The sequence below is a fragment of the Pelecanus crispus genome, chromosome 1 (genome assembly GCF_030463565.1).
Source record: "Pelecanus crispus isolate bPelCri1 chromosome 1, bPelCri1.pri, whole genome shotgun sequence".
NCBI classification, from domain to species: Eukaryota; Metazoa; Chordata; class Aves; order Pelecaniformes; family Pelecanidae; genus Pelecanus; species Pelecanus crispus.
In genome coordinates, this window is record NC_134643.1 from 25,054,885 (window position 1) to 25,199,063 (window position 144,179).

A 144,179-nucleotide genomic window follows, 5' to 3' on the forward strand; every position below is an offset into this window, starting at 1 on the left:
AATGGATGAAATCACAAGCACTCTTGAGTTAAGCAAACTCTAGAAGTAAAGATGAGTGCAAAATCATCACTAAACTGTTATATCAGATACTACCAGAGAGGTCAGAAGTTCTTCCTGTGCTTCACCCTTATTCAGTTCCTGAGGGACACTTTTTCATTTCAGTCATGGTGAAAAAACAATGGCATATTTTGCTTCAGTTTGAGTATTTTGGCTGTTTCAAAGTGTAAAAAAATGTTTGTTTGCCATGTTTTGGAAAATGCGGTTTCTATTTTTCTGTAATACAGAAGCTTCAAAAAATAATCATCTAGCCTAAAAAGACAAACAGGTGAAAATGTTTGGCAGATTAAAGACAAACACCCTTAAAGTTATAAAAGTTTTAAAATACAGTTGTCTCTCATTCATGGTAGAACAACTTCTGTTTGGTTTTTCACAGAACACTGAAGTTAAAGAGGTTAAGACACTGAATTTGCAATGTTTAGCTTCAGAGTACCCAAAACCACTTATGGCCCTTTGAGTTAAAACCTGAATTAAGGACCTCTTAGAAAACATTCAGGGTATCTCAGGAGAGGAGGTGAACATGACTAGTGATAAAGTCACTCAATTTAAGCCACAGGCCTTTGTCCTCCTTTATTTACTTAGTTTTGATTTTTATTTAATTTTCCTTTTACTTTTATTTTACTGAAAGCCAAAAGAAATATATAATTAAAAAAAATACATTGATGTAAAGCCAAAGTGAGAATTAAATGTAAAAAAGCAGCAAAAAATAGCAGTATATATTTTGAATAATCCCACTACAGTCTGCGAAGATAGAATTATCACAACTGAGCCCTAAGAGCTAAAGATTTTTCAAGAAAAAGAACAAATGCTTTTTTGTGCTTTTGGAGTATTTGATATATACAAAAAGTCTGGGTTTGGGGTTTTTTTTTAATTATAAGTCATTTTATGTATTGATGTTTTCTCCAGGCTGGAGAATGCAGTGATGTCTAGAAAATGGGCACCATTATCACATTAGTGAAAGCTAAGTAACTTAATAGGAATAGGCTTCCCAGTAACATCTCTTCCCAAGTCTCCTCTTGCTTCCTGATGTATTTTTTGGTTTCAAAGTATCTCACTACATTATAAATTAACTGCAGTTCTAACTGTCTCAGTGTATTTTGACTGTAAACCTAGCAGGGTGGAGACTGGCTTTTTTGTTTGCCATCACATTGTTAAACACAAAAGGATTCCAGTTCACAATGGCATCTATAGATTTCCACAGGGACAACAATGATGCCTGTGATAATAACCATAGTTAGACTTTCATTCCTGAAACTGAAGAACTTGAATTTTTTTTAAAAAAAAAGGTTCATAAAGAATTCTATTTAAATAATCAGGAAAAAAAAAAATCAGACTTTAGCATATATCATTGAAAATAAATTGCTTCAGTTAATGAAAATAACAGAGCGAGAAACACTTCACTATTTTACAAGTAATAGTTAAATAGCTCTTACAGAAATAATTCTGTTTATCTGTGCTCACACAATTGCACCCTTTAATAAGCTCTTTTAATGACTTCCTTGAAAATACATGCCTAGGTTCCTGTCCTCTGTTATCTACAACTGAAGCACACTTACCAAAATTGACATGCAATGAATGGACATACAAACAAATGCTCCAACATTAAGGACAAGCACTTAAAAGATTAAACAGCTCAGTGACACCATTTTGGTTTTAATTACCTTGTACCCATGAGTGTTGTACTTTTCTTGCAGAAATATCTTAAGATATTCCTGGTTTTACTCCTGTGCTTGCAACAGAAGAAAAGACCCAGTGCTTCTGAAGTGTTGGGCTTGCTTTTCATTATCTACTCCCAGGATATGTGTCACACTAACACATCAACTCCTTGGGAAATTATATAAATTAGATTTATTTTTTCAGTAGCCTTCTTAGCCAGTATAAGCTTATAAGCATCAGGGAAGGAAGCACAAACTTCTATAGCTAGTCAGATAGCTGAGGTTTTAGAATAAAGAACAATATTTCAACATTTTTAGAGCTAGGGAGTGTTTCATTTAAGATATAGAAACATATATCTCTTTGCTATGTAAAGAAATAACAAATATCCATATTGTTCATTTCTACAGAAGGCTTTCAGGTAGTTGCCTCATTAGAAAATAAAATCCTATTGCTAAGCAAATTAGCTAAGAACACAACCACAGAGCAAGTATACTTAATAAATGTATTAAATTTAAAGCAGAAAAATGTCTCCTTTTAAACAAAGAAGCAGACTTAATACTGGCAAACAAAAATCTAATCTGCAATATCTGTGATGATTTGATGACTAGGAAACCCTTAAAACCAATGGAAAGACTAACATTGACCTCAAGCAGCTTTGGGTTAGGTTCCAAAATTTACACTGCCTGCAATAACTCTTTATATTCTATTAACACCTGTCTTATTAATGCTCAAAACCCCAGCAAGGTCGGAAAGAGCAAGTAGACACAAGAACTATTCTTTTGTGAGACACTCCACATATCATATATCACCTTCTTTTCCAAGAAAAGAGATTTTCAGACATATTTTAGAGTTGCTGAACCACAGAATTGCCACAAGCAGAGATGTCTCTAGAATCACAATGGTGGAGACCTTCTTCACAGCCCTGCCTACATTCAGCCTCTTGCTTTTCCCCGGATCCTCTCCCGTTTCTTTTCCTTATCCCCTAAATATAGGAGAAAATTGTCTCCTGCCCAGAATGAGTCCTTCTTTACCCACTACTCCATCAGTGAGTTATCTAAAGCTGGCTGCTTCTAGTCAGGGAGCCAGTCATGAATCTGCTCTGCGAGTGAGCTACTGAAATACCAGCAATAGTCTGTGAAAAGTATTCCACTACTATCATAGAACATGTACAATCTATATAACCTATACAATCTGGTCTAATAAAAGGTGTATCCTCCTCTACAAATATTGCTTCCTAAATTATCATAATGAACCCATTAAATACCTATTAAATGTATGTCCTATTTATTTTTACCTCCATATAAGCTATATCCATGTCAGTGAGCTTCAATTACATAGAACACTAACGTAATACAATTAATGAAGGATTACTTTTTTCAGTACTTCATATATACTTATTTCAGAAGACTAATTCTGGCTTCCGCATTTCAGGTTTGCCAGCAGTGATAACAAAAACTCACTGAGACCTGACTGTCCTTTACAGAAGGAAAATCATTTAAGCACAGCGCTTTGTAGTGAGAAGCATGCTATAATCAGATTTCTTATTGATTCACTGCACATGAACTATGTTTATAAAGATGCAATTAGTCAAAATGCATTCTTGGAAATCATCTAGAAATTATTAAACATTTATACTGTAATCATTTCAGTAATTTTAATAAATCTGGATTCTTAACTTCTATTAGCCTATCAATTCTAAGAAGCAACACATCATTGCAGATGTACTGCAAAGGATCCCTGCCCCATAACTCACTGAATTTGGGCTGTATCCATAAAAGTCTACTAAAAAATCAAGTGTTGTCATCAAAGCAAAGTTAAAGGAGTAGAAAAGGGCTGCCTTTAGCTGTGTAGGTATTTGGAAATAGTTTTACAACAGCTCTCAAATGAAAAGAAAGCTGATCCTTTTTGAGAGCTGCGTTATTTAGAATCTGAGTATATACTTCACAATTAACATTGCATCAGCAGCCTACGAAATGTCTCATGATGAATTTAGAAAACTTTATACCAAGTCAGCTGCTATTGGATATAGCCTGTATTCCTATAAGACAACTCTCCTGCTATTGTTTACTAAGGTATCGGAGGAAAATGAAGTCGAACAGATAGAATTTTCAATATTGCTTATGGACTTGACTGCCATTGCAATGCGTGTTTTTCAAAACACATTTGAAAATCGTGCCCAGTATTTTCAAATAGGTCCAAAAATTTGAAATAAACATGAGCTTGAGGCTAGTTTCCCAAACCCCTATTTAGTTTCCCGCCTCATTAAGAGAACAGTTTTCAGGAGCTCCTGTGACTGGGTATCAATTTGATGTATAAGGTTTCTATTTCTGAAAGCTTTGATTCAATGTCTTATGTTACATATATTTTCAATGCATCGAGGAAGTTTCAGTCTTGCTGAATGGAAGGTTTCCATTATTTTCAGTGGGATCAGAATTTCAGTTGTATTTGGGGCTTTCAGGAATTCCTAAACTAGTTAAGAAGCACGGGCATCAGTTACCTGTGGACCCTCTGCAAACCCCAATTTCAAATCACACATTCAAGAAATAAGGCTACCGCGTTATTTATTTATGAACGTTCATTTAGTAGTGAAAGCTTTAAACGTGATTTATTGAAAGTCACAAGGCACACCGATGTCAAGACCAGAATTATGAGTTTTGAGGGTTTTGCTTCCCTGCCCCCCCCCCCGCAGAGGTATTATTTTCTACTACGATACGTATAAATTGCTGCACAATTCAAGATTACTGCAAGTAGCATAAGAACATACAGTACATACTTACTGGAACATTAAAAATCCCCTTCTGATGTAATGTAATTCAATATATTGTTCATCTAAATTCTCATATTGACTGTAATATTCTACTGGCAGAAACTGGATAATTTCTTGAAGAAAAATTAGTAAGTGAAGAGGACTATCATTTAAAAAACAGTATTAGAAATTAAAGAAAACCAGATTTCACACTAAATTTATGATAGACCCTAAATCTATGTCGACTGTTTTGTCGACACATAAAGCTGGGATCTATCTTCTTTTATCAAAATTCTGCTTATATACAGTTTCTTCAGTTTTCTCTTTTGATTACATACAGGACAGCACATATAAAACTCAAATTCTTCTAGGTTTGAGATGACTTTATAAAAGAATTTAACAGTAAATTTAGAAAAGATAGCTGGGAACAGAAGCAGCAAAAGATGAGAGAAGTAAGATGAGATGATCAAGTAACCATTTAAATTACTCAGGAGTGCAACTTGCTGTTTCCAAATGATTTTAATTTAATTCATCTATAATGTATAAGCTTTCCATGATTTCACTTCACCATAATTATAATTGCTAAGCAAATCTTTTACAGACATGAAAAAAGTAACAGAACAGAAAAGAGAAGTGCATCAGTGTGTTAAAGCAGAATTCCCTCACTTTACACTCTTTCGAATTTTCCAGAGTTTTTTCTACTCAATGATAAGGGGCTCTAAAAATGTTTCATTCCTGATTGTATCCTTCATTGCTTTATCAACTTTTTTGCTGATAAATTGTTAACCGTAATCAAAACTGTTGTTTTCAAAATATAGAATTAAAAAGAGGTCATAAGGGAGGACAGACAATATTCCACCAGAAATGTTTGCTTGACAGAACTCCAGTCTAAAAATGATTTCTCCAAACCTTTTGACGGAAACAAAGGATGTTGGCAAGCGACACCAATCTTCTCAGCCTATCTACTTTGCTGTAGTTGGCTCTTCAGATGTGCAGATCATTAGTCCTCCAGGTAACCAGGTGTGCTTAAATTCCCAGCTCCATCTTAGCTCTGACTGTGGGCTATTTTTATCATGCCTGTATAACAAGGTCTTAATAATATTTTTGCTTATAACCAAGCATGCTACATTAATACCCGATGGAAGGTACAGGATTAAAGTTTATTGCGAACAGTGATGATCAAAGAAAAGAAACCTGTTCCAGAAAAGGATGAAACAAAGAAAATGAGTACAAAACATAAATGTCAGTGAATCCCCCTCCAGAGGCTTCCTGAACATGGATGAAGTTCCAATTTCTGAATTGAATTTGAATTCAAAGTGTAACTAAAACACTTCAGAGACTTAACTAAACCAGCTCCAAAATAGGGGGAGGGTTGTGAGGGAAAAGATTTAAAGACAGAGAAAGGAGAAAATTATTTCCAGTGGGACTTTTTTAAAGTCACTAAGAGATGAGAAACAAGAAAAGGAAAGCTGTCCCAGATATCCAGGACGGCAGATGAGAAAGGGGAGAGAGAGCACAGGCTGGCAGAAGATGTATCTCTGAGGTACTGGGGAGAGAAAGCTGCAATCTCTAAAGAAAGAAGCCTTGCTGTTGTGATGTGGAGCCATGTATGCTCTGATTTATGAATTGGCAAGCAATGCAAATAGGATCTTGGCATGTGTCAACTTGCAGCATCCAAACATCAGCAACCCTGAGGGACCCTGTATCTCTGACAAAGACGAGTACTGGTTTTCAAAGCCTGGCCTGATGCCTCCTGCCATTTAAAAAAAACAATAAACACACACCAGCAAGCAGCAGGGTTTTTTTTCCCCCATATCTTTTAACCTTCTGGGAGCGACGGCGCTGCCTCGGGCCTTCCCCCAGCCGCCGGCAGCCCGAGCGGAGGCGGGGGAATGCCGGGAGGAGGCCGCGCAGGGCCGCCGCAGCTCCTGCAAGCGGGCCTCCACCGACGTGCCCGCTGGTGGGCCTCGCCGCCTCACCGCGGGGCGCAGGGCCAGGCCAGCGGGCCTCGGCCGAGGGGACAGGGCCTCCGCCGCCTCTCCTCTGCTGCCACCGCCCCTCCGCCAGCCCTGCCCGCGGCGCCCGCCCCCGCCGCTCTCCGCCCCCCGCCCGGCCCCCGCTGCGCCCGCCCGCCTCCGCACCGCGCATGCCCGCACCGCCCTCTGGCGGGGCTCGCGGCCGCGAGGGCGGGCGGGGCGGCCGGCGCCGCCGGTGCGCATGCGCGGCGCGCCCGGGCATGCTCAGTGGGCGGCAGGCGCGCGGTGCGGGCGGAAGTGGGGTCGGCGGCTGCCGCGGCGGGCGCTCTCCGCCCCGCGCCTGGAGACAGGTACCGGCCAGTCTGCGGGCTGCCCTCCCCTCCCTGCCCCGGCCCTCCCCGGCCCGGCCCGGCGCGGCCCGGCGCGGCCCGGCGCGGCTCGGCTCGGCTCGGCTCGGCTCGGCTCGGCTCGGCTCGGCTCGGCTGCTGTGCAGGAGCCAGGCGTGGCGGGATGCCCTGCCCCCTCTGTGGGGCTGAGGGGAGCGGGCGGCTGGGCTGTGGAAGAGAGGTCTCTCGTAGCCCGGAGACCCCGCCGCCTCGACGTGGCCTCTGGGCCGCCGCCCCGGCGGGGCAGGGTCCCTGCCGTTGCCATGTGCCGCCCTGGCGCCTTGCTAGGCTTTGCTTTCCACTGTGAGACCTACAGTTACCTTGCACCATCGTCCCCTCCCTGCGCTACCCTGCATATGGTCTCTGCTGTGGGAATTGAGTCCATGCTTTGACAAACACAGTGCTTTGCGGATTAGATCTCCCCTCTTCTCCCCTCTTCTCCCCTCTTCTCCCCTCTTCTCCCCTCTTCTCCCCTCTTCTCCCCGCGTAGGCAGAGTGTACTGAAAAAAGTTTTTGTGGTTAATAAGCCTATGTTAATCCATATAAGGTCTTGGTTTTAAAGATCTAAGCTTCTTGCAGTTGCTGAATTGACTCTCTGAAGTGATTACTGTTCACATCCTGAAAGGATCTGCTTTACAGCCCTGTATTCCTGAGGTCTGTTTGTTTTGCAGTGGGTGGCTGCTTTCTAGAGCTGAAATATTGTTGAGATAAATGGCAGTGTAAGAATTTTGATTCTGGTCTCTTTTACACAATATCAGATTAGTAAATTTTAATCTGAAATTAATAAAGGACATTCTGGGTTAGGTTTAGGTTGTTTTTTTTTGGGGGGGGGGGAATTCTGTTTGTATTCTAGTGAAAGTAAGTACCAGCTGTGTTATTAAGAGTAAGAATAGCGTAGGACTTATTTCCAGAAGATAAGTGCCTGAAGATCTGCAGCAACAGCAAACGGAAGCCTTGCAGCTACGGGAATAAGATGTGTCACACTGCTGACTTGGTTTTTCCTTCTGTTTTAGTTAGTTGACATGGTGTTTTCTCCTCCTGAGAAACTGAGCTTGCTACCTACAGCTTTTTGTACTGAAATCTTTTAGAAACTTTGTACTGCTTTACTGTGTTACTTGCCATACGAAATTTGGCTATTTCATGTTGCTTAGAGAAGCATGAAAGAAGGAGAGAAACTGATGAATTATCTTGATGATAAGAACAAATTTGCCTTTCCTGTGTGGCTTATTTTTCTTTTGTTCCTGTCTTTCAGTCATGTTGCACTGGTGTTCAAGTCAACAATTCTGTATTGTTTGTGGCTGTGTGGTGTTAACTTCACTTGCAACTGCAGGTTGTGGTTTCTTAATGATTTTCAGTGTGCACTGAAGGGCGATATAACTAATCTGAGAGTTTAAATTCTGGTGGTTTTCCAAACATGATTTAAGATCTGGGTTTTTTTTTAATTATAATGAAAGTTTAAAAAGTCTAGAGAAAAAAGATGTAAGGCTTTCACAAAAAGACTTAAATGGTCAGGTTCTTCCTACGACCCTACTTTGCAGTGCAAAGCTCAAAAATTACAGTCTTTAAGCCTGTTGTAGAGCCACTGTCTGATTCTGTAAGTGCAAAAGCCTTTGGGTGTATACTTTGTCTTAAACACTGAAGTTACCAGGCTCTCAGAGCTTGTATCTGGCATGTGTTGCACCTAAAATGAAATGCTAATTATTTTGCTTTCTGTGTACACTGATTAAAAGATTGTGAGCCTGAAAGCTTTTCTTGTTTCTTGTGCATGCACCCTAGACCATACCTAGCTGGCTAATTGAGGTCTATGGATGTTTAAACTCTCAAGCTGCAAATGAGAAGGGTGAGGTAAAGTCCTTCAGATATATTATAGGAATTTTTCTCTTGCTTCTGGACTTAGAGATAGAGGCATTCTGCGACTGCAATATTTTCATGGAATAATGTCCTTGTTCCAGAAGAAATGACCGCTTATTTCTGTTGAAGGTTAACCCTTGCTCAAAGCCATTTCTACTAGGCAATTGTTTTCTGGTGTACTGTGGTTTAAGATGGTTTTTATGCTTTTGGAATACATGTTAATATTCCGTAGGTAATTAAGACGGAACTAGTGGGTTGCGGTAGATTGTTCCACTATCAGAAATTTAAGGTCTAGAAAATTAGTAGGTAGAAAAGCAAGGATAGGGCAGAGCAGCACGTAAAAGTTCAGCCCATAGCCATCCTCAGTGTTACATCTCTCTCTCTCTCTCTCACTCTGTCTTCCAGGGTATTACTTCTGGGTTCTCGTTAAGTGTACATCCTTTCATATAATTCTTAGCTTGTTAAAACTATTAAGCTTTTTGGTAGCTCTCTATATTTATGTCACTTTCAGCTACTGGAGGCAAAATATGTTTGTAGTTCACTGCATTCTTCCTTCTGTGTGTGTGTGGTGCGTGTCCCTCCTGTTCCAGGAGTGTCCCATGATGCTGCCTGCCTTTCTTGCAGCCTCGTGTTTTTGCTTTGGTTGTTTTTTTTTTTTTAAACCACCCATCTTTATGAATAGCTCTGTTTATGCCAGTTACAGACTTCTTGAGCAGTAGTCTCAAGTTGGAATGATTCCTGTCAGTGTTATGAAGTCAGCCTTTTGAGAACAACAAAGATACTTGGCAGATTATTTTCACTTAGTTGCTATTCAGGAGAGCTGTGAACACCAAGGACAGCACTAAAGATATCTTCATGTAGATTTGGGAAGGCAGTGCTGTATCAGTTTGTTTTTGAAAATTTACTTTCGTAGCTCTTAGAGATGGATACTCACGACTTTGTTTTTAATTGCAGAGAACAAGAATCTGGGAGCTTCAGTGGTTAGTAGTTAAAATACATGACCTTATTTTTATATGTCCAGAAGTTTAAGATCTGGGAAAAAAAAAGTGTTTTCTACTTGAATGTTAGTTACATAAATGTCTTAAACTGTAGGAGTATACAGTAAGTAAATAATATGGGCAGGTCCCACTGCATCCCCCTACATATGGCTCCTTTTTAGACATTTTCCTTTGTAACCTTGAGGGCACATGTGGAATATTTATCCCATTGAAATAAATGGCAAAGGCTCTTTTTTAATTAAAGCAAGGGAGCTGCAGAATTTGAGGGTAGTCATCAGAGAGAGATGAGTTTTTAAACCTCAGTTCCTTTCTTTGTTTTGTTTTAGCAATGATGAATTTTAACAAAATGCATCTTGCTGTTAGACATCTTTGTGGGGGACAAAAAACCCAGAAAAGTCTATTTAATTGCTCAAGTACTGTAACAGAGAGAAATATATTATAAAAAAAAAAAAACCAAACCTGTTAATCTGTTATGTTGTATGTCTCCCTAGCTCATTATAGTGTTGCTGGATGAAGATAATATTGCTGATTAACTTTGAAGTTGACTATTTCTAGGTGGAATAGATCAGCTTCTCAGCCTGCTGGAATCTAGTGTAAAGTAGATACTTTGAACTGAAAAGCTTTGTAAGACTTCTAGTTGCTATTTTCGCTAGAGGCTTAAAATCCTAGTAAGCTAATGACATTGCTGTCCTGGTTCATGTTTGAAAACATACAGGTAAAGGCATCATTTTTAGCATCAGTTAGTGATATTTTTATAGAAATTCTAACTCCTAATACTTCATTAATTAAAGCAGTCAACAGAGATGGAACAGCATCTGTGTATCTGCACCAGGCTTTTGTCTCTCCTTCAGCTCAAGAAGAAATTGAAACCTGTCTGGTGTTGTGCCTCCCAGCTCTGTGCTGTGGTGGGTTGACCTTGGCTGGCTCCCCAGTGCCCACCAAGCCACTCTATCACTCCTCCTCCTCAACAGGACAGGGGGAGAAAATACAACAAAAACCTCGTGGATCGAGATAAAGATAGGGAGATCACTCACAAATTACCATCATGGGCCAAAGAGACTTAGACTTGGGGAAATTAATTTACTTTGTTGCTGATCAAATCAGAGTAGGACAGTGAGAAATAAGAACAAATCTAAAACCACCTTTTCCCGCACCCCTCCCATCTTCCTGGGCTCAGCTTCATTCCCGTCTTTTCCACCTCCTCCCGCTGAGCGGTGCAGGGGGACGCGGCATGGGGGCTGTTGTCAGTTCATAACGCTTCATCTCTGCCACTCCTTCCTCCTTGTGCTCTTTTCCTGCTCCAGTGTGGGGTCCCACCCACGAGAGACAGTCCTTCACGAACTTCTCTGAAGTGGGTTCTTCCCATTGGCTGCAGTTCTTCATAAACTGCTCCAGTATGCATCCTTTTCATGGGGTCTCACTGTATCCTATTGGATACATTTTAGAGATGTATACTGGGTCTCTCTGGGATGGAGTTAACTGTCTTCATAGCAGCATGCATGCTGCTGTGTTTTGGATTTGTGATTGAACCAGTGTTGGTAACACACCAGTATTTCAGCTGTGGCTGAACAGTGCTTGTGCAGGCCCAAGGCTTTCTCTCTTTCTCCCTCCGCTTCCCCCAGTGAGTAGGTTGAGGTTGGACAAGAAGTCTGGAGGTCACACAGCTGGGACAGCTGACATGAATTGGCCAAAAGGGCATTTCATACTGTATAGAGTCATGCTGAACAATAAAAACTAGGTCTTCCAAGGGAGCTGTTGGTCAGAGACTGTCAGGGCACTGGTCTGCTTGTGGAAGGTGTTGAGTGATTGCCTTTTCATCGCTTGTTTTGTGTTTTTTGGGGGTGTTTTTTTTTCCCTTCCTCTTTCCTTCACTTACTAAACTGTCTTTATCTCGACCCGTGAATTTTTTTGCTTTTAGTATTCCTATTCTCTCCGCTGTCCTGCTATGGGGACATGAGTGAGTGGCCCTGTGGGTGCCTATGGGCTGGCCAGGGTCAACCCACAACAACAGCACAGACAGTCAGAATGTAGAACTCTTGCACAATGCTTCTTACAACTCACTGGTGAGGTTACCGCACGACTGAAAAATGTGTCATGCATGCTGCCACTTCACCCTTGATTAGTGTGTTGTGGGCCCCGCCCCACCAAAGGAAACAAAAAAAATAAAAAGCACCAGTGTTGAAAGCAGAATTGGTCAACACCGTTACTGGTGAGTTTTGGGGATGATACTATGTCTTTCTAGCTCCTTGGCTGTCGGATGTTATGAAGGAGAAGGGTGTTGAGATTCCAGTTGGAGAATTGTGAATCCTTGTAAGAGCTTAGTATCTACTGTTTCATATCAAGTAACTGACATCTGATAATACTTCAGTTTTACCTTGGTAAAAGAGTGAGATTTTGTTTCTGTTTTATGATGTGTTGAAGCTCCCTGACCTGCTGTCCCTTCCAGGTAGTTGTTGATCTTGTTTGTGTCTTCTGGGTTCCTTCCAGAAGAGTAAAATCCTCTGTGAGGCAAAACACTCTCAGAAGCTCAAGTAATTATGCTTAAAATTGTCATTTGAGGTGTAAGCTGTCTTCTACTTTGCAGCTGGGACAGGTTAACATTGTACACAGATAACTACTCAGATGTTGGTAATTTGTAACTGGAGCTAATTCTTGTCCAGTTATCTGTCCCTATATAAATCTTTCTGCAGGTGTCCCAGGTAATAAACTTTTTGAGTCGCCTCTTCTTAGTAGTCAAGCTCTTAAATTTATTCATCAGTATTTGGTAAGCTTTGTTGCTCAAAATCTATGGCATTTTGAGTAACAGTGCCTCCTGGAGCATCTGTGTCTTCTGAACGTTATTAAGGCCTCCTTATTTCATGCACACGGGGGAAGAAGTTACAGAGAAACAAGTTGCTTGTTGACTTACGATGTAAAGTAGAGGAATATATATTGTAAGCAGGGAAAATGCATGGCAGTGTGGCCTTGTCATTCTTCTGCTCCTGAGTCTCCTGAGTTCTTGGGGTTGCTTAGTATTTTGGAGTAAATGAGGAGGTTTTCAAAGTCTAAGCTACAATTCAAAATAAGACCCTCAAAACTAATGTTTCTCATATTTGAGATATGGTATTTATCAGACTTGCTAGAATGTATTTTGCTTTTAAATGCCTACTTTATTGACTAGATACAATAGCTTAAGAAACCAGAGGTTCTTTTGCTATTACTGCTTTTTAACTCTTAAAAGTTAAGAAAAAAAAAGCAGATACTGTTAGTGAAAGGTTAACTAGTCTTCCAAGAATTGCAGATTTAAAATTAATGTATATTATGGCCAACTTTTCACTTGCTACTGTATATGACGAAGTAAATGGTGCAGTCTGGGACAAGTGACAAGAGAGGTATGTAAATTGGAAGCTAGGAGAAAAACAAAAGCCAGTCATCCTACGTAGAGTCATTTTGGCTGAGAGGACCTTGAACCAAAGTATCTTATTTTACAGAATTCTCACTAGTGAATGTGAATTCCTGATAGTATCTGCTAGACAAGGATAACATTGCTGGGGAGTTTCCTGGAAAGTGGGGAAGGAAAAAGGATGGTCATTCACAGCTAGAGAAATAGTCATAAGTGAATTTTGGGTGTCTTTAGATGCTGGAGTGACAATAAGGTGGAATTTTGATTTTTCTAAAGAATATTTTTTTTAAATAATATCTATAGTACTGCTGAGTGTCTGCATCTATATGCATTGACTTATGTTTATAATTTATGATCCAGTGGTCTTTCCATTTCTCAATGGCTTGCCATTTCCATTTAAGTGTAAGTGAATGTTTTGTAAGAATTCAGTCTGCCTAGCACTGAAAGAGCACGTCTGAACTGAAATGAAAACATAGTTTAAGCTTTTATTTAGTAGAATACCAAGGTTTTGTGTCCATCTAAAAGTACAGGAAATACTTTTTTTGTTGTTGTTGTTCTTCACTGTCGTATAAAAATTGCTAAAACTCTGTCTGAAATTAGGACTGTGGCTATAATACTGCCAGCTGGGTTTTTAGAAAATAGAAAAGCATTTTTTGCTTATTTTATTAAAACTTACTGAAAACGGAAGATTGATAATGCTGTGCCTTTTCTGTAGATACCAGCTTTAAATAAAAATTGTACAGCAAAAACCCAAAGATACTCCAAGAATGAGATGACCATGTAATGAGAAAATATATAACTACTTATTGCTAGATCACTTTCTTATATTTCTCATATGTGTAACTTCACTATAGTAGACTACTCTTCCTCTCCCCATTCTCAATATTATAAGTGATGTCACCAAGAATTTATTTGACTTTTAGCACAGTGAGAACAAACAGTAGACAAGTTATACATTTCTTAGCCTTTTTCCAGTGCATTCAGTGTTTAGCATTTGTTGATGTCCATCTTATTTTCCTTATTATTTTTTCTTTACTTGATACATTGATCAAAATTTTTTAATCTGTACATAAGCATTTTTTGTTCATTGTAAGTTGAAATGGCAGATGTCTTTCTTTGATGCAGTCAAATTGTCTTATAGGGAAACAGCTGAATATAGAGAGGGTTTATCCATGACCTGTGCTGGGGAAGGAGTCATTCAAAGTCTCTGCTTGGTTTTTAACGTGCATTTTTGTACATAAAATATTCACATTGTTTACATTACCCTTTGCATTCATATGTAAAGTAGTATTTTGTTGCCATTTGCAGTGGTTTGGAATGTTTGCAAAATTAAGTAATTTGGGTGGCTGTCTATTGCCAAGGAAATGTTACTTTCTTCCTGCTATTCGTGGTACTAAAAAATGAGGCCAATCCCTCTGAACATTTTTAGTCTTATGTAATTAAACTTTCTTACTATGAAATAGATAGATACTTCCCTTCTGAGTAAATTCCAACTTCTAGTAACTCTTAATTTGATCAAGGTCAGTAGCTTCAGGAGTCTATTTATCATTTTTGTTTAGATAAAGCAGCTATGCCTGTTCAATTGCTGAAGATCATTAGAGGAAAATCTGAGACTCCACTACCAAGCCATTTGCAGAAGGAGGACTTGAAAAATTTGCAGGAAGGCTTTGATCATACCAACAAATACTTTCAGGTAACTTACTAATAAAAGAATTTTGGCTTACTTTGAAATAGCTCCTGATATATTTAGAAGGGACCTCCGTATTCCAGCTCAGTTGGTGACTTGCTGCAGCTGTGTGTCTGTGTGCATCTGTTGTGTATCTTTAAGCAATGCAAAATTATGACCCTGTTGAACTTTGTTGCATGTTGCTATTGACTTCATTGATTCACAGTTTTGCCCCTTCCTCTTACGTTGTCAGACTTAAATTTTGTAAGAGGTTTTCTTAGTTTCTAAACTTTGGACCCATTTAAAAACACGTTAATATGCAGAAGACTGTCCTGAAAGTGAAGGGATTGGGGGAGGTTAAGGGGTATTTTGTTTAAAAAAAAAAATAGTAATAAGCACCACCATCCTGTTAAAGATCAAATTTCAGAGTAATGACTTCTAAAGCAGTTTTCCTTTCTTATATGAAGCAATGCAATATTCAGCTTTAAGCTAAGACGACTCTGTAGCAACTACCTGCATCAAGATACAATTAGGGTTTTTTATCATTACCAAAAGGTACATTTATATTTTACAGAAGTCCCAAATATATTTCAGATTGGAAGTACAATCCTATTGTACCAGTGAAATGCAGAAATATTTTCTTCATCCCTAAAACAAGTATACGCTGTAAAATGCAGTGTCAGTTCTTGAGGGTTTTCTTTTTTAACCTGTTTAACTTTTTTTGTGAATGGTTCTTAAAATCCTTTTAATCATCCCTGATGCTTAAGTGGCAGGAAATCATCTTCATCCCAAGCTTGCCTTCAGTCTGTTACAAAAAAAAAAAAAAGGAAAGGGGGAAAAAAAAACCCGAAACACCAAGCTAATTCTGTAGCAAACCTTAGGTGGCTTGAATCCTTAAAAAAATGCGCAAATATTTTTAAAAATATGAGCTGAACTGGCCTAATGATTTTCTGTACCCAAAAAGCATTTTTGCTTCCCCAGCTGTATATTCCCAGTTCCAGCTCTAGTGCTTATCTGACCCTGTGATTGAGTCCATTCATGAGAAATAAACTGGCAGAAGACTGTCCATACTGATGGACAGAGCGTAGTTTTTTGCTGCTCTCAGTCTCTGGACTGGTTCATTATGGTGTCAAAGAGATGCCAGGAGTAGTGCAATTAGGTAAAGCAAAGGAGCAAAACTGCCCCTTTTGGAAGCAGGCAGCAGCAGAGTGTGATAGGAAGTGATTTGATTGAGAAGGATCCAGCCTCCCTTAGGTCTTGTAAAGGAACAAATGGCAACATCAATAACCGATGCTGCGAGTAAACGGGGTTTTTATTCCTCAGGGTGTAGTTTTCTGTCCCCATTCACCTGGAGGGCATATAGGCTTTCCTGCTTTTAAGAGCTATGTCTGCAAGCACCCCTGACATGGGAGAACGGGGATTCTTGTTCACAAAGGAACTGTTGAAGCAGACAAAAATGGATTATAAATTAGAAAATGTTTCTGCCAAAATAAATGTTTCCGTTAGGAAAGCAGAACAATTATTACCAGCCTGTGATTTAAAGCATACACAGCTGATTGCTGAAAGAGAAAGTGAATAGAATCTCTTTCTCAGACTTCTGCCTTATGTTAAGAGAACTTGATGCTGCTGCCGACATGGATTAGTAGGTGACTAAGACAACTTGGCGTAAAAACAGTGCAGCTGGAGAGCTGATAAAGCTGGTGCTAATGCACCATTAAATATGTAGGAAAATCCAGTTCTGCAGGCTGAACTTGAAGCAAACCTTAGAGTGCACTGATGTTAGGTTATCTTAGGGGTGGCACAGCACACTGTCACTCTAGACCTGCCAAAATAGGGATCGGGTCCTGCTTTGAGGAGGGAGGAAGGGGAAAGGATTTTTATGAAGTGTGTTCTGGGAAGAAACGACAGAAAACATCCAAGATGCTTGTGTCCCTCAGTCCTTTAACTCTTCTGAAACTTTTTTGCTTTCTGGCATCCCTCTGAACAATACAAATTTTAATTTAAATTTGTGGAAACACAGCACAAGCAATTATACATTCTCAGTCATGATGTCCATTAACTGAACCTGATGTCTTCTGTTAATTCATCATCCTCCGGATTTTGCTGTGGCAAAGCTGAACGAAACCGGAACATCAGCTGCCAAATCAGCTGCTGGACCAGACTGAGGAATGAGGCTGCAGCAAGGAAAGAGACAGATTCACTGGAGGAATTGGACATAGTTAGTTTGAGAGTGAGTCTAGTGGCATATGGAATGGGGAGGGTTTTGGAAGAAGTTTGTCTATGGGCTCAATAAGCAGTGCAGGATTTGTGGGGGAAGAGTGAATTTGAGCAGGTTTTGCTAAGGTAGGTTTTGTTGAAGTTTGGAGCCCAAGAGTTTCAGGCGTGTTGAGAAAGCAGTGGGTAGTGTTTCTGCTGAGGAAGAGAACTTGAATGTAGGTGTTTGGGATACAAAGGGAAGTGGTGCGGCCAGACTATTGTAGAGAAGAATGTGGTCCCAGAATTTGAAAACTCATTGGAAGATACTGGGATGTAAAAGGAAAAATTAGAAGTAAAAATGGTCAGAAAACCATCTCTATCTCATCAACGTATCCTGCTTTAAATTAGCATGCTTGTGCAGATTGAAATTTCTTATGTAAGAAAAAAATATATGTGTAAATACAGAGTGTTCCTGAGGTGAATTTGTTTCATTGCAAAGACTTTATTACAGGAAAAATTCTGCAGTATTTTATTTACTGGTGAGTACAGTTCAAGACAAACAATCTCAGCAAAAACATTTATATATAATACTTGAAATTTTAAACAAAGTTGTAATTTTGAAAACAAGTGGCAAACCTTTCTGTAAGTATTCATAGACAAATCTCAGAACATTATTTTGCAGATGGTGATTGTTAAAATAAGTATTTGATACTTAAGTCTCCTTATATAACTCATTAGTCTTCCCTGTGAAAAGTAGGAACTTATCTGTTAAAAACATATGGTCATAGATTTTTTTTGACCTTCATTTTGGTCTTAAATGAAGCATTACTACTGCCTAAAGAGCAAGAAAGCAATATGGTACATGTTAAATATAATTCAACATGGCTATTTTTTTAGTTTAATAAAATTAAAATATACTTTGGGCTGGAAAAGGATCATTTGCGGAGTCCTAGTATTTCTTTATAGAACAGATAGTAAAATAAATTGTTGAATTTGATTTGGATTCTTCCTCAGTTAACATGTTGTAGGAATAATTTTACTCAGAAAAGCCTCTACAGTAAAAATTCACTGCTGTGTATTTTATCCTAATTTGGTTTAAGAAGTGTTTACTGGCATTTAAGTCAAGCTTTCTACTGAATATGTGTACTGTAAAATCATTATGATTTACCTGACTATCATCTTAATGTTGCTTTTGTGCATTTATAGGCAGATTGCCCCTGTTGTCTCTTTACAAGAAACCTTTTATTTTATTTCCTATGCTGTTTGTGTAGTTCTCTTAAACACTTTAGAGAGTCTGTTTTCAAATTTTTGTATTTTTCTTTATTGAACCTATTTCTGTGGTTTTATCCTTGAGAAGAATACAGTGCTTTACCTGCCGTACTGTGGAAGAATACATTTGACTGACGTTTTTGCTACTGTTCGAGGAGAACCTTTTTTGATGAGATATCATCTTTCTAACAAAACACATTTGTTCCAAAGAGATGTTAACATCAATGAAGTTGCTGGTCCGTGATTTTTGCTTAATTGTAACTTCAACTGCACTATAAAGAGAGTATTTTTACGTAATTAATAGAACCTTTGCATCTTTCAGAGCATTTGTATTATTGACAAATTAATAGGTCACTACATTTTCAGAACTTTGTAATACTGTTCTCTCAGCTGTACAGTTTTTTTATTTTTCACAGAAGATCATGTAGCTTCGTATATATCTTTTATCTCTTGACTGTGATTTTGTTTTGATATTTTGTTGTAATCCTTTGCCAATATTTTTGGAGAAATTGCTGTATCTTTTAAGATTTTGATCACCCTACCCTTTTAGATGCCTTCCAGGTTTTGTGCTAAAACTGTAGCCTTTGTGGTATTATTGTATACTAGTAAAAGGTACTTCCATAGCTACTATTTCTTTGTTTAGTGTAAGCTTATCATCTAGTCAGTAGCATCTAAGTGGTATTGACATGTAATATTTCCTTTGTTATATCCCAAGAATATTGCTCTTCAATGCTGTATTTTGTAGTTTTTTTTATTTTTTTTTAATAATTCAGATGGTAATTTGCACTTATCACTACATTTCTACCTTTCTTTTTTAACTTACAGATATTTCATCTGTTATCAGTGTTTCAGTAACGTAGAGGTGTATAGTCTTAGTTCACAATTTTTTTTTTTCTTACATTTTAGGGACTAGTTATTCTTTCCTACCCATTAACGAAACTCGGAGATGGGACAGACTTTTTCAAGGTGGTTCTTCAAGGTACTACATTTAAGTATACATTTTAAATTTATTTTGTTGAACTTCTTGACACTTATTTTGACATCACACTATTACATCACTAGTACCTGCTTTTTTAGTGTTCAGTAAAATTTTGCATTTAAAATATTCTCTACAAAAATAGATTATTTTAAACTTATGCCAGGTAAGTTAATGGAAACAACACAGTCTTTATATTTCAGTAGACTCCTTGTTGCAGAATGCTTTAAAATACTGTCCTGGAAATGCATTAACTGTATGTACAGCTTTTATAGTATATTTTTAAACTGCTTATCATAAAGAAGGACTAAGAAAAATGCATATTTAATAGTTACCATATAGTATACATAGTATATACTATGTAAGTGCACATTTAATGTCGGTCACTGTTGATTAGCAGCGAAGTATTTGTATTTCATTCTGTTTTAATCTAAGCAGTTAAAAAATGGAATTTTACCTGATTACTCAGGTATTTGAATATCAGTAGACACATTAACACATTGAAAGGCATAAGCTGTTCATCGTGTAATAAATGATACTAAATAGTATGTCCCTTTTAAGGCCAAAGGGACACCCCTTCCAGCCAGGCAGGAGGAGGATGTCATTAGTTAGGAGTCTGTGTTGGATTCAAGAAACTTTCCTTTCTTACGCTGGTTAGAGAATCATCACTTGCTCCCTCTGAGCCTTCCTAATTCTACAAATTCTGTGACTGTGAGCGAAGAGCAGGCAGGGGGGGTACAGATCCTCCCTGGTGATACTGCTTATGACTGGTGTTAGCAGAGGTGAATGAAGTTGATGGGACCTAAGTCAGTTTCCCTCCTGGCTTCAGGGTTCCCAAAGAGGGACACAAAACTTGCTTGAGTCTTGCTAATTTCACATGGCTGTTCAGGAGGGATGAGAGTTTCTGCACATTCTCCACAGCCTCAAAAAATAAGTTTGTACATCTAAATCATTAACATTGTTTCTGAAACAATAAAAGGTAGAAAACTCTTCTAAAATAACAATGTAATTTTTGCTTCAGTCCTCCTGGAATGCTATTTATTGCTATGTCTATGTCCTGGCATATCTCCAGTTTATAAAGTTCTACAATATGATCCGTGTTAAGGTAAAAAATCAAATGTGACTGGATAATATTTCCTCTCTAACACTATACACTGAATTGTCCAAGTAGAAATCTTTGTCATTTCTCTTTAATGTACACTGATGTACAACGTGCACGTTTTGAATGGTCCTCTTATGAAGAATGTTCTGCTTGATATACCTGTAGTTAGCACATAAAAGCAGTTGTATAACTATTTGAAAGGGTTTTCTGTTTGTAGATTAATTTGAATTAAAAGTGCTAGACTCAATAGATTAACATATTTAGGAAATCTCTTTGCATTACTGTTTTGTTTTGGAGAAGGTATGGTGATTGGAATCACTTCTGCTTTTTTTTCCTCTAGATTTGGATAACGTGTATTCACGGATCAACAGCATCAATATTTTAATATATGGAAAAATGGCAGAGGATTGTGCAAAAGTTATACATCATGGGGTAATTTTTTTTTTTCTTACTTTAGGAATTGTTTTCCACAGATGTGTGTTGACTTCTTATCTTGTCTTTGTATAGCTGTCACCAAAATTAGAAGTAGTCTATTCAGTCAGTTCAAATATATAAATATGAATTAGAAAAAATGAAAAATTATTTGCTTATGTAATTTCTTTCTAACAATAATACTGAAATAAAGCAATTCTTTTTCCCAGTGCTGTTTACCTAGCAAGTAAAGGATCATGAATATGGATGATAGAGAAGTCACCCATTTATGTTCGTAATTTGAATGTCTGTTGCCATTTGATAAGATAGATTTTTAGAATTAAATTGATTTAAAAGACAGTTACACTGAAAGCTTTTAAAAAAAATAATTTGAAACTATGTAGATGGTTTTCTTTATTGGCTGGGTGCTGGTGTCTTGCTTCGTCAGAGATACAAGCTTGGTTTGATGAGCTCCAGGGTAAAGGATATTGGAAAGTCAGCCTATGAGTTTGTGAGACAGTGTTGCAACTAAAGAAGGAAAACAAGCTGAAAATAATTACCTCAACTTAATATTTTTTTATTAGATTGCCTGTCAGTTTGCTGACATTTTAATATTAGACAGGTATCAAATTAAAATTAGTGTACAATATGTTATGAGTTCATGTTAGTGCTTTTTCATTTGCAATATAAATTCTCACTAAATCATAGAATGGGCTGGGCTGGAAGGGACTTTTAAAGATCATCCAGTTCCAACCCCCCTGCCATGGGCAGGGACATCTTTCATTTACATCAGGTTGCTCCAAAGCCCCATCCAACCTGACTTTGAACACTTCCAATGATGGGGCATCCACAGCTTCTCTGGGCAACTTGTTCCAGTGTCTCACCACCCTCAACATAAAGAATTACTTCCTTCTGTCCAATCTAAGTCTACCCTTTTTCAGTTTAAAACCACTGCCCCTTGTCCTGTCACTACGGGTCTTGGTAAAAAGTCTTTCTCCAAAAAAATGGCAAGTTACTTAGTGAAAAAAATAGGGCTTTGTTTTCACATTCTTAGAAATACTTATTATGCACAAAAGTTAGGGCTTTCTTAAATAGGGAAATAGCAATGACTTTAGCTAGAATTCCGTCAGGGTTTTTCAGCTCAAATGGACTAGTACAGCTGAACTCTGGTGATCTGTATATTGAAAAAGGGTAAAAGTTATGGCAGACCTTAGGGCATGACATCAAAATATCACTTAAAGTCCAAGTTGCTCTGAATTTATGGAACATTTTAATTTCAGTTCAGAAATGGATATTCTTTTTATGTAATTCTACCTAAGGTTAAATAATGACTTTTGCTTGGTTCCCAGCTCTTTTTTTCCTTTTTTTTTTTTTTTTTTTTTTTTTTTTTTTGAGAGGGAAAGATGTATTTATATTCCTTGAGAGTGATCTTGCTGTTTCTGGATAGTAGCTTACACCGTGAATTGTATCAGCATGATGCATGCATCAGTTCATGAGAGATGTAGGACCAAAGCTGCTAATTTCAAGAACTACACCTTTAATGAGATGTGAGGCATTTATATAATGTATAGTGACCTATATTATAGTCATGTGCTTATAAATATTCAGACACTGAAAACTTTTGAATCCCTGTGTTTTCAACATTGTTAAACTGACTAAATTAATACAGATTTGGTGAATATGTATAGATTAGAGAGAAGGAACTGAATGTTTAATTATTACTTTTATCATGTAGGCAATCCTCAAAAAGTAGGTAACATGCTGGCTGCCTCTTCAGATGGGTAAAACAAAAGTATCTTGCCCAAGAAAAAGTTCAGAGTTTCTCTTTTTTCAACAGAGATGTAACTGGTTTGAGACTTTTATCACTTCTCAAATTGTAATTGAATTCAGTAAAGAGGTTTGGAAGTTACCGAAGATGTAGGACAGACTGACATGACAGTGAAATTTATCTCTGTAAAAAGCAAGGCTAAAAAAAAAATACCAGTTCTGTAAATGTTTAGTGAATAGTTGAAGAAATTTATCTGAAGTGATAGTTGTGACCTAGTACAGCGTTTAAAAACAAGAAATTGCAGGGTACTGTATAGGTGAAAACCTCCCATGGAAATGAAAGATGTTAGCATATATCTTTGTAGACCCTTCTCTCTCTCTGTCATTCTTGCCTTGCCTTATTTCCAGTCACATAATTTATTTTATTAAATATTAAAATGATACTAATAATGATAAATAATATTAACAAAAATAATTACTATTAAATATTAAAAAGGCTTACTGTATTTTTAATGAATCTGCAAAATACTTCAGAAGTCTTGATTAGCAGTGTGATTCCTTGTACTTTGAGGACTTTTTCTGGCATCATGTACCATATGGCTGATAATCAAGCTTGTGTCATGAACTGAACGGGTTAAAACTTTGTTTTTGAAGAAATCACTGAATCTAAGAAACCTTTTCCAGGAAAAGGTGCTTGCGCTGACAGATAGCATGGTGGTAGGTCTTGGGAAGTATACATTACCTGTAGTGTGTAGTCTATTAAATAAAAGTCTGGGTGAGAGCAAAGAAAAGTCGATAGGACATCTTCCTCTATTTACATCTAGTATCTCTCCTCCAACCATTATATGTTATCTGAAGGAAAAGTCAATAACACCTAGTGATTGTGAAAGAAGTATTTCAGATAGAATTCTTTCAAATGAAGTTAGCCGCCAGAAGGAATAAAAATTACCTAGATCCTTTTAGTAGAACCAGGTTAGAGATTGTGCTATTAATTTGACCTTGGAATTGGTGCATGGCCCTTTTCAGCCCCTTAATATGTGTGAGCTTGAGGGAACAACACGGAGGGGCTTTGGGCTGGGTGGTAAGGTGTTGCAGGTCAGAGAGTATTCAGTTTTACATTGGAGTCTGCTGTGAATCAAAGCCTTGTTTTAGTGTTTGTCATATGCCATGCTAAAGAAAGAAACATGCCTTGAAGATCAACAAAATCAGTTCAGTCTGTTTGGGGGAGAAAAATCTTTTACAACCATCAGATATGTATAAAATAATAAGTGACAGTCTTTATACAAATTTCTTAATTCCACAGAATTTTGACAGTGAGTCCAGGATTGGAAGTTCCTGAACTAATTTCCTAAATACAAAAAAATAAGCTAAATAAGCTGCAGAATCATTTTAAATTTAAAAAAACAAATTGGTTTTATTGTCCTGGTAAAAACACAACCCTTGAACAAGGCCCTGAGCAGCAATTAGAAGGTAGAAAGTTCAGTACTAAAAAGCTGAGTAGGAAACCACAACCCACAGGCAACAACCCTTAGGCAGACAAGAGTGCACGAAAACCAGTGTTCGGTCTTCCCCAGTGAACTGAACCTTCATGTTACTTTCCATATGTCTCAAATGAGATTTTAATTTTGGAAGAATCTGAATCTGAGAGAACAGAATTATTTCTGAAACTAGCAGAGTTGCAATTTGGCAGTTATGAAATAGATTCAATTTTTAAAAACCCAAAGTTTTAGCCATCAAAGAACTCCTTCAGTAAGGTTCAATACTTTTTTTTTTGTTTGCTGCTTACAATTTCAAACCACAGTTTTGTGGACTTCCCTATTGTACTTCCCATACTGTAACAGCTTTAGCTAATTAGCCTGGGAGGAGGGGAGGAGCAGGCTATTCCCAAAAATGTGAATAACCATGTTGTTCTTGTCTCCTGAGAGTCTTCTGGTTCTGTAACAGAATAACCATTAGGGAAAATACTGTCTTTCCTTTATTTCTCAATTCCTTTGAATGAGGGGAGTAGGATTTCTTTTTGCTGTTTGAAAATGTTGGTCAAATCTTATAGTTTGTGTATGTATATGCAGTATAATACTCTTCTGTTGACATGAAAATCCACCAATTTATGTAAATGGCTTTGATTCCCAAGCCAATTATGAGGGAACTTCTAATAATTACTCTTAGCTAAAGGTGAAATGGAAACTACTCTATTTTGAAAACTAATATAGCATTAAATTTCAAAGCACTGTGCAAACCTTATGTAAATTTTTGTGCATGTTTAGAAACTGCAAGTCACAACCTGTCAAAGTTGACCATGAATTTGTAACAAGTCTGAGAATATACCTGTTCTTTCTACCTGTAAAACTAGATTTTGAGGTTAGTGCTGTCTTTTTTCCTCATTGAAATTGCATAGTCATTTCACAGGTGTTTTTTGAGTGTCATGTTACGCATTGCATATCACATGAGAGTAATCACCAGTGATCTAATATTATTCACAAAAAAGTTTCCATTTATTATCAATGTGTGTAAAGGCTTGAGTCTGTGTAATTCTAAAGTTCTTTCTGACACAGGAGAACAAGACAAGTCAGCTGTACAGATCTCCAATCCTGACTCAGCAGCCAAGTCCCAGAATCTTGTGGAGCCTGCAATCTAATAAAATGCTGAAATAGGAATAATGTATAGCAGGGCATAGCTTTTTAGCTGAAGGTTGATTCCACTGGTGAAGGAACAGCAGGAGTAGCATCAGCAACAGTGAAAGGAAAGACACATGCTAAGACCCGGTTTCTGCAAAATAGCTGAGTTTCCTGAAGCTTGTGTTTGTGTGTTTGTATCTGGAAAGAATGAAACAACTTTAATGTATGTTAGCAGGGCGGTGTGTTCCAGGTGCAAGGACTACTGAGTTGTCTAATTGTTTTGACCCATTTTAACTTGCTTAGCACTGAGTATGGTGACTTACATAATAATACATTGTATTACCATTTATGACACTACGTGAAAATCACCATGCCCCAGGTAGTTTCGTTGTGTATTAAACTGTCTGATTAAACTTATGTTTGCTGCAGTAATTTTTTTTTTGGCAAATCCTTTAATAACTAAATATATCACTATCACTTAAGCTAGTAGCCTTTCTTGCACAAAACATTAAGATTTTGGATCTTAAATCATTTAGAGTAGCATTGTCAGATTGCTGAAATAGCAAAAAAGAGCCATCATAGTGCAATACTTGGCTAAAACTGTGAACTTTAATCAGAAAACTCTTTTTATTTGTTGTAGTCAAATAAACACATGAACAAAAGTCATTCGGTAAAAGCTTTTGGAAGTGCTTTTGGTAGAAGGTCAAATAGAAATAGGGTTCCAAATCTAATATGTTTATTGGAATGGATCACACTTGTACAGCCCTGCTATACAGTTCTGGTATGAAAGGAGCTGACTATAAAGGAGCTTTACATTGTATCGGAGTTCCCAGCATTATCTTTGGTCAGATACCTTTCTTATCATCCTTATCTCCTAAATGTATTTTCTATCATTTCCCTTCTTTTTTCCCCTTTCCACTTCTTTTTTCCTCTTTTTGGAGGCGGGGGGGGGGGGGGGTGGCGGGGGTGTAAGGTTGCTACTAAAAAGGTGATCTGCTTCAGGGACTTAAATCATTTACCCCTTAAATCATCCTTTTGTTCACTTTGTGGTGTCTGAGAAACTTTATACCAAAGTATGCCATTGCTTCCTGTGCCAGAATCTTGAGAGTGATGCCAGACAAGTTTGTAATGTCTCCTTTGCTACCAGAAACCTATCTATTGATATACCTACCTATTTGACCCTTACAGAAGACATTGGAAGTTGTCGATCCAACCAAACCAGAAAATATCTACAAGGAGAGTCTCTTCAAAGTGCAGCTGTAACTCAATGAGAAATAAACTCTGAGAAAAGAGTGGTGTGTCACTGCTGATCCTATGTGTGATTCCCTTTCTAGCTTAGTTAAGCTTACCCAGAAAGGCGTTGGTCTTCAGTATATTTGAAGGGGAATGATTCTTTTGCTTTATTCAGTGTGACTCTTCCCCTCTAGCCCCTGTCAAAATTAGCACTCAGTCACAGTGGCATCAGGAATGTGAAAATTTTAGCAGAATTTGAAAAAAAAAGTGCTTGTTGGCGTTAGTTGGAAACATGAATTCTGTGGGTAGAAGAACTAAAATAGAGAAACTTAAAGGCAGTGTTTATAATTTGTTCAGGATTTTTGTTTCTTGAATGTCTTGAGACTTCAGGGTAAAATTTCACATCACATACTCTTAAAATAGAATGCGTGATACAGCCTGTGTAATCATCTATCACCCTGTCCCCATAGGACACCGTCGTAGTTGCAGGATTTAAGTTGGAAAAATCGCCTACAGCAAGAGAGGATGGTAGACATGGTTGCCACCTGGAGATGTCTGAAGAAGCTGGATCAGCCATTTATGTACGTGGGTACCCAACTTTTTTTACCTTTTTTGTTTTTTTTCCAAATACCAACATTAACATTTTGCTTTACTATAGAAAAGCAATAAAATCTATTAGAATCTAAAGTACTACAGGGTATTTTAGCATGTCCATCACAAACAATCAGAACATGTTTGTGTTTATGCATGCATGGATGGGGTATTATAAAATTGTAAGACGCAAATTATCTCAGGTCTCCCAGGTAAATTTCTGCTTGTTGAGTGCAGAAATTTGACCTTAGTTGGCCTTAGGTAGATCCCTAGAGCCGTTTAAGCCATTCTTGTGTATAACACAATGAAGTAATACAGACAAGGTAGAGGATGCAAGAGTGGTCTTAGGTCTATCATTTTTAGTTTTCTCTGGGCTATGACTTTGTACTGCTTTAACTCGCTTCATTACACTTTGCCTTTGAAATAAATTGATTCCTAGATTCCTAATTTTTAAAAGATAATTACACCCCTTTTTTCTGCAGAAAATACTTGTTCTTTTGTACTATTCTTGCATGAATACTCTTCATCTTAAATGCTTTCATCTGTTGAGATATGGGAGTGGAGATATGGGGGTATTCTGCTACTGCTTCTGATTATCTGTAGTAATATATCAGCAGTGCATGTTTGTTGTGTCCACTGTGTTGTTCCTTCAAGAAACATTTGCTACTCTTTTTAAGCCTAAGCATTACTATTTTTAAATTTATAGTACTTAGAAAAAGTACAGACGATTTAAGATATTAGTCTACATTTGGAAATGTGACCTTTGCGGGGCGGGGAGAGGGACTGGGTGGAATGAGGCTAAGGTTTCAAAAACTTTGTTGGACACTGCAATGGGATATTTTTCATATGTCTTATGGAAGTTATCCCAAGAGTTATGGGCTTCTGGTGAGAAGTTGTTACACACTTTTGACCACTGTCATTGTCTACTACTGTTAAAAAGAAGGATGATAGCATTGTACTAAACTCTCAGTGACAATGCTGCAAACTCCATTCTGTAGTCAGTGAAAAGGAAAAGGCACCTTCACTGGAGAACAATATAGCATTAGACTATATGGTGATTCCTTTGAACCTATCCATCAGATTTTGAAACAAACTTAGAAATAATTATAAAAACTTAAACACAAAATCACGTATAAAAGAGACTTACTAAAATAAATTGTGTGCCAATGTCAAGGTTTTAACTTTTGTCTGTATAATTGTTGTCTGACAATAATTTTAAATTTAAGAAAATATATTTTTTTATTTCAGAAACTTTTTTTTTTCCAGAATTGACCTGTATGCGTAATTAAAGCTTGGCATGAGGCTCAATGAGAAACAAAATTATTTAAAATTATACTGCAGACTGTTTCATGACATTATCTATTGATAATGATATGTAGGTAGAAAAAGTATGTTTCATTGAAGATAATAGATGGGAAAACTGTGCCCTGAGTCTAGGCGAATGTGTCTAAACTAGATGTGCCTAAATTTTAGGCACTACATGCAGCACACAGTTGAGTTGGTAGGACCTTACAATGTGCAGTCTAACCCCAAGGAAGATGAGCAGCTCACTGAATGTGTAGGTTGCGCTGAGGAGGTGTCTGTCTCATAACTGACCACAGAATGGAGGTTGTGGCACTTAATTTGCTGACACAGTCATTAAATGCTTAAAATTAATACAAATTACCTGAATTTTTTGTGTGCTTCACTTTCCTAATTATAACTGTTCACCTGATGATTTAAAATAAATAAATGGAAATAAAATTAGCTTCCGGAATGCAATTGAGGGTGGAGAGCAAAGCCAGATCCCTAGCGGGAGTGTGCACTGTGGAGGTGATACCCAGCTGACGTGGATGGGACCCTGTGTCCGGCAGACAGGCTGTGGTATTGCATCGGGATGGTGGCTGAGCCCTGCGTTTCTCATGATAGAGTGGGTATGTGTTGGCATTACGTCAAATCACCATGATTAGTTCTTTAAAAGACCTTACACTGAAGCTAAGTCTGGCTTATAAGCATGGCTCTAAAAGCTTAGGAGCTACCTTTAGGTAGAACATATCCCATTCTGGGCAATTTTCCTTGACCCTCCCTCCCCCCGACCCCCCAACGGAGAGTAACGAGTCACTGAGAGTAGACCTGCTCTAAGCATGTCCAACACCTACACCCATTTGAGTTCTCTGTTAAGCAAGTCACTATTAGAAAGTACAGTTTAAATTTGTGGCCTCCGACTTTCAGATGCTGACTCTACTAATATGACCTGACTTATATTCAACCAAGTGCACTTCTACTTTAGGAAGTGTATGTGTTATTTAAAGTAGCTTTTGTCTGAGTGCAATTGGAGTAAATATTACTTTCTTTTTTCTGTAGGATAAAATTTTACTAGTTTCAGAGATTATTCATATAGCAAAAGTGTCTGTAGTGCTTTTTTATATTTGCTTATAGCGTTATATTTGCTTTACTGTTATCAAATCTTGTTATATTTGCGATGCCTTCAATTTTGTAATCAGAGATTTTGCAATTTTTTTCCTCCTCAGATTTATACTATATCAAGAACAACTGCTGCTTCAGAAACTGCATCTGTGGTGAGTTTATATTTGGGATGTTTTTAAACCACGTGAGACTAACTGCAAGTAAATGAGAATATGTGGAATTCTTTTTCTGTCCTGTTTATTTTAATCCCATACTATCATCCCAGCAGTCATTTGTTTAGCTTTTAATTTTGCAAATAATATGCCTGGAAAACAGAATAAAATATGAAAAAGTAATACTTTTTCCTATACTTGCAGTATAGTTCCCATCTTGATCTCAAAATAGGCTGCATGTTGGTTTAAGAAATAAGAACTAGGAAGGTAACTTCCATTCTAAAGAAGATCATATGCTTGTATTTTAAAGAAGTGGAAATATGAATCTTCCTTTGATTTAGTATCAGACTTCATGTACTGGTCTTAACATTTCTTTTGATTACTGTTCGCAACAAGCCTTTATGTATCTAAGTTAAAATTCTACAGGAAACAGTATATTAAAGGCATAGAAATTTGTGTATGAACTTTTTATTTTTCTTTATCATAAGGTTAAAGATTTAGTGCCAAAGATGATCACAGCTTGACATCGTGTTAATTTTATTAAGAGTTTCTTTTTTTTTCCCCTGATACAGTAATTGAAAACCACAGTTTTCAGGCTGTTTGGCAGAACTTGTATTCTTGAAAAGAGACTTATCAGCATATAATGTAACCTTAAGATGAGAGGAGAGTAATCCTTAAATAATAGAAGGTAGTCTTTAATTTCTTTAATCCTCCTCCAAGTGTGCTATTTTAATAGGAAGACTTACACAATGACTGTGGGAGGTAAACCCTGCCCCCCGCTCCCCCAAGACAGTGATTCTGTACAGTGACACTGCCAATAAGAATTACAAAATTATGTATGTATGTCCTTTTAGAAGTCCTTTGTATGGACATGTTAAAAGCAGTCAGTAAAAAATTACTTTCCATTGTTCTTTATTATAATGACTTTTATTCGCCTGTTTCATGTATTGAAACATAGTTGAACTGACTGGTTAGTTTATTGTAAGGAAGATGAAATCACAAAAAGAAATGGAAATAAATCTTGTGTGCTTTATTGCCTGTAAAAAAATATATACATATATTTATCTTTAGAGAGTCTAAAGTGAATAAGATAGAAAGAAATAGATAACTTTTTTTTTTTTTTAAGATGAAATAAAGCATATCCGAGGCTGGATAGTGTTAAAAGACAAAATTCTGGCTGAATGTTTGAATAATTTTTTTCTTCTGTTCTCCATTTTTATCATGCCTTTCCAGTCTGTTGCACCAAAATATGTGTATACTCCTCTGAATCATCTTAAAGATGGGACTATAGTGAATTTGTACGGCGTTGTGAAATTCTTCAAGCCTCCATATGTAAGCAAAGGAACTGGTATGTACTATATTCAAGAGATTTTAAATCTCTTCCTCCAAACAGAACTGTTGTTACTGTTTGTTAAAAATGAACCAGAACAACAAATTCAGGTGATCCTTTGACCATGGTTCTCAGCTAACATCAAGGAAACAGAACAATAAATATGTAAGGGATATCAGAGTTGGTTTAGGCAGACTGGTGGAGATAGCAAATGAAGAGCGTATTTATCAAGCTAATACTATCAGTACAAAACAGGGAAAAGGACCTGTACAAAAAAAAAAAAAAAAGGTACAAAATCCCTGCACCTGTCCTTGTGGGAAAGGATTGTTGTGTAACTGTGCAATTCTTCCTTGAGATTTTGACAATAAGTGTTATGATATGCTATAAACGTGGTGCCAGCATATTTGTTACTTGTAGAAGTTGTGCAACAACTGAATTACTCTTTCTTTGTGAGGTGAACACTTACTGATTGTGCTAGTTTTGCTAGAAGATCGTACCATTTCGCTAGGTGCTCAGTAAGTACTCAGCTAGGTGATATCCCTGCTGGATTCGATTGAGCAGTAGAATTTCTTGTTTGATTCAGAATTAATCAAAGTATTTTCTGCTTATTATAAAGTTACTGTGCATTTTAAAGTTGGGGTTGTTTTTTTTTTTCCTTCTAATGTCTTTCTAGTAGAACAAAAAAGAATAGATTATGATGGGGACTGTTGATTTTTCTGGTCTTAATTATGCATGCAAGTTTCTTGACTAATGTCAATAGCCATGAATTTGGCTTCTAAATACAGAAATTTAAGAAGTGAGCATGAAATCAGAACCAAGAGTTAGTGGCTTCTCTGCAAAACCTTTTGCAAACAGATCTGTGTGATTTCAGTTGCTCAAAACCTGCCATCGGCAGTCTGAAGGTGGTACACTCAAGATAAGGCAGTAAATGCCTTTGTGGGAAGACAGTGCTATACCTGCAGTACTGTGGCTTCCAGAATGAGGTTTGTGTACAGTTAGGTAGCTTGAAACATAAGTGAAATAGCTGAAAGCTGTGCAAACATGGTGGTGCACCCAAAAAGAGCTCCAAGACCAGCTAAGTTTCAACTAATGGCTTCGCTTTTTGAAGACCAAGCAATCTTCAGCCTTTGTTTGAATCAGTTTAGAGTGTATGAGTGGGAGGAATGTCTGGGAGGTCTGCGCAAATGTGTGTATGCTAGCTTCAGCATGTTCAACTGAACTATACTGATATAATCTGTATTGTGGGTGTGCTTAATCACTTCCATTCGGTGCATGTAGTATTCTTCTAGATAAACAGATACACTGGTATGAAAGACCCTATTGACAGGAAATTTTTGCTGTCACTTGTAGCTGAAGGGTGGCTTCGCTATAGTTGTAGCTGAAGTGTGGTCTAACGTTTGCCCACAGAAAAGCAAAGACTTGTGCTGCTCTGTGGGCTATCGTACACTAAGTGTCATCTGTACTAAAGGCAGCCACCGGCCCAGTCAGCGGTCGTAGTTAAGTTATGCAGAGCAACATACGATTTTTCCAGAATATATTAGATTAACTGTGTTCACAAGCTAATGAATAGCTTTGCGGAATTCAACAGCATTTTTACATACTGTTGACCCTCTCGACGCAAGAAACAATCCACAGCACTAGGGCTCAGTGCCCTGGCGCCTGCGGGAGAGCAGTTCTGTGCTTCCCATACAGTTAGTTGTGGAAATGTATTCCCCTTGGTGTTTATTATAGCAGGTGACAAGTCTGGCTCCTAGAAAACCTTTCCACTCTACATTCTTACTCAATGTTGAGAAGGCGGTAGCGTTCCCTCAAATAACTCTGGAACATAACCAAAAAACAACTCTGAAGAATATGGGGTAATCTAATTTAAACATTAACATTTTAAAATAGTTGTAGTCATTAAGTTGGGAACTGAGCCAGTAACGGTCCATCTGTTTTTATAGCAAATATAGTGCATGTTTGGTTTCTTTCCTCTTGAGACTAAATTAAAATTAATATTATCATATTCTACATAGTCATCGATACACTAAAGTTATTTTGCTAAACAATAAATTGCAGATCTTTAAGATGAAGTATTGTTTTGATTGTTTTATATAGGAAAAAGCAAATGGTAATTGTTAGAGAAAGCTGTGGAAAAGTTGGATGTCACTGTTTTTTCAGAAAATAATCATTTTTTGATAATATTGTAACCCAGCAGAAGTGGAGAAGTACAAATTCCAATTGTTTTACATTATGAATGTTACAACACAACAGCTATTCCTAGATGTAAATGAGGAATAATGGTAAGTGAAAGCATCTCCAGGAACTCAATGCATTTAGACTGGGCACAGAAAAGTGTTCTGACGTCTAATTAGAAATGCAAATGTTCATAAAATACTAAATTAAATGTGTGCGTGTTTGCAGTGTGTATAGCAAATCAAGTTATACTGCTAGCTTAGAAGTAATAGTAATAAAAACTATTCTGCCCCTAGAGCTGAATATTTATGGAACTGTCGTGCGATTTAACTACAGTTAATACTTAAATAATATTTAATATTTTAAAAGTATTAATTCATAGAATCATAGAATCGTTTAGGTTGGAAAAGACCTTTAAGATCATTTCCAAATTTCCAAATCATTTCCATTTTCAAAGAAAGACTCTAGAGGGAGCTCTTCAAAGGTTGGAGCTAGAATTCCACATAGTAGTGAATGGGTGGTGTGAGGTCGCTGGGGGCTTAAGGAAAAGGATTTGGGGCTGCCAGGCATGAAAAAGGATTGAAAATGGGAAAGCGGGCTGTGCTGGGTGCAGGTGCCCGGGCGTGGGCTGCGGGGCGGCCGCTGTGAGGGGCGGCTGCGGCTGCCCCGCACCGGACACAGCCGGTTCCAGCCGGCTCCAACCGCCCCCGACAGGGCACGGCCCAGCCCGGCAACCAAGATGGCGGCGCCTCAGGGAAAACATATTTAAGAAAGGGCAAAATGCTGCCTGGCAGTGATGAGTGAGGAAAAATGTGAGAGAAACAGCCCTGTGACACCAAGGTCAGTGAAGAAGGAGGGGAGGAGGTGCTCCAGGTGCCGGAGCAGAGACTCCCCTGCAGCCTGGGGAAGAGACCTTGGATGAGCAGATTGATCTACACTCAACCCATGGGGCACTGACACTTGAGCAGGGTTTTCTCAAAGGACTGCAGCCTGTGGAAGGACCTATGCTGGAGCAGGAAAAAAGTGTGAGAAGGAAGGAGCAGGAGAGGAGAGGAGCTGTTACGGACCGACCACAACCCCCATTCCCCGTCCCGCCCTGCGCCGCCCGAGGGAAGAAAAGGGGAGGTAGACATGTTGGGAAGGAAGAAGTGAAGTTGAGCCTGGGAAAAATGAGTCGGGGGAAAGCTGTTTTAGTCTTTGTTTCTCACCATCCTGCCCTATTTTTATTGGCAATAAATTAAATTAATCTTCCCCAAGTCAAGTCTGTTTTGCCCGTGATGGTGAGTGGTAAGTGATCTCCCTGTCTTTATCTCAACTCACGAGTTTTTCCATCTTATTTTCTCCCCTGTTCTGTTGAGAAGTGGGAGTGAGAGAGCAGCTGGGTGGGTGCCTGGCAGCCAGCCAAGGTCAACCCAACACACATGCTGGGACTCTCCAAGTTTTTCAGATTTTTCTGTTCTTTGGGTTATAATAAAATGAGGATAAATCTGGAGAAGAGATCTTGAGAAACAAGTTTCCTTTGAAGGTAAGAATCTCAGGGGAATAGAAAAATCTCTTTAGCTTAAAAAGAACAAAAATAACACAGAATCTTTAAACTTTCTGATTTGGTCCTTCCATTTGAGAAAGCATATGCAACACTTCTTTGGGTGGGCGATCTAATCACTGATATACTTAACTGCTTGACATGCCACTAAAATCCGTAAAAGACTTCATTGTAAAGGTGCAAGTATAATCTAGACCTGTGCAGAGCACAGAACAGTATTTTGTTTTTAATGTAAAAAATTGATAAATTATTTCAATATTGATTTACTCTATTTGGTCTTTTCTGCACAGGCTGCCAAACAACATCTGTCTGTAGTGAGCTTCTCAAAATCTTCATTTTGTGGTGGTGTCTGGTGATTGATTGCTTATGCTAGACCTGTTCAAATGCTATCAGTCTTACAAAACCTCTATAGTATATAGATATATAGAATACATATATATTTATTTGAAAAGTTGGGCGCGCTCTGATATTCTCAGCCTGCAACTGTAATAGATTTCTTAGCTGTGTTTATGAGGAACTGAAAAGATTAGCTTTATCTGCAATAATTAAGGATGTTGCCAGTGGTGAATGGAGGTACTTTCCTCTTGAAAAAATATTGTAGGTTTAAAATTCGGGCTTAAAAGCAAAGAAACAAACAAAACAAACCATGCAAATCTTTTAAAGGTTTTGTTTCCTTTGTTCACATTGCTGACAACAAAAAGGGTAAGGAGGAAATGAATCAAATGTAGAAAGTACTACTTATGTTCTTTGAGTAAATTATGGAAGGGCAGTTCTTGAATGATCAAATGGTCTAGATTTGTCATTTGTCCAGTTGCTTTAACAAGACTTTGGGGACCTGAGGACTTTGGACATCTTACTTAGACAAGCACTGTCAGACATTCTTTCCAGATACGTGAAAACGATAAAGTTAAATTCACTGGGTTTCAAGGTAATATGTATCTGAAACAACTAGGACAGATTTTTGCAACTGAGTTATTTGGCAAGTTAATCACTTCAGTTTCATAAGTAGTAGAAATTTAATGGGAAGAATGATGCTTTACTCAACAACTAGTCCTTGCCCAGATGTCATTAATTAACTTCCTAATATATCTTCCCTGTATGTTTTCAGTTGGTAATATTAGAAAAAAACAACACAACAATATCAGTGGAGGTCAGGGACACAATTTGAAAAGTTTCTTATTTATGAAGATAGTTGTGATTCACCTGCTACTTTATAATGAAAATCTCTAACACAGTTTTAATTGATTTGAGTTTTAGTGTAAAAATATTCACTAGTCAGTTAAATATTTCAGTGTTGGGTTTTGGTTTTTTTTTTACATAATACAAAATTGTGTCTGCTTGAGAGACTGCAAAATGCTCAATGATTGCTCTGAATTGCCAGGGCATGAAATGGCTCTTGTCAGAAAATTATTTAGTTGCTTTCTATCTGGCACAATCCTGCACTAATACATTCTCTTTCTGACACCGTGTTAATAGAATCATATAGCTTTAAGTTGGTACCTGCTGGAAGCATGGGCAGTGGAGTCACTGTACTTAATCCATATGGGTCTTTATTCACTACATAGATATGCCCCTAGATATGAGACATTGCTCTGTCTTACACATATTAAAGCTTAAGGCTGAAGCTTTGCACCGTGTTCCCACTGAAAGCAAGTGGTACCTAATTTAGCCTTGTCAGTTTATATAATCTATACTTCACTGTTCATCATTCTGATTACCATTATTGCAGTAGACAAATGTTAAAACACTGATGAATGAGTTTTCAGTATGATCATAAATTATTATTTATTCCAGAGAAAGTTGTTGTAACTGACCATGCTTCAGCTCAGGGCGTGTAGTTTGGCATGTCTATACATGAGAATTTTGTGTTCTGAAAACTGTCCAAGTAGTTCAGGTCCTGCTTGGTACAACAGGCAAATGGGTTTCTGTCTGCTGGAAGGTCTCTTGGAAGTATTCAAAGTTGTATTCTAGCTTTCCTTCCCAAATAGTTTAAGAGTCTTAGGTATTTTACATTTTTTAACAAGGGTGATTCTCTCCTCTCTTCCCTCCCTTATGCCCAAGGACATCTCAAGTATTTAGCCCGAGTAAAAGCAGTAAATATGAAAGAAAAAGAGCCTCTGTCTTTGTAGTGTCCAATTACAGACATTATGTGATTGACCATGAAACTTTTGGGACATTACAATGTGACGCTACTGCTTCCCCACCTCTTTCTCTTTTTTTTCCTGCAGATATTAGTCAGTGTTTTCCACAATGCAGGGAAGAATTATGGCTGGAAGAATCCTTGCTGCTGGTTAACAAGAAGTCAAAAGAGTAATGTCCTGTTTTCCTGGGGAAAACCCCACCTAGCTTGTTCTCTTAGATATATGCAGTATATTTGTGTCGTGTTGAATTAAAATCTCATTTTAGCCTACCTAGGCATGCATGTGGACAGTAACTATTTTATTTTTATGAAATATTTCTTACAATCAAAATTAATAAAGGGTAGCATTTTCAGAAAGTACACTTCTAAAAACCTTGAACAGTTCCAGGTCAGCAGTTCTACATGCCCAAAACACAGCTTAAGAACCATAAATCAGATTCTTAAAGGTATTTTGAAGCCCTAAGTTTTATTTTTATTTTCAGTTTTTATTTGATCTTGAGCCAAGTTCATCAACATTTTTAGCCCAGAATTTGTTTTTAGCTTAAAAACCATTACTTTAAACCTATAGCATGTGGGCAACTTCAATTAAAATAGTCAATTTTTAGTAATTTTTACTCAAACCAACTTTGGAGTGTAAAACAAACCAATCACAGACTGTTGTGGTATCTGATGGTCTGTTTGTGAGGAAGCAGACTCAGTCAAATCTGCAGTAGTTTTGTTCTTTATTGTGTTCTGGTTTGTTTTTTCCAAATCGAAATATTGAGGATGTATTCAAATTTTGCAGAACAGAATAAAAACTGTTGCAGAGGTAAAGATAGTGATTTCATTTTTTGAGTAATGTTCTTTTCCCTTCACAGTGGTTTGTATGTGTTTCTTTTTTAAATAATTGCTGTTTCCTATCATCTAATATTGAATATAAGTAAAAGTTAAAAAAATTTTAAAAAGGAAATTAAAAGTGAAACAGTTGAATAAATAGTTAATAGAAAGAACTCTCAAGACAGTTACTTTGATCTACAATTTACAAATGATGGCATTAAAGCATCTGTTTAGCCAGATGCTTCTGGTAGTTACTGAATGTGTCTCTTAAGTGTATCGCCATGTTAGGAGTAACAAGCTGTAGTAAAACATCTTCACTTTGATTCTTTAGAGGTTTTGTTTTGGGCTTCTGCAATATCTGTGTGCGTATAGACCTATACATACATACACACACACAGAGGAATGTGTGCACATTCGTATTATTTTTCCCTCCTGTTTTTTGTTGAACATATTTAGTAAGTTAGCTGGTTCAGCTGCTTGGTTTTAGTACAAAGAAACTGTGTATTGAATGGCCTCAGTAATTCTTGAAAACAGTATTAATATTTGGTGTAGTTTTGAAGAGAGAATAATTTGCTACAATAATATCTTTTTTTGTGTGTATTGAAATATAAGAAACAGAAGGCAATCTCTAATTGAGTCCCTCATTGCCAACAACATTGCCAAAAACTTTATCTCTTTGCAGGGGGAAGGTACTGATTCAGGATAGTGGGTTTTCCACTTAAATGTTCATCAGGAATACATATATGAGTGCTCAAAAGGGGATTCATAATTAGATTGATACTTTCTACCTTAAAAATTTATACAAGCATAGTTGTTAGGAACTGCTGAAGTCCTCAGTAAAACTAAAGTAAATATTTAATCAGTAAGTACTAAATGCCTTCCCGCAACATCAGTAAGTATTAATCTGGAAAGCTTTTGTAGCAATCCTGGTTTTCTTACAATGACTGAAAAATAAATTTGTAACTGAAGCTGTGGGGTTTTGGTTTTTTTGTAGGTTTTTTTTAATATTTCTGTACACTGTGGAGAGATGCTGACTTTCTGAGCATGCTTATGACTGGCTTAACAGTCTGTAAAAGAGTGGAAATACTATGGCATTTTTAAAAAGAAAGCTATAACCTGAAGAATGAACCTAAACCGTCATCACAGTGGAGGAAACTGTAGCTTTTCAATGACCATTACGGAGCTACAAAACATTAATATTTCAAACTATTTAAAGTCAGGACCTAGAAGCTTGGAGATAGGTGTTCTCCATATAGTTAACGTATCCCTCTACTGATCTTGCCTTGGAATTTTATTGATTTTAAGATAGTCCTTGCAATAATAATTAATCAATTTCTTTTCTAAAAAACTGCTTCACCAAATAGTTGTGAGGGTTTTTTTTATTTTGTATCATAAAAAGCCCCACTACTAAGTAACAAGTTAAAGTAATCATATTTTTAAAGAGCAGTAAGGACTAGTCCGAAGGGATGTAAGAAGCATGTAAGACACATGCATCACTCTGTACTTCCATTTAAACCAAATACCACTTATCTCTCCTTGTTGTTTTCATAAACTCCAATTCTGAGGTGTTACAAGCATCCTTACAGATAGCTGTCCATTGCTGGTGGTCCCTCACATGACATTAAGCCTGTGTGGGAATACCTCTTCATAATAATTAAGTATATTAAAAAAAACCCATAGGTGCAGTTTGGAGTTCTGTGTAGTATCACCCTAAAACCATTGCTTTTACTGAGTCAATCTAGTATGAAAGTAAAAAATTTCTTTTATAGTATATAAATTGCTGAAATGTGCATCCATTGTGTCATATTTTTAAGACAGATTATTACAAGTAAAAATTACCAGTCAAAAGATTTCCGTTCTTTAATAAAAGTTATTCAGTGGAGTAAACTTATCTAGTAAAGGAAAATTGACTCCAGTATCTGCCCAGAGAGGTGGTGGAGTCACCATCCCTGGAAGTGTTCAAAAAACGGGTAGATGTGGCACTTTGGGACATGGTTTAGTCTAGTCTACCCTTGATTGGCTTAGAGTAGACTTGGTAGTGTAGGTTAATTGTTGGACTGGATGATCTTAAAGGTCTTTTCCAACCTAGACGATTCTATGATTCTATGTAAACTTAGATTAATTTTTAATTTTTTTTTTTCTTTAGCTTGGTAGCTGAGGGATTTTGCTTTATTGGAAAGTATGTTGTAAAAAACCAAAAGTTTCAAGAATGACATTTATTATATTGTTTCCTGTAACACCGGGACATTGTTTAAATTTAGCAATTCTGTTTAGAGTTTGACTCATTATTTGTGCAGAAAAGTAAATTCAATCACTGAACTGTAATGCTGCTATGGAAAGCAGAAAGCAATTTTCACATTCCAGCTGGAGAAGGAAAGACAGGTGGCTTTTTATTTTTAACCTTCAAAAAGGACTTGCTGGATGAGGATTTCTTTCAAGGAAAAGCAGTCTTTATGTTTGGTTCTTGAAGAGCTCTATTGTAATTAGGTTTATTGTAGAAGTGATGTTTTGAGGTGGTAGTTAAGAATGGAAGTCTAAAATCACAGAGACAGAGAACCTATATTATGTAGAAGGTGTTCCCTGACTATGTAAAGCAAGTATAATATTTTATACTACTTTGAGTAGGATGATTATTAAGTCTTTTGAGTATGCTAATTGCACTGAAAATGGAGGGAGTGTGTTAACTTGTTCGCCCTTAAATAGGCAGCTGCACATACATGAAGCTGACTAGGTTGTATAATCACAGTGTCAAAGAGTAACCACAATTTTAATGTGGAATGTTTTTGTTATTTTGCTCTTGATTCCTATGTTGGATTATATCAATGCACTGTAACATGTTACCCTGTATCCTCAAAAGACTGTAAGTCTCTGAACCATATGTGTTTTTCTTTCTAATTGCTCATTTTGCTCATATCGCTTTGCAGCTGACCTGTTAAGTTAACCTCTAGAATTCGTACCTAAAGAAATACAACAATCTGTCTTTGGATTGCAGTAGTGAATACTTGCAGTTTTGTCAACCACTGACTAGACTTTATTCACCGCTGCTTAGCATAGCATAGAATGTCAGAATAGGTACTCTGTTGTGGTGTAACCCCAGCTGGCAACTAAGCACCACACAGCTGTTCACTCACTCTCCCCAGCCCCCCTGGTGGAATGGGGTGGAGAATCGGAAGGGTAAAAGTAAGAAAACTCGTGTGTTGAGATAAAGACAGTTTAATAATTGAAATTAAAAAAAAATAATAATGAAAAGAAAAACAACAAAAGAGAGAGAAACAAAACCCAGGAAAAACAAGTGATGCAACCACTCACCATCCGCCAGTCCCCAAGCAGCGATTGCTGCCCCCTGGGCAACTCCCCCCAGTTTGTGTGTTGAGCATGATGTCATGTGGTATGGCATACCCCTCTGGTCAGTTTGGGTCAGCTGTCCTGGCTCTGCCCCCTCCCAGCTTCTTGTGCACCTGGCAGAGCATGGGAAGCTGAAAAGTCCTTGAGTAGTGTAAGCACTTCTTAGCAACAACTAAAACATCAGTGTGGTATCAGCATTATTCTCATTCTAAATCCAAACCACAGCACTATGCCAGCTACTAGGAAGAAAATTAACTCTATCCCCGCCGAAACCGGGATGGTGTTACATGGCACTTGACTTTGTGCCTTTGGTGGGAGTGTGCAAAAGAATGATGCTTAGTAACTTCTGCGTGCAATAGATGCGAATTTATCATTATTGAGTCCGTGTAAAAGTCTTGGAGGAAGAAGAGTAGAGGTTTCATAGAAATACTATAGGTTTTTATGTCGGTAGGAGAAGTAGTTTTATTTTTCTTGGTAAGCCTTCACTGGATTTCTTCTTTCAACACTTTAGTCACTCAAATCATTAGAGAATTTAAACTTCTAAGTTTAAACGATAGTAAAGTTTGAGGGTTTATTTGCTGGAAACAGCAGAATATTTCTTTTGAAGGCGTAGTCAGTGCACACACAAGTATGTCTTTTAATCCAGTCTAACGTATCTGTCTTCGTGTTTGGGGAATCTGTTCACAGAGTTTACATATGACAGTTGTCGTCTTTTGACTGCCTTCCTATAGTTTTTATATATGGCAAATCTCAGTTTTAGTAGACTGATAATATTCTCTTTTAAATCTGTCTAGCAACAATTTATGTGTCTATATCTTTATAAAATGCATAATGGAGATTTTATTTACTTTGTTTTAGCATTACGACACCTTTGTTTAGTTCCGAGATATGTAAACTCTGGTTTAGTGTCATTATCGCTAACTACCTCGTAGAATTATAGCTAAGGAAAGTTGGGGGTTTTGATTTATTTGGATTTTTTGCTTTTTTGGTGAGGGTTTTATTTTTGAGAGTTGAAAAGGTGTCTGTTACAGGCAAAACAGATTTGACTTGGGGAATTTAATTCATTGCCAGTTAACATAAGCATTTAGTAACTGATTCAGGTATTGAGAAACAAAGAAGAGAAGCATTTAAATGCTCAGGGAAGACACCTTTCCCCCACCTTTCCCAGGCTCAGCTTCACTCTGGACACCTCTCCTTCCCCTGCCTAGCCTCCACTCCCCTTGTTGTTCTTTCTTGCAGGTTACACTGTGTCTCCTAGGGGGGCAAAGGGTGGCATGGGAGATTGGGGTTAGTACGTAGCAGTTTCTTTCTGCTGCTACTTGTTCCTTAATCTTTCCATACACACACCCACACACCCCACGGTACCGTCCTTCTTAGTGGTGTCCTCCGCTCCAGTGTGGGTTCCTCCATGGGCTTCAGTCCTTTTGTGGGCTTACCCACAAGCCACAGTTGCTTTGACCTTGAGTTTCATTTATAGTCTTCCAGTGTTTAATTTCACTGTTACAGAAGTTGAGAAAACTCACACTGTCAAACAAGAAGCTTCTTATTTCAAATTGCAGTTTTATGTAGTCAGTTTCTGTAGTTCGAATATCAGCAATAGAATTCATAAACAGGTTTATTCATTGTTTGTTAGTTTTGCTTCTTTACTGTTGAGTTGATGGCTGCTGAATTATGATCATGCCTTTGTGTGTTACTTTGTTTAGAGTTTTAGATCTTAAACAGTGTTCCCATTTTTGGTGCCTCGAGAGAATGGGTGTAAGTCTTCCTGCAAGTCTCTTTCTAAGAGTTAATACTTCTTTCTTTTTACAGTGTTGAGATTCTATTGTTGCCTGTTACCAAAAATGCAACATAAAAATTGGCAAAGAACTTTTAGTTTAAATGGGGGTCCACAATAGTAAGATTATAGCAGGAGTAAATGGGCTCTGTACATAGAGGAACTCTTCCTGCTGGAAGATGATATGTCTGCATTTTATATACAGGTCAGCAGTATGAGTAACTTTTACAATGAAAACTTACATTATTAAAATAGGATTGTGAAAGCAAAAATGTCAGTTCAAGTAGGTGGCATTAGAAAATTGGAGAGTTGCCCAAGCATTTTGGGTAATTCAGATCTAGCGATTTATACTTTTTTAGTCACAATGAATAATAGCAGAATCAGTTCATTCATGATTCCAGTCTGAAAGCACTGGGCATGCTGCAAACAGTTTAGATATATCCACTCTTTTCAGAGTATAGAGACATGCTAAGAGAAATAGTAAATCAGTGTTATACCACTGTGGAAAAGTACAAAATTTGATTTAAAATTTTTGGCCACTCTTACTAATACTGGTTTTGTGCTTTCTCATTCTGACATTGAAGAATGGTATGCTCAAATGGAAAACCAATGGAGAGTTCACCATCCTAAGAGTTCAAACTTCAGAATTTTTAAATTGTAAATCATTGAGTACTGTTAATTTAGTGCCTAAAAATTGTGCTCTTTGCTTGAGGATCTTTCTAACTCTTCCTAAAAGCCAAAATTTTGTGTGCATAAATGTATCGAGGTTGTCATCAAGGTAAAAATAATAGGTTATGATGTCATTGCTCTACTGATCTGCTGAAAAAGTTGTAATTCAGGACAAGATGTGCGGATGTTTGAGGTTCTAAACATACAGCCAAGTTGATACTGGGTATTTGAAAAGTTCTCAGGCAGGTTAACCAGCTACCATGCTGTGAAAGAGCAAGTGTACTCCCACTCCATTTTACATTTGTAAGATATCTGAGCACACGTGTTTCTGTAAGCTGAAATGGAAAATGCAGGTTTCATTTATGTCATCTGCACATACTGCTCTGTTCTGGACTGTTTTGCTCTGTCATATTTGTATCTTGTTTTGAGTTTACTTTTTAGGTCTTTAATAGAAGTGAAATTCTATTAATGAAGTTTAACTTCAAAAGGGCACATTTAAGATTCTTACTATACTTCTAACTACCACTGTGTGACTGTATCCTTGCAGTATATGTCTTGCATATTTTGTTGAAGTGAAGGATAAGTAATTTATGCTTTAATTTGGTTTTAGAACTTGTAGAACTTGTTACTTCTTCAGAAGACAGTGCAAAAAATAAACCTTAGAAAAGGATTGTACAGGATTGTACATATGCTACCCGTTTTGTAGAGGAGGTAATTGAAACCTGAAAAAATAGCATGCCTGCTGCAGACAGAAGAAAAAGTTTTGTGTGTTCCTGGCTTACAGACCAGTGCTTAATCACCCATTTCATTTTCAGTTATTTGGGCTAATTATTGGCAAAATGGGCCACACTTCAGTTGTTATGCTACTGTAACTAAACTGACTTCGGAGGAGTTACACACATCATAGCAGAAAAAAGATGGCCATATGGTTGTTCATCCCAAGTCTAATATCTGTGTATTAATGACTCCATAATGCCTATTATTGATTCAGACACTTTTATATTTTACAGATTATTGCTCAGTTGTAACACTTGTGGACCCATCAAATGTGAAGTTAACGTGCACTCTTTTTAATGGAAATCTAGATTCTCTACCAAAAATATACAAAGTTGGAGATATTGTTCGATTTCATAGAATAAAGGTATGTACTAGAACATGGGGGGTGTATGTGTTTGCTTTTTTGCAGTGAGAGGACTGTAGGAATAATTTAATTCTTCATGTACTGAAATTAACATGTGGAGACATTGGATAAAGCAGTTGATTGATAAAACGGCTGTGGTTATAGTATGGACCAAAACTGGAAATAAACTATCAAGTTTTTAAACAACAACAGAGTGCTAAGTTGATACCTCTCTTCAAAAAAGTGTTAGGTGTGGTTATGACAACTCCAGAACAGCATTATTTTTTTTAATATTTGTTGAACTAGTTGACAAAAATCACGTGGTAGTACTTCTAGATGAACAGAATTTAACTGACATAAATGTGCACAATTTATTCCTCTTCAAACTAATAGAATTGAGGGATTACTTTAGAGCTTCTGTTGTGGAGCAGTTTAGATCAGCTGGAGAGTTACTCAAGTAAATGTAATCTGTCTGGGGTTGTTAGTGTGCAATATGCTCTAGCTGCTTCTTTGATGTTTTCCTTTATTATATTATTTATCTGTATCAAAGGAAACAGTGTTTATAGCTTTGGTACTGCTTCTGCTGGATGTTTTTCTTATGCCTGCTGCAACTGTATATGGAAGAGGAACCACACTACAGAGACTGACTGGAAGTCTTGTAATGCTGGACCATACTTAAAGAGGTGCAGAATAGCACCAAAGACATGTTTTACCATGTTACATGTTAATTAGCAAGATAACCATACATAATTATGTATTTTATTTTTGCTTAAAATAATTATAGCAGAAATGAGTAAATGTCCCAAAAGTGGCCAGTTAAAAAAAACAATTTGCATATTGGAACACTCTTGAGAGATCTGGGAAATTTAGGATCATACAAAAGGATGATGAAAGGGATAAAGATCAGTAGTACTAAGCATGTGCATTTTGATATGCTGTAGCAGGAGAACAAAGGAAAAAAAAAACATGACAATAAATGTAAAAAATGGTAAGATTTATCCAGTAATTGAGATTTGTACCATTGAGATTATTAAGAAAGAACTTGTTAAGATTCAGAAACAGTCTTCAGTCATTCATGTATATTATAAATATTTACAACTGGGAGAAATTAGCTAACCTCTTCTGGGTTAGTATAAAGCTTTCTTAAGGTCACCTTTATGTTTAATTAGAGTGGAATGAAACTGTGTTTAGGTTTTGAATCTTGTGTTGCTAATCGGTACCTGAGATGTGTTGTTAGTCTTGGAAGTTCATTGATTTGATTTCAGATGGGAAAGTCTTATGCTAAATTTAAATTATCTGAATCCAGCAGGGTTACTGTTACACAGATATACTTGTTTCTGAAATTCGGTGGAGGTAGAAACGTGTTTATTGCTTCTGAAATCAAAATACATATTTTGTAATATAAGTGTGAAAAAGGAGAAAGTAGAAAGGAGCCTGATTAAAATAAAAGAATTGCAAAGTTGCATGTCTGTGGTAGGTTAATATTGGATTTGTTTGAGATGTGGGAAATACAGGTTAAAAAGCCAAACAAGACCAAGGGAAGTTATGTATGCACCCTCTTTTATGCAAACATAAGTGTCTCAGCTCCACTATTTATCTTTAATATAAACTTATTAAGCACACCTATTGATATAGCACATATAAGGAACCTCACCATTCTCCTGATTTGGCATCAAATTTTTGAGGAGATCATTCGAAAATCCTTAGCAATTGGTACTTGATCATTCTTCAAGATGACGTTTCGGTATTTAAAGATAGGTTCTGTTAATTCCCTCCCCGCATACACTTTTTTTTTTTTCCTCCATCCCAGCTGAGCTGTTTTAAGTGGTTTCCAGCCCTAACTGACCTCCAGCTGCTCACAATCCATATCTCCTCAGATGCATAAGCTGACAGCTTGTTTAATTACTTTCTAAGTTAGAATGATCTAGAGTCACCAAGTTGTCTTTTTCTGGATGGGAACGTTTTGACTACACCAGGCTAACAAACAGTTACTTCAGAAGTTTTCAGATCTGATCTGAGCAGGTAAAAATCTGACATAGAAGCCTGGTGCCAACTGCTGGGAGTGAACTGGGAGGGGGGTGAACTCTTCCTCTCTTTCACCTACAACCAGCATAGTATGTGTGATTGCTGTGCAGCACAGTTTTCAATTAAAAAAAGAAATCAACTCTAATTAGAGTTCTAATTACACTGTCTGCAGTTCCTCCTTCAGTCTCTTCTCCTTTTGTTTTCAGGCCTTATCACCTTCTCTTAGCTTGCTGAACGGAAAGCAATCGAGGGTAGCAGAGGCCATAGTCTGTCAGAGCTGTGCTTACCAATGAGGGCAGATATACATAGTCCTTACATTGTGTATTCACATTTCCCTGTCCCAGATATGCTTTTGAGAGACTTCCAAGAAGTTGACATTGATAGCAAACACATTTTAAAAATGACTGCTCCCAGCTATGCTCTCAGCTGCTAATGAATAACTTCTCTTCATAGTAACACAGGTGTTGGCAAGGTCTGATGGTTCAGAGCTAATAAGAACTTAATCGAGAGGATTCTATTGGGATTACTCTGGGTAGAGAATAATTTTATTTGCTCAGTATTTGTTGCAGAGAATGAAAATTTTAACTGTCTTAGTAACAGAACTGAAAGATTATCCAGTTTTGATTACATTTGTGTTAATATTTCTTGAAGGGCATTTTTGTAACTTCTTACGATTTCTCATGAATTATAGTACTTAGTGATTTGCAGTACTGTATTTGGGCCTTTAGCCACAGTCAGTGCTCTGCAGAGATGACAGTGGAGGGGGGGGGGGGTCCCTCCACCCCCCAGTATAAAAGCTAGGCCTGTGATCTAATTGTCTAACCTCCCTCTCTCTTCATGACAAAGAGGAGTTACATCAAGCGGAGTTTTCTTGGAACTTTTTTTTTTTATGGATCACTGTGGATGCTCTTAATATCTTTAACTGCTTGAACATTAGGCATTAAGTCTAAGAGAGGGAAGAGGCAACCTGCTGGTACTGACTAAATCTGCCATATTTTATCCTCACTTGACTTGGGAGTTTTGGCAGGTATTCTGCCTTTCTTGTATTATTCAAACTCTGCCATGATGATAGAATTGTTAATTTCCTCATTGGCTTTTCTCTAGTATTCCCTATTACCTCTGAGTGATTCACAAACAAGAATTTATTTCCTCACTCCCAGCAAAGTGAACTGGTATTTGATTTCCATTTTAATGTTTGAGAATTGGAGAAAGCGAAGCACATTCTTATTCAGGTGTTCATCTTGTTCAGTGTGCTCTAGTTGTCTGCTGCAATCACTGTCTAGGATGTTTTGGTGTGTCTTTTTCCCCAAATATACAGCATTATAGAGCTGTGTGACTCATGTGGAACACTTGGAGAATGAAGACCAAAGGAGTGACCTCTCATTATAAACTTTACTTACATGACTTCCTCAGCATAATGTAATCTCTGTAGCAATTACAAAGTCTTAATTCTCTAGCTTTTTGTCATAGTAATCTTGATACTGTTCTGCTCTCTTACTTTTGTGCGTTAACTTCTTCCATACATAGGCTCCAGTTGCTGTAACAAGTAAAGTAGGCATCTTAAAGGTGACAGCTTCTTTGTTACACAGCACTAATTCATCACCACTGCACTTCTCAAATCATGCACTGCATAGGAAAATGTCCTGTAGAGAAATAATGTAATGGAATGCGATATCGTAATACAAATGCACTGTGAGCTGAACTGTGTTTCCACAGAGAAAAGTTACTGTGTCATCTACGAACTTTGGAATAATTATGGTTTATAATTCTAGTGTTTTAGCTTTGCGGTTAGATGCAGCATCCTAGATCTTTAGAAAAACAAAATGGAGAAAAACAGCAAGAAAAAACAAATTCCTTGCATGCTATCAATTGCATATTCATCTGGTTCAAACTCTAGATTTACAATATAAACACATTGCTTCTTTGAGCAAAAGTACTTTATAGCCATGATATAGATAGTTGTTCCCTCTGTAGGTCAGTCAGTTGACAAGTATAAGTATAAGATGTATGTTTTGCTAGTGAGTTTCTAAGCTGTTTGCCTGTCCACAGAGGAGTGGGAATCTGAATATCAAGCATATGAAGCATGGCTTCATAGAAACGTAGGGGATCAATCACACTCCCTTTTTTGTTATCGTTACTAGTTCTGTCCTGTCTCTCTTCTTGTACATCACTCTCCTTAACCTAGTAATATTTAACATAGCATTTGTTCCACTAGGTTAGTTACTCTGATCTTTAAACCAGTCTGCTGTTATTTCAAAGAGCAGTCTTACTTCTGCACTTTGCTAGTGGTTTCCTTGTCTCTGTGTATTCCCTCCTTTAGTTTAATTCAGTTTGGCCCATGAAAGTTGATTCCTTTTCTTTCTTTCTACTTGGTGCGAGATGGAAGGCACTGAGAGTGGGACACAGGAGAAGTATCTGCTTACTTCTTATTCCTAGGCAGCTCTGGTCATAGCTGTCAGGTTGATAAGGATGAGAGGGGAAAGTCTGGAGCTTAGGTATAGAACATACTGAGTGAACATTAAACTTTGGCAGAATTTAGCTGCCAGACTCTTAGTGTCCTCTGAGTAAATGGGGTCCAAATATATAAAGCTGGCCAAAGTTAGGTTTGAGACATTTTGCTAAAAAGGATGTCAAAGAACATGCTGTCTGCGGCACTGCAACCCTGTTTCCAAATTCTTGCTCTGAAGAGTGGAAACAATTAAAATTTTTTTAGTAAACAGTTATGAGATTCTTTTTAACACAGAGAAACAAACATTTTTCTCAGAAATATTAGTATTACTATTGCTTTTGTTGATAGAGTTTCTCCATAATTTGCAGTCTTAGAATTTTGCACATATGTTTTCTGAAATTTTCAACTGGGTACTTTTGGTCAAGTTACCTGATCATGTCTTAAGTATGTAGGAAGTATTCCAAAATAGTAATTTTTCTACTTTATTAGAATATTCTCAAACATACTATGCTACTTTCTCTGAGGAATACTTCTAAAGCAGTATCACAATGCCTGCTGTTTTTTTAAATTATTATCAAAACAGAAATTATTTCAGCTGGTTTAAGTATATATACTTTTTGCATACAATTGTTTTCCACAAAATAGTTATATGTTCAGATGAACTGGTAAATATATTGTTCATTTTCTTCTTTAATTTGTATTTCCATTGCTGCAGACGTTTCTGATGATCTTATTTTGCAGACAGCAATTCTCAGGAATAGTAGAGGAGAAGCTATAATTTATGGTCCTAATATCTAGGTGCATTTTTTATGTCTTCATAAAAATTCATTTTACTTCCATATGACTAGCCTCATTAACTTTCTTTTAGAAGGTGCCTGCAGATAGTTTTTGTAGTTCGGCTTGCTGCTTGTTATATTTAAATATGTTTCAAAATGTTTTAATTTATATAAGGACAGAGATTATTTACTAAGATACTTCAAATTGCTTCTCTATTTCATTATTACCTCTCGGTTCATACAGCTGGAGGTACACATAGACTAGGATTACATTATTAAAATACAAGAAAATATAATCAGCATACCATATTATCAAAACTTGTTTAGGCTGTGATTTACTTAATGTGAGAAAACATTTACAAAATACAAGGAAATATACCAAATGCATTCAGGTGGTTTTTTTGACAGGAAACTTTTTTCATATAAACAGCATCAGTGACAATCATCAAACTTCTGCAAAGAAATTAATCTCTCGATCTGATATGGTGTTAAAGCTCAGGTTCAGCTGACTAGCATATTTTTGAGCAAAAAGTTATTAAATTAGTAACAATTTTAACAAATCATAGTAATTTTTTTGGTATTGGAGTCTTTGTCTGTTAGCATGTTCTGCTATGGGATGTGTATGTCATTCAAATGCTTGATCTGCAACTTTGGTTTAGCTTGGAAGAATGTCTTCATGATTGATTTTCTTTTTTTTTTAGCCTTCCATTCCATCCCACCTTCATGCACTGCATGACAGTCAGAATGGAAAGCAAGCATTTCCTCTTTCCAGATTAGTTTTAAAAATGTAGGTTTCCAGATTGTAGGACTGAAGTCGTTCTCATGTTGTGAAGTCTGGAGAGGGCTAGTGAGAAACATCTCCAAAGGTCTTACTCTGACTTTTAGCCTCTTCTTAGCCCTGTGCAATTCCTAATAAAGCTCAAGAGTTTCAGCAGCGGTGGAACAGGGACAAATTAAGGGGATTAGTTATTAATATCGTTGTAGGTGATGCTGGGCATACAGTGTATTGTATTCAGTGGCTACAGTCTGAGATGGACAAATCATCATAAATCCAGGACTTCGATTTTTCTCTAAGAAGTCCATAACACAAACCACCAACTCCCATTTAATAGAAAGGCCATTTAGGAATGAAATTGTTGAGGCCATTCATACCCTAAAAGACTTCAGGACAACTCTTCTGAGAATTTTTTTCAGCTAGTTTGAGGCATATAAACATAACTTCTTAACAAGACACCTTCTCAACCTGCTTTGGCTTTGTTCTTGTTTAAAATATTGGAAGCACTGATAAAGTGATAACATTTAACAGGAGAAAGCAACCTTTGTTTATAACCCATCACTGCTCAAATGGCAAGCAATATTTATGGGGTGTTTCCAAGTTTTAAAAACTCTGTGGTTCAGTTCAGACAGGTCTGAAACCCATGCTGTCTCGGACCAGTGGCTCTTAGATGCTATTCCATTCTGTGTTGGCTTTCTGTGCAGCCAAAAATCGAAAAGAAAGAACCCTAGGAAATAAGCTAAATGCCTAAGTGAACTAATTTTTTGTCTTGACACAATGGAAAACCTGTATTCTATTTGTTTGTTTTTTTCCATCAAAAATCTGATCCAGCTATTTTAGACCATTTTTCAAGTTGAGTGCAGTGATTTATGTCTAAAACTTTGTGTAAGGTGGTGAGTGAATGTGGAGAATTGAAGGGCATGCCTTTGTGACTTGGAATCCCCATCCCCTAGCATAAGGTAAATTTTTCATCCATCTTCTAGAAAGAAACCCTTTTTCATAGCCATCATTTATGAGAACAAATTAGAAGAGTGTGTGGCACCTAGTGTATTGTGTTCTTTTTTTGCACTATCCCAAATTCCTGTCTAGGTTTTTGGATGGAGTTTCACTTGTAATATAATCCACGTGCAGGTATTATCCCCAGATTCCTACAGATCTTTTTAAACATTCAATACAATCAAAATAGCTAGTAATCAGTGCTGGGGACCTTACGGATCTAGAGATGCTAAGACTTAGACGGCAAAGGGGGTATTTCCAAGGATGGTTGTGGACTAAGAGTAGTGCGTTATTGAAAGAGGTTACCTGAGGAGGTTCTGGAATCTCCATGCTTGGAGTTTTTCAAGGCTCAACTGGCCAAAGCCTGATGTGACACAGAGCTGACAACAGCCCTGACCTGAGGAAGAGGTGGGACTTTGCGATCTCCTGAGTTACCTGCCGACCAGAATTCCTGTGGTTCTGTGATTGGGCCATATCATTCTAGTACTTGGACAGTATCACTTTTCAGCACAGCCATTTGTAACTCTGTCTATACCTTCATAAAGTTTTTTGCTTCTGGAGGTTTGTGATCAGATTCGGTGTTTGAGAAGGAGGGGATTTTTTTTTTTTTTTTTGTCACAGCTTATTTGCATAAGATATCTTGCTTCTGTGTCAACTGAACCCTGTTTGTGTCACACAGAGTGGCATGTGCTTATACACATGTGTTTAACTGAGGGGAATGCGTTGCTTACCACAGTAACTATAATTCTTACAGATACATTGCCTGTAGACAACTTTGCACTCTTTCCTTCCTTTTCACTAGCATCTCACATACACTACATCTCTGCAGTTAAGGGAAGACTGGGTAGCAGCATGTGAACATTGATCTTGGATTATTTTGTTGTCAACCATGAATCACAGGGATCATAAGTTTTTGAATTCTGCTTAGGTAAAAGATACCTTACAATGAGGTCTTCAGCTGAATGTATACTCAAATTGGAATAGAAGTTTGGACAGTGCATTTCAGATGATGCAATAATCAAACCACAACACAACTTTGTCTTGAAATAATTTTATATGTATAAATAATAAGTTTAAGCTTAGTGTACTCATGTTTCAAAATATTGTCTTGAATTCCTGATCCTTCCACAAATCAATAGTTAAATTTATTTTAGGAAATCTTCCTTCTTAGTATAAGAATGTGTACATTATCTTAGTATATGTTGTTTTACAAGGCATTTTTTTGATATTCTGAGATGATCTGTGACTGGAGTGGTTTCATAATAGTCCTTTGCTTCTGCAATTTCACAATCAGTTTTGATGGATAACTACCTTGGAGATGCTATTATTCCAGCTTTATACACTACTTATATTGCACTTTTCCATTGAGTGAGGTGAGTAACACCAGCTTCAGTAAAAAAAAAAAAAGAAAAAAAAATCAGGTGGTTTAGGTTACTGTAAATCGATTTATAAATATTTCAAGATTAGCTTCATTTCAATGAGCATGTTCAGGATAGAGTTGTACCCCATAGAAATCACTGGAGTTTATTGTCCATGCAGTTTGTTGAGGTGACATTTCATCTTTGGTTCTTTAGTTTATAAAAACGATGCCAAAGATTCCCGTGATATGTATTGGAATTTACTTGCCTCCTTAGAACAAGCCAAATACATTGTATCTGCTCTGTTTTTGTCCCAGAAGATATTTTTGTTTAGCAACTATTATTTATTGAATTTATTTAAAATTCTCAGGGAATTTTTAAAGTTATAACCATCTCCGCCCCCCACCCCCAATTTTTAAAAAAATCCCCAAGGCCTCTAGAAATTACACAAAATGTACTGAGAGGGAATTGTTGTCATATACAGAAGTCTCAGATTAGCTCTTTTCCCTAGGTTTAATTAAATTTGAAAATCATTTGTGTGTGGAAAATATAACTAGTTTACAGTGTCACTGCTTAACTTGATCTGAGATCTACTTAGAGTGTCATAATGAAACAACATTTGCCTGTGGATTTTGTTCATTTTACACTCCAGTGATTCCTCATCACTTTAGCAATGATTTGTTTTTGAAGGACAAGCCCAGAGAATTTCTGTTGACCATCATCGGTTCTGTGGTTCTGACATAAGTAATTTTCCAGCTATGAAATATTTTGCTCTGTAACCCATTCTACATTTACTTTTCCTGTTTGTTGTTGTTCACTGAATAATGTTGTTGAATGCTGTTTACCTTTGAGACTACTCAGTGGCTTCCGTACATACCTATGCCTAGGGACATTTGGTTTTGCTTCAAGATCATTGGTAATTTTCTCATCATGACACTGCAGGTTTACCTTCTTACATATTTTATTTCTCTTGTTACTTTATAACTGCCTTTTCCTACATTAAAGCTGATTTCAAATCCACTAAATGAGGGTACTAGGAGATGTCAGAAGTACCGTATGTTTAAGTTACAGCCTCATGAATGTTCAAAACATGACATAAAGGGTTTGGGAAATGGGGAAAATTGTCAATGTTCAAATATTAGTGGAAGCCCGGGGAGACAAAGTAGTTTCTTGAACTGGTTTCCTGAAAGGTTTAGAGCCCTCATAAATAGGCTAGAGGTCTAGGACAGAATTTTTAGTAAGAAAGAAGTAAAGATATTTTGATCATTATTTAAAAGAATTAGTGAAGAAATAAGTAGGTAAACTGGAAATTAAAGCACTTTGAGACACATTTGACGTGTCAGACAAGATACTTAAAAATATGCTTGGTGTATCTTTTGATAGCAGATGAATGAGTAAGGTGAGAAAGAGAGTTTTCCTCCCCTTTGGATGTTACCTATTTTGAGAAGCTATGGTATATAACTAAAGTAAATCTGCATATTTATATTAGATAACATCTTAATGTTATTGTGGAACATTTTTTTCCAGATCATGGGTAACAGGCATGAATTGATTATGAAACTATGTATTTTCTTGATTTGTCCATTGGCTTTTCTTGTATTTTCAGTGTTTAAACCTAAAGGTTAAAAGACTAAAGCTTTTCAGTGTTACAATGAAGAAAAACTACATAATGAATTGATGTGCTCCATTGGTCAGGTCTGGAGAATGCTTAAGTAAATTGAAGCTTATCCTGGAGATGATCCTTAATGCATTTATGCATTACGTCAAAGTAGCAGGGATTAAAGGAATTCCTGTTGCCAAGATTAAGTTGCTTTGTTTATGGATTTCCAAGGAATACTTAATCTGCGTGCTTTTTGAATTTCAGTTATTTATAAAATATAGACCTAAATCATTGGCAATGTTTTGGTAAAGAATGTTGCTGTTTAGAACTTCTGTCACATCTTCCAGATTCTGCACTTTTAAATCAGTAGGATTATCAACCATTTGAAAATTGAGCACTGGGAATCCTAAACTAGATTGTCTCAAATGCTATATTCAGATGTCTTGTTACTTTTTCAGTAAGCAAATTTTAATTAAAAAGGGCTGGATCAAAACAGACAGTTTGAGATTTCTGGATAATGAGTCATGCAGTGCTTTGATATATATAAAGTGCAGGGAACACGAAGACTAGACTAGATCCTTGAAGGAATGCTTCAGACTGAACACTGTGTTTTATGTGGTAGCAGATACACAGCTAAATCAGCAGGATACAGAGGACCTGCCATGTGCAGGGCAGTAGACATAAGAGTAATTGTGAAAGCTGTATTCATAATTCAAGGGATGAAAGCTGGTCACTGTTTGCTTTACAGAAAAAGAAAAATAGCTCCTAGAACTGATATTTTCTTTTTCAGTTCCATGATATCAGGAAATCGGGCTATTGTGAGAGGCAGAAAGCAGGAATCCATAATAACTTTGTTCCACCGTCGCTCTGCTTGTGTGACCCCTAAAAATTAATTTCTCTTACACCTCAGTTTCCCCATCTGTAAAAGCAACCCTGATGTTTTCCCCACACAAACATTTTGAAATTTGTGAATAAAATACTCCACACTGATGCTGTGTATTTACAGATAGGTATTAGTTGGCCTCTTTAAAAAATTTTTTTTGTGTTAGATTGTATTTTCTGCTTATTCACTTTGTTTTCTTGTTAATGTTAATTTCCTTGTTTTGTTTTGATTTTGACTCCATTCTCCTGATAGTACCAGGAAGAAAAATTATCAATAGTCCTTTCTTCATGCACGTGATAAAAGAGAAATGTATGTATATTTCAATGCAGTGCAACCAGTTTGTTTTTTTTTTTTTTCTTCATATTTTGTTACAGATCAGGGAATACAATGGACAGATGCAGGGAATTACCAGTATGGGATTTGCATCCTTGACATTTGATGGAACTGTAGGAGCGCCAGTAGTTCCTCGAACCTCTAGCAAAGTGTACACTTTCATGGATGAAGAACAGAAAACAATAGAAGAATTACGTCTTTGGGCAGCCAGTAATCTCTCCATCTCTGGACCAGCAGCAAAATTGTCTGGTGTTCAGCCAATGCTGTTCTTTAATCTCACTTGCCAGCTGGTAGGAAAAGCAAAAGTGGATGGAACTTCTTTTCTTCTAAAGGTAGATTTATTTTTTTAAAATAATTTGTTAGCTTTATTTATTAAGACATTATGATTCAGTTTTTGATAAAACAGACGTATTCATTGATTTAAATAATGTTATGAAGATAAATATTTCAAGGTTAAGCAAATTTATGATCCTTGACCATTTTATTTCTAGGAAAACAAAACAGAAATTCCAGTTCTCTTTAAAGTTGTTCACCTGATTTATTTCTTTAGAGAGGTTTTGTAAGATGGCATTGGTATGGATCATCGTTTCACAAACGTGTAGATAAATGTAGCAAGATTTCTCAAAGTTGAAAACTATTATTAGTTTTAAATTTGAACCTTGTTTTTAATTAGAAGCAATTACTGCTCATTTTTCTGGATCTGCTGGATAGAATTAATGCAGTAAGTAGCACAATCTAGAAAATTAATTAATTGATTATGTTACCTACCTTGATGGATTTTAGGTAGCTTCTTTTAGCTATATATAAGTGCTTTGAGTGCTCACTGAAAGTATAAAATGAGAAGTGCCACACAACAGGAGAATACTTTCCAAGGGTGATCCTTAATGTCAGCTAAATAAAAAGGAGGTCTGCATAATTTTCCTGGTTTTAGCTCCACATGTATCAGTCTGGTGTTATTCTGAAACTCCTCTGTATTTCCTTTTTTCTTTTTTAAGTTGATTCTTAAAATGTGAGTGATGAACAGCCTGTTATTTTCCATTTTATGACTTCATAAAATTATTTATTGGTTCTACTTTATTAAGCTGTATTTTTACAACATTTTTAGAAACATCTTACATTAAAGCACCAAAGATTTTTCTCGTGCAGAACAATGCATGTACTACACAGAAACAAAACATAAGTATCATTCTATAATATGCTTTGCAGCTGTTACAAATATTTCCATTTAATTATCCTTTGTGAAGTAGATGTCAAATGAGACCCAGTAAAATTTCAGAACTTTGTGGACTGTAATTAAGTTGTTCGTTAATAAGTATATGTTCAGCATTAAAGGACCCTTTGCAAGGACAGAGACAAGTGCTCTCTTAAATTATTATTATTTCTTTACACTCTTCTTTGTGTTGTAAGATCTGAAGTTGATTTTGTCAGTTCTGTATAGTAAAGATAATGACTTGAGGATGGAACTTAAGATAGACTTAGAAAGGTAAAAGTTTGAAATCAAATAACAGTAGATCAGTTTTTCTGATATGTAATTCCTTTGACAGTATATTTTTTTTAGTAGTATTAAATACTTAAATCTGTATTAAAATACATCATAGAATCATAGAATTGTTTAGGTTGGAAAAGACCTTTAAGATCATCCAGTCCAACCATTAACCTAACATTACCAAGTCCACACTAAACCAATTAAGGGTAGACTAGACTAAACCATGTCCCGAAGTGCCACATCTACCCGTTTTTTGAACACTTCCAGGGATGGGGACTCCACCACCTCTCTGGGCAACCTGTTCCAATGCTTGACAACCCTTTCCATAAAGAATTTTTTCCTAATTTCCAACCTAAACCTCCCCTGGCGCAGCTTAAGCCCATTTCCTTTCATCCTATCGCTAACTACGTGTTAGAAGAAACCAACACCCACCTCACTACAACCTCCTTTCAGGTAGTTGTAGAGAGTGATAAGGTCTCCCCTCAGCCTCCTCTTCTCTAGGCTAAACAACCCCAGTTCCCTCAGCCGCTCCTCATAAGGCCTGTGCTCCAGACCCTTCACCAGCCTTGGTGCCCTTCTCTGGACACGCTCCAGCACCTCAATGTCTTTCTTGTATTGAGGGACCCAAAACTGGACACAGTATTCCAGGTGCAGCCTCACCAGTGCCGAGTACAGGGGGACAATCACCTCCCTGCTCCTGCTGGCCACGCTATTCCTGATACAAGCCAGGATGTTGTTGGCCTTCTTGGCCACCTGGGCACACTGCTGGCTCGTTATTCAGCCGGCTGTCTACCAACACCCCCAGGTCCTTTTCCGCCAGGCAGCTTTCCAGCCACTCTTCCCCAAGCCTGTAGCATTGCATGGGGTTGTTGTGACCACAGTGCAGAACCTGGCACTTGGCCTTGTTCAACCTCATACAGTTGGCCTTGGCCCATCGATCCAGCCTGTCCAGGTCCCTCTGCAGGGCCATCATACCCTCCAGCAGATCGACACTGCCACCCAACTTGGTGTCATCTGCAAACTTACTGAGGGTGCACTCAATCCCCTCATCCAGATCATTGATAAAGATATTAAACAGAGTGGCCCCAGTATGGAGCCCTGGGGAGCACCACTTGTGACCAGCTGCCAACTGGATTTAACTCCATTCACCACAACTCTTTGGGCCCAGCCATCCAGCCAGTTTTTTACCCAGCGAAGAGTATGCCCATCCAAGCCATGAGCTGCCAGCTTCCCAAGGAGAATGTTATGGGAGATTGTGTCAAAGGCTTTGCTAAAGTCCAGGTAAATGAAACCCACAGCCTTTCCATCATCTACCAGGTGGGTCACCTTGTCATAGAAGACGATCGGGTTGGTCAAGCAGGACCTGCCTTTCATGAACCCATGCTGGCTGGGCCTGATCCCCTGGTTGACCTGCACTTGCCTGTTGAGTTCACTCAATATGAACTGCTCCAACTCAGTATGAACCACTCCAATCAGACAAGCTTAAAAATGGTGTATTAACATTGGTATGCTGTTGCTAATTTCCTCCATTTTTCAAGTATGGCAAAATCCCTTTCTCATATCAAATGTTGGTCGTGATAGAAGTCTTTTTAAAAAATTGTAGACAGATCTCTGATTATTTTGTTGATTCACTAAACAAAAAAAATTCAATACCAGGTCAAATGGAGTGATCATGAAATGTTATTATTATATTATTTTGGTTATACATTTTATAATAATGATTTAAATTTATCATGTCTTTCCAAGTATATCAGTTATATTAATGGTTGATTATACTATAAAATATTATTTTAAGCATTGAGCTCCTGTAACTAGTGGGGATTGCTTCAAAGACTACTAAAATGAATTTCAGTGATTTTGTGCATCACCCATAGCATAACTTTAAATATTACGCTTGATAAACTAATTGGGATATGCTCAGCACTTGAGGCTGACATGGCATTACAGACAGTATCGCTAACTTCTTAGTGCTCTACATTTTTCTGACAATCTTGTTATTCAAATTGATGGAGACTAAAAAAAAAACTCACACTAGAAATTATTCTGTCATTCATGCCTTTCATGAGAGTTTTACTATTCTTTTCTTTCCTTCTGTCTGTCAGTTAAATTGTCTCCTTTAAGCTATGTTATGCAATTAGCATACTCTGCTAAAGTGAGAAACAGGTTTCATTGCGTCTCTCCCATTTCAGTGTTTTGCTGACCATGGTGATCAAAGGTTGTCACTAACTATTCCTTAGCTCCAGTCTGTTCACAGCTAGTAATGGAATCATTTGCTGTTTCTTATCCAGAATTAGTTTAATCAGTGTTGGTTTTTAGACCAGTGTTGTTTTTTGAAACCAGGGCTTCTGTGTTTTCATCCATAATTTGAGTACAGTGAAGCTGGCAAGCTCCTGAGGTAGAAAGCTTGATCTGTTTTCATATTTGTGCAAGTAAAAACCAAAAACCAACTACTTTTCCAATGATTTTTTTTTTTTTAATTGTAAAGAAAGCTTACTGGCTTACAAATTCCTCCAAAAGATGCCCTGACACTAGCCCCATTAGTTCCTCTGGTGAAGGACATTTTAAAGCTAAGTAGTCATCAGGAGCATTCAGGTTATTTCAATCCATATGTCAGATCCATCTTTTAAGTATAGAACTATCAAAGAGCCCCAAGTAAAGCCAGTTGAAAAGTAATGGGAAACTTGACAATCTTGAGGTTCTTTATTTTGTCAAAGTGACTAAAATTCATAATGTATATGTACTAAATCTGTGTTTCTCAAGCTCAGTTCTGGAAAATGTTTGATAATTCAAGCAATGGGCAGCCTCTCTTTCAAAGATGTCTTTAAGTATTTCATGGTACAGGATCAGAAAGTAATAGGCTTTTTTTTTTAATCTGTGGCAGCATGTACCACATCATTATCTGGGTCCTTCAGAATACACTCTTATTTGGGAACATTAATTTGATGTTTTGGGTCATTTTCACTGTGAACAGTTTCCCCTTTTATCTCTTGATTTGGGATGAGTATTTCAACCGTGAGTTATTCCCAGTGTATTTACATATGGCTTCGCTGATTCTTAGATCTTTTCCTGTGGGTCCTTTGATCCACAGCAGTTAAGCATAAGGGGTAGAAACCCTTTAAAAATTAAGCTTTGGTGTCTTTTTTTTCTCCCCGTCTCCAGTGCCTAACTCATGGGACAAAATGCCTTGGTATCACAAGCTGTCTGAAAATTAGCTTCTGTTGAACCTATATGCATGAAATCTTATGAAATACAATATTTCAGTCTTACAGTCCAAATGCCTCTAGATTTTTCTTTTTCTATGCCAGTATTTCAGACCATTATTTCTCTTGTCTTTGAGAAGATTATGTCTTCAGGAACTCAGGAAACCATAGTTTACAGAATATATCATAAGCACCTATCACTGAAATATTAATGTTTGATTTAAGTAGTAAGATTTTGATTCCAAAGTGCTAAGTCTGTTGGTAATCTTACTTTTTCACAATAACTTTGATAGCTCAAAAATAACTTTATTGATATTTCAATACTTAAGTGTATCAAGAGCTTAGCTTTAGGCAAACAATTTTTAGAATCCTCCTTATTATGTATGTGTTAAATACTGATGTTTTTCTAATATGTTCTGGATAACTAGCAGTATATTATTGGTGTAGGAGATCAGTAATTAAGGGAGTATATGCTGTGTACTCAGTCTTCACATACAGTAGCTGAAGTGGGTAAAAAAAAAAAGGATTAAAATACTAAATAGACAGTTGTGTGTATGGTGAATTCCAATAGTTGTAACTGCTGGATAAACAGTTGAGGTTTTTGCTAGAGCTGTTTGTTTTGGTTTTTTTTTTTAATATTAAAAAATCCCAGATCTTAACACTTGATCATATTCTGTATAGAGGTTATGTTATACTGTGTAAGGAATAATAATAAAAAAATAGCTGTAAAGTATAATTTAAGTAATTTAAGGACTTTCAGATTGAGACTCCAATTAAGATTTCTTATTGTTACCAATTTTTAATCAAACAACACATTTGTTAAAAAAATAAAAGTTATTTAAAATCTTAATCTAAACTATTCTGAGCGTATTGAAGTAGTTCATTTGCATTGCAGGTATGGGATGGCACAAAATGTCCCTATCCAACATGGAAGGTGCCTGTGGAAGCAAGAGACCTGGAAGGAGAAAAAGTTCTTCTTCATCAGCTGCGGAATCTAACAGTGGACATTCTGGTCTATGATAACCACGTACAACTGGCAAAATCACTTAAGGTAATGCAGAGTTTGGTATTTCTAACTCTCATTTTGTGGCCTATTTTCTGCTTGGAACTCACTTCAGAGAATGTATCAGTTCAGTTCTGCTGTTAATTAGTTTCAAACTTTCCTCTTTATCTTTCACTGTATTTTCCATACCTTCTATTTGGATGCAAACCTCCTTCAACATGTGTAAAACAGCCTCATTACCCTAAAATTGCCATGCAAAAAATTCTTCCAATTAAGCAGTTCTTTCCAGACCCTGTAATATCATATATAATCCTGTGCAAGTAATGCACTCAGAAAATGTATTCTGTGCTTTAGAATTATTTTTTAAATGAGATAAAGTGCGGTTGAACTTGTAGTCCCATTATAGGCCTGTAATTCTAAAGTCAATAAAAGATTTTCTGTTCTATAAACTTCTGCAATTTGCAGTGCAATCTTCATTTAGTGGGTCAGTAATGTTGATTATGCTTAGATAGAGAAAGCAACAACATAATTAAACATTTGATCTTCAGCAATACTGCCATCTTGCTTCTGAATACAGTAAATTAGCAAAGAATACATCTTTCATTTTATGCCTTGCCCTCTATACCCAAGCATAATTTTTAAGAAAGTGGTTACCAAAAAATAAAGGTGAGTGATAGTTATTTGTTAGTCTGGGGCTATCAGCAGATATAAAATCAATTTGATATATTTATGCCTGTTCATAAGTAAATGACAAATAGCAAAATAACTTGCCTTTGTGTAAGAATTTATAACAAAACTACAGAAGTATTTCATTACTTACAGGTTCTCTTCCAGAATTTTTCTGTTGCTAACTGGTGTAATCTATTGATATAAATAACTGCTGATGTTCCAGTGAAGCGATATGTTTCAAAAATTAAGGGAAAAATATTTTAATACTAATAAAACCTGTTTTCTTGAGTAGCTCATGATACTCCCTTTATTACTCTCTCCCATTTATATTCAGGAATTACTATTGAATATGTGGTACGTAGGATGTCTTCATCAGCTCTCTCAATCTTTTTCCTTCCTATAAACTTTCTTTCTTATCTCTAAAGTATCTGTGCCTTTGCTGGATACTGCGCTGTGTAGCAGAAGCTCTAATGTCAAGGGAAACTGTTAAGAAACCTGGTTTGACCTGCTGAGCAGCACAGGCTGTCTTCCTCCTTCTGGCTATGTCCAAAGTTGCAGTAGTTTCACTCATGCAGGCTGTAGAAGTTTTAAGTTAGATCATTTTTAAACACTGCTTTTTGGTGGATTGTCTTAGTGGAGTTATTGAAGAAAAAGTGTTGATATCCTAACAGTTAAACTTCAGGAAGATTTATTAAGCTCAGGTTGCGATGTGTGCAATTAATTTTATTTTACAGAATAAACTAAAGATAATAAAATTTTTGGGGACTCTTCCTAAAATGGAAGACTTAATAAAAGGATTGTTTTTAAATACTAGTGGAAATCGTGTCATATTATAAGAAAGTATAATTGAAATGCTCTATATTAATCTGTATAGTGTTTTATTTAGTTCAGGGTCTTGTTATGCAAAGATTTTTTTTTAAGAAAAATCATTTATGTAGAAGTATAAAGCTGGAGAGTGTTTAGTGTATGCACATGCACCTTCCTGCATGTGGACAGAAACTGTACTATATGTTTTACCAGTTTATTGTTTCAGAAACAATAGAAGTGCACTATTTTTTAGCCATCTCTTCTGCATTTGACAGTAGCTTAGAATTGCCTTTTTTAATGTAAATTGTTATAGAATTGTTAGGTTACACTCTCCCATGTTGTCATGTACCATTTGCAATGACAGTTGCAGCTCTGAAATGATGTTTTACATAGGAACAATCTGTTTTACTCAGCGTTGATACCAAGAGGGGCAGATTAAAAAAAAACTTGAAATATTTGTTCTTATTTTAAAATTGTATCTGTAGGCACATATTCAGACAAGAAAGCTCTGAGTAAGCACTACAGTCTAGAGAAAGTGGGTAATGTATTACAGTGAATTTTTAGCAAATCTTGGAGCATAGTGTCGGGGATATTGCTGCAAGAGTTTGTTAAAAGCTCCTTGTTTGGATTGTCTGTCAAGAGAACACTGAAGATAGGAGCATTTTATCCCATTTTCCGAGACAGTCAAATAATATGTACAATTTTCAAGGGAGAGAACTTTAGTAATATTGAAGATACGATACAGTTGATACCGTAAGTAGACTTTTTGTCCTCTATATTTACTGGCCTCCCTTTCCTGCTGGGTAAGATTGTGGCTTTTCAACATTTGCTGCTTTAGTGGAACATGAACAGAATTTTCAGAAACCTCATCTCTGAAGTAGATTATTTCCTGGGGCATAAAGACACAAGCAAGAGCCACAACTAGGCAAAGACAATGGTGTTCCCTGCTTTCTTCTGAATTTCCCTCTTCCTCTGGCTACCGGGGGTGCATGAGGCTTTCTCATTACTCTAGGAACCCCAGCCTGCAACTAACTGTCTGGAGTACAGTTGCTCCCCATAGGTTGTAGTTCATTATTCTTCAGCCTTTCTTATTCCAGTTTTTCCAGAGGGTCTCAGGATTCACTGACCTTGCCATACAACTTGGGAATAGGTCTGTGGCATGGGTTTCTCCATCTGGGGCATTTTGCTAGATATGGTAAGTGTCAAGATGAGTGAGCATCAGTGGTTAGTCAGTGCACAGTAGAGGTCCAGCTGTCCACAGCTGGTTGGAGATTTCCTTATGTATTGTCATTCATGGAATATGTGGTACTGTGCATTCCTCTTATGGCTTGATACCATCAATTTTGCATTGCCATGTGTTTTCTGGATATTACAATTAAAACAGTTAACCTTGAGTGTGCATACAAGTCCTAGTCCGTAGTTTCACGGTATTTACTTCATGTTCTGTATCTTCAGACGCAGAATTTGAGTATCTTCAGCTGTTCCTCCCACTGTATACAATGTCATGTCTTTTTTGATAGTAGTTTGTACTAAGAAGTCTTGCTTGCTGTTCTAGTGTGTGAGTCACATTTCCAACCTGCAACTTAACTGAGTTAACATGGCTGTAATACGTAGCTTCGTATTTTTCAGGCCTGGGTAGCATTGCTTTGACCTCGCTGTGATATTTTCCCCAATTCTGTCTTTGTACTCATTAAAAAGGAAAAAAAGCCCAAATCGCAACACTTCCCCATCCCACCCCCAAGTCCTCCAAACCCTTTAATGGATTTAAGTTGGTATTTTTTATTGCAAAGGACCATGCCCAAATGCTGTGTATATGTTTCCTCTCATTTGCAAAAAGTTGTGCACAATTTACTCAGTAAAATTAGACTGTTGATATGATAAAATGATGGCAGTCTCATTGAATGTCATTAGCCATCAAATAGGCATAAAAATTAGTACAGATGATTTTGTTAAGTGATTCCTGTAGATAAAGACAGCCTCTTGTCATGAGTTTCTTTCTGGCCAAACGCGAACATTTAACTGCCATGATAAATGACTGTTCCAAATTCATCAGTGTCTTAGATGTGAACACAACCCTGTATGTTTTGAAAGAATTACGAGAATTTGCTACGCTAAAAAGTTGGTGCAGTTGGCTAGTTACAGGGAACTGCATATGTGACTTCTTCAATTTAATTCTTATTAGTCCTTAATATGGGGTTTTTTTTAATAGTCATATTTGAATTAGACTGCAAGTAGGGTATTAGTATGTTTTATATTACTGCAAGAAATGTGTTCTTATTGCTTTAATTTAATTTTAAATGAACTTGCTCTAAATGAGGTAGGTAGTTCATGAACAGCACTGCTATAAAGTCAAGTAAGGAGTTGGTTTTGCACTAGATTTTAGTGACGGCTATGTAAATCATGGTGTTTACATTAATGTAGATTATAATTTCTTCTCAGTCAAATATATAAAGTGTGCTCGGTTTGCAGGCACTCTGTAAACAACAGTAATACAGTAACATTTTAGCTGTGACACCCACATTTGCTCGCCACTGTTAACAGTAAGCAATGCTGCCTCCCAAAGGAATTTACGGAAATTGCACTCTGTCTTGCCCAGTCAGATCTGGTGATCTATGTTGACGTTCATAACCTTCCAGACCTTTTTCAATATTTGGCAATGCTGATTATGATGCATCGCTTTATTAAATATTAAAATATATAGAATAATAACATTTTCAGAAAAGGGATCTAATAAAATGCATATATAGGAAGGTAGATTTTTATAGTGAACATAAATCTTGCAAAGTTGAGCTTTGCACTAAAACATGTAATTTGATTGACTTTTGCATGAATTTCAGCACACAAGTTTAGAAAGCAAAACCAACATTTTGTATTCTTGGCTTCTGGGCTCTCCTCTCCGATGTTTAATGTTTTTATGTTTGTATATATAGAAAATACTTAGTTTTTTCATATATTGTTTTTGGAAGAAAGAAATTCTTCAATTATAATTGACTTTCTCCTGCTTATATGCAAATTACTCTTGGGGGGAAAAAAAACTTCATAGATTGGCACTATTATATTGACATAAGGTTATTTGATAAGCAGAACTTAGCTAAGAACTTTAAAAAAAAAAAAAAAAACTTTCTCCAAAAGCATTTGTCATAGTCATTAGATTATTTTTGTAATATGACTGTCCTTTGCATTTTTGGATATTCAACATAATTAAGTGAAATTTAGCATCTGGAAAGAAAAAACAGCCTCCAGATAAACCTCTTACCTGCCATCTAAATGCACAAGCTGTCCTGTTGATACGCTTTGAATGAACAAAATGAGCAGCCCCCTAATGGTGCAGATCAATTAAAACTCTTACAAGAGCTCCATGCCAGAAGCAAAATAGGTGTGGGCTGAAGTGCACTTTTTATGTCCCTGGTGCCTGAATTTTAAAATATGCTGGCTTTTTCATGTGTCATTATTGTTTAAAAGAGCAGTTTGATACCAGCTTTATATACTCATAGTCTGTTCCTTGATACAGAAGAGGATTCCAGAATCAAGATGCTGCTCTATCTGCTTTTATGCATATATACATACCTTTATAAGTGTCCTACTAAGACCAGTCCAGTCTAATAGGAATACTTTTTAGGTTTCTACTGGGTAAAGCAGGAGCTGAAGCTGAAATAAGACTTAACAGACTGGCTGCTGTAATATTAATGTTAATTGAAGTAAATTTAAAATAATTTATCATTTATATAGGGATATTTACTTAGCCCTACTGTCCTGGTTTCGGCTGGGATAGAGTTAATTTTCTTCCTAGCAGCAGGCATAGTGCTGTGTTTTGGATTTAGTAGGAGAAGAATGTTGATAACACGCTGATGTTTTTAGTTGTTGCTAAGTACTGCTTATGCTAGTCAAGGACTTTTTCAGCTTCCTATGCTCTGCCAGGCGCACAAGAAACTGGGAGGGGGCACAGCCAGAATAGTTGATCCAAACTGACCAAAGGGCTATTCCATACCATATGACGTCATGCTCAGTATATAAACTGGGGGGGGGTGCCCAGGGAGCAGCGATCGCTGCTGGGGAACTGTCTGGGTATCGGTTGGCGGGTGGTGAGCAATTGCATTGTGCATCACTTGCTTCGTGTATCATTATTATTATTATCATTATTATACTGTTACTATTAGCATTACTATTTTACTTTATTTCAATTATTAAACTGTTCTTATCTCAGCCCAGGAGTGTTTCTCACTCTTACTCCTCCAATTCTCTCCCCCATCCCATCGGGGTAGGGGGAGTGAGCGAGTGGCTGCGTGGTGCTTAGTTGCTGGCTGGGGCTAAACCACGACACCTACTTAGAGTGGACATAAATCCAGGTTACTGAATGTGTGTAGCTTGCCAGCCATCAGCTGGATCTTAAATAATACTTTTAAAAAATATTTGGGTGCTCGTTAATTTGAATCAAAGGCCTTTAAAACAAATCAAAGGGAAATTAACTATATAATTAAGTCTCCAGATTATCGATCTTTAGAACCTTGGTTTGGGTTTGGTTGTTTGTGGTTTGTTTTCTTTTTTTTTTTTTGGGGGGGGGGGGGGCAGTAATGGGGAGTAGTATTTTGAAATAAAAGTGAAGTTATAAAGATTTGTTTGGTGGTCAGCACTCCCTAACTTCTTTCTTAATAGGCACTTGTATAAGTTAGCCTAAGTCCAGTTGTGTAACTTGACAAAACTGTTTCAGAGAACACAAAATACTTCTAAGTAAAACAAGAAGGATATTCTCCATGTACCTGAGGAGGAAATCTAGCAGAGTTAGGAACAGTGCCAAAATCTTTAGATTTCTAACACATGTTGCCTTTTGTCCTGGTGCTGAAAAGATGTTGTCTGTAATGTAAGAGTAAGATATGATAAAGAAATCTGGGTAAGCAGATGTGTTTGTGTGTATACGTAAACAGATAATATGCCATGCATGATGATGGACATGAGGTCAATTGCTGAGTGTGATCATACATGGACAAATCACAGCATGTCAGTCTCTGGAGGGCTGTGTTGTGAATACAGAAGACAAATTGTGCCCTCAGGAAAGGAATATATTGGCTCGTTTGATCTGTCTTCTGAAGTCTGCTTAATCAGATTTAGTAAGAAGGCTTATACTGGTTCTGAATCAGCCTTTGCTGCCAGTAATGTTGTCTGATAAAGCAAAACAAACAGGTCACCCAGAGAGGTTTTGGAGTCTCCATCTTTGAAAATATTCAAAACCCAGCTGGAGACAGCCCTAAGAAACCTGCTCTAGTTGACTGCTTTGGGCGCAGGGGTTGGACTAGGCAATCTCCAGAAGTCCCTGACAGCTTCAGCTATTCTGTGATTCAGTGAAAACAGGGAATAAGCTTTATGAGGCCTAAAATTTTCCAGGTAAATAGCTAACTTTGTGTTCTCAAATTTTCTTCTTTTTCTTTAAGATTGGAAGTTTTCTGAGAATTTACAGTGTTCATACAAAACAAGCAAGTGGTGATGATGCAGATGTCTCACATATAGAATTTCATCTTCATGGTGGCACCTGTTACGGTCGAGGAATAGGAGTCTTACCAGAAAGTAACCCGGATGTTAAGGAACTAAAAGCGTAAGTTCCATGTGTAGGGGTTTTTTCTAGATGATTCTGGAAAACTCTAGGCTAATGTAACAATGGTATGGTTTAGAACTGTATCCATATGTAAGAAACAGAAACTCTGGAACAGAATATGTCTTTAGCACCACTAAGATGAAGAGTAAGTATTTGGGGAGATAGGTAAATAATGTCTCATTTTTCAAATTTAAAATACAGTAGGGATTAAAATTTCTGTTCTATAGTGCTGTAATAATAAGGCCTGGCCTCATTAACATACCTGCTCTGGTTTATAGTGCATATAATCTTTCAAAGATAAAAGCTATGGTTAAGCGAATAAATTGAGCACATTTTAAGCATGTGCATATGTGTTACTTGGAAATAGTGAGATTTAAAGATGTTCAAAATGAAGCATATAATACAATTGCTTTACTGAACTGCATTATATACATAAGGAATCATAGAATCATTGAATCATTTAGGTTGGAAAAGACCCTCAAGATCATAGAACCCAACAGTTAACCTAGCACTGCCAAGTCTACGGCTAAACCATGTCCCTAAGCACCATATCTACGTGTCTTTCAAATACCTCCGACGATGGTGACTCAATCACTTCCCTGGGCAGCTTGTTCCAATGCTTGCTAACCCTTTCGTGAAGAAATTTTTCCTAATATCCAATCTAAACCTCCCCTGGTGCAACTTGTGGCCATTTCCTCTCGTCCTATCACTTGTTACTTGGGAAAAGACACCGACATCCACCTCACTACAACCTCCTTTCAGGTAGTGGTAGAGATCAATAAGGTCTCCCCGAGCCTTCTTTTGTCCAGACTAAACAGCCCAAGTTCCCTCAGCCGCTCCTCACAGGACTTGTGCTCCTGACCCTTCACCAGCTTCATTGCCCTTCTCTGGACATGCTCCAGCACCCCAATGTCTTCCTTGTAGTGGGGGGCCCAAAACTCAACACAGTATTTGAGGTGGGGCCTCACCAGTGCCGAGTACATGGGGATGATCACTTCCCTAGTCCTGCTGGCCACACTATTCCTGATACAAGCCAGGATGTTGTTGGCCTTCTTGGCCTCCTGGGCACACTGCTGGCTCATGTTCAGCCAGTTGTCAAACACCACCCCCAGGTCCTTTTCCACCAGGCAGCTTTCCAGCCACTCTTCCCCAAGCCTGTAGCGTTGCATGGGGTTGTTGTGACCCAGGTGCAGAACCCGGCACTTGGCCTTGTTGAACCTCATACAGTTGGCCTCGGCCCATTGATCCAGCCTGTCCAGTTCCCTCTGTAGAGCCTTTCTACCCTCAAGCAGGTCGACACTCCTGCCCAGCTTGGTATCATCTGCAAACTTACTGAGGGTGCATTCTATCCCCTCATCCAGATCATTGATAAAGATATTAAACAGAGTGGCCCCAGTACGGAGCCCTGGGGAGCACCACTTGTGACCAGCTGCCAACTGGATTTAACTCCATTCATCACAACTCTTTGGGCCTGGCCACCCAACCAGTTTTTACCCAGCGAAGAGTATGCCCATCCAAGCCATGAGCAGCCAGTTTCTCCAGAAGAATGCTGTGGGAGATTGTGTCAAAGGCTTTACTAAAGCCTAGGTAGACAACATCCACAGCCTTTCCCTCATCCACTAAGTGGGTCACCTTGTCATAGAAGACGATTGGGTTGGTCAAGCAGGACCTGCCTTTCATAAACCCATGCTGACTGGGCCTGATCACCTGGTTGTCCTGTATGTGCCGTGTGATGGCACTCAGGATGATCTGCTCCATAAACCCTACCCAGCACCGAGGTCAGACTGACAGATCTGTAGTTCCCCAGATCCTCCTTCCGGCCCTTCTTGTAGATGGGCATCACGTTTGCTAACCTCCAGTCAACTGGGTCCTCCCTGGTTATCCAGGACTGCTGTTAAGTGATTGAAAGTGGCTTGGTGAGCTCTTCCACCAGCTCCCTCAGTACCCTTGGGTGGGTCCCATCCAGCCCCATAGACTTGTGAGTGGCTAAGTGGTATAGCAGGTCACTAACCATTTCCCCTTGGATTATGGGGGCTTCCTTCTGCTCCCTGTCTTCCAGCTCAGCAGTCTTACTGACCACTTCCAGCTCAACTGGTCTTACTATTAAAGACTGAGGCAAAGAAGGCATTAAGTACCTCAGCCTTTCCCCATCCTTTGTCACTGGGTTTCCCTCCACATCCAGTAAAGGATGGAGATTGTCCTTAGCCCTCCTTTTGTTGCTAATGTATTTATAGAAACATTTTTTGTTGTCTTTTACTGCAGTAGCCAGATTAAGTTCTAGCTGGGCTTTGGCCCTTCTAATTTTCTCCCTGCATAACATCACGACATCCTTGTAGTCCTCCTGAGTGGTCTGCCCCTTCTTCAAAAGGTTATAAACTCTCTTTTCTTCCCCTTAGGAAAGGCTAAGTAACCAAAGTCCACATTCCTTTAACAGGAATTCTGTTTCCAGTAGTACAGATTTCTTTTGGCACTATATTGTGTTTAAAGTTCCAGAAGTGATTTGGAAAGGAGTGTCTCATCTGCATTATTAATCTACATTCCTGCAACTTCTGGTTCCATCTAGTTTTATGTCTCTGCTGGAAAATACATGACTGAACATTATACCTGTGTATTGATAAACAGTAGGTTTCATGTAAGTGTATGTATAGTCCTCTATATATGTGTGTGTGTATGTATATATATATATGAGAAAGACTTCTCTAGGTTGTGAAGTATTTAGTCATTTATTTTTAGTTTCTTAGAATCTGTGGATCTGGCAGACAGTCAGAATATGGAAAGTATGTCTTCAGTGGAATTGGACGGTACTTTTAACAATGTTACAGGTAAGAGCAATTGAAAGCTGATTTGCTTTTTCTTCTAACATATATATGGTCAAGATAAGATCACAGTTACTGCTTCTGTAAGGATATAATGTTACTTTCACATACGAAGCCTTAGAGAATTATTTTGGATTATTAGACTGGAAACTGACATTACCCTATCCTTCTGTCGCATCAAAAGCCTTTCGTATACATGCAAAAATACTTTCATAGGAGGTAGCAAATAAATTATTAAATACCGATGGTGTTCTTAATCATACTGTGGTAGATCATAAAGCAGAGTGACGTAACTCCCTCCCTCTAAAGGAGGATTCCTCTGAGCCAGGCACTGAAAACACTACTAAACAGCTGCTTGCTGAGGAGCCCTTCTAAAGCTGTTGGATGGAAAGTTGTGTCAGTGGCAGAGTTGCAAGGCGCAGCACCATGGAAAAGTATTGATCCCATATTATTCTTTGAAGGGTATTTTTAGCACAGAATAAGAATAACTAAAAGTGAATTAAACTCAAGCTGGTTGGACATAGTCTGCGTCTTTGCTTCTAGCTTTCAAAATCCTGTGTTACTTAGCTATTGTTAACATACTGTCACAGGGTATTTCTAAAAGGGTGCAAAAGTCAAGAATAAATAAATACTTCATGTCTAGACTATAACACTGCAGATTTAGAAATAATTTTGCACATATTTACTGCACTGTGTATATGTAGTAGAGGTGGTTCAGAGGAGGGACCAGGCAGTCCATATTGGGTTTAGAATAATGTATTTATGCTTTTGTCCAGAAAGATTATGAGGGGATGAATACGGTTTATGTCACCAGTATCATTCACAGTACACATTTGAAAAGTATTCATTTTGATGAGCATTACTATTTAATGTATACACTAATTTCTCCTCAAATATATTAATTCTTAATATGTAATGTTTGTCTTCTGCTTACTTTGCTTTTGCCTTTTGCTGTATTGTTTTCATACATATTAGGATTTCCATCCTTTGTTCAGCTTTTGGTTTTGTGTGTGTATGTATCTGCCTATCTATCCATCTGTTTTCGTGTGCCCACGTGATAAAGAAGAAAAGAAGGAAGGAAAATAATTAGGAAATTCTTCTTGATTTTAGATCTGGAATCACACTTACAGAGATGTCAGCAGTTATCTGTTACAGGTAGGAAACCTTTTGACCCTAAAGTGAATTTTATTTTTACTAAAGAACAAAAATATTTTTGGGACATCAGCTCAAAGGTTGAAACAGTATCTTTTACTTATTGTAGGAAGACCTGTTCTAAGTGTGTAAGTTTAGGAATGTTACATTGGTTTTATTCCATTTTTAAAGGAATAGAGTGTATTTATATGTTCTTCCATTTTTTTTTCTACATGTTGAATTTCTGTACCCTGAAGTACACCATGCTCCCACAGCCTGTGGTGATTTATCTAAAGACTGTAGTAACGTGTTGTATTGATAAAACTGAGGCTGCAAGTGGGAAAAGAAGCTGGGAATTAAGGGGAAGTGCATACCTGCAATGGCTATTTCCTGTATTCCAGATATTATGGTGTTTAATAGGTATGCATGGCTTTTGTGTGTGTGTGTGTTGTTATTTTGCAGTATTAACAGATCATCAGGATTTGAAAAACACAGAACTGAAAACCATTCTGAACAGCATGGCTCCTCAGCAGTATCGAATTAGAGCAAAGCTGAGAACTTATAAACCCCAGAAGCTCTATCAGTCTGTTAAACTTCATTGTTCCAAATGCAACTCTCTGTAAGTGTTTCACACAATAAAAGTAATTACAAATTGTTCTATATGTTTTGGGGTACCTAGATTTTCAGTGTACTTTCATCCTCTTTTTTGTGTAAAACGAGCTGAATGTAAATGTATTTCATTTTGAGCCAAGATTTGAAACTCACTGGTAATAGGTATGAAAATTTTAAATCATCAGATGAGTTCCATTTACAGAATCCTTTGAGTGTTTTCAAAACAATCATTTTTCTTTATTTTCAAATTTAGCAGTGTGGTTTTTCCCATACCGAAGCTGTATTTAAGTACCTGTTTCTGTATTGCGGTTTTAAAATAGGATATGCAAAAAGGTATGATAGTCCCCAAGTGAATGAATAAAGTATCTTTGACTAAAATGTGTCTTCCAGAGAAGGCATCTTTTCTGGATCCAAAAATATCGGGGAAACACCATTCACCTTGGTATTTTTGTCTTTTTTCTGACCTGAGTCAGTTCACTGACCATTTTATCATTGTTATTTCCCCTTTAATGCCATTTGTCATTGTATCAAATAATGCTCAGTCAAATAATCATATGCCATTTCTGGTTTATATTAATCTAAAACAGAAAGAAATTTTGTTTGACATGGCCTATTTTTGATTAAACTACTGAGTGACATGCATTACAGTGCTATTCATGATCATCTGATCCTGTATCACTTTTTTTTGCCTGACTTAGCCTAGCATCAGTCCCAAGCAAACAGCTTTATTGTTACTCATGTAAACTATTGCTTTCTTTAAATGATGGCACATTAGCATTCTCCTAGCCTTTTGAAATCATTTGCACAATCAAGATTTGTTAGATGGAAACATCACTGAGACAAGAAAATGCCCCTACTGTCTCTTACAGCTTTTGGATGCAAAGTAGCACAATTGCAGCTTTAACAATATTGGCCCTTATCAGATGTTGTTGTAACATTCTCTTGGTTGCTAATTTAAGAGGAAGTGCTTCATCATCTTCACAACATACAAGTACATGGTCTTTATTAACAAGGATAAAAAGGGAGATAATTACCAACTATCTGTGCCAACTTTTTGATGTATTTGCCAGCTCTGTATAGTAACAAGCAGATACAATTGGTAGAATTTTGTTTGTTCCTTATGAACTTTATCCTTATCCCACAATTTTCCATGACTACTATAGCCTTTTTATGTATTCTTGACTTGTTAATGTCTTAATTTCTGTTCATTTGAGTCTCTTCCTGTTTCACATATTGCTGCCTTCTCTTTGCCATGGAATTAGGGCAGACGTTTAACCAGATAGATTATTGAGGCTTTAGTTAGCATATTTCCTACTACTGCTACCACCATCTTGCTGCAATGATGGGACTACTTGCAGTGCTTTCCCAGAAATTTAGCTTATCTTTTCCAAACTGTGTGCATCAGGTGGAAGGCATCTGTGAAATATAGTGGAGCTCTACTGCAGCCTGGATTGGGTTAGTTAAGAGGCCCAGGAAGCAAACATTATTTAGGGCATCTTTCTCTCCTACATGTTCTGCTGTGGCAGACAAAGTTGTTTCATGTTTTAGCATATGTTGAAGAGTCTGACTGAACAAAGTTCCATGCAAGTTTGGTCTTCTGACACTTTATGCAGTAAGAGGCATGTAACGCTTGGGGTATAAAGTCCTTGAGATAGATGTATTTTTGGTTTTTAGACCTCGACTGGAAGCTTCTCTGTAAATAGCAAAATATCAATATATATGGATGTAGTTTTATTCATGTATCCACATTACAGATGTTTCAGCCCTCATGTGTAGCTTAGTTCAAAACCAATTCATTCCATTCCTGCCTCTGTGGGAAATCTACAGGCAGGCTGTAGAGGCTGGAAGAGTTTAATGGGTATATCTGGAAAGATGACCTGTTATGTTAGGTCCATGGCTTCTGCATTTAAAATAGTAATCCAGGAACACAGGTGGAAAGAGTTCATGTGAACAGCACTGTGTTCATGAAATGAAAGTTCACGTTCAGGAAGACCTCTTGTGTGCCAGTTATACAGTCATAGCAGAAGAATATCAAAGTTTGGTTTCATAGGCAGGAATTGTTCTGTTCACTGGTGGAAGCAAATGCTCTTGGGTTTGAAAGTGGAATCATCAGAATGATCTGCAGGAGTTGATGGTATTTTTTCTTTAACTCTAATCTGAAGCTTGGCACCTACTTTCTTTCAGTGTTTTATGAAATAGCCCAAGCTTTTGCCTTTTTTTGCATTGTCTTTTCTGTCATGGTTCATATTCCACCTGAAGCCAGCAGGTCTGTCTTGCTTAGGAGAAAACATTCTAATGCATTTTTAATTTGTGTGCCAACCACTGGCTTTTTGCCTGTTGTTTGTAATGTTGGTGAAATTTGAATGGCCTGCATTATTTCTCTGTGGATTATAACTGGAAATGGTGCGCTCTAGCATGACAGGAAAGAAACTGTGGTACAGAGTTGCAGATTTTCCCTTTACAGTGCATATGTGAAGCTATTCTGCTCCTGCCCTTCCCCCACCCCATGCAAAGTAAAATAGGCTAGAACATAAAACTTGAAATTATATGAGCTTATATGGTCTTTTCACTCTACTGAAGTGGTATGCAGTTGTGTGGCCCTTTTAAGGCCCAACTGAAATCACATATAGCTGATATATTTGTTTTTCCATGGATTTACATATTTGTGGATGAAGCCACTAGGCTGCTTCTGCTACTAGGTAAGATTAGATTACTTAGCATATTTGTTAAGTGAATTATCTTGTCATAATTTGCTATACAATTCTAAATGTTTAAACTGATATAACAACAAAGTTATTTTTCCTGTATATACTTTAATTCTCATGACTATATTTTAGTATTTGTCTGGAGTACTGTCATCCTTGTTGCTAGATTGCATAAGGAGAAGCTGTTAAAATTTACTTACTCATTTTGGAAATGGTTTTAGGCAAGAAGTTCCAGACGGAGATGACTTTGACTTTATTTTACAAGGCTCTGCCGTTACTGCCCCAAACCCAGAATTACACAATACATCCTGGTATGATTCTGTGATGTGGACTACACAAGACCAGAAACAAAGGAAAATTGCTATCCATTTTGTAAAGCATGATGAAATGCTTCAACAGCCTGAAGATACTTTGCTTATGATAGAAGGTAAGATAAACTGCAAATGTACCCCTTCTTATGGCACAGTGTCCACTCTGAGTATCTACAAAGTTAAGATATATTGAAGTTGTATTTAGTGTAAGTAGTGATGATCATAAAGGCATCTTCAAAAAAAAAAGAAAAACTCGGCTGGAACTTTAAGCTACTGTTGTGCAAACAGGAAAAAGTCATCTGTGAAAGTCTTGTAAGGTGCTTCTGTCTGTTTTAAAACTATATCAGTAAGTTTATTGTTGATTCTGCTAAAATTAACATCTGATTTTTTTTTTCTAGCTGTGCTTACTGATTTTTCAGTTCTGATTTGAAAAGTCGCTGAGTCTTCTAAAAAAAACTATTTTTAGTCTTGATGTGGAAAAGTTTTGGAAGGCTTCTGATAATACAAACGTACAATTAACTTTGCCAGCCTCTGGATGTCAGTGTTGTTTCAGATTAATAGAGCTTCTTGCAGCATGAGGTTTTTTTGGTTTGGTTTGTTTTTTATCAGATTTTCTCAGGGAAGAGAAATAGCCACTGAACTCTAAACAAAGCAATTTAGCAAGAATACTAATAAGGAATGTTTTGAATAGAATAAAAGTATTAAATAATTGCATATAGTACCATTCTGATTTTAAAACAAAGTCTTCAATTGTGCACATGTAGCGGTGTGAATAAGCAAATGTAAGTCAGGTGGTCCTTTGTGTAAGGGTCAATGACAAAATCCCTTCTGTTTTCTGCATTGTTTTATATTCAACTAGTACTAATAGCTGCTTTATTTCTGACATGTTCCAAACTGGATTTTTTTTTTTCTTTTGAGCAATCTAACCTTACCCTTGTGAAAACAAAAGAAAAAATAATCTATTTCTTATCTATTTTCCTAAGATAACTGAATGGTATAATTTGGTAAATCTTTTTTTCAGATATTAAAGTGTCAGCAGCTAAGTATGTGTGTATGTGGATATATGTGCTTCATGTTGGAGGACAAGGAAAAGGCATAATCAGTGTTCTAGCACTTTTTTCCCAGAACATTGATCATGAACCTTGCCAAAGCTACATGCTATTTTAGTTTTTAAGTTTTTAGAGATAGAGATTTTGAAGTCTCCCTAGAAATCTTCCCAGCAGTTTTCCAGATACAGGCAACCCTCAAAGGCCAAACACAGTATGACATTTATTAGACAGACGTGGTCTAGATTTTACTTGCTTGTTAAACACAAGCAATTTACTCTTCAACAGCACAATACTCTATTCTTCCCCATAATCATTATGCTGAAGCAAGGACTTCTTTTTGAATGTTTGGCATCTATTGGGCTGGAATTGAGGAAATAGTTGGATAATGGGCAGAATTTCACATGACCCTCCACAGGGAGTGAGGAGAATCCATAACCATTGCTGCAGATTAGTTGAACTGAGGAGTGAAATGTTACAGTTAATAAGTAGATTAATGCTCCTTGCATATCCTCATTATTTGTACATGAAATCACTGTGATTCATATCATTGTCAACCTCTGGTATTTCTCTGTGTTTTACACGAGTCTCTTAGAAGCCAGAATACATTTGCTCAATGTAACTTCGTATTACAGCAAAGTTGAAATTCTGGAGACCTTTTAGCAATGTCAGTTAAAACTATCCTGAATTTTGTATGTTAATCCCTTGAATGAGATTTCAAATGCATATGAGAGACTTTATTTGTGTCACTGTACTTGGAGGACCTTTGTTTTCTACCCTTTTGGGAAGCCATTTCAAATATCTTTGCCTCTGTTTATTTTTTTACTAGAAGTTTGTTGAGGGGGTTTCATGTTGTTGTGCATTTTTTGGTCACTAGTAATAATGGAATTTTGTGGATTTTATTTTCTTCTCTAGTTACCTCTGCAATACAAGTAATAAATATATGCAATAAATATTTTACAATCCAGTGTCATAATTGCTTGTCATAAAGTCTTTGAAACATCTTAGTTATAGTTAGTGGTGAACAACAGAGTCGTAGATTATATTTATTTTAAAACAGTTTGCTCACTTTTTTATTGCTGTTCACAAGCTGATTATATCATATATCTTTATTGAACTATTTGCAAATAAGTGTTCTCTGTGTGTTAAATGAATACATTTACCACATTTCCACTGAGTTGGTGAAATGTCAGAAGGATTTCCGTAATCAGTTCTACAGTCCATACTACAGAGACTGAAGGCAGGTTATCCTGTGATTTTTAATAAATTTGAAATAACTTTTTCCTGTCACTGGAACTGGAAAATCTCAGGGTTCCAGCTGTAATATATGAAATTTCTGCTGTGTACCTAGCATGGCCCCAATTTAGTAGCACCCAAATTAGCATGAGGGTTGGTGGTTCTGCATTTCCTACTTCATGTCAATTATGATGTGGTTGAGTAACTACTTTTTCATAAACTGCTGGTTAAAAATTAATAGATTTTTGCCACTTAAAAGCTGAAAAAACAGTTACTTAGGAGCAATTGCAAAAAGTAAGATTATTCTTCCCCCCACCCCCCCCAAAGAAAATTGCTGGTAAAATCATAGGAGAAGTTATATGAAAGTGATGCGAACTAAATACAACATCATGGTTACAGTGATAACTGTGAGGAAGATATTAAGGCATCTTCTCTGATAAATGTCCATCTTTTGATTCTTTATTGAGTCTGTTGTTGAGTAAGAGTGAGAAGGTTATGGACCATTTTTTCCATTTTCCATAGTGGGTCTCAATTTTTGTTGAAGGTCCTGAAATCAACATCTAATCAGCTAAGAAATGCAAGTTCAATTTATTCTTGATTACAGTTTAAAAAAAATGTTTTTCTGTTTTTAATAGGTGGAACACTAAAAGAAGTCTGGAAGCTTACAAAAAGATTTAAATGTGTTATTCCTGTGAGATCCACAGAAAATGACCTTGAATTATTAGATCTTTCAGCTCCTTTTCTTTTACAAGGGAACATAAAATATTATGGGTAGGTTAAAAATATTTGGTGATATTTTAGTAGTTGCAGTAATAGATAGATATAATTTTCTTCAGTAATTCAAGCAGCAATGCTCAAGGGATAGCTTGCCCAAAGATTCTTTTATGCAAAATACATAACATGGTCAGCAGTACTGGGATGAGGGATGAAGTGCCATACTACTGCCTCCTATCTGGTATGGTCTCGTATCTGTGCTATGCCATGCAATACCATGTTCCTGCTCAATGAGAGCTAGCAACAGTATGTTTTCCCAGTACTGCACAGCAGCATGCAGTTACCAATCTCAGAAATAAGTCTACTTCATGCAAGCTATTGAGTCCTCCCTCTCAGCAGTCCTAATAAGTTCAACCAGAGCATTGTGTTGCACTACTTCAGTCCTGTAGGCAGTAAAAAAATTTCTGTGCAGAAATATCGCATGTTTCACATGAACCCTAAAGTTTCCCATAAGGGCCTGATATAATGAATACAGATAATTATTTCTCTTTGTCATACATTGTTTTGACCTTTCCAGATATGGCTGTCCACAGCTTTTTTAAATAAAGGCAATATATGGGTATTCTACTGGGACTGGATCTTCACCAGTACAAAGTACTGGTCCCCTTGCACTTTCATAATCCATATATTGCCCCAGCTATGCACAACTCGCCTTCAGACATCGTTCTCTGTTTAAATGGCTGTACTGTAAAAGCCAATGCTCTATAAGATATTCCATGATTGTTTATAGGATATTTAGGAAGGAACCTCACAAGGATGTTGACATTTCAGAGCTTTGTTCCACATGCTTTTTTATCAGTAGCATATACTTAGCAAAGTCTAAAATTAAACATTCTGTATAGTAGAATGAAAAGCAAATTTATTTTTGCTGTAGGAATGAGCTTGAATACCTGTATAAATATTTATGTGTGTGTGCATATGCATGTATATTCATATATATATATGAAAAAATAAACACACACACTTGCATATAAAAAACAAAATTTACAGCTAAGTTACTTTGGAGTTTGGGTGGGTTGTTTTAGAGGAAAAAAGTAACTTCATTGAGCTTGGCTTTATATCACTTGAGCAGAACTAGTGCTATTGCTTTTTTATGACATGTTTTGCATGAAAACTAATCTAAATCTAAAAGACAATAAATGTCTATTTTAAGTTCTAACTCTAATTACTAGCACAGAAGCTTAATTTGGAAAAAAATAGTTCTGTAATTTTATTTCTTGAGGCAAATGAGAAGAACTTTGAAAAGAGTTCTTCAATATTTTCATCCACTTGCAGCATTTGCTTACTATGTCATGCATAAAATTTATAATTACTGGTGTAAATACACCAGTAATAACAGATTGTTTCAATAACTCATAGCTAATATTTTTTAACATAGATAAAGCCAAATTTATCCTCTAACCCTGTTGTGTTTTTAGTGTGCTACAAGTTCAGATTCATTCCTGCTTTTACAAAGCGAGATGTTGTTTGTATTGCTAAACAACAAAGTAGTGACATATGAATATCTGTTTAGCAGTGACATATGAATATATATGTTTAGCAGTGTGGTGAACTTAGAATCATAGAATGGTTTGGGTTGGAAGGGACCTTTAAATATCATCTGGTTCCAACCCCCCTGCCATGGGCAGGGACACCTTTTACTAGCTCAGGTTGCTCAAAGCCCCATCCAACCTGACCTTGAACACCTCCAGTGACTGGGCATCCACAACTTCTCTGGGCAACCTCTTCCAGTGTTTCACCACCCTCATTGTAAAGAATGTCTTCCTTCTGTCCAATCTAAATCTACCCTCTTTCAGTTTAAAACCATTGCCCCTTGTCCTGTTGCTACAGGCCTTGGTAAAAAAGGTGTCTCTCCATCTTTCTTATAAGGCCCCTTTATATTTTGAAAGGCTGCAATAAGGTCTCCCCAGAGCCTTCTATTCTCCAGGCTGAACAACCCCAATTCTCTCAGCCTTGATGTACAGTTTTCCTCCTTTCTATTCACTGAGGTGATCTTTCCCAGATCAAAATAATTTATTTCTTCTCGGGGATGATTCAAAAGCAGCATTAAGGGTTTTGATGTGGTCTAAATCTTGTGTGTCTGGTAAAATAGTTATTTTAAACAACAATAGAAGTACTTTTGCATGCCCACTGAGTAAGAAAATCGGGATTTTTTTCTGTGCAGAAAGCTTCTAGTATAAATAAATCGGTGTTTGGTTAGTCTCAGTATCTTGTTTTAAATGCTAGGTGCAAGCAGTGTTCAACTCCAAAGCCTATCAAGAGTCTAAGTTCCATTGCAGCAGAACAACGACCATCATGGGAACCAACTGAAATAGCACAAGGTCAGCTGATGTGATATTGTCCTGAAATACTTTTGTATTGTCCTGAAATACTTGATTCTGAAGTGTTTGTATGAAATAGTTTGGTTTCTAGGTTGCAGTTTTGTACAGAAAGCATGTAATTTATGGTTATGCTTGAGTATAAAGCTGTAAAATTTATTCACCTTTTACCAACTGAAATAACATATTTACTTTTGAAACCATTACAGTATGAATTAGAGGATTTTATATGTTGAATAGCTTCTTCTACCACAGGTGACACTAGTAACGCCTATCATAGTAGGGATGTGATGAATTTTTGGTTGCAGATGTCATTTTTAAACTGTGTACATGCTTGCAGTCGTAAAAGTTAGTCTTGCTTTTCCTTTTGAAGATACAGTTTTTCTGACCTGAACTAAAGAGAGTCTTATTTAATGATTAGTACAAGTTAGACTCTTACCTTCTGTAAGCCTTATCAATGCTAAGCATATTCCAGAGAGTCTGCAAGGAATAATATTCAAATGAAAGGAATTATACAATAACAAGTGTGTGTGTTCCATGCTTTGTGTGTTTCTTATGTTACTTTATGTAGTCAACACGTTCAAATGCTGGACGTAAAATGGAGCTTATAACTTCACAACGCATGAAGGAAAAAGGATATTTTCATGTTTATCAATCCATGTCTAACATATTAAATTGGAATAACTAGCAGTATCTAAGCTTGGTAAAGACCATAAAAGAAAAAAACTATTCAAGCAATACAGTGGTTCTCTTCAATAAACTGTCACAATTATATTCTATTAAATAAATGTAGTACATAACTGGCAGTGTTACAGCACCTGCGATTGACATTTAATTCTCAAAATGAAAACAATATTCATTAAATGCTTTCTGGCATTTAAACTATTTTATGTATATTATTCTTTTATCATCTGTATTTTCCTGCAAGTATATCAGATCAGTTGAACATAAATTGGCTAGTCATTTTAAGTAGATGTACCCAGAAAAGACTGATGCAGAGTTGCAGTAACTTTGTATGTTTAAGATATTTTATATTTGCAGCGTAACAGTTACTGCTGCCAGTGAGAGAATGACTACAGTCATTTACTTATGCTGGAATATTTTCAGAACTGCTAGCAAAGTTTTTCTGAATATGATTTTGCCTGGTAGCTTTTACTGCATTGTATGAAACAAATTGTTTTCCTCAGAAGATGTGTTTTCAGGTGGAATGCTATCTTGTTATCACTGAATTAAGAGCAAGTCTCCTTTAATCTTCCAGGGATAAAAGAACAGGATTAGGAGGATCCTACCATGGTAGGATTTAAGATCTATGCAAATATTAGCATTTCTTTTAGTGGGTGATAGTAAGTACTTAAAAATCTTTCTGCATTTCTATAGACTCATCTATTAAAGTGTTTCTAGGCAAATTGCAATGCACTCTCAGAATATGAACCATATTTTGCTATTCAGAGTCTCTATTTTTTGGCCTTTCTATACTTTTAAGGACAGTATTCAAAGTCAGTTACTATTAAAGGGGGACATTGTCAGCTTGAGTTATTGTGATTTGTCTGGCATATTCACTCTAAGAAACAGATCAATTTTTTTTTTCTTTCAGTTTTAGGTATTGAGCCACTCCAGTATGTTTTTATTATGAAGTTTACACTGGTTGATGGAACAGGAGCACTAAATGCATACCTTCTCGATTATGTAAGTAAATCTAGGTAAAGGCAGACTCTGCAGATTATGTTGGTTTGGATTTTATTTGCCTTTAAAATAGCAAATGTATGTACAGAAATATTCATTCCATGTTACCTGCAGTGTTTTGCGGGGACAGTTACAAGTGCTGTAATGTTATTAATACTGTCCATCAATGAAGGTGCACAGAATGTAGTTTTTAGTAATTATTCAATAAAATATCAGAGTATAGAATATGAAAGCATAAATACAAAACTGAAGCTTTTAGATAGATTATTTGCTATTTCCATAGACTTTTCTACATTTCCATGGCTGAATTTCTCTTTTATTGGCAATGTTAAATTATGCAGCCTGAATGCTGTGTGAATGATGGGAGTGTTTCAGGATTTATGCAGGTAACTTCTGGATTACTCCAAAATCTCATTACCTCTTTTTTTTAACTCTCAGTAGAATCTACCCATTCAGTAATTCTTGATTTTTGTTCGTATGACCACGAGGTAGAAGGGGCATTCCTTCCCCTGAACCTAGGCAGGACTCAGCTATAGCTATACAGATACTTGTCTTTGATTTCAGAAGCAGTTTATTCAACTACTTTGCTAACCTTAGATTTAACTTACCTTCAGTTTTCTCTGAAGCAACTTAAGACTGTTTGTGCTACCTGAGATACTGAAGAACGGATGGTTTTCCTGTCACTGCACAGTGTATAATGATTGTACCTTCTGAAGGCTAAAAAAACCACCGTTGATTTTATCTTCTTCCCTATAAGAGGTTTTTTTCATATCAGAGTTTTTTTCTTCCATATCAGAGTTTTTTGAAAAATGACCATCCTCACTGTTGTTCTTCTGATTCTTCCCAGGTGGCCCACATATTCCTTGAAGTGCTAAAACAGTACCCTAGCATGCAACATTGCCAGATAATGCTTCTATGTGTATAAACCAGTATGGTGATCACTTAATTCCTTGCTTACTGATCCATGGTATAATCCCTTCATCTCTGAGTAGAACCTCGGCTTTAAGAAATTGTTCCTCATTCTTTGTTTGAGCAGTTGATTTGGCTTGCTTAAAAGCAGTATTTTGTATATGTACCTGGTGGAAGGTGTGGAGGATTGGTTTTTTTGTCCTTATAGCTCTCAAGTTTGTTAAAAATTAAGTCTAATTCTTTACTCCTGTATACTTGCAGTTCCCCCGGCTTGGTTTTGTCTGCAAACTTGGTGGGCCTTTTGCTATTCCATAAAGCATGTCACTAATGAAGAATCTCAAAATCACCCGACTTAGGACAATCCCATGGAGAATCCACTTTGGACATCTCTCATTTTGACAGTAAACTACTGATTAGTCTTCAAGATTTTTTTTTTATTTCTTTCCTTTTTACTGTAATTCATAAGCTTCATTATTAGATTAGCAGTTTGATGCACAAAGATGGCTTGAGTAAGAATTTTTTGTGATGCTGAAGGTGGAGGATTTCTGACTGACAAGAGCTGGTCATTGCTTCCTACATCTTCAATTTAGGGCTGAAGATGAATTGTATATGTGTGGCACCCTCCTTAGTGAATTTACTCCTTTACATGTATTTTTGTGTGCAATAGAAATATCTGTTACTATGTACTTTGGTTTTTTCCTTTTGTTTTACCTTTGGGGTTTTTTTGTTTGGTTGGTTTGGTTTGTTTTTTTTACACACACATGCACACATAACCCATTTTAGTTACTACCCTAAATTTTGAGATGGTATGTCAATCATTTTGAAAAGGGGAAATAATAAAAAAGTGAGAAGAACTTGGTAAAGAGGAGAATTATAATCTAAAATAGACTGGTATTACATTGTATCTTTTGTCCTTGTATAAGTGCATTTGTGTGTTTTCTTATTCCAGCAGTTCATAGCTGGGAATATGAGGATCTCAATACACATTTGGAGGAATCTGTCTACCCAAGTGGAAAATAGTCAGTGTAGTGGCACTGCAGAGTTGTAACTTTGTCCAAAATGGGACAGAGAAACAATTTAGTGGGATTTTTTTTTCCCCACAGCAATGCTGTTTAATGTGTATATATCTACATATTTTCCACTGTTATACTAAATGACTTTGAATGGGACTTTGAAGGGAATACTCTTCCTTGTTTATTTTTAAGACTGTAAGTAAAAATAGTATTGGAAAAAATGTGTGTTTTCTTAAAATACACAGTGTATTAGCAGCAAAGGAGGTCAAAGAGTGCAATCCCCATTTCAGCTAGTCATCTTTTCCTTCTACTGTCCTTTTTCCTTCTTATGTCGATAAACTAAACTGCAAAAGGAAGGTGGGGGAGAAGGTTTTAAACCACCTCTTGATGCAGAATTCCAAAAATCCCTACTTCAGGGTAGCTCAGATTCTTATCAGATACTGCTCAGTACTACAGCTTAGCTGCAGGAAGAAACAGAATTTCTTCTGAAGTGCCAGCTGCTAGCATTCCTGCTGGTGGTACTCCCAAAGACAAGCCAATACCTTCCAAGCCTAAACTTGGGTCCTTCAGCACTACCTGAGAAAGGACCTGGGCTACTCTGAAGTGCAACTTTACACTAGCTTCCAGTCACACTTCTGTAGGAATGTTCTCCATTCTTTTCTTTCCTCTTCTCTTTATAGGAAAAGTCATTGAAGGAAAAAATTGAAAAGATTTGTAGAAGAATTGGAAGAGTGAGAGGAAAAGCTAGTTATCTGTCAATTTTGCTGCTGGATTATCCGCTAACTTCTGATCACTTCCATTAAACATGTCACACAAAAATTACACAAAGGCAGATTATTCTGTATTTGTGTGTTTTAAAAAGGAGAAATTGCCATCAAAAACCTTAGCTCACTTTGAGAAGGTATAAGATGATGAGCCTTTAGAGATACAAAATTAGGTAACAAACTTGGAAAAAAAAATGGGAGTTTTGTTAGTCATGTTTACTGTATATGGTTTAAAAATACACAGGAGAGGTTTACTTAACATTTCAGTGTTCCATTCTTTATTTTACTCTTCCATTCAGAAGTGTATCCTACACTATAAGCCTTTCTCCATTGTTTTTAAAACTGTCAAAAAATTAAATTCAAACTAAGGAAGTTCCACTTGTGTGAAGCCAAGTTGCAGTGTCCCCTTGTTTTCAAGCAACTTTGTTCCTCTCAAGTGTTCTGCTCACTGCAGTGAGGGACTGTTGAGGAGGACTGACCATCCTCTCCGGCCGTAACGTTGTCTGGTCATCGAGGTTAGTGAGGAATATCTGCCAGTTACATACACAAACCTACATGTGTGCTTTCTAGGTGGCTGGAGTCCGTGAATGCTCAGGGGTACTGAAATAAAGGCTATTCATTTTTTCAGGCAGTTTCGGGTTTTTTCTGTAACTGAACAGTTTTAGGCAATAAAACAGAAGAACAATATTATTTCTATCTGGATAATTTTAAGGTCCTTAAATGATAAAAGAACATGCAGCCAGGGTTCTGGCTAACGATTTCTTACCCATCTTCTAACACCTCATACTTTTCTGTTCTCTTCCAGGAAAAGTTTTTCCAAATTCCTGCCTCTGAAATCTTAACTAATAATTTTCTTCAGCAAAAGATGCAGATGACCATGAATACGCTCTGTCCTCCAGGAAGAAAATTAGGTCAGCTTGCCATTGTTATCAAGAGGAATGGGAAGGGAAAGGGTCTTTCAATCTGCTATTGCATATGCAGTCTTGAATTCAGCTTATGCATGGGCAAAACTCAGAACAGAGAAATGCAGGAGTCTGTAAGGAGAGTTCCATTTAATTTGTTTTGATACATTTCTTTAACAGTAGAACTCCCTTTTGAGAAAGAAAAGTAATGGTTCAGTAAATTCTCATGTAGCATGCGGTGATGTGTGATTACAGTCATGGCTATGCAGGCACTAACATGTCATTTGTATTCATATGGAAGTTAACCAGAACACCCTCATACTGAATGTCACAGCACATTAGGGAAAACTGAAAGGGAATTCAGCGTATGGCACATGCTTTGGGTGAGATTTTACTTTTGAATGCACATGCTGATATAGGGCATCCCTTGCTACAGGAAACATCCATGGAAATTGAGCAAAAACTTAATCCAAATCCAGTCACAGAGGCTTTTGTGCAGTATTTCTGTTGTGGCAGAAGGCAGCTCGCCTAAACTGCACATGTCCAAGGTAGCTATACGTCTCCGCCGCAGCTCCGACCTCTGGAGCATACTCCTTCTAAGTACATGGCTGTTAGTGACCACCACAGCCACACTGGAGTCTTTACCGTACTTATAAAAAGTGACCCTTTGTAAAGGATGTTCCCTTTGAGACCAATGAAATTGTCTCACTGAGACACACAGATGAGTGTTTATTATTGGAAAGTCTTTATATGTGCTATACTGTGGTACGACTACTGGTACCAAATATTTCAGGGGTGCACTGGGGCAGGGAGGCCAAGGCTTGGAAGATTGTCACTGAACACCATTTCAGATGGTGTGGGAAATTTTCAGATACAAATTGGAATTTCAAAATTAGTAATTCATTTTTCTTCCAATTAACTGTTGTATACATTTAGATATCATAGTGAAGATCCTGCTCAAGTTATACTTCTCTTCTATGAAAGTTAGAAATTAATATTAAACAATAATTTGGGTTTTTTGTTTGTAGATGACTTGCCATGGCTGGAATGCTTCATCAAGTCCTATAATGTCAGAGATGCGATGAAACATCAAGTTTATTACCAAATTTTTGACACTACAGTTGCTGAAGATGTTGTATAGTGATGTGTTGCTAATAGGAAGTAATCCAGTAAGAATCCAATTTTGGGGGCTTTGGGGATCAGAGACTATAAAAAAATCTTTGTTCCTTTCTTAGGAATTCAGTCTGTATGTATGAAGTTCTAGTTTGTGTATTAATGAGAATGGGAACTATGCTTTGATGTATTTATTACTTTCCTGGCATACAGCCTTGTGATCTGAGTGCAAGTAGAGGTGCAAAGCTTTTCACTGGAGGCTGCTGGGCTCATGCTGATGGAGGCAGCTAGTGTCCATCTGGCCTTCAAAAAGGCAGTGATGAGGTTACTCTAAACTGGTGAGTTTTACTTAAAAACATAGTCAGAATGATGCTGCTTTGTTCATTTCTGTATGAAAATAAACAATGTCAGCAGAGATAGAGAAAAGTTGCTCTTCAGTAAACTTTTTCTCAGACTGCTTTGTGGAAGCGTATGTTACTGTTCTCAGTAAGCCAGTTTGACAGGGAGATTGTCAGTTTTTAGAGATTTCTTTGATTTTGCACTGATATGTACACATAGACAGAACTCTTCTTGTTAATCATACTAAGGTAACTGCTATGTGTACCAATTACTATAGATTTTGATGGAGTTATGAAGGTGACCACGTAATGATTATCACTAAAATTTAAGTTAAGCCATGGAAGTAAGGTAAAACTGTAAGATGAACATTGACATTCGCTAGATGGTAATGATTTTTAAGGTGGCCCTACTGGGTACCAAAGTTGTTAGCAAGCTTATTAGCTGAGTCTGTGTTTTCAAAGGCTGTCACATATCTGGCTAAGCTTACTGTCAGATTACACTGCCCAGACCTGCCTTTTCTGTCTTACATAATCAGATTATATGACTAAATTTAGAGATGCAGAACTGATCTAGTGATACCATGGCTTGAAAATACTGCTGGACTGAAAAAATTACTCGGTGGTTTTACTTTGCATTCAGAAGTCTATAGGACAAATTCAGGACATGTTTCTCCAATGATAATTAATGTAGAAATTCCTGACAAATCAAATGCTTTCCATCAGAGCAAAATTACTTCGTATTTACAACAGCTGTTTTTTAAGGGAATTCAGAAGCAAGATGGAATACTTGTAAGTAGATGATTATTTTTATAGTATTTTCTAATTTTTCAGGGCTGTTTAGTAGATTATGCAATTTGTCATTTAAAATTTCATCTAAATATCTTCTGTTAATTTTCTGGTACTCTAAAAAATTATGCTGTGTTTATATGTCATAGGCCAGGAAATTATGTTCTTTATTGATTGGCGTATAGGGAGAACCAATATTAAAAGTGGTTTGTGGATATTTCCTTTAAAAAGTAGGGGAAAAAACCAACTTTGGAATTAAACAAGCAGTTTAATAGTAAACTTTAGACACTGGCCATATCCAAATGATTTCAGAAGTTAAGGGTTAAATTGAAGCCTATCTTTTTTTATACTTTTCTTGTATATAGTGTATGAAAACACTGGAAGGAAATGTTTTTATTTTTAGATTTTTGTTAACAACTCGGATAGATCTTGATATTGTATATTTTTTTTCTAAATAAGTCTTTGTAAAGTAATAGATAAGAATATGTTCCGAACTTCAATGTAAACTAAATCAATTTCACCACATCCCTTGTCTGAGATGCCTACCAGAAAACTCTGCATATACATCATGTGATGTTTCTGCTGTTGAATATTGTATTAAAATGTTTAATAAAGTTTTTTCCACATACTGAGGGTTTTTTTGTATTCGACTTTTAGCTTCTTGTTCATAAGACTGTGAAAACTTTGTCATCAGTAGTCTTCATCCATGAAAATGCTCCAAATGAATGTTTGTGTAGTTTGTTAGATTGAAACATGTTTAATTCTCTTTCTAAATATAATTCATAGAAATAATTTTAATTAGTAATGAAAAATCATGTATTTGACAATCCTAAAGATCACTGTGTAGAAAGGAATTTGTGCACAGACAGTTGAAAATGTTTGTGTCTCATTGGTAGCCTTTATATGGAGCAATGGAAGTCACTGAGATGGGTCTCTGACCTTTAATTACTCATCCTGGTCAGTGCTGAGGCCTGTGAATAGCTGACTGATGGATGGAAATCTTGAGATCGCTGTGTCCTGAACTGACAGCACCAACAGAATCTGGTTTCTGAAAGCTGAGCGTCTCGGGCAGCAATGACTTTTAGCCGTTACCACCTTAATAGAGACAAAAGTCACGTTTCCCTTGGTCAGTTTCTTAACCAGGTATGTGACTTAAGTTCCTAAAAAATTATTAAAAGGTCAAATGTCTATTTTAGTAGTTTACAAAAATTACTGAAATAGATGATAATGTATTTAAAGACACTCAAAAGTTGAACCAATAGTACATCAGTTTAACATTGGTACACTCGGAACCAATGAAAACTCCAGGCATGTCTTCCTGGTGTCTCGTCTTCTCCATCCACATATATCTCAGCATGCACAATAAGTGCATCAAAACATCAACGTCGTACTGGAAATGTGGACTAAATGGCAAATATGCTTAGGATATGAAGTATATAGCACACAGTAACATTGCCACAGGCAAGGGCAAAGAATATCTGATTGTAAGGAGGTGCTATGAGGGAAAATAATAAAAACTATAAAAGAACAATAAAGGAACATAAGCCCATGCCCCCTACAGTTACACGGGTGAGTGCATGAAAATGGTAACATTGTAATTAAAAAAAAAAAATTGACAAGAGTTTTCAGGGAGAAAAATTAACAACAGAAAACAAAATAAATGCGGAATAGTATTTTCAGGAATGCCTAGATGATTTGGCTCCTTGAAGACGGTTTTAAACATGATTGGAAGTCTCTCTAAAGTCAGTTGAATGTAAGCTCTTGGATGCCTCACGCTCTTGAAACTCCAACTGCAAAGACAGAATGTAAATAAGTAACATATATTGCAGAAACAAGGAGGCATTCCTGGTAGATGACCTGCTGTTCAGTGGTGATTGAACTTTCTCATCAGCTTTTGCTGTTAGGGGATCCAGAGATTTACAGATGAGACTTTGAAAGGCTTTGCTTAATACTAATCCTTTGGCTACTGAGCAGCAGGAAGTGGGGTTGCAAAAAGGCAGTAGAGGCCACAGGCTAACAAGCTGAGGTTTGCAACAGAAGGAAGAGAGTTTATTGTGTTAACAGAGATAAGTGCTTAGCTCTTCAATACCACAGTAGTTTACATCACAAGAATTTATTCACGTTAGGTCACTTTTTGGCCAAAGCCATTGCATTCATACAAGAAACTTGCAGGAAGTGGGGCATTGCAATAAGGGGCAAGGCCAAATACTGAAATTATGTGACAAAACTAAGCAATACGTATGTTCAAGTTCTTCAGATGGAATGGGAGCACTGCAGAAGATTTTCTTAAGTGGCAGAGAGAAAAAATTTCAAATAAGGATTTACTTCAAATAAGCATTATTCCAAGTGTACTGAACAGTGAATATTAAGAATTGAAAACAAGGAAATTCAGGAAAAGATGGAGAGAGAGAAGGGAAGAACATTTTCAGAGGACAGCAAAGGCAAGAAGTGATAGTAGAGAGTCTTTATGAGACAGTGTGCTGCAGCTCCTGTTCACGGCATTTCCTATACATGAAATTCCCAGTAAGAACTATGGTTTGTGGAAATACCCATCTGATGAAGGATTACCAGATCCAAAGTGCTTGAAAAATGTATAGCAGAATTATGTCATAATTAATGTGTTCATATTTATGGTAAAGCTATGGACGGGCTTTACCCCCAGAACAGTGCTACAATGTGTTTTTCCTTCTTGTTTTCTGCTACAAGTCTGATACATGCATACAGAAGTACCTTCATAAAATTGCTCCAATGTTATCATTTGCATAAACCGAGCAAATTGAAAGTCTACGAATAAATCTAGATTTAGTAGATACTTGTTTCAATTTCTATTTTTGCAAGTAAACTAGCAGGAAATATGCTTAATGTGGAAATAAGTGTCAGAGAGAAAAAAATGATTTTTTTTTTTGTCTCATAACTGTTCTATTACACACAAAGCTTTGAGCATAAATTTGTTCTGTACCTTCTCTGTGTGTGTACAGCCTGTGGACTACCACTGTTAAAAAAAACACTGTTTTGTGAAGTACAAGCTACATCTTTATAACTGAGTCCGTATTTAACTGTAATTTCGAAGACTAGCTAGTAGATAGCTTTGAATTATGGAGGTATTACTTCATGAGAGGAAATCTCTGATGGAAGTTTAGAAATGCTGCTTGCATTTTGTGACTAAAAAAGTGGCAAAACTGAAATCTGCTGATTGGACAGATTTAAGTACAGACTTTCTTTCTTTCTTTCTTCTGTCTACAAATGACCCCTTAAGCACCTCCAAGCGCCTCTGAAGCAATGTTTCAAATGACAAATAGGATCAGTCGCAGGTGGGATGTGTATGACCAGAGGGGTTTTAGTGTTTTTAACAGGGGGGCGGGTAAGGGGCTTGCACCAGACAGCAGTGTTTAATGCTATTATTCTGGCATACATTCATATGATACTCCATCTTGAAGGATACTCTTCTCCTATCACCATTTGCTATGCTAAAGGTGCAAAATCCCATTAAAAAAATGAAGTGGTTGCAGTGATTGAGTTCGACATAAACCCACAGTATAGAGAGATGTCAAAGGTCATCTTGACATGCTGCCCTTTGGTATCTCATCATGCATAGGTACCCTGGTACATATAGTGATGTGCATAAGGTCTCACTGCTCGGAAAACTACAGTTGTCTTAAAGGGAGATGACTTCTTTACGCTTCCACTATTTGCTGTGTTTTGTCCAGGGTAAATGAACTAGTGTTAAAAGTAAGGAGAAAGCTGAGGAATTGCTTTTCCCCTACAGGTCAGTCAGTGCATTTTAGCAATGTGCCACTGCTTGGGTCCTTCTTGCAGCGAAAAAGAAAGCTTGAAAAGCTTCCTTTGAAGGGATGGAAAAGGTTAAAGGTCACACATGAAAGGACAGTTAGGAATGAGAAGTGCCTCTTTAACAGTGCACTTCTAAAAATCAGATACTGTAACTTGAAAATCGTGATGCAAATCCGTTGACTGCAATGATCTATGTGATTTCATAATCAATAACCTTTTTAATATTATTTTGAATATTATTCCAGTCTGTACAGAAGTGATTAACTAGGCTGCTAATTCACAATTATGTTTCTAAACAAGTTTAATTCCTCTGGATCCAGTTACTGGAAATTGTTTCTATCTGAGCTGAGAGAGGTCAGTTTGTTTTCCCTTTAAAAACTAAATATGTGAAAAACAAACTTGGCAAAATTACAGTTATCAGCTTACAGTACAGCTTACAGTTATTATCATTAGCTAGATGCATTCTTGCACTTCACCAAGTGCTAGGGCCTGCTCACATCGGATCATTTTTTCTAGCAAGGACTATATTACACAATGATACCCTGTAAGTGTACCTTTTCACAGCAAGCTTACCAAGGCATTGTAAAGATAGCAATAGTTTTCAAAGCTCATTTGAATTCTTAACTCATTTCTTAGTGGCTATGGAAAAGGTACGCAAGCCTCATTTTAAGTATTGAGGTCATTGGCTAATACGTGTCAGGAAAGCATAGAGCTGTACCAAATATTCCCATCAAGAGCACATGCAGCAAAGCAAATCGGAATTGGAAATCAATTCCAATTGAAACTAACACAGGGAAAAATCTGAGTGTGATACATTCTGCTTTTGGTAGTTCAGCTTTGGTGAAGAATTCTGGTCTGAAACTTAAACCAAATAATAAATAAAAACTTTATCTGATGAAAAGTGTAATGAAACTACTCGCTCAAATACAGCAGAGACCTCAGAAGAGGCACTGTATTGAGAAGCAGTTTTTTTCTTATTCAAGGCCAACTTGTCTGGTTGTTGAGTGTTGTTGTCTTGAGTGTTTCATTCTTTAGGCATTTCTCCTCATAGTCGTTATACTTAGGTTCCCAATCCAGTCCAAGCAACCCTTGGATTTTCCAGTTTATTTTACTGGAAGTCAAGTCTAACCGTCTATGTCAGCATAGAAACACCATTGCTTGGAGACTGTCATTGCTTTGGGGTGTAGGAGACTATCCTGAACATGATGATGATATCAAGTGATAAGAAATGTCACAAATATTCATTAACAACTCCTCCATGCAGTCCTTCCTACCTGTAGTGAAGGAGCTGAAAGACTATTGTACGAGGAGTTAGAGATCTGTGTGCTTGCTGCCTTCTCGTGTACACGGGTGCACTCTGAATAGCCTGTGAGTGCTTACCAACAGAGTACTCCGTGATTACTTGCGTGTATGCCTCTGTACCATGGATAGCATGCAACTGCTTTATACAATAGCATAATTAATGAAGGTATACATAATAAATGCATAAGTAACCAATTTGTATGCATTCAATACGTATTCAGTCATAATTATAGGTATAATGCCTTATCTTGTGCACTTCAAATAATATATGCACCTCTTGGGGAACTATACCTTTACTGAGTGAAGAATATTGGAGCGCACTGTCCAAGGGACTCGTCAAAGCTGAGTCCAGATTCCGAACTTGACAGCAGTCAGTGACTGATGAGTCTCTACCTAAGAGTGCCAGCAAACACAGAGCTGGCAAACCCCACCATGGACCAGAACGCCGTGCAGCGTGCCGTGACCCACAAGGAGGGACTTATCTGACTCTGCAACAGCTGTGCTTCCCAGCTTCAAGAGGGACATAAGATTGCTGTCACCTTTTCTATAGTTTCCATTCTAAATAAATCATTTAACCAGCTTTGAGGGTCGGTGCCTTTCTCACTGAGATCCTAAAAGAACTGGCACTTCCTCAGTGCAAAACATCATCACTTTTCATAGAACATACCAGTACTCCCCTGTTTTTCCTCAAATTCATTCACGAAGGCTGCATATTAAAAAAATGCAACAGTTGGTCTTGATCAAAAGGAGAACACTGGCAAGTTCAAAATAGCAGCAGCAGATTAAATCACAGTTTACAATAGCTGTGTCTGCACAGTTGCAAAACATGTATGGACGAGCGTGTGTAATGCCAAGTGGTACTGTGCTAATACAGCCCCTTAATTCCTCCTTTTTAATTTGTGCTTACCTCCAGGGTTTATGTTGTTCTAAAAGAAATTTCTTCTTGGTTAAAAAAATTACATTTCTAATCTTTGCATAGGGAGTAGAGGAAAACAATTGCCAGTTAGCACTCTTTGAATCTTCATAAGCTTATTTTCTTAGAAGACTGTAGAGAACTAGGTGCCATAACAGATGGGATCAGTGGTAATAGATATATTTTCAGTCAACTGACCCAGGATCTCCCCATATTTCACTGCAGACTGGAGTGGGGTGATGGGTTGCAGGCAGCGTTCTCACTGCAGACAAGTGAAACTTGGGCCCAACAATGTTATGACTTAGTCATATTTTCTTAACAAACTTATTGCAAGCCAGGAATGGACCAGTGCTTCCTGTAATGTCCTGGCTGAAAGAACAAGTGCTTCCCCACTGGCTCACACTACACTGTAGTGACTGACCCTTTTTTAGTTAAAATTAAAAAAAAAACCTAAAAAGCAAAAAAAAGCCCCAATCAGCCAAAAAAACACTATCAAAGCCTCCCAAACTTCTTGTAGTTGGAGTGGTGGATGTGGATGTGCGTAAGGTATAGAGGCACAGTACTCATAGCAAATGCAAAGGCACCTGAAAACACTACAGCAGTCTGACTGGTACCATTGCTCAATGGAGACTGGAGAGACAGATGAAAATAAGAGATGGAGTTACTTGATTTAGACAGATTTTATATTTCCTGATTGCCCAGCCTCCCTACTCTGAAGACATGAGGCTTTTTTTTAACCAAATTAGGGAGAGGTTTATTCACCTTTGCATACAGAGTACCTGTGCTAGTTTTGGCTGGGGTAGAGTTATATTTCTTCATAGCAGCGAGTATGGGGCTATGTTTTGCATTTGTGCTGAAAACAGTGTTGATAAAACAGTGATGTTTTAGCTATTGTTGAGCAGCGCTTGCACAGAGTCAGGGTCTTTTCTGCTGCTCACCCCACCCCACCAGCGAGCAGGCTGGGCATGCAGAAGAAGTTGGGAGGGGGGACAGGTGGGACAGCTGACCCCAACTGACCAAAGGGATATTCCATGCCATATAACATATGCTCAGCATATAAATCTGGGGGAAGAAGAAGGAAAGGGGGGATGTTTGGAATGATGGTGTTTGTCTTCCCAAGTAACCATTATGTGTGATGGAGCCCTGCTTTCCTGGAGATGGCTGAACACCTGCCTGCCAATGGGAAGCAGTGAATGAATTCCCTGTTTTGCTTTGCTTGCGTGCGCAGCTTTTGCTTTATTTGTTAAGCTGTCTTTATCTCAACTGACGGGTTTTCTCATTTTTACCCCTCCAGTTCTCTCCCCCATCCCACTATGAGGGGAGCGAGTGAGCAGCTGTGTGGTGCTTAGTTGCCGGCTGGGGTTAAACCACGACAGTCTGCAATGTGTCTGTATGATTTCCACACCTTTACACCTGTGCTGACCTCACAGGAGGGGAGATCCCATTTCCCTGCCTGGCTGCGGTGGGTTGACCTTGGCTGGCTGCACTGGGCCCACCCAGCTGCTCTCTCACTCCCCCTCCTCAGCAGGACAGGGGAGAAAAAAAGATGGAAAAGCTGGTGGGTCAAGATAAAGACAGGGAGATCACTTATCATGGGCAAAACAGACTTGACTTGGGGAAAATTAATTTAATTTACTGCCAATTAAAAATAGAGATGGATGGTGAGAAACAAAGATAAAAACTAAAACATCTTCACCCCACCCTCTTCTTCCCAGGCTCAACTTCGCTTCTTCATTCCTGGCTCCTCAACATCCTCCCCTCCTGAGCGGCACAGGGGGATGGGGAACGGGGGTATGTGGTCAGCCCAGAACAGCTCCTCTCCACTGCTCCTTCCTCCTCACGCTTTCCCCCTGCTCCGGAGAGTCTGCAGTCCTTTGGGATAAACCCACTGCAGTGTGGGTCCTTCCCATGGGCTGCGGTTCCCACCTGGGGCCTGCTCCAGCATGGGCTCTCCATGGGCCACAATTCCTTCAGGAAATACCCACCTGCTGCAGCGTGGGGTCCGCCGTGGGCCGCAGTGCGGATATCTGCTCCACCACCGTCTCCTCCACAGGCTGCAGGGCAATCTCTGCTCCAGCGCCTGGACCACCTTCTTCTCCTCCTTATTCTCCAACCTTGGTGCTTGCAGGGCTGTTTCTCACACTTTTTCCCCCCACACATTGCAGCGTTTTACCCTTTTACTGGTTTTACGTTTTACCCGTTTACTGGTGGCTGAGAGGTCCTGATTCTGGTTAAAGAGAACAGCATGAAAATTGGCAGCATAATAAATAATGTGGGAAGCTGTTAATCCAAAAATTCTGGCCTGTTCACTGACGGAGCAGAGCCAGGCTCTTGATGAGATGTGAGGTTTTGGTAAACACAAGTAAGTTTGGTTATGATCCATAATTGGCTCGATTTCCCAAATCAAGAGCGGAAATAATGTGGACAGAAATGTGCAGTGTTTTACCCTTCTGTCCCCAGCTATATGAAAAACACATTATTAAACACATAAGGGCATATCCTTCCCTGTACTAGATGCACATAACTTAAATGGTAGTTGGCAATGAAGGACTTGGGCATTTTAATCAAAAGAACTTTACACTTAAGGCCTAATTGTACAAATAACCCATCTGTCTTGCACAGTGCAGAAGCGGAGTGATATTTTTAAGGCTAAGTCAACCCCTGAGAAATTAGACAATCTGTTGCCACTTCTACCCAGCTGTACTAACACATCTAGTACTAAGTGTCGTGCAAGTGGACAGAAAGGGCCTCGAATCATTAAGCAAATGATTACCACATCTCTTCTTTTAACAGTACGGGAACTACTGCAGGCCCGAAGGTGTATGTACTCACTGAAAGAAAACGTTGTTTCATTTATAAAAGTGTAAAAGAAGGAACTGGGAAATTCTCCACAGATTTCTCTCAATCTGGCTTTTATTATCACTTGCAGATATTGTATAATAAGTGCTTTTCATGTAAATAAGATCTTAATGGCAAACCCTCTAGCATGAGCCTTTTATTCTTCCTTTTATTCTGTAATGGGAATCTCTTTGGCATATATCTGGAGGATGTTTAAGCTTTTCTTGTTTACCCTTATCGTTCTGGTGGCACCAAGATGCTTTCAAAGGGAAACCCGCTTTAAAGATACACAAATTAAGGATGATGACTGAAAGATGGCTCTAGAGAAGAGAAGAAGCAAACATAGATACAAACCCAGTAAGCCTTTTGTGAGTCCTGCAGTACTATCCAACAAGACTATGACTTTTTTTTTTTTTTTTTAAAGTTTTGCTATAGGTTCATTCATTTGGCTAGCCATGTGTCCACTTAGGCAAAATCTAAAGTCAAAACCTATGCAGTATTTCTTGACACAGTGGCTATCATCTGGAGAGTCCAGGCCATTTATTCAGCTATTATCTTTTGCAGCCACTTGAGATACAAAGAGCATTGTAAAAATTAAGAAGCTTCAAGGTGTACCAGTAAATTCAGATATTCTGTCAGGACAGATGAATGAAACAAGCAATCAGGTGAAACTATTCCCCAGTATCTGAAGTAATTGCTAATATCTGAAGTAAACACTGACAGCTCTGAATGAACAATATGTTAGATACAATACTGTCTGGGAAGTAAAATTTTTACTTGTCTCTTTTTTTTTTTTTTTCTTTTTACCAGCATCAGCATAGTGATAGGGGAGCATTTTGTGGTCATACTTCAAACTTAGCTGAGACATCAGGTGAGATTCAAACATGGAATAGGAATGAAAAAATAAATTCTGACAAAATGAGCTGAAAGGGAATTAGGATTAGTCAAAAAATTGCCTTTAGACAGTCACAATAGCAACCGTATTTCATTGTAATTTACAGGAGTAAGTCCTCAGCCTGAGCAATCATGTTATCTTGTTAGAAGTGCATCTGAACTATCTGCTATTTGATCTCTCTGGACAGAAAACCTCTGACTAACAAACATCATTTTTAAGCCAGTCAAGCCAGGGACCACAACCAGAGTTGGGAATCACGTGTGTTACGCCCCTCACAGACAGGCATATAGAGACAGTCTTTGTTGTGGATTATTGCGTGTTTATGATCAGATGCAACACATAAATGAAACAGAAAAAGAAAGGATGTCAGCATAACAGTATAATTGAGAAACTTGCATAGCATCTACAGGCCAGCTCATCATGCCCATTTTCCTGGAATGGATGTCATTCCATTTAAAGTCCATGCAGTACAAGAGATTTCATTTCCTTTCTTAGCTTTGCTACAGGTCAAGGTTTCAAATACTGCTCATCTCCCACTTGAGAAAGTAGCTAGGTTTTCAAAAGCACTTTTTAAAGAGCTGTTCAGCTTGTCTTTTGAAAAGTTGGCAAGTGTTTTGCCCGATTACTTTGTTAGAGGCTTTCATTCAGAGCTCTGAAACTCTAGTGAATTATTCCTTTTCCTAAGGAAACAGAGTCAGAGCAACAGGGCATCATGCACAAAGTATGAAATAGATCTTTCCTCTGTGTTAAAACCATAATAGGAAAACTATTGTATATGGAGAAGAACAAGTTTGATTAAAGTTCTTCACGTAATACTTCTAAAAGAAATAGAAAAAGCTCCTACCTTCTGAGATTATACACCAAAGTCTTGATATTATGCATAATGCTGTGTGAATATGAAAAGTAGCTAATAACTGGATCTTTACAACTTCATGATCATTCTTTTTGCACATCCAAGAGAGGCAGGAATCCATTTTTGAAAGTTTGCCAAAGGTATCCAGTGCTGACTTTCATTTTCAAGCAAGTTAAACACCTTTTTATGCCAGCACTCTTGGAGTTTGAGTTGAGACTGACATAGCTCTTCTTTGAATGCTGATGAGTGATCACTATTTTCAACATTTTATCTTTGGAAATACGGAGATGAGTCCTCTTGTTGCTTTCTTAAATTCAATGAACCTTATTTATCCCTTGTGTAATTATGGCAATTTCAAAGCAGTTATACTATAGATAGGTTGGACTATGTGAATCAGATTCTCCAGTGTATGGCTCTTTCTAGATAATGGAATGAAGACCTAAACATATTGCACTTTATAGCAAAGATTTACTGCTGGCTTCAGACTGCTCCAGCTGATTGCTAATTAGACCTTTGGCCTTAAAAACAAAACTTCATGTGAACACACAGAAAAGCTTTCATGATTATGATTGTTAATCTTCTTAGAGTGGCACAGTTACCCAAAACCATCATGGGAAAGTAAGTATAGTTATTATACAAGTACAGGCAAAAAAACCCCAACCCTTTGGAACTTATTTCACTGGCAAAAGGCTAGAGCTCAATTCTTTCCAATATAGGAAGCAATTATTGTATCTCAAACCCTCTAGTTTATTATGTGTTGGTTTGGTACACAGAAAAGAATTCCTCTAACAGATTTATCCCTTTAGCAGATAAGCTATGCATTACATTCTACCTTTTTGAGAAAAAGGAGCTTGTGTGTATATATTTAATAGGTTTAGCGCTCTTGCAGGAATTCATTTAAAATTGCTTCATCTGTAACAAAGAACATGGATGGAATTGGTGTACTTGAATGCAAGAGGAGCTGACAGCCCTGGCTTGATACCGAGCTCTGTGGAGCTGCCTCTGTGTCCAGTTTACCTGACTGCCTTCTGAAAAGCTCCCCTACTCTGAGAACTCATTTTGTGGAAGTGTAGCAGTCAATTCCCAGTCTGGGACAGACAGCGTGGATTCAAGGATCCCTCACTGACAGTGCTTACTTGATACTTAATGTTAGATGGTAGGTCCTCTGAATTTCATCTGGGTTCTGTGACTCCTGCTTGCTGCTTTGCTGTCAGACACCACCACTGATATCCTGAAATACCACCGCTGGATGCTGAAAACAACTGCTGCCCTCTCTGACATCTCCATGGAAGGCCCTGTGCATCAGCACAATTCTTTCTGAAGATGCAACTTCATAAATAACTTAAGCCCCAGCAAGTCCATGATGCCACCAAAAAGATGAGTCCCACATTTGTCTCTGGTCATAAGTTCCCTTTGTGCTGGTAGTAGTAAGGCTGCATGATGTGGCTCATCAGCTCCCTGACGTAGCTCAAAGCTAATCTTTGCAGGGAGAGAGAAAAGGAGGAAAAAGATGTAGAAATTATCTACATAGATGCAGGGAAGAACCATCCATTCTGGCAGCGTTACTGTCTTAGGTCTTAAGCAATTAAGACACCTATGAAACTCTGTTCAGCCAGGGAACATTGCAGGAGAAATAGTACTAATGGCTGGCTCTCCAGAGCTCCTTGAAAAAGCTCATATTTGCCTCCTCTTGCTGCCAGAAAGATCTGCCATTCACAGTGGACTGTGCAAATATTTGCAGCATGATTTTGCCTTGTAGTGTGATTTGATCAACAGTAAAGTCATTAAGAGGATGTCCATAAATTGCTCTCATTAACTTGTCATAGTGAGGATGAGTGCAGCTCACATGTCTCAGGACTGTTAGTTCAGGTTGTCTCCCTGCAGACTGAGGAAGCAATTCCTGTGATGCTTTATATTCATCTTCCTTTTGCTTCCCAACTACAGAGTTTAGATATTCTCTTTTCTTTATTATCTATCTATCTATCTATCTATCTATCTATCTATCTATCTATCTAATTTTCAGTGTAGGGAGATGTCGTGGTTTAGCCCCAGCCAGCAACTAAGCACCACGCAGCCGCTCGCTCACTCCCCCTACCCCAGTGGGATGGGGGAGAGAATCGGAGGAGTAAGAGTGAGAAACACTCCTGGGTTGAGATAAGAACAGTTTAATAATTGAAATAAAGTAAAATAGTAATGATAATAATAACAATATAATAATAATAATAATAATAATAATAATAATAATAATAATAATAATAATAATGATAATATGCAAAACAAGTGATGCACAATGCAATTGCTCACCACCCGCCGACCGATACCCAGACAGTTCCCGAGCAGCGATTGCTAGTCCCTGGCCAATCCCGCTCCAGTTTATATACTGAGCATGACGTCATATGGTATGGAATAGCCCTTTGGCCAGTTTGGATCAACTCTTCTGGCTGTGCCCCTTCCCAGTTTCTTGTGCACCTGGCAGAGCATGGGAAGCTGAAAAGTCCTTGACTAGCATAAGCAGTACTTAGCAGCAACTAAACCATCAGCGTGTTATCAACATTCTTCTCCTACTAAATCCAAACCACAGCACTATGCCAGCTACTAGGAAGAAAATTAACTCTATCCCAGCTGAAACCAGGACAGGAGAAGAATGTAAATTTTGGACGATAACAGGCAGGAAAATACTTTGCTTGCATTGTCCTTGCTATTGCACAGTAACTCCATGTCCTGCAATGGCTTTAGCAGCTACCTGCAAAGCTATCTGTGCTCTTAAAGTCCTCTCCCAGTACACACCCAGCTTCAAGATTCCAGTTTTACAGTCACTTTTCAAAATCAAAGAATGTACCATCCCAGGTTTCTCCTGATGATGACAGATGTCCACAGGAGATTCAGCACTGAAATTGCTGAATTGATTTCTACAATGTCTTAAGATACATACAATATACCTTAAGAGCAGCCTTCTTAAAATCATCACCAATAGAAAGAGAAAATTTGGTCAATACAAAAAGAGAATCCTCTTATAGGCCAAAAGCAAAACTGTGCTAGAGACTCCCTCAACATCCTGATACTGAATCTCAGAGAAAACTTTTATATTCAGATGCTGACCTGGAGAAAGGAACACATATTTTACAGCTAAGTTCAGTAAGAAGTTTAGTACTATGCATGCATCTATATTGAACAACTACTACATAAAAAACAGAAACAGTCCAGAGAGCAGAGATTAGGACCGTCTTGTTCCTGCACTGGGAGAGCAGGAAGTCGCATATAACCTGGTTCTCATCGGCTGGCTGCAAGTGCTGCATGCCCCATGAGTCATTTTGAGTTGAGATTGTGGGAATGCAAGTGTTTACACAGGGCTCATCTTGAGGGGCTGAAGTTCTTTATTGAGCCTCTGACTTCGAGCTTCTTCATATTGAATCTTCTTTCTTTCTTCCTCTTCTCTCCTTTGCTGCACAGTGAAAGGCAAAATAGCACTTAGAAGATCTGTGCACCTTCCTTCATTGTTGAATATAAAATGTGACTTTTTTTCTCTCTACCTACTCTTATCTAGGTAGGGTTGTCCTGACAATATGCAGAGAAAGAGGTTTCATCTTTAGTAAGTCTTGGGTTCATTCATCAGCAGAACCTGCTGGATTGTTTCTTGCTTCCAGAGGCCATTAAGTACCTGGCAGCTCTTTCTTACTGTCCTGTTCTGCAAATCCTTGCTGAATTTTGAGAACTTCCCCATCAAATCCTGATAAAAAGAGAGCATAACTAAGAATTTTCAATTTTTAAATTACAGTGAATTACTAGTTAGGAGGAAGCAGTTTTCTCTCCACACAAGCTGCAATTTTATTGGCAGCAAATCCACTTCCAGATTTATATTTGTACCCAGCTGTGTTCCCCTACATCCCCTCTCCAAAAGCTTATGATGTCCTCTGGATTTGAGCATGGCAGGTCTCCAAACAATTTTTAAATGTCTTGGCCAAAAACAAAATTTCCTTAAAAAGAAATATTAGAAAGTGATCACTCTAGTTTATGTTATTCCACAAGTGCAGCTGTGGAAATAGTCACGCAAAAAGTTGGGTTACCAGAACCAAGGATTGGGAATAAGTAACAGAAACGGTGGAGGTAACTTTGTAAATTGGATTTGCTGATGAGCATATAGTGACATGTAACTGTGGCTAGAAAGACCAAGTAGACAGGGCAATCCTTGGGTAGTGTACCACAAAGTATTTGTACTTATTTTCTGTTTTAATTCCTGGTTGTTTTTAAAAATCTGTTCTAGTGGAGGAAGTTTGGAGATCTGTTCAAGTTTCAAAACTGTCTCTGTTGATTTCAGAGTGGTTCTAAAAAAATAATATTCTTAGATAATATCAGCCCTTCTCTTCAGACTGGAAAACCACAGTGGTTTACAGGCTATACACCACCCTTACACTGAGCTGGCCAAAAGCCACAGGAGTATGTTAGTACAGTGAATGATCAGACCAAGCTCCGAACTGCACTAACCATGCCAGCATGGGTTTCATTCAGCTCTGAGCACTGGCAGGATACATTTACCTTTTCCTGTGAAATACCCCAAGTGAGAAACTGATTCCTCTGCTGAATAATTACATCACTTCGTGTAGAGAGCATCATCTTTTTTAAGATGTGGGTAGCCTTGCCCTAGAAAAAGACCCTTGTTACATTGAACTCTGAAGTAGGCAGCGTGAGATTCCACCCAGATGAGTCCATATACGTGAGACTTCACCCAGATGAGTACATATAAGAATGTAACCAAGGAAAGAAAAGCAACTTTCTTAAGGAGCATCTGTGTCCTAGAATAACCCAGTAGGATTGTATTGATGAAACATCAGAGCAGCTCACTGAAGTACAAGCTGTACAAAATAGAGAAAAGAGAGGAGATGGAGGAAAAGAGAACATTATATTTTATGTGTTTGTGATTCACCTTCCAAAAACCCTTGTGAATTACAGCTGATGACCATAGCTACGGATGTCAGAAGGTGAAGGGAAATGTTATACAGTGATGGAATCACTGGATTTGTTGCTCTTGATTTTTTGCATTTTCTAGCTGTTCATAAGAGTTGCTAGCAAATCTCTGGTACTTGGTTGTCAAGTGAGTTTGGTTTGGCTATGCTCTTTCATGTTTCTGAATTAAAAAAAATCTGTGTTTTCCTCCAGAGCAACTTAAAACATTTTCCACATCACAAGTTTTCGCCATGTCTGAACTGTAAATAGTCCTCACAATTGCAAGTTTGCTTTTAGTACATTGATAGGGAAATAAATGTGCCTGCTTCCTAACACAGATGGATGACTTCTTAACATGGGAAAGCACAAATGAGGTTAGTTCCAGTCCAAACTGTTTACAGCCAGTTAAACAAACAAACAAACAAACAAAAAACAAATTGCAGTGGCCTCAAAATCCATGTGGCAAAGCCCTTATTCAAAGAGTACCTTTAGCTATTTTCTGAAACACATGGACACATTTAAGAATCAGAGGGTGGAGCAGTGCTTTCCAGGTAGCTCCATATTCCTGCAAGGATAGAGAAATGGACAGAAGAAGTGCTGCTGTGGGTTGTTGACCCAGCAAAAACGTGGGCTGTGATGTGGCAAAAGCAGGCTAAAAATTGCTTTGTAAAATGGAAAATGACAACTAAGTCTAAATGAAAATATTTTGCAGAAACTGATCCCATTCAAACCCTTCTGCTGGAACATAGACAATGCTCAGCTGGAGGCTTGCCAGCTGCCTGGCAGCACCAGATGCTGAAGAGCCTTGTTTTTCAGGGTCTGTTGCTCTAGGGCTGCATCACCATGTGGACAGCTCTGGGCCCCCAGGGCTCCCAGGTTATCTGCTTCCCATCGTGGAGTCTGGAAATCAAGAGAGCCTTGACCTGAGATGAATATCTGAAGGCTAGACTTCTCACTCCTTAGCACAAAGCGATCCATCCACAGCATCTGCATTAGGGTTTACTCCAGCATTTCTTTTTGTCTTTAAGTCACCATTTTGGAATTATCAGCACATCTGAAAAACTTAATTTGCTTATAATAAATAGATACTTGCGTAGGATCCAGTGGAAAAACAGATTTTAAAAGGCCATCTAGTCCTTATCCCACCTCCAGGCAGGGCTAGCTATGCCTAGACCTTTCCTACAAATATTTGCTTTGACCAGCTGTAACTGACCTTACTGCCCATGGCAAGGTCAAGAAAAGGACTTGGACGGTGAATACTGTGAGGTTAAGTTATGCAGCATGGCAACTGTTAGCATGTACACATTGTTGTGGGAGGCGCAGAATCTGTAGAATTTCTTTAAGTCTATACAACTGCGTAGCCAGGATGACCTACATCTAATCGACACAATTTTGTATTTCTGAAGGGAAAGACTGGGTGAGCCACCTCACAGTGCATATGTCACCGTGAAAACTGCAACATGGATTTAAGTTTGTAACAGAGATAACCCATTCTGAATTTTGTGTAAGTAATAAGTACTAAGCAATAATTAGCTAATTAAAAAACTCAGGAGGATGAGGGAAACAAGGAAGAGGGAAGCACATTATAAAAACTGAAGTGCTGAATAACATTTTAATAATGAGTGAGTATTGCATGTCTTTTTCTTAATAATCCAGGAGGAACTTACATACAGATTTTATTAACATGTTCTAAATCTTGGCATATTATAAGAAATTGTTTACAGAGAAAAAGCAGCCTTAATATCTCTCCCAATCTGTCACTAATAAAAAAAAAAGCTAAATCACTAAACAAAGATCTTGCTTGGGGAGCTTTGCTGTCTAACCAACAACATTCATGACTGCTTCACATGTGAATCATTTGACACATTCTTTGTGAGACCAAAACTACACATTTGGAATTGAAAATAAGAAAAATACGTTTGTTAACAATTTGCATAAACCCTGATTTCAGACCAGACAGTGCAAATTTGTCATGTATCATAAGAAAAAGAACACAGATTGAAGTGGATATTTTGGGGAAGTAACAAAAAGCAGAACAGTTAGAAGCTAAAATCTTACCAGCCATTTGTAGTTACTTTAACTATGTGAAACATTCAGTCATGTTAGTAATAAGCACACAGGTCATTAAACAGCTTAATTGAATTTGAGTGACATCTGCTTTTGAACAATTAGATGGCACAGCATATTTTCATAATGAAAGGATTGACTTAATTTCCCTCTTCTCTCACTGAAAGTTTATTAAGTGGTTCAGCCATTAAAGTGTTTATTTATTAGTGAAGCCCAGATGGCCAACTACTATAAGTGTAAAGAATAGCTGAGCCATGTCAGACCTTAATTAAGTGATTGCAAATTAAGGGAGCATCACTCAAAGCATAGAGGCTGAAATAACAATTTTCTACCTTTATAATTCCATAATGATTTGTGGAGAGTAAAAAAAAAAATCTAAATATGACTCATTCAGAAAGTAAATGTAATCACAACCTAAGGAAAATATGTGACATCCTGGTGTTACCCCTGTACCGAAGCTCTGTCACTGCTTCTGTCAAACTTGCAACCCCTGAATACTCTTTCTTACACGCATTTGCAAGGTGCTATCACTCCTGTACTTCACATGCCCTCAATGGGAACTGAGGGTACTCAGAAGCTGAAGGATTAGCTGAGAAGTCTGTCGTACATATTTAGTTATAAATCTGTCTTGTTTCCTCACTCTGAAAGGAAATGAGCATGTAATAGCCATGCACAATTTTGTTCTAAATGTAAGTAGTGGCCAAATAACACTCAGCACAGCTGAGTGCAACACAGGGTGAGACAGGTCCCTTTCTTCTCTGATTCAACTGGTTCATTTAACATGTGCCAGCTCTTGCGGGACTGCTTTGTTGGGTGAACATACAGTAGTGACCCACAGCCCTCCCAGGTCTCATCTTAGCAGTTTTTCTGTCCCCAAATAGCTTCTTTACAGAGAATGGATAAAGGCGTTGTGATTTAGATTATAGTGGATTTGCACTTCCTGATCATCCACAGGTACCACTCAGGCCAGTTTTCTGCCTGCTTTCCACAAACCTGGTGGAAAAGACATCTAAAGACCAAGCTTATTAACAAAGGATCATGGCAAATTTAAGCTCTTTATAAATATAGATTTATGGTTCCTATGAAATGTGGGTTTTGGCAGTCAGGTTTCTCTGTGGCTCAGCTTCAGTTTTCATTGCTTGTTTCTAAGCTGAGTACTCTGGCAAAACTATCACAGCTTAAATAACAAAAGCAAATTTCATTCGATGTTTAAAGTTCCCCAGTAAGCTAATCTCTCAGAAGCATAAGAAGAGTTTCCATAACCAAACATAACTCTAAACCTAGATGGGAACTGTTGCAACTCAAGCATTCAATTCTGTTATTTAAATAACTGCAGATACTAATTAGACCCATTGTCCAGGCTAGTGCTCAAACACTGAAAAATCAATTTAAGCTTAATGTGGCACGTAACTCTTCCTAGTGTAAAGACTGTGAAAAATCTGTAACACATTTCACTTTTCCTTTAAACATTTAAGGACTTTCTGGAAGTTGCCATCAACAAAACAACTAGAAGACAACAACTTTTAGTTGAATGCAACCATGACACAAGCCCATGTCATGATATAACCAGGACAGCCCACCAGTCCTTTTATTCCCAGCACAGGGTCCTTAGTCTATGCAGTCTCACCAGGAATGAATTCTCAGGCAATGCACCGGAGGTGACATCATTCTTAAGTGCACCCTCTTCTTTTTGGTTTTAACTTTTTCCAGTTCCAAAGGCCACAAACAATGAAGATTGCTTTGCAGCCGAGGCTGGTGTTACACCACTGCAACCACACCACCTCACTGCAGGAGACACTAGATGGATTTCGCCATGGTTTTAGGCCATCATTTGAAACTCTCAACATTCTGCTTTTCTGAACTGAAAAAGCCACTGGTCACACCACCTTTCTAGAATGAAATGGGAGGTGAATTTCACACTGGGTGCATTAAGGATGAGAAAAGCAAACAGATTGAGGACAAAATAGCTGATGAAGTGGTAAATGATGCAGTCAATACATTGCTGATGCTGCTGAAATCAATACCTGTGTTTTGCTTTCAATTTCAAGAAGGGATGGATTTCACCAAAAGTTTGCCTGTGCTTAACTCCTGGTGGTATTTATGCCCACAGTTAATTGCCTAGCAGTTCCTACTTCCAGGCTATTCTTGACCAATTAGAAATATGAACTCTCTGGCACAGGACATCCCTAAACCACTAAGGCACATCAAAGGACATTATTCACTAGTGCATTTTCTTATACTCTTCCTTAGCTTTTGTCAGATGGGAGAGACAGGGCTACATCTTATTAGATTTTCACAGTTAATTGACTTGAAATTGTCTTGCAATTACATCTGGAGGAAAACTGAAAAAGTTTGAGTTTATAATTCCCCTTGTAACTTTGTGATGTGTGTACTGACTGTTCCTTTAGCTTATATTGCTTACAATCGTAGAATCATAGAATCATTTAGGTTGGAAAAGACCTTTAAGATCATCCAGTCCAACCATTAACCTAACAAATCATAGAATCATAGAATACCTCGAGTTGGAAGAGACCCATAAGCATCATTGAGTCCAAATCCCTGCTCCTCACAGGACTACCTAAAACTAAACTGTATGACTAAAAGCATCATCCAGATGCTCCTTGAACTCTGACAGGCTTGGTGCTGTGACCACTTCCCTGGGGAACCTGTTTCAGTGACAGACCACCCTCCCAGTGAAGAACCTTTTCCTAATGTCCAATCTGAACTTCCCCTGATGCAGCTTCATTCCATTTCCTCGTGTTCTCTCACTGGTCACCAGAGAGAGGAGATCAGCACCTTCCCCTCTGCTGCCCACCTTGAGAAAGTTGTAGACTACGATGAGGTCACCCCTCAGCCTTCTCTTCTCCAAGCTGAACAAACCAAGTGACCTCAGCTGCTCCTCATAAGTCTCAGCATATTCCATTATAGTTTACCATTGGGTCTTATAAAGCAAAAGAAGGTAATATTCTTAATAAGATATTGCTGCCTTTTTTTTTACAGGACTATAGTGTATTTGTTCAACCATTAATAAACTAAATGGCCATCCATCTAGTCAGTGTTCTTAAAAAAGCCTTCCTTCATATTATAAAATGGGTTTGGCTTCTTGTATCAGTAACTATTCTCACCATTTTTCTATGCTAAAGGGATATCTTTGAAAGATCAGATATGCAGCACTGGAAGCTATATATATATATTTATATATGTACATACTGTCCTCAGCTATGGGCCAGTATGTCATTTGAAAGAAACTGGGACAGCGTAATCAATCTCAGCAAGGTTATGCCCTTTACTGTGGCCAAAAAAATTATACTCCAGAAATATGATGTGCAACCCACCAAAACAGTACCAACAACACCAAAAAGTAATCGTCAGTTTTAAAATATCTGCTGGATGAAAAAAGAAAAGGAAACAAAGAAAAGTACAACAAGAACTCCATGTTACTAATTCTGCCAGGTTTACTTCTCTTATTCCAGTAATAGTTTGGTAATGACTATGATCAGATCTTAATTCCTATTGCATCTTTGTCATCTGGGAAGATTTGTCAAGAAGCAAAGAAAAGTCAGAATGTTACATGTCAGCAGTGACAGGTGGAGAGCTAAAGTGCTCTATATCCTGAACCCTGCCTAGTGGCCAGTTCTCTTGAAAATGAGAATAGTGATGAAACCTGTTAGCTCATCACCATATTTTTATTGTTCTTAAAATAGTCAATTTCCTTCTGCCAACGTCTCCATAAATGTGTATGTTTTACCAATTGCAAGAGTGAGGATTTCACAAGGACTCTTTTGCCATATATCATGGTTAAAACCAAGAAGCTTAGCAGTTTGCTTTTGCTGTAAACTTGCCTTGGTATTTTGCAGATCAGATGCTGGAAAATGATTGACATTCCTATTTGACAGACAGTTTTAATGGCTTCTTGTTAAAAAAGCATATGTCTGGATCTACTTTTTTAGTACTAGTGTGTTGCTCATTATTTGTTATTAAGCATATGTTGAGAATTATGTGTATAAACACTGTGAAGATTCTCTTTAGAAAATCAAGGAAGAGGGTCTGAAATTGGCATTTATTAGCTGTTTTCAATAAAGCAGACTCAATTCCCACTTGTGTAACTCTGAGGAGGATGTTTTGAGAGCCAGCTTTTAAGGTAACGAAATGCTTCTTTACAATCACACTTTCAGAATCAAAAGAAACGTGTTAGTGGGAGTAAAAATAATGGATTCTTCAATAGGTGCTATATAGCAAGGTTAATAGTCTGTTCTACGACTGTGGGCCTGCAAAATACATATGATCTGGCAAACTTATAATATCATACTAATTTATAACTAAAGTCATAACTAAACACCAGGGCTCTGGCTGTTTAGGATCTTAATCCTGGTGTTATTTGAAGCTAATGGCAAAACTTCCCTAGGTATCAGTGTAGTACACTCAAGATTATAATCTTCTCATTTAATTTCCTAATTCTGGGAAGGTCTCTGATATGAGGGACTAAGCCTGGATCAAGAATACAACTGAACTAGAATAGTTTTAAGTAAGCAGTTGGCTAGTACCTTACAAACTCTTTCTTGGCCACCCCAGACCGCATGCTAGGGACCTGAATTTAGCTGTGGGCTACTTACAGTGTAATCAGTGTGTGTGGGAGGAGAAATGGACTCTTAACGCTGTGTTTATTAACATCAGCAGCAGTCCAAGATCAGTTATACCTTAAAAAAACATATGTGGAAACATGTTGTGACTTAAGGGACAGATAGAAAAAAAATTGCCAGATTCTGACTGTCAAAACTCTGAAAATAGCCTACACTCAGCTGCTAGTCTGAATCTGCCTTGGCACCTTTTGCTGAGAATTAAAATACCTTTACAAATTTGCTGGATAACAACATAGAAGTTTATTATTGTAGATTTTTTTTTTTTAAATCCATTCCAGTGTTTCTTGTAATTTCATACTTCTAATCTTAGCACTAGGGGAAGAGAGGGACTTTGATCAATGCTCACATTGTATTTATTATTTGTATTGCTGTAGCACCCAGGGGTCCCAATTAGTATAGATATTTCCAAACACCAGTTAAGCAAATGCAAGCAGAAAATATTATCTAAAACATTTCTCATCTTTGCTAAACCCATTAATTTACTTCTTAGGCCATACGTCTTACAGAGGGTGCATAATCTCTTAAACTACTTCATGTTTTCTTGCAAACACATGACGCGTTAGAATTCATGAAAATGAACTCTAAAGCATGAAGCCCTGACCTTGCAGGGAAGTGGGTTTTTTTGGGCTTTGGGGTTTTTTTTAGGAAAAGATTGCTCGCTGTATATGCTACTCTTACATTGTTCTCAAAGCATTGGACATCAAATACTTTTTGAGACAAGACGTTATGATAGATGGATTGATCCAGCATCTGCAGTTCTTATAGTATTTGTATTCTTACACTATTATGCTGTCTTCATGCTGACTATGAAACAGATGCTTCTTTTATCTTCTTTTTATTGGAAGAACATATAAGCCCTCCAACCAGAAAAGAGAAGTCTAAGACAGGCGAAGTTTGTTTATTCTTAGGGAATAATTTCCTTAATGAGTTGTTTCTATTGTGTTTCTTAAAGACTCTTATTATATTTGTAAATGAATTTACAACCTAGATGTTTGACTATAATTCACAAGTTGCACACTCTAAATATAGGAAATACTGTACAAATGGATCAGGAAGTGCAGTTTACCACTGCAATCCAATTAAACAGGCTCATTTTCCCCTTAACACTTAAGGAATAGGTACAAGATTGGCCCTCTATGGCTTGCAGCAATGCCTTCTATTTAGCAGGGGAGGGAGCTATTCCCTACATATTTTAGGATGTGGATGTGTAAAATCATTCAGTGTGGTAAAGAGAGGCACAGCAAGTGCAGCTAGGCAGGACAGGCTAGGGATGCCTGTGAAACATATATTGTTTTGTTCTGTCTCCAAGATTAAAAGAGACAAATAGAGATGATAAGAACAGAGGAAGTGCTCTTTCCTGCAGAGCTTTGGCCTAACAGCACGTTCCAGCCATTTGCTTTGCCTCTACATCCCCACCTCATCTAGGGAGGAAGGAATATTTAGCTGAGCCTTCTGGTCTGTTTACAGGTAAATGTGTCTGCACACATTTGATGATGTTAATGTCACAATCTCTTTTTGCCAATATAAATGAAATATAATGTTAAAATAAATATAATTCTTCTACCAAATCCTGCTTGTTGGCATCTGGCAAAAGATTTCCCTCCCAGCTTTGTGCCCTCTTAGCTGGTCAGTCCCAACAGGGAGGCTGCGCTAAGGGCCCTTAAACTATGAGTTGGAAAGTCACAAAGTGCTGAGGGAGAAGCAGTCTGTGTATTGGAGATGTCTTTATCTGTAGTATCAGTAGCACACAACTCTGGGCAAATTACAGGTGTTTCTTGCAGGGCAGACAGCAAGTGCCTTCTGTGCAAGTCAGAATGTGGTTAATGCTCGTTGCACTCTGTGTGTGTGTACACCAGTTCGTCCACCTGTGTGGTACCTCAGGCAGCAAAATCTGAGTCAAAAATGGTTCTCTGTTTTATCCTTATGTAGCCCCAAACTAGTGTTTAAAATGGGAGAAGCATGCATTTAAAAAAAAAAAAAAAATTGGAAATATTGATAGTGACAGCTGGAATTATCTCTGCCTCCTTTCATTTAGTTCCCAGTTCAAAATTCCATGCAGGCCCTATTTATGCTGCATTACAGTTAACACTGCAAATTGATGCAATTTCAACACAGCCTAAACCACACAGATGAAACATATGCAGAAACATACACACTACATTAACTAGCAACATCAGTCAATCACTTGCACTGTAAATTGAAAATCACAATAGGATAGATTGTATCGGCTAAAGAGTTTCTGGAAAGCACCGAACACCCTCTGGATGGGAGGCAAGGGAATGGAAAATAACTTCTCAGGGTTTATAGCATCCCCCCCACCCTTGCCTTCCCTTCACAAGATTGTGTTCACTAGTATAACATATTCATAGGGGACTGAATATTCCCTCACACTTACCTCTTCCTACAAAAGGTCAAGCAAAAAAACCCAAACGTGACTCAAGTTCATAGAACCACCGCAATTTGAAATTAGGGAGACACCATTGAAACAGCTAAGGCTGAAATGTAACTTCCTCTGTTCTCGTATTTGCTCTGTAATGTTAATGTGCTTTTAAACTTTTTTTTTTTAAATTAATCTTTTTTTTTCCTCTTTAGCTTCCAAAGGGGAAATGTGAGTGTCAGAAGCCACCAGTTTATCTCAGCAAGCCAACTTGGACACAAATTGGAGGAAAAGAATTGTAATAAAGAACAGATTCACTTTAATATTAACTGATGGTTGTTATGGAACATAGAAAAAGAACAATTTTTACAGTGATTGTTATAATTTTGAACAGCATCCTCCTCTATCCTTTTTCTCTCTTGGGCAATTGTACTTACGGATGTTAATAGGCTTTTTATTTCTGTGCAAATTCTCCTCTTGCAAAAACAGTTACAAACACCAGTATAAATTGCCTACAAAATCCTCTTTAAAGCTCAATTTGTGTCTATATTGAACACATTGATGTTGAAGAAAAACACAAGAATTGTGCTCATTATTACACAGAGAGGTTCTTCAGGCTAGAGAAAGAGCCATCCTTTGATTCTGCCCTGGAACTTAATGTTGTTCACCACCTAATACTATTTATCACCTATATACAAATAATTTTGATATAGCCTGGTATTTTAAGGCCTTTACTGAGTAAAAGAAAAGGTGTTATATTCTTATAAGACAGATTCATCATCAATATTTGCATTTTAAAAGTGATATTTATGTGCCATTCTTGGTACAGTATTTTTCTGCAAGTATTGCTGTAACTCACTCAGTTTTATGACAAATATACTGTAACAGACTCCTCCACATTTTACTTTTGCATTGTAGTTTTTACTGGCTCAGAAAAAGGAGCTTCAGGAGCTTCAAAGCCATCTAATAGGTATGTCTGGACCCTTTTTATTTGATCTTGGTATGAAGTTCTTTTTATTTCATATTTTATATATATTTTTATATTTTATATTTTTTATATATATATTGTTATATATATATTTATACCCCCCTGTCAGTCAAAGCAATAACAGCAGTATGATAAATAATCTTATGCATACATCAGTTCTGGGGTTCCACAAGCTGGACAAATAACTAAATATGATTGCAAAACCCCATCCTTTTGGCTAAATTTGAACAGTTTGACTCTGATTTCACTCATGGTTATTTGCCTGATAAAACCAGGAAAAATAACCCAGAAGCAATGAAAAATAATATCAACAACAAGCAAGTGTCAGATCAAGTGTCTGATCAGTCAAATCCTTTTCTTGTTTTTATGTGTTTTTCTGGCTCTTGGAAATCCCTTTTTAGAGTGAAGAGGCACTGGCCTGAGTTCAGGCCACAAACAAATACCTGAATCTTTGAATGGAGCCTTCAGGCCCTCAGGAGAACACCAGGAGCCAAGCAGAGCTCCGTCATTCCTAGGGTTTCTGGACTGCCAGCATTGCATCGCCCCATTTTGGAGCGCAGCTGACAAAGTATCTCATACTCTCCATCCCAAATAATTTTCCTTTTCCATCCACATTAAGATTTTGGTTACCAGTAATGCTCAGGAGGTGCTTCCTCCTGCCGGTGGATGGATAGGCAGCAAGCTGCTCGACTATGCTCCGTCACCAGTAGGCTTCCACCCGCAGGTTTTCACCTGGCTGCTCGGGATGACTTCTCAGTGAGCAGGTAATGTAACACACAGAAATGCCCTGGGGAGCAGAGGTAGGAGCCGCATTCACTTGCTTCCCAGGAAAGTCCGAGGACGCGAGGTAGGCAGGAGACAGGTGTCTGAATGACTCCCAGGAGGCAACTGGATGTAGGTTGTTATTTCCCCATGGAAGGTACTGGTCACGAACCTGTTACGCAAAAGACGAGCGTCTAACCCTCAGTTCTGGAGCTGCTCGCTCTTCCTTCCTTCCTTTTTGTTCCTGTAACTCCTACATTCCTGGCTACACAAAGGAAGAAAAAAAGCTGCACTGGTCTGAAAACGGTTGTCTTCCTGGCCAAGCACCTTAGCCATTAGAATATAAGAGAAAAATTGGCTGCTACTACTACAGTATCATCAACTTATCAGTTTGGATCAGACATTTAATGTTTTACTACCTGTCAACTTCAGAGCTACTAAAATCTCTTGTCCCTTCAGTAATTATCTATCTTTGCTGCTTCATTTCTTCTACCATCCATTATGCCCTCCCCAGCATTCACACTGCATGCTTCTCACCAATCTCTCTAATACTTGTTGTTGCATTCTCCGTTAGTTACAGCTATGAATTGCTAAGCTGCGGCATATTTGAATAGTTCACTTGATATCTTACTGCTAAATACTTAAGTTGCAGCTCATCAGTTTAATTTTTATGCTGCTACAGCAGGATTGCTGAGTTTTCAATGGTAATAACAGTAGCATCCTTAGAGGATATTCAGAGATGGTTATTGCTAATGTTACTCAAACTTCATCAGTCTTGCAATGAGGTGAGTATATTTTTTTAGATCTGCCAAAGTATCCCATGAAACATCATTTCTCTTTTTGAAGCACATCTCAGCAGAAATGGCTAAAAACTCTCACTCCCATTCTGACTAAGCTGCTGTGGGATTTAAAAAACCCTTGTGAATTAATTGCTGTGATCCAAGGGAAAGAAAAGAATGTGTTTCCCCCCCTTTCACATTTTAATAGCAATTTTACGTCAGACTACTTTTCTTTACTTCTTTATTCAGTCATGCCAAATCATGTCAGGTAAAAAAATCAACAGCATGATCAGCAAGTAGGAGAAACTTCCAGTAGCCCTTGAACATCCTTGATTGCTCGTTAAGAAAGAGGTCCTCTCTTTTCAACTTACTGTAGCCTCAGAAAAAAAGATGCATGTAGGGTGGAAAGAGTTTTCTGCAGGTGTATTTTGTTCTCTCAGGACTGCTTTTCTTACTTGATCTTTACTTTTATGCAATCCAGAATAGGTTTCTTTGACATCTCAATGTAAAGCAAAAATCCTGTGTTTTCTAAGGCTGTTCCCAAAGAGGTTGGGAGATCTTTGCTGGAGAATTTTAGAAATGTGCTACACAAATAGCTGCTGGAGACAATCCTTATTTACCTCACTTCATTGCTGGAGAATGAGGGGTTTTGAACATCTTACTCCAGTCCCCAGCTCTGGAGAAGAGGGTGCTATACTGGTATCCTACCATGGCAGCTTAGGACAAGACTGCTTTGTCTAGTCTTCCCTTACAACACCTAGATGTTAAGATGTCAAAAATAGCAATATTCTGGTAACAGGAGAGAAAAAAAGCTGCTCCTACACTTCTTGTGATTATATGTGGCACGGGAAACCAGCAAGAAAAACTAGGAACTCGGTGTCTCAGTCATACAGAGCCATGTACCAGCACCCACGAGTGACAAAGGATGTCACAGTTAGAAGAAATATGATGGACATATTTCTACAGGGCCAATGCAGCATTCAGAACTGTGTGTATGTGTTTGTGGTCAGCAGTGTCCTTAAAAAATAAAGCACTAGGGCATGCGTTAATGAAATGACATTACCATTCCTAAAAGTCCTGCCACACTGAGCTGGGTTGTCCGACCTGACAATGACTCTAGGTTAACAAATTACTGCAGACCCTGCGCAGTTGGTACCAGGATGCATCATAAATATATTTTCAGACATTTGCTGTCAAGCACAAAAGTAAAAAAGCACAAGTGTTCTGAAAAGCCTGAATTCAAATTTAATCAGTAATAACATCAGCTGAAACACTTTGTTACGTGAAAGTACCAAGTATTTGCCCTCTGGCTCTTTTGTGAATACACAATTAGCATAATAGTATTCTCATATTAATAGGCACCAATAATTCTCTCAATTGTTGTCTGCTTGCTCTGATAATCTACCAAGCTACTAGTCCATGTCACTCTAATATAAAAAGCGCTCTAAAACATGTGGATAGAAATATATCAAAAAGTGGTACTCAGACACAATAATATATTAGATTGATAGGGTGGTTGCTCATTTAACAGGCTGGTCTGTAAAATACCAGCAGGGCTCCCATTATTTTATCCGGTGTACTGTTTCAGGGAAGTGCTGTAGGAGGTGTTAGCATTCAGATTTTTAAACACCTCTCGTTGCAGCCAAGGTCCTGCTGCTTCTCCTTCGTGCTGACAGCCAAGACCACTCCCCTCTCTTTCACTTTGTGAATACCAATCAGAGAGACTCAAGAAAAGATCTTTAGCGGCATATATGGCTGAGATGAAGAGGCATTTTGCTCAGAAGGGGCAAGATCTTATATTTCACACGATTCCCAAACCATTTGGGTGTGTATTCACTGTATGCAGCAGGTGCAGGGTTAGAGGAGCTGCCAGCCCTTTGGGGGAAGCCGCTAATCAAGCCTTCACAGTTTCAGCAGGGTACACAGAACAGCCTGCACGTTGCAAGTGCTGCAGCGCACGCTGGCATCACCTCTTCTGATTTCACCTGCATCCCCTCCTCCCCTGTCTTTGGTGACTGGTACTTTTGCTGTCGTTACCAGCAGACACACAGAGTAATTTCCTGACAGGGTACGTCAGGGGCAGGGTACCGAAGACAGCATGTGTCCCGCTGCGTGTGTGGGAGCGTGTGCAAGGCGAGGACTCCAAAAGCAGCCCTGTAATGAGCCTACAGTGCCTCAAGGTCCTGCCCTTACACCAGCAAGAGAAAAGAGGCCAGGCTGCCTCTGCAGTGTGTGCACAGCCCTACTGACTGCAGACCCTCAGCATTGCTGAGATCCTCTAGGGATAGCTGGTGCTCCGAGACAGCTGCCAGTCGCTCCTGGGGGTCCGTCGCTGCCTGCTTGCAGCAGGTATTCATGGCCCACAAGCTCTCGGGGCAAGAACTCTTCCTGCTCCTCTCTTCCCTCTTGCGCAGTAGAAGCACAAACCAGGTTCTTGCCACTGACACACTGATTGTAAATTCAAAACAAGAGGAGATTTGCCTCTGAAATACTTCTGTATCTGTGGAGGGCTGCAACCAATATTTTGGGCTGGAATCATTTCTAAGTGGAGCATTTTCTGTGTGAACCTCTTTAACATAAATACTTGTGCCTCTCTTGAGCAATTCAGAGACCTGAATAGAGAGTGAGGATGCAGAGTCACTACAGAGGCACAGAATGGGTTATGACTTAGGAGCTCCTATTTGTCGCCTGTGGTTTGGTATAAGTTTTGCATGGGACTGCAGCAGATTTTTCTTAATTGTCTTCTACGCCTGGTGTCCCAGCTCCCTTTTCCTGTGTTGGGGACTGAAAGCAATGTCCTGGCCCCACTTCTTTGCCATCTTCTGATGATTTGCCTGTCTGTGAGTGGCAAATGATGAATTACACCACCATACCTTCCTTCTGAACATACTCCCATTCAGCATAGGTGCATTTGCCTCTCCACCACACTTTGCATTTGTGCTACACCATACTGTGTGTGTTGTAACAACTCTTCTTGTTAACTATGACATGTGGCTTTTGTTCAAGCTTGTCTCCTGCATTGCTCGGAGCTTTATCTCAGGCTCCCTTGGTGTTTCCGATCTGCATGGTCTGTCTCCATGAGAAAGTCTGGAAAGCTGAAGCAAAAACAGTTGAACAGGTTTTGATTCAAGCAAGCCTAAAAATGTACAGTCCCATCATTTCCTGATCAGAAATGTTGCCCTTGCCTGACTGAAAAGTGGCTGAAGCTAGGCATGCTAAACTCGGCTCCATCTTGCTCATCCTTAAGTTCATTTCAAACGTTGCTTCAAAAGTCTGAAATATATGAACAAGTGTGGCTGCTGCCAGGCAAAGTTTTGTAAGTTTTAGCAAGTCTATATGAGTGCTATAAACTAGCTTCGTATCCAAAGTGGGTCTCTTCTAGAAGGGTCTTCTTCTGAGCTCCAGAAGTGACATACCATAAGAAATGGACTGTTGGAACATATGGCTAGGTAGACCCATGGATGGGCAGTCATTGTTTAGGTAGTTTGTTCTTTCTGGAAGCGCACATTTAAGTGTACAAAGAGTCTTTTCAAATCAGTAGGTCAGAGAACTTGAGAAATGTGGAAGGCTGCTATCAAAATAAGCCAGGTTAGTCTTGCTCCCCATTATGTAAATACATTAAGTAGCCTGTGGTGGTTTGACCCCGGCTGGATGCCAAGTGCCCACCAAAGCTGCTCTATCACTCCTCAACTGGACAGGGGAGAGAAAATATAATGAAAAGCTCGTGGATCGAGATAAGGACAGGGAGATCACTCACCAATTACCATCATGGGCAAAACAGACTCTGCTTGGGGAAAATCAGTTTAATTTATTACCAGTCAAAACTGAGTAGGAGAGAGGAGTGAGAACATGTGTAGGGTAATGAGAAATAAAATCAAATCTTAAAACACCTTCCCCCCACCCCTCCCTTCTTCCCAGGCTCAACTTCACTCCCAATTTCTCTACCTCCTTCCCCCGAGCAGCGCAGGGAATGGGGGTTGCACTCAGTTCATTAGGCATTGTTTCTGCTGCTCCTTCCTCCTCAGGGCAGTACTCCTCACACTCTTCCCCTGCTCCAGCGTGGGGTCCCTCCCATGGGAGACAGTCCTCCATGAACTCCTCCAGTGTGGGTCCTTCCCACAGGCTACAGTTCTTCACAAACTGCTCCAGCGTGGGTCCCTTCCATGGGACGCAGTCCTGCAGGAGCAGACTGCTCCAGCGTGGGTCCCCCACGGGGTCACAAGTCCTGCCAGCAAACCTGCTCCAGCCTGGGCTCCTCTCTCCGTGGGTCCACAGGTCCTGCCAGGAGTCTGCTCCAGTGCAGGCTTCCCATGGGGTCACAGCCTCCTTCAGGCACATCCACCTGCTCTGGCGTGGGGTCCTCCCTGGGCTGCAGGTGGATATCTGCCCCACTGCTAACCCCCATGGGCTGCAGGGGCACAGCTGCCTCACCATGGTCTTCACCACGGGCTGCAGGGGAATCTCTGCTGCGGTGCCTGGAGCACCTCCTGCCCTTCCTTCTTCACTGACCTTGGTGTCTGCAGAGTCGTTCCTCTCACATATTCTCACTCCTCATTCCAGCTGCAGTTTGTGTCCCGGTGGTTTGGGGGTTTTTTTCCCCTTCTTAAATATGTTATCCCAGAGGTGCTACCACCATCGCTGATGGGCTTGGCCTTGGCCAGCGGTGGGTCCATCTTGGAGCTGGCTGGCATTGGTTCTATTGGACATAGGGGAAGCTTCTAGCAGCTTCTCACAGAAGCCACCCCTGTAGCCCCTCCTCTACCAAAACCTTGCCACACAAACCCAATACACAGCCCAATAATGTACAGGCAGTAGGTGGTTAAGGGTGAGGAAGTAGCCTTCATTCAAATATTTTCTGAGCATGCAACTTATAAATTCTCTGAACACTGTCCACCATATTTTTAAGACCCTAAAATGCTCAGAGTAGGGAGGGAGGATTCCCCTGACAGACCCTTGATGGGTCAGTACACTCCTGGCACAGTTCTCTGGCCTTTGATGGGTGGGTGGCAGTAAGAGAAGGCTGTTATCCTCTGTAAAGCTTTTCCACTAAAAGGGGCTTTAAAAGCAATGGTTTGGACAGCAAAGGGCTGCTGAAATTTGGGATTCCTGAGCTCAGCTCCAGATTCTAGAGTTTTTTGCCCAGCCTCTTCCCACCCTATCCACGCCTTCTCCATCTCCTCTTTCATCTGTCAGCTCCCAGTCTCCTGCCCCATTTCCCCCTTTTCCAGACTCATGAGTTGTCACTCCCTCAACCACATCCTCACCCCTGTCCCCTTCCACTCTGTTCCCCACCCCCTAGGTGCCTCCCCTGCAAAACTCCTGTCTTCCTTCCTTTCTTTTCTGATGCTGAGATTCTTTTCTGATTCTTCTCTGATCTCTGGTTAGAGCAGGGAGATTAGTAAGAACGTGATTGGTAGAAGAAAGAATTTTGTTCTTTTTGTTCAGTCTCTGCAGCCAGCTACATCCCCATAGCACCAGCAACTGGGATGAGCAATTACAAAGTCCTGTTTTGGTGCTGTTCCCTTGGGATGGTGAATGCTCAGTGCACAAACACTGGTGCTGGCATGTGTATGGCTTGGTCAGGTGATGGAGCATCTGCAATGAAAACAGGATGCGCACCAGGCATCTTGCAGGGAGAAAAAACAGCTCAAGTGGAATAACATTTCAGGAAAATAATGAAAGGGAACCTCCTCTTTCTCTGCCCTTCTGCAATACATTTCAAGTTTCTGCTTGAAAGCTTCCAAAGGAAACAGGTGTCAGCATTTCATAGTGATCAAAGCAATAGATTGTTTCCTTGATACTCTACCCAGAAACTTTCCAAGAAAATAGCCTAGAAATTCAGCCTGAAGCAAATAACCCTACTCAGTTTTGCTAATTTCTAGGAAAATGGAAAAAACTCTAGAATTAAATTGAAGGGCAGCATTAGTTATAGGTGTCATTACCTGTTCTGTCCCTAAAAAAGTTTAGTATTGTTTAGATTTTCCTGGAATTTTTAAATAAATAATATTTCTAATCTATAATATTTCATTTTAGCAACCAGAGGAAATGGCTGGTGTTTCTAAAGCTGTTCTCCAGTAGTCTTATTCACTGTTCATTATTTGCAGCTCGGTAGTGCACACAGGTCCAAATAGCATTGTAACGTCATGTGTTTGACACATTATTGGTGTTTTGCTACAACCCAGTCACATCCCCAAGGGCCTAGAAATATCAAGACAATTAGAAGACCAGAAATAGCAATCCTCTTGTAAATAACGGGTACCAAATAGCAGCCAGTTGAAGCACTTGCTCAAGGGCACACTAAAAGAACTCTCTCAGAGCCAGCTACTGAGCTTGTTTCTCCCAAGGTCTTACCTATAAGAGCATCCTTCCTTTTCCAGCTGTCTAAAAAATTGGAGATAACTGGCTGTGCTGGGTAATTATGTGTCAGTGTAAAGGAATTTGAAATGTGGCACCCTTCAAGGCTCTCTTCCTTTCCCATTTCCCATGCTGTAAATACGAAGTCTCTTGGTGAGATCATTACTGAACACAGGACAGAATATTACCATTATGCTGATGATGCAAGATATATTTTTCTGGCCTTGTAGCTGCAGGGCCTGCTCCATGGGAAATTTTGAAAGATACTGTGAACTGAATGCATCAGGAGTTATTCATCCCCAAACCTGAGAAGATCCGTGTTCTTGGCAGAGGTCACACACCTCAAGAGGGTACTCAAAAGTCCCCAGCCTATCACCATACTGTGTATGCTGACAGAGCCTTTTTTATTATTTTTATTCAGCTGCATTATTCCAAGACCCCATCACAGGACTCTTGATAGGGCAGTTGACGTCATTGCAGCTGTACATTATCTCAATGTGATGGGCTATTGTGACACATTATGTCCACCCAGCAAATTTTTTGCATCAGCTGCTGCTTATTATTTCTAAATCTTTCACCAGGCTTTACTTTGGCTATATTTAAGAGCTACTCACTGAGCTCTAAACTGGTGTGCCTCTGTGCTCATATACCACCCACTGTTGAAAGTTTCTACCACTGAATATGAAGTCAGCTGGATAGATTAATTCTGTTATGACAGCCCTCTGGACTAAAATTCCTTCTACATTGCATCTGTTCCCATTTAACCATTCCAAGTGTTATGAATTTAGACTGAAAACATGCCTCTACTTTCTTGGTTTTAACATTGTCATGGTTTAACCCCAGTCGGCAACTAAGCACCACACAGCCACTCGCTCACCCTCCCCTTCCTGCAGCGGGATGGGGGAGAGAATCATAAAAAAAAAAAGTAAAACCCGTGGGAGATAAAAGCAGTTTAATAGGACAGCAGAGGAAGAGAAAGTAATAATAATAATAATAATGATAAAAGAATATACAAAACAAGTGATGCACAATGCAATTGCTCACCATCCACCAACCGACGCCCAGCCAGTCCCCAAGCAGCGATCGCTGCTCCCCAGCCAGCTCCCCCAGTTTCTATACTGAGCATGACGTCATATGGTATGGAATAGCCCTTTGGCCAGTTTGGGTCAGCTGTCCTGGCTGTGCCCCCTCCCAGCTTCTTGTGCGCCTGGCAGAGCATGGGAAGCTGAGAAGTCCTTGAGTAGTGTAAGCAGTACTTAGCAACAACAAAACATCAGTGTGTTATCAGCATTATTCTCAAACTAAATCCAAACCACAGCACTATGGCAGCTACTAGGAAGAAAATTAACTCTATCCCACCTGAAACCACGACAAACATTAACATACAACACAAAATAGAAAGTGTGACATACACACTTTAGTAGCTGTATGACAAAGCATGTGTTTGTGTGGAACAGTATGTGTGCATATGTGCCTTTACAACATACAGCATTATAAAAATGTAATTAATATTAGACTATGCAATCTGTACAAAAAATCTATTACATGGATTTCAGGATATCATTCTTATGCATTTTTATATTCCCATGCTATTTTTATAAGCACTCTGTGAAATACTGTGTAACATTTCTATTTCCTCTTCTATGTGCACAGTCACATTCCAAATGCTGTTCAAGATTATACTTTCTTGTACTATACAGATGTCACAGAATATGTAAATATTTTATTGTAAAATGCACATACTGTGACTTGTGCCCCAGAGGGTATTCCCTAATTTATAAGTGCTTGATGAAGATGTTTAGATTTTATTTTGTCTTATTTATTTTTGATAGCATAGCAGGAAAGCTAGTGTGCAGGGGATAACCTTGATGGATTTGCTATGATGGATCTGATGTTTTATAAAATCTTCTACCCCAAAGAAATCAGTTCTTCTGCAGTGATGGCTCGTGGGAAACTCAGATCACTTCCATTAGCAACGATGCATTGGTAACATTACTGTACTCAAATATTGGGAACTCATTTTAGCTTAAGATGTATACAGTGAACGTAAAGAAAGCACGGGGTTTTCCTGGATGGACTCAGAGTAGCTGTTGTGCATTACTTCCCAGCACAAAGATACCTGCAATATTTATATTTTTCCTTCCATTTTGCCAGCCTTCCTTCACAGTTGCTCAGTCACCACCCTGTATTTTTCAGGGAATAAAGCTACTTTCACCACCAAGAACACTCCAGGGCCCTCTGACAAGAAACCCCTTCCCCCACACATGGCCTCGGAGTCTCACATCTGTCTGTCTGAAGTCATTAATCCAAAGGCTTCAACGAAGGCAGGATTCTCACACTAACAAGCTGGCAGCTTGGGTTGTGCTCTGTTTCCTGGCTCCAGCTAAAGCCTTCCCTGAAAGAGCAGCCCCCCATTTTAAGCAATGCTCAAGTGGGTGACTGGAGCTAAACTATGAGTGCTTTTCAGAGAGGGTCAGTCTCAAAAACAGAATGAAGGATCTTCATGAACATAAAAGCACAGCCCTTTCCTATGTAAAATACGAATTAAATATATTTTTAAAATTCTTCACATAAATCACTCCTGCTGACCCTTACCTTTGTAATGTTGGAGGGGATGTGACAGAAACCTTAGCTCAGAGTGAGGTACAATTCAGCCAGATTCGGGCTATATGATGCATATGTGTTTCACATGAAATACATGTGCGTTTCATTCTACAGTAAGCTAACATTTTGCCGGCACCCAAACAAAATACAGTTTGACAGTTGCTGCTAAGAGCAAAAAATATAAGCATATCAAAACAGATAACATTCATTTAATGAATTAGACTATAATAATTCTTAGCTTATAGCCTATAAGCAAAAATAGAGAGAGAAAAATAAATGCCATTATCTTTCTTTCAAACCATAGTTATTTAAAAAGGGATGATAGACTATTTGGTGGATTCTGAATTATTATTTTTTAAAACAATTTTAAACACCTCTTCCGGACAGTAATATATTTTCCTTCTGGAAAACCTGTAGCTTTCTCTGTTTTTCAGGCTCCCATAGACTTAAGTTCTTTGAGAGGTCAATAATGCATCTCTAAAGCTCTTTACAGAGACCAAACTGGATCCTTGGCCTTTTTTTCTGGTCTTTTTATGCCACAAAGTACTGCCATGACTTCTGATTTAGGATCCTGCCACCTAAGCCAATTTGTTGCAAATGAGTGGAATGCACCTCACTTAAAAGAAAGAAGCAGCAATATGTTTTATTGAGGTAAAATAATAATTTGACAAAGTTCAATGAATTTGATGGAATTTAACAAAGTTTAACAAGTGTTTGCCAAGATTCAGTAAGTTTGATGGCAAGATTCACCTTATTAATTACTGCATGGAAGAAACATACAAAGGAACATGGAGTTACACTTGAGTTAGAATGATTCACAGAGAGACCAAGGATGCAAAAGGGTAAGAAGGACTCTCCCGCTGAGTCACAAGGTTCAGAACAGACCCCCTTGCTTTCTAAACTCCTCCTCAGAGAGGAGTCTAGGTGCAGCTAGGTCCAAACCTAGTCTCAGACTTGGTCAATTGTTTACGTCTAACGGATTATATATGCAAAATTGATGCAATGTTCCTTTAGCATCAATTCAGCATGCAATCAAAGTTACCAAGATAAAATCAAAGTTACCATACTACAAGGTTATGCACGATACAGGCATTGTGGTGTTGGGTTGATGATTGGACTGATGATCTTAGAGATCCTTTCCAACCTTAATGATTCCAAGTTTTTACTTTCATTAAAAAATAATCCAGCCACCAAGCCAGGAAACATGAAATTACTACTCTACCCTTAACTGGTTTAGTGGTGGACTTGGTAGTGTTAGGTTAATGGTTTGACGGGATGGTCTTAAAGGTCTTTTCTAACCTAAATGATTCTATGATTCTACGATTCCATGATATCAGTCACTCAGGTAAGATCCACCAGTGGCAAAAGGTCTTTCTGCCTTGAGGAGCAACTTTGAGAGGTGTCCTAGCTCAGGGGGAGATCACCGCCATGCAGCCACGCTGCCTAGCAGGGAATGCTCAGAGAAGGCTCATTTAGGCTGTCATATTTATGGGCTAAAGTGGTTGGCTCGTAGTCAAACTACATGCAATGGAAAAGGTATGCATGAGACTCCTTGTACCCACAACTTTCTTTGTTCCTTGATAAATGAGTCTTGGAAAAGCCACCTGCTATTCATGTGTTAATCACATGGTTGGTGTTCCAAGCTCATATGCATCAATGCTCAGTGTGTCACTCTGCTCCTTTGTGGGTTTTCAGAGAACAGATTGGAACTAGAGGAGTTGTTGGCCTGGCTGTGGCTCAGGCCTTTACCCCCTTTGGAGCCTGTACCAAACTACTGCTAGTTTGGTTAAGGGGTCCAGTACATCCATCACAAGTACACATATTAAAAAGCAGCTAAAACAAGGCAAGTGAGGCTTTCCTGATTAAAGAAAATTGCTGATTGCCAAATTCCATCTAGGATGGCTCCAAGACACCCTTCAGAAGGAAAGAGGGCTGCAGATAACAGTCCAGAGCATTATTTCTGTGAGCATCCCTGAACCCCAAAGCAGTTTCTAGAAGCTTTAGAATCAAAGTAGATAAAAGAGGAATTACTTTAACTCTGTCACTGTATCTTTGCTGGCCTGATTAGCAAAGAACAGTCACAGCCAAAAATTTGTCCCACAGTACAAGTCATTCACCCACCCCCAAACTGAAGACATTTCTGGTATGGGAAATGACCGCACTCTCAATGTCAAGATATCCTCAGTCTTGTATAAAGCATCCTGCAATTTATTAATGTGCATGACTAACAAGTGCTTCCTCATGATATTTCATTTGACAAAGACATTCTGGTAGCAATGGTGCTTGCTTAAATTAGGGTATACACCGATGATTTTAAGGGAAGAATATACCAGCACATGAAGCAAGCTGAGATTTCCACCTAAAGAGACATGAGTGCTGATGCTATTTAGAAAAAGAACAGCCTAATACAACATGACCACAAGCAGCTTTTACCAGTGCCCTCAGAAGCCTTGTGTGGCCCAGGACATCTGTAATTCATAAGACCAGTGGCAGAAGAGCTGGCATCCCTGACTGCCTCTTCTGACCTGCTGACATTACCAGTGACTTTATACTATGTCCTCATTAAGAGATGCTGGCAAATTGGAACAATGCTATAGAAGGCAAGAATTTCAGTCTTTAAAACAAATATGGATGTCCTGGTTTCGCCTGGGATAGACTTAATTTTCTTCCTAGTAGCTGGCATAGTGCTGTGGTTTGGATTTAGTAGGAGAAGAATGTTGATAACACACTGATGTTTTAGTTGTTGCTAAGTACTGCTTATGCTAGTCAAGGACTTTTCAGCTTCCCATGCTCTGCCAGGCGCACAAGAAACTGGGAGGAGGCACAGCCAGAATAGTTGATCCAAACTGACCAAAGGGCTATTCCATACCATATGACGTCATGCTCAGTATATAAACTGTGGGGGGTTGGCCGGGGAGCAGCGATCGCTGCTGGGGAACTGTCTGGGTATCGGTCGGCGGGTGGTGAGCAATTGCATTGTGCATCACTTGCTTTGTATATTATTATTATTATCATTATCATTATCATTATCATTATCATTGCTATTTTACTTTATTTCAATTATTAAACTGTTCTTATCTCAACCCAGGAGTGTTTCTCACTCTTACTCCTCCAATTCTCTCCCCCATCCCATCGGGGTAGGGGGAGTGAGCGAGTGGCTGCGTGGTGCTTAGTTGCTGGCTGGGGCTAAACCACGACAATGGAAAATTATGCTAATACAGAAAATCAAGCTACATCTAAAAGAGGTAACAGGTATGTCCCTCACAAAGGCATAACATGAAAATGCGCAAAAAATAACCCTCCAGCTGCTGAGATGCCGTTAGTAGATCTCCCTATTCATTGTTAACCTTCAAAAGCTATCAATTTATGGTGGGATACAGAAGTGGGAGAGAGGAAAATAATAATAGAGAAGGAAAAAACAAAACAAAACAAAATAAAACAGAAAAGAGGACCCTAAACTAAAACAAAATATGAGATTTGACAACTAAGGGTGTGATCCAAATTCATTGCAGTGAATTGGAATATTCTCACCAACTTTAACACACTCTGGATCTGTGCTTAACTGAGAACAAAGATGACATGAAAATGAGAATGTGTATGAAATATATCATATAGTTTTAAATAACTCTTCTCCCCAAGGTGATGTATTTATTTATGAGGAAGAAAGCAAACAAAATATACGGAGTGGGCTAGTAGTGAGGGAAAAGATGAACCGTAGAAGACAACTTGTATGAGCAACAGCAACGCATAAAATCTTGTGCTCAGTCCGAATGTATGAATATTCCCAAAGAAAGCTACATGATGACTTCAGCGATGAAAAGTAAATGCATTCTTACAATTTCGTTAGACCATGGTTGAAGTGCTCAACGGCATTCAGGAGAAAGCTAAGAATACTTGGCTTTTAGTTAATGATAACAAAGGGGACTGTTAAAAGATATAAAATAAACATAGTCCAAAACTAGAGCTACTTTGGTAGGAGGGAGGTGGGCAAAACTCATGATTCCCAGATACATATATTTATTATTTGTTCTTATTGAAAGCAGAAGGTTTGACAGAAAAAAAGAAAGAAAAAAATGTTATTGATAGCACACAAGTAACAAAAACAGTTGTATCTAGCCAATTAGTCCAGGTTAAAGGCATCCCTGAATACACACTGAAAATACTAGGCCCTCAAAAATTGTTTCTGAAAGTCATATAGCATAGCAAGTATAGCCTTAAACACCAATAAAGGGGAGTTGTTTATTAAACAAGGAGTCTAATTTCAAGCATATTCTGTAACACGAAAGTACAGAACAATTGCTAAGGGGAAAAAGAAAATAAACGGAAACAGAAACAACCCCAAAACACTCCTCTAAACATTCAAAGGATAATGGAACAATAAGCAATAAGCAGCATGGGTTCATAAGGAACATGTCATGCCAAGGAAACGTGATTGCTTTTTTGATAGAACTGCAGAAATCCTGGATGAAAGATACACAGCATGATTTTAATAAAGGATTTAATACAGTGTCTCACTAAATCTCCCAAAATGAATTCAAATTGCTTTGGACGTAAGCACAGTCATGTAAATTGAAAACAGGCTGAAGGATCACAAACACTGGCTGATGAGAAATGGCAGTGGATTGCACTAAGTTGTGGGGAAGTAAGCAGTGGGTCTACTGCAAGGTATAAAGTTGTTTCTTGTTTTAATAACTTCATTAATAAGCTGGAAGAAAAGGTAAACAACATGTAAATGAGCTCTGCAGATGAAACTACAGTTAGAGTAACATTAAAGTGGCAAAAAATAACAAACTAAGGTCTAACTTTGGGCGGGGGGGAAAAAAGGTAAAAAGACAGCAGCAAGCTACTGCATTGGAGATGGGACAGCCCATAGCAGAAAAACAGGTATCTTGTATATATATGTATATCTTGTATATATATAGGCATAGCAATGGCCTACACTTGCCCTTAGGAACAAAGGGCAGCATAGATACGAGGGTTTGGAGTGCACTTCACTGGACACAGAAGCTAATGCATGTTTGGACTGCATATTTAGTAGTTTAATGTGGCACAGGAAGGGAGAAAATCCTCTGTGCATAGAGGAAATGTAAAGTTTTAAGTGCTTACAATTAAATACATTTTAGCATTGCAAACTAGAGAAAAATCTTGAGATGCACACAGGAGGGAGAGACAGAGACCACAACACTGGGAGATAACAACAGGGGCCAGGGACAAATAATCTAAAGTTGTCTGCTCCATGCTTTCAAGGGATGAAGCAGCCTCCGCATTGTAGGCTCTCCCTCTCCATTTTATTCCTTAAGCTGTTCTCATATTCTCTCAAGAGAATCCCTTCTTTCTCACCCATGACTCTTTTTTTCTGTCAGCCTTCTTCAGCCTCTCCCTCATTGTCCTTCACAGAGTCTTTCTCAGGTCCCCTACTCCTCATTTTCTTCATTTCTCTTTATGCTGGCTGCTTAAAGCCAACAACTGAGATGTCTTTTGACTGCTCTGACACTCTGAGATGGAGTTTGTTTTTGTTTGTTTGATACCCACAAAAACAAAAAGAACGGGCTCATTGAAATCTCCCATTCAGATACTGACCCCAGGTTACGGTCATGAGACATTCAGTAATCACTGCATGCTCAGCAATGACTGCTGTTGAGCCCAGCATATCTGAGTTTTTAAAAATGAGAAGGCCCAAATGAATACGCTCTAATCGCCTCAGTTGGGGTTGGAGGAAGTGCTACTATGCTGGGCAATCTGAGCCATCCCAAGGACAGCAGTGCTTCCAAAACCTTTGGGATCTGTAAGCTACTGCCAGCTCTTTGGAATTTCTCAGCACAGTTTCAACTGGAAATGATGGAGCTTTCATTTTCCATCAGGTTCTCCACAGCAGCTGTGAAACCTTTGCTATGGCCTCACAGATCTTCCTTAGTTCATGGACCACAACTTAGAAGTCACCACAGTTCAGGTCTTAATTTCCCTTGAACTTCAGTTTTGCATTAAATAACAAACTACAGCAAGTAGTGACTAACTAGAGCAATGTTCCTGGTCATTATCTGTATCACAAGGGCAGACTGACTTGAAGCTCTGAATACTAGTTTGTGTTTTTAGGGTTTATGTCTCTGTCCTGGTTTCAGCTGGGATGATAGAGTTAATTTTCTTCCTAGTAGCAGGCATAGTGCTGTGGTTTGGATTTAGTAGGAGAAGAATGTTGATAACACGCTGATGTTTTAGTTGTTGCTGAGTACTGCTTATGCTAGTCAAGGACTTCTCAGCTTCCCATGCTCTGCCAGGTGCACAAGAAACTGGGAGGGGGCACAGCCAGAAGAGTTGATCCAAACTGACCAAAGGGCTATTCCATACCATATGACATCATGCTCAGTATAGGAACTAGGGGGGAGTTGGCCGGGGAGCAGCGATCGCTGCTCGGGAACTGTCTGGGTATCTATCGGTCGGCAGGTGGTGAGCAATTGCATTGGGCATCACTTGCTTTGTATATTATTATTATCATTATGATATTGTTATTATTATCATTACTATTTTACTTTATTTCAATTATTAAACTGTTCTTATCTCAACCCAGGAGTGTTTCTCACTCTTACTCCTCCGATTCTCTCCCCCATCCCACCGGGGCAGGGGGAGTGAGCGAGCGGCTGCGTGGTGCTTAGTTGCTGGCTGGGGCTAAACCACGACAGTCTCCAATCCAAGTGAGTTGAAATAGTCAAAGTTGGAGATCAAGAAAGTGAGAAGGATCATGGCCATTCTTCTGCATGGGGAAAGTAAAAGGACTCTGGCAAATATAGGAAAAAATATTTTTCTAGCAAAAAATAAAAAAACCCACCCCACCCCTGAAAAACAACTAAACAAAAAAATATCTAAGATTTCTCTGAAATGCAATGATCAAAAGACTTTCACCATTGTGGACACTTTAGAAAAACCACTGTTACGTTGAAAGCTGACACCAGCTACCATTTTAAAAGTCTGGTAAAGGTTTAACCTGTGTCCATAAGACTCTTACTGCCCTTCTACATTTCTTATTGATTACAGAATGAAAATCTTGGATAAACTTTTAAAAAGGAAAGGTTTTATTAATTTTTTTTCCTGACCTGAATTTCATAGCCAGGCAAACAAAGACAAAAGTCTTTGCATCTCACCTCTAGTACTATAGATTATTGAGACCTTTTATCTGTTTGAGCACTTTCTGCACAGAAACTTGGGAAGACGATGACAGGTAAAAGGGATGATGCTAGCATGAGAGACTGAAATAGAATGATTTGATGTGGATAGACATGACTCACGCGGCTTCACCCTCATTGGCTTAATCTATGGTCTATCAAGGATACCCACTAATCATAGAGATTCTTTCCCACAGCTCCACGTTATATAAATATAACTTATACCCCAAGTAATTCACCTTAAAAAAAGTATTGACGACTTCTCTCTCCAATGATCAATGTTGTTAGATAGTCTATATATCATTCTGTCTTTTTGGATAAAATAGGACAGAAAAGCAACAATGCAAGTATCAACCACATTTTAGTTTTCCATGTAATATAGATCACTTGTCTTTTTATTACTAATAGTAATAGAAGGGTTGCTGGTCCTTATCTTTCAAAACAAGGATAATTTAAACAACAAATATATTTGGACTATGTGATAGGAGCACTGATGCTTACCCTTTAAAACAGAACTCAAACTTCAGCAAAAGAGAAAGGTTAAAAGGAAAAGTATTATAATTTAAAACATAACACTAAACAGGAACAGCTATCTATACTCAGGAGTCATCATGAGCTTTCCTAATGGGTGTCAATAAATGCAGAATCAGAATAGTAATTACAAGAAATTGCCAATATTATCATTAAACTTTGAATTCCTTTTTGAATTTCAATTTCAAACTTTTCAACATTTATTTATTAGTACAGAGCCTGACCCAACCATATAAGCAACTGAGTTCAACAACAGAAGTCCTTCCATTGATTAGGGGATTTTGGTCAGCCTGAAATAAAAATCCCAGTGATACCACATCACAGAAATTATGTTCTCTCTGAACTCAAATTTTTATGGCAAGGTAATACACATCAAAACCCAGTGAGATGTAAGAAGACAGTGTAAACAAATCAGTCTTTTTTCTACAGGAAAAAAGTTGTCCTATTACATTTGCTTAAATGAGGAAGGAGAGTGGAGTGTAAGGTAGCTGAGCACACCATAGTTTAAAACCAAAAAAGAACAGAATTTATTTTGGGAAATACACTCTTCTTCTTCTTCTTCATTGATGAACTGTTGAATACGAACCCTGAGGAGAGGTAAAAAGAACACAATTAATCCCTTTTTGCTGCAACACAGTAACATGTTCAGGCAAAGAGTATCACTTACTCAGATAATGAATATTGGAGATGTCAAAACAACAACATTGCAGGCATTGAAAGCCTATTGATTTCTTTATCATAGTTGACATATCATAGAACACCAACAAAAAAAAAAGAATGTATTTGGAAACCTTTCAAATTCCATAATTTTGTATTTTTTTCATATAGGAACGTGTTTATTGGTTTTCCTTTTATAGATTTTGGCTGCAATAACATCTCTGAATTTTAGTTCCCTCATCTAAGAGAGAAAAATGCCTTTTTTAAATCTTTTTAAAATGTGTTATAAATATAAATGTCTGCTTGTGGTTTGTGAGACTATTTCTGGGCTGATGCCTGAATTGGTAGAAAGACTGTCAAAACATGTACAACTCCTTTAGATATGAGTTGTGAAAGCCTGACTGAACTGGAGGCTGTATTAGAATATGACAGAGTAGGAGCTTTATCCAAAAGGAAGATTTTATCATAAGAAGTACCCAAATTATTTGAAAGATGCAGGACATATGCACCCCCCCCCCCAAAAAAAAAAAAAAACCAAACCCAAACACAAAACCCCGTCTCCCCCCAAAAAAATCAACTCAGAAATTATATGGATTGCAGCAAAATTTCAATTAAATATTTGAGATCAGAGAAACTGGGAAAATGCAACCTTCAGACACTAACTTTCAGCATCTAACAGGGCAGCAATAGTAAACAGGAGACTATCATAATGGCAAATTAACTGTTTTTAAAGCCAGCAAGAGAGGACCTTTTTAGACTGGCAGAATTAGGTAATTATGGTAGGTGCAGATACACCTAACTCTACACAAAACTACGTCTCAATGAGATAAGAAACCTCTAGGAAGTATCATTCCTCTGATTCCCTTTGATGTGGATCTTTCAACAAGACAAAAGCCCAGGCACTTCCATCATGTCTATATAAATACAACAAGCTCCTCTGTTCCAGGCAGGGTGATTATATGGCTACAAGCTACAAAATCCAATTTTTTTCACATGTGCTGTTCTTTGTAACAAGCCAAATACTTAATGAAGTAAGAGAAATATGACACAATGTAAGCAGAGAATAATAATTTATGAGAATTTTTGTGTTTAGAAATCAATTTTCTCTATTATAAAGCAGGTGGAATGCTGACACTGGAAAATGTATGCACGGCTTGGTTCTTATCTCACCATTAAAGGATCAGTGACGTAAAGCAAACACTGCTTAACCTTCTTCTTCGTGATCCATATTTCTTGCAGAAGTATGCAGAAGGGCAATATGTCTGCTAACTGCTGTCTGCTCCTTCCATATAAAAGCCAGAAGCAATATTCCTCAGTATCCTTTAAGAACAAGCAGTGAATTTATCATATCTGTTTGTAGTGCCCTTTGGGACTCTTCAGGAAGAAAGGCTCAATAAATGTAAGCTCATTATCATCATTAACTCCTTTTATACACCAGCTGAGCTCAGAAGAAACAAATGGGAGAAAAATATAAGGAAAAAGAAGGTTAAATATATTTACCATTCTATTCTTTTCCTGGTAGGTTTTCTTGGTTTCTTTAATTCATAGATATCTTTATTAGATAAAACTTATTATTTATTAGGAAGTCTTAAAATTGGTTTGATCATTTAACTCCATGAGATGACACTTACATTGCTAAGGAAGAAAAAAATCGCTTGGCTTATATCAAGGGACATTCAACACCACAGTGCCTAACTTATTACGCTTGTTCTCATAAGCTTAGAAATGCCTTAAGGTTCCCACAATCACATCTCACCTACATGTGTGAGAGAAAGGTTTCAGGAAAAGTAAAAGCTTTTCATTTGTCCTGTTTGTGAGTTTTCTGCATAACCGCCACGGCCAGGGGAATGACACTACACCTAGATTTGAATGGGACAGGACTCAGTAGTTTTGGCCATTGAAAATTCACATTTTTCATCCAAAATACTTTTATAAGCTCCTTCTAGGGTAGATGTGTGTGAGCGGCACCTCCAGACAGCAATTTATACCACACGTGTTGGACATTAATATCAGATAAATGACCTGAGGAAGGCACTTTTCTCTCTCTGTTGACAGCAAGGTCAACCTAGTGAGTACCTTCATGTAAAGCCCACCTTTCTGCCAGCTAGGTGAATTTGTGCAGCTGTGTTTTAACATATAAACAATAATTAACAATTCGTACAAAAGGATCCTTTCGACACCACAGCTTGATTCAACCCCATTGAGGAAAAAGTGGCACTAATCTTGTCTGCTATTGCAGCTGATAGATTGATTTTATATGTGTATTTTCTATTAGTGTAGATTTACATGGTTTTCTTTGTGGATCTTTAACACAAAAAAGATGGGTGCCAACCTGCAAGCACATCCCACATACCTGGGATCTCAAGATGTTAAAAACTGGCCCGCAAGAAAAGAATTTACAGGACTATTAGATCCACAGTCCTGATTTCAGTCCCTAAAATGGGGAACTCTGGTAGCTTTGACTAAATTTCTGATCTTTACATGAAATGGGTTATGTTTGAGGGGGGAAAGAACGCTTCTCAAACTGCTTTATGGGAAAAGTTGAAAGGTTTTAAACCTGTTGGGAATAAGCTACACTGAAACTCTTAAAAATGGAAACAAGGGTGACAGAGAATCCTTAAGGCTACTTACAGTGAAATATTTATTGTATCCAACTTTGGCAAGCTAAGAAGTCACCTGAATTAAATAAAAATCGGAGAAAGAAGGAGGAAGAGCTGGGTAGTTTACCTGACTGTACAAAGCCAAGAAACAAAACCATACGCAAACGTTGGAAACGGGGAAGAAAGGCAGCCCTGCCTCTCCAGGCACTGAAAATCTGTGGAGACGCCTCCGGCGCTGTTCAGCTGCGGGGGTGATGCTTTGAGCACCATCCCCTTGGCCGGCACCCCTGTGCTTCATTTGGGAACACCCCTTCCCCCCCCGCTGCCCCCTGCAGCCAGGTGCCCCCACGGGCCGCTGAAGCCTCTCCTCACCGCCCCCCAGGCGCCGACAGCTCCCCCCAGCACCCCTCACCCTCTGTTCCCATCTCCCGGGATTCCCGCCGGCTGCGAGGCTCCCCGTACCGGAGCAAGGCGCTTCGCTCGCCTCTCGCTCCCCCGAGCCCCGCCGCCGCCGCCTCCGAGGCCGGGCAGGCCCCCAGGCCCCGAGACCGGGGCGCCGGCAGCGGCGTGGGGAGAGCCGGCCGGCTGCAGCGACGCCCGGGGGCGGGGGGCCCCGGGCTGCGAGGGCGCTGGCAGCGGGGAAGCGGCTTCTGCCGGCGCATCCCCGCACCGAGAGGCTGCGGGAGGGCGGGAGGACGGGCGGGGCTCGCCCGGCCCCGGCCCCGGCCCCCTGCCCTCGCCCGGCTCCCGCGGCGGGCGGGCGGCGCCTGGGCCTCGGCCGGACCGGCCCCGCGGGGCCGCCGGGCGGCGCCTGCGCACTGCGGGCCCGCGCGCTGCGCGCCCGCCCCCCCGTCGCGCCGCCGGGAGCCGCGCGGAGCCGGGCCGGGCTGAGCGGGGCCGCAGCCGGAGCCGCGGGGAGCCGGCAGCAGGAGCGCAGCCCGCCGCAGCCCGCCCGCCGCTCCCCGCCCCAGCCTGCCCGGGCGGCCGCGGCTGCCGCCCCGCTTCTCCTGCTGCCCGCGGGGCTCGGCAGGCGGGAGCAGCCCCGAGGGCTCGGTGCCGGGGCTGCGCCCGCCGGGCGCCGGCAGCAACTTCGCGGCCCCGGCCGTTCTCGCCGCTCTCCGCCGCCGTGCGAGCGCGTCGGCGGCGCGGTGATGAACGCCGGCGAGAGTTTTGCAAAGCTCTTACACACCCCGAGCTGCGCGCTGCAACCTGTTCTCTCCGAGGTTGCTGGAGAGGAGGAATTAGCGCTTGCGATTACCCGCAGCGGGGAAGTGTTCTCCACCGGGGACCTTTCCTCGCCCATAAAGCCACCAGCTCCGCAGCGGCGGGAGGACGTGAACGGGGAGCACGAGGCCGGTGCGGCAGCTGGGGAGGAGGCAGCGGTCCCGGGAAAGGGCGGAGCGCCCGGGGGGGTCCTCCCGGCGCCGCACTTGCTACATTAACTCGGCGCGGCGGAGACGGCGACACAACTTTCCGGCTCTGCCCCGGGAGGCGGCGGCGGCGGGAGCCTCCCCGCCGCTCCGCTCGCCGCGCTCCCAGCGCCGGCCGCTCCCCGCGGCGGGCCCCGGCGGCAGCGGGAGCCGCGCTCCGGCGGCAGCGGCGTGGCGGCCGCCCCCGCCCCGGCGAGGCAGGCTGTCCGCGGGAGCCGGGCGGGCATGTCCCCCGCTCCCAGCCCCGCCGAGCGGGGCGGCCGCCGCCGCTGAGGAGGAGCGGGCGAGCCCCGCCGCCTCCCGGCCATGCGGCCCCTCCGCGCTCCCCTCGCCCTGCTCTGCCAGGTGCTGGGCGCCTGGGCTGCCTGCGCGCTGCCCCCCGCCGCGGCCGCCGGGCCGCCGGCGCCCCCGCAGCGCGCCCGCTCGCCGCCAGCCCCGACGCCGCTCGCCGCCCTCCCCGGGCGCGGAGCCCTCCCCCGCGGGGCCGAGGCCGCGCCCGGCGGAGCGGCGGGGCCGGGCGGCAGCTGCGCGCCCCGCGGGGCGGCGGGGGCCGGGCGGCGGCGGGCGCGGAGCAGCGGGCGCGGAGCCGGCGCGGCGGGCGGGCCCCGCTGGCTGCCCCTGAACGCCTCGGCCGGCGGCGAGGGCAGCGCCGGGGGCCGCGGCAACGCCACGGGGCGCCGCGCCCGCCTCCGCAACCCCTTCTACCCGCTGACCGAGGAGTCGTACGGCGCCTACGCCGTCATGTGCCTCTCCGTGGTCATCTTCGGCATCGGCATCATGGGCAACATGGCAGTGATGTGCATCGTCTGCCACAACTACTACATGCGGAGCATCTCCAACTCCCTGCTGGCCAACCTGGCCTTCTGGGACTTCCTCATCGTCTTCTTCTGCCTGCCGCTGGTCATCTTCCAGGAGCTCACCAAGAAGTGGCTCCTAGAAGACTTCTCCTGCAAAATCGTCCCCTACATCGAGGTAACGCGGGTGGGCCGGGGTGCGCGGGCCCGCCCGCCTCGGCGCAGCCCCCGGGCGAGGGGCGGCGGGCCCCCCGCACCGCTTGGCCGCCGCCGCCGGGGCCGTCCCGGCGCGGCGAGCTCGGGCTTTGCCGGGCGCTCCCGGGGCGGAGCGGGGCCCCGGCCCGGCCCCGCCGTGCCCGGCGGGGGTTGTGGCCGCATCAGCTCCAGCGGCATCGGGATTCCCGGGGCCTCAGACTGAGCGCGTCCGGCTCTTCCTCACGCTTGCGCGAGTTCCGCCAAACTTTCCTTGCTCCTTGCGATCCTGAAAGGCGAAGAAGCCTCTCAGAATTAGATTGCAAGGTTTTTGGTTTTAAGTTTGTTGTTTTCCTTAAGTCGAGTGAGTCAGGAGAGATGGAGGGGGTGCCTGGGGGTCGGTTGTAAGAAGGTGGTTGTAAAAACGACAATCAATGGGATGTATGTGCTCTTAACTTATACTTCAGCGTTCAAATCTCGCACTTATTTATTTAATCTTTTTTTTTTTTTTTTTTTAAAAAAAATGACCCCAGCTCCATTTAAATCGCAGCTTCTTGGCAGCTGCTCAGAGGCTCTGTCAAAGCAGCTCTCGGCCAGCTGGCCAGAGTCCTGCCGGCAGCGTTCAGGTTGTCCGCTTTATTTATTTACTGGAACTGAACACTGAGGCTTGTTGGTAGGGTGGTAGCCTGCAATTCTGGCTGGCTCTGCTGTATTCCCAAAACCTTATGTTCAACATTGTTCTGGAACTGAAAGCTGAGGAAATAACTCTTGATTCTCTTGTCCTAAAAATGAGATATTGGGGGGGGGGGGTTGTGTGTGTGTGTAACAGAAAACAACCCCCCCAATACCAAAACCCAGCTTGTTATTAATACACAGAATATCAGTTTCAACAGCACATTGGTACAGAGCAATGCGTAATTAACCAACATTTTTAGGAAAGTATTTAGAAAGATGCGTGACGTGTGTAGCCACTGAATTGTCATTACTTCTTTCGTATGTGTTACACTTCATTACTGGTGGTATTGGACAAAGGGTGGAGCTGTACTACGCTTAGATGAATTCAAGGCCGGTAGTATACCACTACCTTTGAAGAACTCGGAGTACACTTAACCAATTTGCATTTAAGAAGACATGAAGCAGTAAATATGTATTTGCCGAGAAACTGATGATACTAGGAGCCTTTAAAAATTCTGAATTGGTTTCTAAGGCTACCATGTTAACCAATAAAATAAGTAGTACTGTTTCAGTTAAAGTGTAACCATTTCAATTAAAATAGGTAGTGTAGTTTAAGTGTTTTCAGGACTTTCCTGTAGTGACATTTCACGCTTCCTAACCTTCTTTTGGTGCATTCACATACAAAATAGAAATAACTCTTTGTAATGCTGATTCTAATTAACGATCAGTAATTGAAATGATGTGCATGGCCACACTGTTCTTCAAAATCAGTCGTGTATGCTGTGCAGCTTTGGGCACTAAAGAGTTTGTCAAACTGAAAGTAGTTTAGCTGAAATGTAGGTGCTGAAATTCAAAATTGTAATCCTGCAAACCATTCAGCTGCTGCTATCCCACCCTTTATACTTTAATGACACCTTATTTTTTCACTTTAAAGTTCTGTAGGTGTCTAGAGTTGAAGTCTTATTCTAGAAGCGGCACCAATCCAGTCGTGATGGACCAGTAGCTCAGTGCCTGTCTTAGGCTTAATTATTACTGGGTCTAAAAGTGAAACGTTCTCCTTGTCCCTGAGGAAATGTAATTAATTTATATCTAAGGTACAGGACTAAAAAGATACAGCCTTGGGGTTCTGTGTTGCTCCCAGAATCGTATATTTTTCATTCAGTAGTTGTTAAATATACTGTTCATATATGTAAAGTATATTCAGCACCCTGGGAGCAGTAAGTAAAAGGCTGGATTTCCCCCTCTGTAAACTGTAGCCATCGGTGGCTGATAGTGAACACCACTGGTGGATTGTGACTCTCCACAGCTCACCTCGAGCTTGGCAACACTGTCCTGCAAATCAGGATTTGACCCTGCTGAGATGGAGAAGGCAGTTAGAGCAAAGGTTCCTCACTTTCCGAGCGTTGTTCTAACCTCACAGGCGTTATCCAGTGACACTGACGCCACCAGGAGCAATGCAGATGCAGAGCATGTCATGAAATCTGCCCCATGAGCAGCTGCTGCTCCACGCTCTGTCAAGGATTGTTCACAGCAGCACAGTCACCTGAGAGCTGAACAACACTGTCTTCTCCCTTGTAACTCACCTGGGCAGGTGAGAAGGATAAAGTCTTCTTAGCTCCTTGAGAGGAAAGCTGTAGACAGCTATCATCAGGAGAGGTTTCCAGACCTTAATGGAATACAAGTAGAAGCATCTTCCTGAAGATGGACAAATTTTAAGCTGTTGTCTGTAAGTTAGACCAGCGTTGTGTTCCTCTAAGTGTCTCTTTGTTCCATGCTTTGCATCTCTTTTTTGCATGCCTCTTGTCCTCATATGCTGTTTAGGGAGCTATGTGTCTCGCCCAGACTTGTAGATCCAGAAATATCTCACTTTCAAGCATCAAAGACCCTTACTGGACAGAGCCCTCTGTCATACCAGCATGTACTTTCAGAACTAGGGAACAGGGGATGTCTGATTATCCAGAGCAAGTGATATGGTCATCACAGCATTTTAACATAACTCAAGCATGCTTTGTATTGTGTTTGAAGGTTTCAAGTGATGCCAGTGAGGAACCTTGAGTTTTCTTAGTTTAGCTTCTTGTGGCCGATTGCTTTTATTTGTGCTGCTTAATGGGTATTGCGTAGAATTTCAACAAAGCATCTGTTGCCAGTGATAACACACATGCACGCAGTCTGGGGAAAATGTTTTATGTTATCTTCAAGCACATTTGTATAGGTAAATGTGGAGCTTCCAGCAGTGGAAGGTCTCCACAGTATTTAATTTAAAGGGCAGTTTTCCCATACCTAATAAAGATCTCCTGTGACCAAGTACATTAAGCAGTCATTTCAGCCATATATTGTATCACAGTTTGGTCACTAACTACCTTTTAAAACTATGTCATGGCTATGCTTGCATAAGGAGTGCTGTGCACGCAACTGAGGAAGAAACTGAATAAATTAATTCTTCTGTGCTTTTCACGAGGTCTTTAGGTGACGAGAGTAAAACTGCTAGAGAACAAAGCTAGAAAGACAGATGGTTAGTAGAATTGAATGAAATTATCTCCACCAAGAACTTCACTTGACCCTGATGATTGCACTGTCCTGGAGGAGCAGTTTTGAATGCACTAAGAGGGAATTGAGAAGGGAATTAGAACAACTGGCACAGCTACTCTGCCCGTAAGGATGTGTGGAGATGTGCTCCTCCCTTAGAGTTTTAGTCCTCTGCTCAGCAGTTCTTAAAATTTTGCCCCTTTTTTGCAGATGGTTCAGAAGTCTAGCTTTAGACATGCATGTCTGAAGTGTTTATCTGCACACTGTGTTTTTGTTTTCTTCCATATACTTTTCTCAGTATTGCTCAGAATCAGGAGATACAGGGTAAATGACAAAAGAAAGACAATGGCTTTGGCTAATTCCTGTTCCACAAGCCCTGCCAATGTGGAACCCTTTTCTTTTTGTTTAAGCACACCCAGTCTTTTCAGCAAAAGGACTGGGGGGGGAAGGAGTACAGAACAATATAGTTCCAGTTCCCCTACTTACAGATTTATGCTAGGCTTTAATAGAAAGAAGTGTGGATGTAGACAAAATAGTTTTACTGTGCTTCTAAACGTTTCACAGCTGTTACACTTAACAGTTCTGTAGAGTAGCATTTTTATTTTTTATTTTAATGCTGGAAGCCAATAGTGAAGAGGTTAAGTAAGTTGTTTAATGCCCAGAGCAGCTTGCTCAAGATGACAAATGGATTCTGTCAACTAGGACTAGAAACTATCTTTTGGGCTTTAAAAGGAAGCTTGCTTGAGTTGTGTGCATTCTGCTCTTGGAGGTTACGCTAGAAGCTTGATGAGTTTGAGAGAGGTCATTGTAAATAAACATCACTTTCTATGCTGGCAGATTGAGACAAGCTACTTATAGTGGAGTAAGGATTTAGAACTGGGGAAGTGTCTAGAATGAGGGTTTGCAGAGGCTGATTTACTGTCTTGTGCAGTCCAGCGCAGAGCAAGAAATTGCCAAGGCCAGTGATGGTCCTCAGCCCTGCTGAGTGCTAATAAACCTGAGCCCCTCTGCCCTTCTCATACGCCCCACAGCGAAGAGAAAGACGAGGTTTGTGGTGTCCTCGTCTGGACCGTAGCGTGCACACGAGACTGGCTTGACTCTGGAGCAGGCTGATAGCGACAGCCTCTGAAATCTGGTGCCCCGTCTCTGCATGTGCTTTTGGCAGTCGATTTGTGGCATCGCTCCTGTTTTTGGTGGGTAACTTCCAGCTCAGGAGAGCTATCACAATTAGCATTCTTAGTGGAAAGCATAAGGATTGATTTGGCCTAGAATACAAATTACTCTCCTTGCCTGGAGCTGACCCTCCAGGGCAATTCGAGGTGAGGCCGTTTCCCCTTTCTCTCTTTTACCTGGGAGAGGCAAGTCAGAGGCACAGAGAAAGTGGCCATTCTCTGCCTGTTCCAAAGCTGTCAGAAGAGATCCTTATTTTAAGTTTCACTTTAGGGAAGCAAATACATTTTTTAATGGGAGTTTATAAAAGCTGTTTATTATCTGTCTTTCCCGTGTCTTTTGTTGTGCAGCATCTTCTTTATGTCTCTTCTTTGACTCTAGTCGGAGCTAAGCTCCTGAACCTCCAGTAAGTCCTCTGGATCGTAGACAAAGATCCTCAGAGAGGTTTACAGTTTCAAAGCTTCATACTGAAGAGTTTTCTAGGGCCATGGCTACATGTGTCTTTTACCAAGCAGAATATCTATAGCACTTATCATGCAATAAATAATTATTTAAACCAGAATTGTTACTATATCTCTGCCCTTTAGGTATTAACGGCATGATAATAGTAGCTGCCATGTTGGCTGTTCTGTCAATCTGTCTTTCTTCTGAAAACCATGTCCTTAAGGGCTTATAAGTTGTCCATAAAAATCTGCTTTTGGCTTAAACTTTGCATGTGGCGTTTCAGCATGGAAATGAATGCGTGTCAGACTAGGTTTAAAATTGGGTCAGTAATATTTAAGTTATATATGTGTGGAGAGAAAAAGGCAGCATCTGCTATCCCGGCACCATTGACTCTACTCTGAGCACTGGGATGTCTTTTCTCCATGTGACAGGATTTTTCCTGCAAAGGAGGAAGAGGCAGATTTTTAGCAGCAGTTCCATGTTGTTAATATTTAGTGCAGGAGTCCCTTGTGTAGTGTGACGAGAATTTGATCCTCAGTGGAGAACGGCACTCATTTCTCTATTTAAAAAAAAAAAAAAAGTAAATTAAATTAAATTTACTTATATGGTAGCATGGTAGATTGCGAACAGGAAAATGAACAAAAATTTAATCCTTTTGTGTTTTGCAATTTTTCCAATCCTCTGGATAAGCATGTGGTGTACTAATGAGTATTTCCAGTGCCCTAACGCTCTGGTTGGCTTTTGCTTCCAACAGAATTCAAGAGTAGATATTGGAAGTGGATTCTGATTCTGAACACTGTTACTCTTAGGATATATGGAAGGATAAGGAACACACAAAACACATGTGCTCTATGTCTCCCTGATATGAAATACTACAAAGGAATCAACCATATTGTAGCTGTTGTTCCACATGTGTGGGACATCTCCATGATAGTAGTTTCCAGAATTACCATCTTGTTTTTTAGATAATTAAGGTGATGCAGATTTTCACCCAGGGTGCTTAAGCTAATTGCTAATGTCAGAGGGGTACCCTGGCCCCAGTACTACTCAGCTACTGAATTACTTCTGCCACACCACAGTAGCGTTTTAACTGAGTGACCCTTACTTATTTTAAAGCATAAAGCCATTAATGTTTAAAAGCACTTCATG

The 144,179-nt window shown here is 38.9% G+C and overlaps 2 protein-coding genes across 3 annotated transcripts in view; both read left to right on the forward strand.

Moving 5' to 3' along the window:
- The first annotated feature begins 14,615 nt into the window (after positions 1-14,615).
- Positions 14,616-89,328, forward strand: POT1 (protection of telomeres 1). 2 transcript variants are annotated; one of them, XM_075710929.1, is made up of 21 exons: positions 14,616-14,745; positions 19,090-19,162; positions 20,602-20,693; positions 22,570-22,589; positions 26,645-26,651; positions 26,758-26,868; positions 29,389-29,436; positions 30,670-30,784; positions 44,239-44,369; positions 55,585-55,875; positions 61,125-61,280; positions 68,135-68,295; positions 71,029-71,117; positions 72,222-72,266; positions 72,705-72,861; positions 75,781-75,986; positions 78,788-78,923; positions 81,153-81,247; positions 82,839-82,930; positions 86,419-86,524; positions 87,544-89,328. In XM_075710929.1, the coding sequence occupies exons 1-21, from the start codon at positions 14,623-14,625 to the stop codon at positions 87,654-87,656; spliced, it is 2,367 nt and encodes a 788-aa protein (XP_075567044.1). In that variant the 5' UTR covers positions 14,616-14,622; the 3' UTR covers positions 87,657-89,328. The 2 variants fall into 2 exon arrangements, with proteins under 2 accessions (XP_075567044.1, XP_075567036.1); XM_075710921.1 differs by lacking the exons at positions 22,570-22,589; positions 26,645-26,651.
- A 48,207-nt stretch (positions 89,329-137,535) lies between these two features.
- Positions 137,536-144,179, forward strand: part of GPR37 (G protein-coupled receptor 37) — a 12,560-nt gene continuing 5,916 nt past the window's right edge. Inside the window, exon 1 of the mRNA XM_075727656.1 lies at positions 137,536-138,201. Coding sequence (XP_075583771.1) covers positions 137,536-138,201 — 666 coding nt within the window. The remainder of the gene's footprint in view (positions 138,202-144,179) is intronic.

Bases quoted from the DNA above. Each gene is read 5' to 3' on its own strand.
- POT1 (XM_075710929.1), top strand. From the start codon at position 14,623: ATGCCTGTTCAATTGCTGAAGATCATTAGAGGAAAATCTGAGACTCCA. The intron at 29,437-30,669 runs GTGAGTTTATAT...ATGCCTTTCCAG, and splicing joins CTTCAGAAACTGCATCTGTG to TCTGTTGCACCAAAATATGT. The intron at 75,987-78,787 runs GTAAGATAAACT...TGTTTTTAATAG, and splicing joins TACTTTGCTTATGATAGAAG to GTGGAACACTAAAAGAAGTC.